Source organism: Cavia porcellus, unplaced genomic scaffold, assembly GCF_034190915.1.
Source record: "Cavia porcellus strain 051 isolate PalLab524CR breed Dunkin Hartley unplaced genomic scaffold, mCavPor4.1 scaffold_22, whole genome shotgun sequence".
Classification (NCBI taxonomy): Eukaryota; Metazoa; Chordata; class Mammalia; order Rodentia; family Caviidae; genus Cavia; species Cavia porcellus.
In genome coordinates this window covers 59,624,899-59,769,077 of record NW_026947505.1, presented here as the reverse complement: position 1 = coordinate 59,769,077, position 144,179 = coordinate 59,624,899, and positions in this window count along the sequence as shown.

Here is a 144,179-nt window from a genome sequence, read left to right as displayed (position 1 = left end):
CACGGATTCACTTGCAATATGTTTGATGGCAAGTACACACATAGATTATTTTCTAAAAACCTAAGAAACTCACCTAACATTTTCTAAAAACCTAAGAAACTCACCTAACATGACAATAAATGCCGTCTGACCTAAGGATCCTGACTAACTGCTCAGTCACTTGAGTTCTCAGTGTTAACGAACAAAACACTTTACATTTTTATATGCTACCCCTTGGTAAGTTGCACACATTTAAAGACCTTGTCAGAATTTATACTTTTTCCGTAGCATTTCTTGATATGCAGTAGAAGATAAATGATTGTGCTTTCAACGAGCCAGCATTTCACTTGATTCTGTCATCTTGACGGCAAAGGGCTTACACTGAAACAAACATAAAATGGACGCTGTCTTGTTAAATATATTTGAAGTTTATAAGAGCTCATAACAGATTGTTTGAATCTAGAACATCTATTGTTTTGTTAGCTGTGTTTTCATATTTACTTTCTTCAAATTTTTAGACATAATATATTAATGCCCATTAAATACAAAATTATAGAAAAACTAAGATGTCATTGCTTACAATATTCTTTAAGACAAATATATCTCATTTATTAAATCAGTAAATAATTGCTCATTATATAGTTTACACATAATATTCCATTTGAGAATAAGTTTTCCAGGCTAGACACACACACACACACACACACACACACACACACACACATATATATATATATATATATATATATATATATATATATATAATGTTGTAGCCCTGGGACTGAAAAAAAAAAAAAAAAAGAAAAGCTCACTTCCTTAAGAAAAAGCAATAATTTATGATAAGAATATAGGTAATGGAATTTCCTTGTTTTAAAAACTGAAATATTTTTATTTAAATATATCTTCCTTTATCATATCTTTAGTCTGATGATACATTTTTGTCCTAAGTATACAGCATTATCATGAGTCTTTAAAAACACATGAGTTAACCACAAGACTATGTCTAATTTCTCTGTACCTCTGTAATCATCCTCCATTCTCTTTAACTTTCTTCTTTGATGAATATGCTTTAGTTGTATTTCTTTATATGCTTTAGTTGTATTTCTTAATAACTCTATCCTATTCAAATATATATGGTTAATATGTAATATGCTATTTCTGATGTTTATTAAATAGATCTTTCTATGTATAGTAATCTAGTAATTGCTTTGATCATATTGTGGTAGTTTAAGCTTAAGTTTAAGTGTAGTTTCCAGTAGTAGTAGATTGATTATCCATAGCCTTTTACTTTTGTACTAGTAATTCACGTGTTGTTTATGTAACTATGTACTTGTCAACACCTGTCTAAATTTATTTTGGTTCTTTCCAAATTTTTGATATCACAAGAAATTACTGTTTTGAACATTGTTTTCCATATTTTTTAGACCAAATAGAAAGACTTTCTGGGTAATTAGTATACGGTTGGTAAAAAGTACTTAATCCAGGAATACATGAATATTAATGAATGGTAAGCATTTCCTCAGCAGATTCCTTTATTCACATTTGCCTTTATTTGATATTTACAGACTTTTACTGAAATATTAAGGAGAATGAAATGGTATCTAATTATGTTTTCATTGTGTTTATTAGTAATTATATTGGTAATCTGATTTATTTTAAATGTGGTATTTCTGAGGTGAAGTTTAATTGTGTAATTGATTGGCTTAGCCGCAGGAGGATTAGCAATAGAGGGCAGGGTGTATCTGGGTGGCTTGTGGAGGCATAGTCTTGGGGACACAGCTGGTTGCTTGGTTCTTCTTTGCTGATGCTGCTCTGATTCCTGCCTGCTGTGAATTAAGCATCTTTGCTCCACAATACCCTTCAGACATGAGGCTTCTACCTCAGAATCAGCCAGCGCACAGTCAGAATTTCCTGAAACCTGAGATGAACTAGATATTTCTTTCTTTAAGAATGGGGATTGAGTTTCAGTGACAGGAAAGCTGACTAATACAGTATTCTTTCCTGTAATTTTTCTCCATCTTAGACTCCATTTTGTTCCTGTAAATTCCTTACATTTATCTTTGGATCTTGTGTTCTTTCAAGCTCTAATATTTTGAGGCCACAATTTTCAACCAAGTACCATATCACATAGCTGTAACAGTAGTTTTGACCTGTGCAAAGGATTAAAAGTAACACATAAGTTCAAAAGTAGACTTTTCTACTTCAGCTCTCAAATATGCCATGCAACAAATGTGAAGTCCCAAGAAAGACTAGGGAATAGGAGTTCATTAAGTTGTCTATGAGCTACTGCTGAATCTAGGAGTTGATCAGCACAGTTAACAGAAGATAGTAAAACTAGACATTCTAGCTGAGTGGAGAGTCATATGGGAGATTAACTCTCAGAAATGCTGAAGAGCTGCCAGAGAATTTGGACAACTCACAAATGTGAAAACCAGGCTATCAAATCCTATTAACAGGGATCAGAGTAAGGAGCCAGGCACAAATAGTAACCAATTCAGAGAAAGTGGAAAGGGAGAAAGGAAATTTCACAGATATTGGAGGCTGATGGGCTATTGATACTGCATAATACGGTGATAGACAAAATAGTGGAACCCCAAATGACAGGCTAGTAATGTAGCAGCTCATATAACGACAACATGTCCACCAGCCAAAATAGGAAAGCAAAATGTAGGTGTTGAGACAGCTTTACAAGCTAAGCCTTACTGCCTTGAAGTCTAGGGACAAAGTGCATGAGTAAGCCAAGATTTAGGAACACTCAAGACTCGGGTGAAAATCATGCTGCCAGTGATAATTTGTGGTACTAAGGACAGGATCAGAACATCCGTGAAGCGCTTATGGTAAAAACAGAGAGGAGCAGGGCAAATGCTTGAACTTGTTGCCTTGACTAAGATACAACTGACACATCCACCGATGCCCTATGTAACAGTTGTTAATATTTATAAAAACAATTTGTAAAGTGCTCATCATTTTGAACAATTATTGAACAATGTGGTATTTTAAATTATGCTAATTAAAGCAAGAATAATTATCTGAACTCTGTGTTGAACTGTATTTTCCCGGAGAAATATTGTAGTAAATAACCTTTTCTCTTCCTTGGGTATGAAACAGAAAATATAGAACTAAATAATTAAATAGAAAGTTGAATCTAAATCTGACAGTGTAATATTCCCATTGTTGTTCTGAATTTGTCATGTAAAATGCTATTAAAATATTATTATATTAATCAACTTGCATCTGTTCTATAGTTTTTTAATTTTACAAAATATTGAGGTTTATTTTGACATTTTATACATCTTTATATGTTACTTTTGGTCTTTATAACCTGGACACAAACAAAATCACTATATACTTGAATTTTAGTTGTAACTATTGCCAAAGAAACATAAACTGTATTTTGTCTCTTCTGATGTCTATATCACTAAACAATATTTTTGTACTAACCCACTAAATCAGGATAGAAAGTAGTGATTTCAATTTTTAATGTATAGTCACTAAACTATATATCAATAATAAAGATTGTTTAATATTTCTGATCTTTCTGTCATGTTACTAATGGAACAACAAGTAAGAGATGAAGATACGATATCTTGAAATTAATTTCAGTAATAAACACATAAAACAAAAACCAATAAGAGAATTTTAGAGAAAAAAAAAAGGACTGATGAACATTGTATTGGTGTTCAAATCGTAATGCAAAAAAAAAAAATCTATCTATACATTCTCTCTCTCCCTCTTCCTCCTTTTTTCCCTCTCCCTCTGTTCCCGGGAATCACACTCAGGGCCTCCTGCTTCCCAGGCAGGCACTGAACCTCTGAGCTATATCCCTGGCCAACTTTCCCTTCTTTATCTCACACCTTTAAGTAATCATCAATAACATGGTTTATATTGGGTTTTAATGGATCTTATTTTAGAAACTATGAATGCATATGTAACATAGTTTTCTATAGAGGCAAAATATCATATTAACTTTGCTGGAAGGGTTTGGTTACTTTATGTGTTTGCTTGCTGTGTTGTTTTGTGTTTCCAGGCAGTGAACCTAAGGGTTCCTGCATGCTAAGCAAACACTCTCCTAGTGAGCTCTGTCCCCAACCCCCTTGTACGGTTGTAATTTTATATTTATTACTATTTTGAGCTAGAAGACATCAATCTAGTGCAGGCTCAGAAAACCTACTCATGTGACTCAAAGCAATTATTTCTTCGTTCTTACTTTTTAACTTTCCATGCGACCTTTAATAAAGTTGCTCTATTTTCTAGGGTATTCGCTGTCTCCATTTCTGCTCTGACTGAATGTTCACTACTACACTTTCATTGTTTCTTTTATTTTTTTTATAACAAAGAAAAAAACAACCAAAATAATCCCATTTATCAAAAGGAACTATTATCTTCCTGGGAGCAAATAAAATTGCTTTTACAGCTACAAGTCTTGAACATATACTTGTTTTTTAAAGACTACAAACATTTTAAGCTTTCCATTAGAATAATTTTCCTAATTAATTACAAAATGCTCATAAAATACACTTAAACATTTTCAATCACTTTATAAAATGCTCCATAATAAAGTCTATTATTATAATTAATTCACAACAGACTATCAAAATATAAGCAATTCGATTCTGCTCAAGCTAATTTTGACCTCTAAAGAATCTTAAATGGGGCTGTGCTTATATATAAAGGACAGTCTTCCCTACCAAAACCCATGCATTTGGTACTGCCTCTCCCACCAGAAAGTGCTCAATTCGATCAAATTGCATGTGAGGAGCCCAATACTCAATCTCCCACTAAAAAGTAAACATATCTATGTACTAAAAAATTCAGTTTCACCAAAAAGCTTCACCAAATTTACCATCATGAAATATGGTAGGAAAGAGCTTTTAAATCTCTCAGTGCTACTGTTAATTTACATTGTAGGGATTATGTAATAAAATAAAGTATAAATCAAAATCTATAATCTGAGTGACTGCAAATGAAAATACAAATCCTAAAAGTAAGGTTAAGAGGTTACATTCTGCATAAGACTGATAACATTAATTATAGAGTAATTTCATTAATGCTGAATTTGCAGTATTCTCATTTTGCATAAACTTTGTAGCTTGTTCAAGATTTTGCAAAGTTGATTTTCAAAGACTAACATATTCTTTAAGATCTCATTTTCAGAAGCTTTTACCTGTCCTTGAAAAAATAAGGATTCAGCATGCAGTTCCAGAATTTTGTTAACTATTAATTTGGCTTACTAGGTGAATAATACTGCAGATAGTAGTTACATTTGTAAAGAATTTTAAGTTAATTTTATTAAAATATTTTCAGATGCCTAGTTCAAAAACTATAAGATTTTAAAATGTCATGTGCTATTTTGCAGATGCATACATTTAATTTCCATATATTTTTTAATTAAGAAAATATTACTATTAGTGATACACCTTGTTATGAAGAATAAAGAAGGGTTTACTATCATATGGTGGAACTTCCCAGATGAAAATCTACTACTGACTTACTACAAGAAGTGATAGCAAGCAGCTTTCCAAAAAACATGAGTCCATCTTTTGGAGAAACAACAGATTCAGAAATGAACTGGCTTTCTTGAAAGGCAAAAGTGAATGGATGATACATAAATGAACAAAAAGGAAATTAGGAGGCAATGTAAACAATGTGTGTGTGTGTGTGTGTGTGTGTGTGTTTAATCAGTTAAGAATATTACTCTCAAGACTGCAGATGTGGCTCAGTAGTAAATCTCTTGCCTTGCATGCACAACACCCTGGGTTTGATCCTTGGAATCTTTCCCCCCAAAAAATATTTTTGGTTGCATTCCACATGCTATGACAAAATCTGTCATGATCTAATGACATTTGATAGGTGTGTCTATTTTCTCAATAAACTCAGATGTTAGTAATCTAATTGACATTACACCTGCTGACAGAGTTATTTTCTGATTTCTGTAGACAGAATTATTTGTACTACATATTTCTGTAACAATCCACTTTTATTGCAACTGTAAGCACAAAGTTTTGTTAATGTTTTGTTTTAAGTTATATAAGTTAGTTTAATATACATTAAATTATATAATACTTGATTGGAAGTATCAACATAGCATCAGTGTAGGGTTAGATATTTCAGGACCAAAACCACATATTGGTTTTTGTGATTTTATTTTACATATCAATTAAATTAATCAGTGCAAAAGCAGGAAGTCCATTGTCATTTCTAATTTTGAAATTTAAAAGTGTACCAGTAGCCAAAATTATTTCATAAAATAATCATTTCTTTTTATAGACATTTTATTTCTGTCTATGAAAAGTCCTTATCATGAATGTCCCTTAAATGAGAGACACACAGGTGTAAGTAATTTCTGAGAAAAGGTAACTTGCTGTTAAAAAAAGAAAAAAAAATAGATAAAATAGATAATTAATTATTCTGATCATTTTAAAGTGTCCAGATGTATTTCTGTAAAATTGTAAATCACCAGGTATTACCCAACACACTACTCTCTCCGATCCATCCAGAAAATACACACTCCATGAGAACTCAGACATTTTTTGGCAACCTAAATATCCAATATTAGTATCTTCAAATTCTGTCATTCTCTACTGTCCCATAAGAATGTCTTATTTTCATACTTAATTACTTTTGCCCATATTTAATTTTCTTTCATTCATTATGCATAATTGATGTCATTTTAAAATATTTCATTTTACATCAGTCTATAAACTGACTGATATATAAATATATACGTATGTACGTATGTATATGTGAATATGTAATGTGACACACAAGACTTTAATTCCACAACCACCATCACTCTACACTGCATGCATCACTCGTGTGTTCTTCCATGACCTGTCATGCTGTCTGTTGCCACAAATGTCTTTCCTGTTCTGCACTTTTAACCTGCCAATTACTTCTACCAGTGATTCAGCTTTATTCCACCTCTCTTAAAACTACTTCACTGGTCTTCTGTGGTACTAGATGCATCTCTACTGTGTCACTGAGCAGTGCAGAGTACCAGTCTGTGTGTCATTCCTGCCTCCCCAGATCTGATTGAGCATGTTGCAGTTCACAGTGTATCCCAAGCTCATGTAGTTCACAACTCATATAGTTTTTACCTGAAGGCTATTTCTTGATAGAAGCATTAGATGAATGTACCCTAATCACTGTCAAAATTATTCTATAGGGCCAGTGTTACCACAGTTTCTTAACAATCTTGAGAAGCTAATTTTCTTCTTCTGAGAATAAAAATAATTATGGCATATTTGGATTTTTATTGTATATTGAAGGTCTGAAATAAAATAACTTTAACTGATTTAAAATATCTGTTCACCTAAAAACAAGAGTTTCTTTATGTTAGTAACTATTTAAATATAGGTAGGGAGAACTAGATAGATTTATTATGTCAAACTTTTTTATCAACATGTAAGTTTGTTGTCTCAGAAAACTGAAAAATATTTACAAATCTAGTACGAGATTTCCTGTGAAGTGTTTGTTTGAACTGTTAACTAAACTCGTTGATGAACATGTTTCTAAGCAAGCATGATTATCTAGAATTAAGAGATCCCATGTTTTCCAATTGCTTCTGGAAATAAAGACAAGCAGAAATAAAAAGTAGGGAAAAAAGGAACAAGAAATAGACTTAAATTGGTAGACTAAACTTTCCATAAATATAACTTCTAAATTTGTATAAGTTTTAAAGGATGGAAGAAATGCACTCAATTAATTGCTATTGCTATTCAGATTGCTTTAACTTTAGGCAACATTTGTGAAAATATTGACAAACATCATTAGAATTCTGGTTCCTTCACATACTAGTTGGACTTACCTCTGTGTTTCCTATATAAAACAGTGAAAAAAATTAGAGCGGCATACTATAAAAATAATATGTGTAAAGAATTAAATAAAACATCAAATATAGTGTGCACTTAATATAGATGTGCTCTTTGCTTATTTAAAACATTTTTAAAACCCTGGTCAATTATTGTATTAGGTGTCCAGTATGTTAAGTGAGAAAAAGAAACATTTTTGCAGAAAAAAATGTTTCCTAGAAGTTCAATGTTCTTTTCTTAGCGACCACTTTTAATAGTTGTTAGATACATATATATATATATATATATATATATATATATATATACACATACACATCTCACAGAATTCTTTAAGCTAGATTCTTATATGAAAATTCTAATGAATGAAAAAATATAAAATATTCTTCATAAATTAAGGTCAATACATAAAATCTTTAGATTTGAATTTAGATATTCACAAGGCAATGCTGATTGTTTCTTGCTAATGATTATTCCTAGATGTTTGAGTTAAAATAGCTTCATATTAGTTTTTAAGCATATAACTATTGTGCGCATTACATTTCAAGTCCTGACCATTATTTCCTTTTTGATTCTAAATCAGGAAATGGATTCCATTAGCTTGGACTATTGTTATACTTCCAGCTGCAGCTGCACAGTCTCAGAAATAGCGCTGAAAACCTTCATTGAATGGGAGTTGTCTGAGAGTCCTGAGGAGTCTGAGTCCAGCCCCTTACACCTACATTCTCAAAGGCTTCTTCAATCATAGTTTTCACTACAATAGTATAGATAAGGAGTTTCTTTATTGTGAGCGCATAAAAGAATATCATAGCTGTTTTTGTTACGACTAGACTGTATTTCTTTATCTTTGAAAAAAGTACAGAAAAGGGAGGTAGTACATGTTCATAATAGATAATATTAGTAGCCCTTGTAGAGAATTGGTATGTTTTCATGATAAATCTTAATTTATTTTTAATCCCTTTAGCTTTTCTCTCTCTCCTCTTCATGCATCTGATCCTCTTCTCGGTTGTTTTGTATGTTTGCAATACAGATATTTACATTTATTTTGTGGAGCTTGTGTATCTGATTTATTTCATTCAGTATTATGATCTCAATGTACATTCATTTTTCTAAAATGACTCATGTTTATCACACTTTATGGCAGAGTAGTTTGCCAGTGTGTATAAAGTTCTTTTTTTCTTTATTCACTTGTTTGGTTTTAGTTCGAAAAGTGGCATGCTTGTATGTGCCCGTGCATTTGTGTTTATAAAAAACGTCTTATTAAGGAGCCCATGGCTTAATGAACACAGAATAAAACACTACAATGGTCATGCCTGTTGAATAACAAAGAAAGAAAATTTGTAACCTGTACATGTATTGTTGAGTCAGCCTATCAAGTACCAAACATTGTAATCTTATCACTGTCACTGACTTCCTGTTATTTATTTTAGCATTTCCTTCAAAGCCAGTTCCACGTTTTCCTGAGAGAGAGTAGTGTTTAAGGATAAAATGTGTAGGAATAGTAAAACGTGGCAGCCGTTTACTGCATTTGTGTATGTTTTGTTTTTTGTTTATCAAAAGGGCACAAAAATTATGGAAAAATGTAGGACCCGGATTTGAGATTTAGGAAATGTCAATGCCAAGATTCAAATGGACCTTCACATCTCAGACCCAGAGGTCTCCTTGGGCCCCAGTCCCTTCCTTTTCACTCTGAAGCTATGCCCTTTTACATGAGTGGTGCTGTAATTAAAGAATCACTACTAATTTTTTTTTTCACACTGATGTTGGAAATTTTTTTCCAGGGGGCGGGAAGGTACAAGGTATTGAACTCATGACCTCAAACTAGGCTGCTGAGCTACATCCTCAGCCCTCTACTAATTTTCTTGTTACTCACATTTTTTTTTTTTCTCATTTTAAACCAGCAAGTTCACTAGACATATTCCTGTATCCTAAAATGTCCCTATACAATGACAATCTGGTTTACTTTGGAGCCATAATGGATTAGTCACAAAAAGTAGTGCATCAACATCATTAGAAAGGCTGATGACAGTGACTTGTTTGCCACAGGTATGGTTGAGCACATCCCCTAGCTGATTTGTTCAAAGCATAATACCTTACGATGTAGGACCTTTAAGAAGTGACTGGGTCATGTGAGCTCCACCCTCAAAATGGATTAAAATTACTAACACAGAAAAGCTTTAGTTAATAAGGATAAATTTACACATAGCGAGTTCAGTGTTCTCTTGTACTCTCTTGTGCATATTTTGTCCTTCTGCCATCCTCCACAGAGGGACACATCAAGGCCCCCTCTTCAGATGCTAAAACCATGATCTTAGACTTCTCAGCATGCAGAACAGTAGGAAGCTAATCTCTAATCTGTCATTCTGTTACAGCTGCACCAAGAAAAGCACATTCTCTTCTCTCATCCTTAATCCTTTCTTTTCACCTCATGTAAGGGTTATACTTGAATCCAACATTTCCCATACTGTGTTTTTAGGACTGATTCCTAAACATAATGTAAGCTTTGTAAAATAGAAATACTACAAGTTGAACTGCATTTGGCAGTTGTTGTCTTGTAGGAGTAGAAATTAAGACTGTTTTGTAGCTGTAATATGCTAATATGTATTAGCACTCTCTTCCAGAGGAATCAATTAGTATCATTACTTGCCCTTGAAAGCTTGTCTTAGTGGGATATTTGATAATTCATTCAGCCATTCCAATTAAGAAAGCAAGTTGGGTATGGTGGTCTGCGCCTGTAATCCCAGCACTCTGAAGGCTGAGGCAAGAGGATCCTTGTGAGTTTGAGACCAGCCTGGACCACAAAGTGATCCATCCTGAACTGCATTGTGAGACTCTGTCTCAAAAAGACAAAAAATAAAAAAGAAAAAAAAAGTTTTGACTAATTATCAACAACTTATATTGCAGTATAAAAGAAAAGTTATAAGAATAAAATTTATTTGGGATCAATAACCTTCTAAACAAACTCGCTAGTTATGATGTAAATTTTTCGTGGTGCTCATTGTAGAGCAAGTCACTAGCACAGGTGTATTTAATGGGCAAGACAGTAAAAGGAAACAGAGATTATATTTTGGCATTATGCATACTGACAGTAGAAGTGTCGTGGTTCATTTTCACCAAAAGATTAAAAGGACAGCTCAAAAAATACAGTAGCTAACATTACCTGCAATGCAAAAGCAGAATAATATGTATCTTGACAACTTCAGACTGAAAACACTTAATCAAGTAATACCTTACAGATTGTGCTTAATGACTTTACCTACATGTGCTAATAGGTGCCTAAAGAAGAAAGAAAAGAAACAAAGTGCATATCCTGTTGAGCAATTTCTCATTGAACCAATTGTTTTTAATGTCAAAATCACTTACAAAATCACTCTGTCTAAGGAAGTTAGGAAGTTAGTAAGCAGCTTGAGAAAGCCATTTAATTACACTATGATTGTGTGTGTACTTAGTTTCTGTGTCACCAAGGAGTGGTAGTGATGCTGGAATTCATTTCCATGTTCATATGCACCTCTCCTCACTTGCACGGTGATGCCTAGCTGCCTGTTTCTTTTGAACTCTTCCATTGCTGTAATACACTTTGTAGTTTGCGCATTTGATGCATTTTGTTGACTTGACTTTCAGGTGAGTAAGACAGCTAGGTCAGTCTTTCACAGATCTGTTTAATAAACAGGACCTTACTAAATTGAAAGAGTGCAGGTACCAAGTACCTTTAACTGTAATCTGAATATTTGTATTCATTTAAATTTCACTGAGAAGGAGAGATTGTTATAGTATTTTGGCTCAATAGAGAAGCAAAAAGTATAAAACGAACAGGTTTATTGAGTTGAGTTCGTGGAAAGGAGCACATGACCCATGGTGACTGGGCTGTTTCCTTTGAGCAGATACACAGAGTCAGAGTGTTATACGACCTCTGTTGAAGTGGTGCAGGGGGTGGATACTGATGTCGTGTGAGGAACCCATTGGAATTCTCTGTGTGTGCCAACAGGAAGGGGAGGTGCAATTGGGACTGAAGAAGAAGCAGGAAGTGGTAGGTGTTCCCACTTTGGCCTTCTGCCATGTTAGACCACGCCATAATTGTACAGTAAGGTATATTAGGGAAGGAAACTTTGAGAGATAACATTTGTTTTGTTCTTAAGAACTCTGTGCCTTTCTCTAGTGACATGTAAGTTTGTAAAGAAATATTATAGTACAAAACTTCTATGAGTGATAAAGTGTTCTTTTACACAGAGATCCAGATATTTTACCATAGTCAGAGTGAGAAGTTGATGCCGTATGATGCTTATTTTGTGATGAATTTCTAGTATCTCTATAATAGATATTTAGGCCTTTAAATTGCTTTTAAACATCATATGTAGATTGCAAAATTGTCACAAAGCAAGGCAAATCTCAGTGACCCGATGGGTCAGATAAACAGCATGCAACAAGTTATATCAGTGTTACAGCAGGCCAGTTGTTACTCATCTACAGAAGACAAGCTGTGTCTTTGCTTCTTCCTGAGCAGAAGGCATGTATTAATTTTCTTTAATGAATGCTTTGTACTACCTGAGAATTCCTACCTCCCAGTAAGATAGAATTTGGAGGAAGATATTGAGGAAGTGTCATGAGGATAGAGCCTTTTAAAAAAGGACACAAAATCTGTCTGCCATAAAAAACCATAAAAATTCAGTAATCTGCAACTCAGTATAGGACCCTCAGCAGAAGCAAACCATTCTGGTACCTGATCTCTAGCATCCACGACTTCTAGTATCCAGGACTCTAAGAAATAAATTTGTATTTTCATCAACCTGTTGTATTATCTCTTTTTTCTCTCACATATTTACCATTATATTTGGTTATACAGGAGGATGGGTTTCTTTTTAGGCCAATTTGTAGAGCTGTACATTACAGCAGTGCATACTAAGACCCTCCTCTGAATCAATGAGGTCTAAGAATACTTACAAAGGTTGGAAATTTTGAGTACTTGTGTGTGAGCTATAGACTATTTATCCCAGTAGGGTAATTGATGTTTTTTTTTTTCCTACTTCTCTATTAACAATACTAATAGGTTTCGAAAGATTTGCATTCCTTCTGCTGCATTATTCTGCCTCATTTTCTTAATGCTATCCTGTGGGCTTAGTCATCTTCCCCTTTTATCTATTCCTTAAGTCTAAATTAAATTCAAACAAGCGTACATCATTGTCTATGAATATTATAAAACCTACAAAGCAAACTCTTCAGTGAACATAAGTAAATAACGCTTCTGAAGGTAATATTTAAGTGCAATTTTGTACAAAGTCATTTCACTTTGTAATGGAACTAGAAAATTAAACAAAATAAGGTGCTTAGGACAACATTGCAGAGCAGCTGCGCAGGAGCTAGGCAAGGCAGAAATGACTGAGCTAGTGCTTTTTTTCTCCTCATTGCTTCAAGTGAAGTGACTAGATTTGCTCTGGTGAGGTCTTTGCTTCTGTACTTTTTAAAAGACTTTTTCCCTGCCAGTAAGTTTGCTAAGTATGCAGATTTCTCAAACTGCTATGGACAGCTGAGTTAGTTGGAAATATTATAGTGAGTGAGACAGGGCTGGGTCCTTGAAGGAGCCAGTTGCAGAAGCCAGATGCCCTGCAAATGTGGGGGAGAAAGACACCTCCTGCTGTGGGCCAAGCTTCAAGAAAAAAGAACAAACAAATGCACCCACATCCTAAGCACTGATATTCTAAATAATCTCTATCACCCTGAGAAAATCAGTAGTTACATCTCAACACCCTAAGTGAAGAGTCACTGCTCCCTAAGAATGACCACTTTCTACTTGTCTTGCTTCCCGAATTTGTCCCAGATTTATTCGTTTTTATCTGAAGTATTAATCTTATTGGTTAACCATAGTTCTGTCCACCTTATGGCCATTGAGTCCCAGTTCTCCCCACCTTGTACCTGTCATGATGTTACTCTATAAAAAAAGTCCCTATAAAAGACAGAGTCTTTGGCAACCCACTGGGTCCCCTTTGTTTCTCTCAGACAGAAGCTTTCTTTCCCTCAATAAATATATTCTGCTCTTTACCTCCATTGTTTCTAAAATTCATTCTTCAATTTTAGAGAACATGAACTCGTACTAGACATATTGCAGATCGGGAGTTTCATTCCCCTATATCAATTGCATGACTGTGATTTTTTTTATAATCTGCCTTCTGCTACATAGTAAATAAATTTGTCAACAAGAAGACACTTTTAGCTTTATATTTTACTTACTTTCTAAAACAGCCCACTACAGTAGCTTGCAAAGCATGAATGAGTAATCCTAACATGGATTTTATGAAAGATAATTGGTAGGTAAATTTGAGAAGGAGCTGATAACTATAAGTTGTTGAAATGGCTAAATATAACTGTAAGATTCCTTTCACGTAAATTATAATAGCTGATATTCCAGTATGTTTTTGTCTAGCTGTGTTTAATAGCACAGAACATAAAATCAATGGTCCCGATCTCTGGTTTAAGCTGCTGTATTTTCTGTGGAATGATTCGTAGCTTTGCCTTGGAAGAACTGAGATACTCTTCAGAAAATTCTCAAAACTTCTTAAAATACATTTAAGTATGTTAGAGAAAGAGAAGGGAAAAAACCATCAATTTGAACCCTTCTTAGAAGTTTTAAAAGATAGGACGTAGAAATTTATAATGTCTGCACTTTCAATGGTGAATTTACTTCTTTACATACTTTTAAATTAGGATGCAGGGTAAGACACTGTTGTACTGGATTCCTTACAACTGTCCAGCCCATTCACCTCCATAAAACCCTTAAAAGGAGAAAGAATAGAGCTGGGTGTTTTGGACATATTTTGCAAAATTTCTCTGAAGTCATTTTGAAAAATTCATTTTCTGTTTTGTTTCTGACTCTTTTAAGTATATATGCTGCCTAAGTGAGTCCTGTTTCTGATTCTTAAAGGCCCCATCCTAAAATAAAAATATTGTCCTCTTTTATATATATATATATATATATATATATATATATATATATATATTTTAAATGTATTGTATACTTACTTTCTGTATAATGGAACATGCTGAAGTCAGTTTGAACTGCCATTGATAGTACAGTCACAATGTAAATTGCTGTCCGAGGACGTCATAAGGCAGTGCCCACGGGCCATGCAGAGCTGCAGGAGGCTGCTCACCATTACCATAAACGCCTTTACACTACTCTGTGTTTGGGGTTGTCATGTTCTGGCTTTGTGGAGACTTTTTCTTTGTTCTTACATTTAACTATACGTTGGTGTATTTTATTCTTTTCATTGAATCTACAAGTATCCATTTTAATTTAATTTCATGTGCTTCAATTTAGTTGTATTCTGCTTTATTGTTTAAAAATCTTATTTTATTCTTCAGTTTTATGGATAATCTAGAAGAGATTGTTCAAAATTCTGATAAAATAGTGTTTCATAGCATGAGTGAGAATCTGAGTGATTGTAATGATGTAGTAGGGCTGAGTATACTGTGTGATCTGCTATGACTGTTCAAAACCTTTCTTGTTTCTTACTCCATTGTGGATATTTCTACAAAATATGTTTGTGACATTATTGAGAGTCAGGCAGGAAATTTGTTATGAAAAAGAAGCCCAATTTTAAACTTCATATATTTAAATATAAATAGAACCTTAGGAACTATCTTCTAATAATTGCATTAATGAAAACCTCAAATCGGTATCTTTGAGTTTTGTGTGCATCTTTTTGTATTTTTTAATTTTTTTTTCAGACAGTGTAGTGAGGTTGGTACAGAACTTCACAGCAGTTACCAGGAGAACAGTACCAGCTACCATAGTATATCTTATTATCTTCACAATAGTTGTTCTTTCAATCAGGTATAGCAAAGTCAAACAAAATACAAAACTTTATAGAACTCATCAAAACAGAATATTGAACAGAGCAATGCCATTAATCAGAACAAAGCAAAACAGTGATGAAATATTTGCCTTCAAAGAGATGGTAGAAGGAAACCGCCCTTATTTGCTATATTACATATGTTCAACCTCCCAAGAGATGCTCAGATCTCTGGCTCCCATTTGCTAACGGGGGTGAGGAGATGGGATGTTTGATTCTCAGCCTGCACACCACTAGTAGGCTCATAGCTGCTTACCAGGGAGGCAAGCTGGTTGCTTGGTTTCCCAGTGGCCAAAGTTCCAACATGGCATGGATCTCAGGAGATGCTGGGACGTTCTCCCCATGGGGCAGCTACAGCTTGCCCAAGCCACAGCCACTTACAAGGGTGGCGAGCTGGTTGCTTCTTGTGTGCATTTTGGAGACAGTAGATATCTACCAAAGCTTTCTTATACATTCATTAAAAATAATTTAAGATCAGTAACTCTGGGCATATTTCCAAAAAAATTAAAGATTTGTATTGCAGTACATGTACACTTACATGCTTGTAGCAGAGAACTCCACAATAGCTAACCTGTGGAAACAGACTTGATGCATGACAATATATGAGTGAATAAATAAAATATGGTACATATAACAATAGAATATCACTCAGCCATAACGAAAAATAAGATCATGCAATTTTCAGGAAAATAGATGGAAGTGAAAACAGCCATAGTAAGTGAAGTTAGCCATTCTCAAACAGTAAAATATTACATTATTTTTCTTAAATTGGAAACTTTACAAATACATTTGTTATACATAAATAATTAAAGGAAAGAGGACATAGAATCAGGAGGAGGACTCTCAGAAAAGAAGAAAAAGACATCAGGAGAGAGGGTAAAACAGAAAAGAAAATAATAGCATTTTAATTGATTAAAAATTACAATTGATTGAAGTTGATTGTTAGATTCTTATAGCAACATCCCAAAATCAACTCACAAATCATATAATATTAGCATACAAAAATTTTTAAATAGCTACCAGAGAACACAAAACGTATATAGTTTTTGAAAAATCTAAGAAAATGAGCTGATTGATTTGTGTCAGTCTTCACATCAATCCTAAATGTTATGAGGAATTTTCTTGAAGAAGCATCTCTAGGCTTGTAATCCGTGTTTCTTTAATGCATCTAACTGTATCACCAATAGCCCCAATCAATAAAGCCATGATATTATGTGTATAAGATACTCAGTGGTCACTGTCAATACAAACTTTCTACTTTTAAATCTCTGCTTTAGGAAAGAAATAACTGCCTTGGTAGATAATAGGAAGCTCAGCCATAAAAATTCTCACTTCTATCATTTCAAAATTTGCAAGCACAAACTTGGGAATAACATAGAAGTGATCTGAAAGGCAATTTATTCATTTTTTTTTTTTCGCATCCTTACATTAGCTTTAAAAAAATCCCCCAGATGAGGAGTGTGGGGAAAATCACTGGAGAAGAAATATGCTAGGAACTTCACAACCTTCTAAAAAAGCATTTTCAAAAACTTCTTTATTGGAAAAGGGCTTTAAAACAAGCTCATAAAATCAGAGATAAGTTCTAAAATGTAGCAAAGAAAAAAGTAATGCCCTCCACCCAACGGGAACTCCAAAATGTGGCTGCTTCATGGAGCTTGGAGCCCATAGATGGATAGGGCTTTGGCACCAGAGAAAGGGAAGGAACTAACCTGGAGGTTCCTAAATGCTTCCTTCTGATTTTCTTTTTTGCTATCTCAGTTATTGCTCCCTGTGTTTGACAGATAATTCAGTCATAACTTCAATGTGTACTTTAATCTTTACTTCTTCCTTCCTAAGACTGAACTGTCTTTACAGTTAACACAAATGAAATGACAAAAGCAACTATGTACTTTGTTTTAAAAAGAAAAGGGGAAACCTTCAATGAAAGAGAGGACACTGCATGGTCACTCCATGTTTCCAGGTGCCTGAATTCTGTGACTATGATGCAGCTGCAGGTATTCTTTATTTCTACAAAAATGTGCTGGCTTTCTTAGACAGAAAGTTAAAAACACTGTTTCTGAATAAGAAGCAGGACTTATATTTACTTTTACAGTTCATTTTAAATAAATTATTTGAGATTTTGAGCAACAAAAGGCTGTAGTCTTACATTTGTTTATGAATGAGGAATAGGGAGAAGAAACAGAGAAAGACTGATTAGAATGTGGATTCATTCCTTATTACATTAGGATAGCAGAAAATAAAGGGAGTGTCAGAGCCAGCTATCTTTGCGATGTCTACAAACCCAGGTCCAGTGGGAACTTGCTTTTTGTTGTTGTTGTTGTTTTTGTTTTTCATGGTTCAAGTCAAAATAAGTTACCACAAGTTACACTGGTCTTCTTTCCTACCAGGGATAAAGGGAAAATGATTTCAATCATGCTCCAGCCAGAGGAAAAGTCAGCTAAATGAAAATAACCTATTGATGGAAAATCACTGTAGTGCTACTACATAACAATTGGACTTTATAGTTAGGGTTGCAAAGGGAAAAATCATAATTTAGAGAACTAACAGCAAACTTCATGCAAATTTTCCACATTTTGGGCACGAGGGTAGAATTCTCACACGAGGCATGATACACGCAGCACTGTCATCCCTGGTACTGACGCAGGGGAATGAAACTCCTGACCTATTATATCCAGTACAAATTCGTGCTCTCTAAAATCAAAGAACGAATTATAGGAACAACAGAGGTTAAGAACAGAATGTATTTATTGAGAGGAAAGAAAGCTTCTGTCTGAGAAGGACAGAAGGGGTCCTCAGGTTCTTGCCAAAGATTGTCTTTCTAGAGACTTTTACAGAGTAAAATCACGGGAATGAGACAGGCTCGAGGTGGGGAAAACTAGGAAGTCACAATGCAGATGGGCATATGGTGGGACAAAACTAGGGTTAACCAATAAGACTAATAGTTCAGATAAAATGGATTACATTAGGGACAAATGAGGATGCGAGTCAAGTAGGAAGTGGGCATTCTTAGGGAACAGGGACTCTGCCTTTAGGATGCTGAGATAGTGACCGCTGACTTTCTCAGGGTGATAGGGAACTATTTAGAACACCAGTCCTTAGGATATGGGTGCATTTGCTTGGTCTTTTGTCTTGAAGCCTGGCAAACCACAGGAGGTATCTGTCTCCCCAACAGGTGCAAGATATCTGGGCTTCTGCATTGGCTCCTTCAGGGACCCAGCCCTGTCTCACTGCCTATATTTCTGAGTTGACTGTAACACAATGTTGACATAAAACTCTTCTCTTTGTAAATGTATTATTTGTAAAACATCTTTAGTGTGTGTAAAACAAAGAAGGGACACATTTTACTTGAAGATATTTATTTGTTTTTTTTCCCTTTTAATGTTCTTCTTTAAATTGCCTGAAAATACTGCTTGAGAAAAATAGTCTGGCTAATACAGTAATTTAGAAAAACATGAATATGTGCCCTCAGCTAAGAAAGTCACAGGTTCTTGGTTCTTCTGTTACTTGAACAATAGAGAGTTTATAATGACAATGACAGCACATCATTTACTATAGCACTGTTTGTGGGTATTGATATAAATATCATTACTGATTAAAAATCTATGCAAGAATTTAGTCAAGTAGGATTAGCAAAGCAGCTATTATATCTGAAGATTAAATTAGAAGATTCTAACATAGATTTCCTGCTAATTCTCATTCTCATTTGCTTCATAGAATGGTAAACATAACATGAGCTATAACTAATCCTGGAAACAAGAAGACATTTAAACAAATAAAGACATTTAATTTAAAGAGGTTATGGAGTTTTGGTGAATTTGGAGCTATAAGCAAACAGTAGTAATAATGTTTTGTGGGTTGCAGGGTGGACTTCCCAGACAGAGTGAGACACATTCTCTCATATTAATTGAGAAAGAAACTTCTGGACTGAAATGGCCTTGAGCATATCAAACACGAAGAAACATAAGAATACAGACAGAGAGAATGTGGTGAAGATGAGTCTGGAGATTCAGACAGGTCAAGAGGCTTCTCCTAATCCACACTGATAATCTTAAAGTTTATTATTCTCACTTCTATCTATGAAGAAAGCGAGGTTCTAAGAAATTAACTTGCCATGTAGTCATAATTTATAATAGCTCAGACTTCTCATTCAAGATGTAAGACTGAACAAAATAAAATGGGAATCAGCATATGGAAAAGGATCCACTATATCAATTACAATGTTTCTTATAAGAATAGATGAAGCCTATGCCTAGAGATATTAATTTCCCCAACAGGAAAGGTACATGGAGTTGTATAGAACAATAAGGAAAAAGAGGATGTTACAAACAGCAGCAGCTTTGGGTAAGTGTGACTTTAAAGTTGTCTATGCTTCTTAACTTGGCTATTTTATGAATATGTTTTAAGTTTGCTCTTTCTTTTTCACATTTTTATTCATCTTCAACTGTTTGCAAATCATTATCTACCCTTGTATGAGTTGGTCAGTTTTATAGTCACTGGGGAAGTATATCTGACAACTACAACTCAAAGGCAGAAAGATTTATTTGTCTCACAGTGCCTGTTGGTTCAGTTCAAGGACCTCAGGCAGACACTGCATGACCAAACAGCATGATAAAGGCAAGATTCTGGCCAGAAGAGAGACAAAGAAGGAACCAAGCAAAAGCCCCAGTTATCCATCCCTTCTGGCTATAACCCATTTCCAAATTAGAGATTTTGTGGTATGAATTGTATTTAAAATATAACGCCCCATAATAATATATTTTTATCATAATAGTTACTTATCTTTTATTTTCTCATAATTCCTTGTTATTGCATGTTTGACTTAAAACCTTTTAATGAATGGAGCATTGTCAACTGGCAATCCACTTTAATGGTCACAAATTTTGCAAAACCAGAAAGGATAAATCACTTCAGAAGTGTAAATCATGTGGAAATTGGAACCTTAAGTGTAGAGCCCTTCTGAATGGTGTTTCTCTCTTAGGATTCTGTTTGTTTGTCTGTTTCGGACAACAGGCTCTACCTTGGTTCTCATTTCCTGAGGTAAAAATCAGCATAGTCTTTCAAGGCAAAATTTTCACCACATTCAGTTTGTAGAGCACTAGTGAAAGATAATAAGCAAGCACTCTCACCAGCTACGTAATGAGGTGTCCTGCAGCTTGCATTTTGTTATTATGTTCTTCAAACTATCTACCCTGATTACTGGCCCAAGGGTCACTACAAATTATAGCTTTCTTTATATTCAGTCTTTATATTCTTTATATTCAAACAGATTTTAGAAATCTGTTTGAAATATCCTTAGTTTTTTAGTAAATATCTTTATATTACATATACTCATCTATATGATATGAACTACATCATATGTACTATATAGGATATAAAGCACAAATATATGATTTAAATATTACAATACTTTATAATATATTTTATATAATATTATATAAATTATATATAGTACATTATATAAACTGTTCTTTTTATGATTTAGAAGAATGTATAATAACAGATGCTCAGGATACTATTAGAAAAATTGACAGTTTCACAAATGTTTGTCTCAATTCAAAAGTCAGAGAAAGAATGCTAACTACAAATTCTGCTTAATGATGTGAACAAGGACATTAAGTTAATTTCAGGGTCCTAATCCATTAAATCTGCAATTACAAAATACCATGATCAGCATGGGGTGCAAAAAGTAAATAATTATTTGTTACAGTTATAAAGGGTGAGAAATTCAATGTCAAGATGTTGGCAAATTTGGACTCTGGTTCCGGTCAACTTTTCATTTCCTAAATGGTAGCTGTCTGCTGTAATATTACATAGTAGGTGTTGACTGTAATATTACACATTGAAAGATGCAAAACAACTTTCTGGGGTCCACTTCTAAGGTCACTAAACAACTCATGACAACTCCTTATGAACAATTCTCCTTCCAAAGGCTCTTTCTCCTAATTTCAGGAGGGATTAGGTTTTGAGAAATGAATCTGAGGTTCATAACCGTTCATACCATTACAGTCAATTTACTGAAGAATCAAAAGCGCTTATTTCATGTTCCCAAAACAAAAGGAAAAATACACTAAGAGACTAAGAGAGAGAAGTAACAAAATGTCAAAAAAGTACTCTGCACATAAAACAAAACAATATTTTAATTAAATAACAAAGCATATAACTCTTCCATTTTAAAGGTATTTATAGATACATTTCGAGAATTCTAATAGTATAAACAAGAGAAAAATAGAGAAAAGGGAAAAGGAATGAGAAAAGAAAAGGATGAGGGAGAACGACAGAGGATGAAAGGGAAGAGGAAAGGGAGGGAGGGGGAAAGAGAGAGAGAGAGAGAGAGAGAGAGAGAGAGAGAGAGAGAGAGAGAGAGAGAGAGAGATATTAGAGTATCAACTCAAAAAGGACAATTTCCTATGAATAGAAGTTTCAACAAAAGTGAGGGATGGAATAGGAAGTGGAAAAAAGCAAGAGAGAAAACAATCAAATTAACATAAGACCATCTCATAGAGAGAACATCAGAGATTCTAGTGAGCATGGTTGTCAATTAAAAACAAACAAACAAACAAAAAAAAAAAAAAAAAAAAAAAAAACCACAGAACTCCAGACCTAATGGTCACCACAGAATCTTTAACACTAGAAAAAAAGGACACTAAAATTGTCAAGGAGAAGTAGTTAATATATGAGGTATATCCAATCAGAATAGAATGCATTGAACATTTATAAGCATCCCAGAAGACTAGAATAATGAAATAATGACTTCAATATTTTAAGGAAAAATAATGGTTCCACTTAGAATTCACCATAAGTCAACTGATCAAAGAATAGAGAAATAATTAACATAATTGAAAACGTAGGCATTGGTAACATTTTTCTCCAATGTACCCCATTATAGCGATTCTTCAAATGTGCCAAATGACATGAACGTGTCCCAGGAGTGAAAGCCTAATAGCCTTCAAACTCTGAGTTCAATGTATAAAGAGAAACCTGGAAGACTTTCAGTGGATTCGGAAAGCAGGCCAGCTTAAAGCAGGGGACAGTAAGGCTCTCAAAACTGAGATCTCTTTATAAAATGTAGGAATCAATAATATGTCATGTACAGACACATTTCAAAAATGATATAGAAGTTTGAAGATATAAATTTGAAAATGAAACAAACAATAGTGTTTGAATAATAAAAGGAATATAACATTCTACTTCACTCTCAGGAGAACTAATTAATGATATCAAAATTATATAAAAATCCAATATTGATAATAACTAAATATCAGGATAATAAAGAAACAGGAATATTGTTTGAGGATATGAATTATATATATATATATATATATATATATATATCCATATATAAATGTTTTATACATATATATACATTATGTATACACATTATATACATAGCCTTAATTTCAAGTCATACTCTTTGTATGTTAGCTGTATGACATTATTCTGTAATGTTTTAATATTTATTTTCTCCTATAAAATGAAAATGCATTTTTAATCTAATTCAGAAAGTTAAATTTAACACATATAATATAACATGATTATAAACTGGTGGAATATGATTTATAAATAAACATCAAGTTATAGATAGCAATAAAAGTCTCACATTTTCTTTGATGCTTAAATAATCTTAATCTAAATGTTTTTGTTTCTACCATACAGACTGATTTAAACTTTCAGGTAAACTGTATTTTGTGTTTCAGTGCACAATGAATTTATCCTTTTGTTTTCATTCTGTTATTTCAATGGAATCTTGAGAATAGTTCAGAAAGTATATACATTTATTCAGCCAACTAGAATTCAGTAATCTTCTAAATAAATATGCAAATTCCTTCCCCATAAAACACAAACACACATAGTCTGCTATTGTAAAACTAGTTAAATATGTCATAAGCATGAGGGTAAATGTAACCGTACTTAAACTTCTGCTATATTCTAGAAAGCTCATTTAAATTATTTCACTTAATTTTATGACTCTAGAACTTAGTTTTTCTTTTAATTTCATTTACTCCTTAGAAGACTGAACTCATGTGAATTTAACCAATTTATTCATCATTGTATAATTTGTCACTGTGAACATTCAGATTTAGTCATGGATCTATCCAGTTTTTAATACAATGCTTTTGATGTTATATTAACTTAAGATTCAATAACATTTAAGCGTGAAATAATGAAATAACATAACTGTTTTAAGCAAATGTATTTATTTTAAATTAAAATTATCATAAACATGCATAAAACCTGGTATGTGGTAAAGAGAAAATAAGAATCTCACGGTATTTCAATTAAGAGTAAATATTATATTCTGATGTTATATCATTTTTAGATATGCCTAATAAGGCTATATTTTTCTTAGTGACATTTTCAAACTATTCTATTTTCTGAAAAAAAATTGTTATTCCAATTTTTGCTTACATCTTTGAAATATATTATAATTTCCTAATTATGTATAAAGAGATAAAAAGAGTACCTCATACAAGCTATTTGAGTAAAATGTCTTTCTTTACCTTTTGTTATTCTAAACAAAGAGAAAAAGTATTTTGATACCAAAAAAATAACTAATTATGAAACTAGGGTTAGTTGCTGATAAATGTCCAATATATTCACACATCATTGGACATTCATGTAATAAAATGCTTTTTCTTTCAATATGCCAGTGTAATGCTGTGGAAAGCCAACTATCAGTACAAATATAAAAATATTTGTGTTAAATTAATGTTATCCAGGTTCTTAAATTATGTTGCATTCAATTTTGCAGAAAGTAAAAATGTAGGTGAAACTCTGCTAATAGACATTTACTGGTGCAGCTTATTATGTCTTGTTTGAGCAAGCAAGAACATTTTTAAGAATTTTCATTCTTAAAAATAGTTGGAGAACATTTTTAATAAAAAATGAGAGAGTATCTGTAAAAACTTCAACCTACTGAAATTGTGAATTCATTATAAACACTGTAGAAGAAATATTCGAGCGACTTCTATATATTCAAAGGTACAAGTCATTCTACAAATAATAACACTAAAGTTTTGGTTGCACATCTGCAAAAGTTTTAGTGGAAATTACGGTAAAACAATACTAATAAGAACACTCTATGTGGAGAGATGCTAAATCACCCTTTATAATCCTGGATTTAAGTCCTTTAATCGAATTGCTGCTCAGTTAGTCTTCCTTCAAACTGGATAAAGCTCCATCGTCTACTCTGTCTGAGGCAGTCTAGAAATGCTCTATCCTTCTGCACAGTTAGGTTCTTATTGCAGGGGACAGGTTTTCAGGCTTGAGTGTCATTGTCTGTGCAGGTCGGGCATCTCCCTTCAGGGCTGGTGCTGTGGGAACACAGTGTGTTCATCACTGTGCTGTGTGCATCCACCTCACACACCCACAGGGAAGGATGCAGTAAGTAACAGCCAGGTATGTAATAACACTTTCATAATTTTCTTGAAAGGAGATAGTCTGAATATTTTAAGGAGAATACTTATGCATAGTCAGAGACATCACAAATATGTTTAGGGAGAAGTAGTTTAAGGGTCTTTATTTTTTTGAGACATCTTCTTAGCGAAGTGGTAATAAAGAACAGTCCTTCCTTGACTCCTGATTCATTGTTGGATGTGCCCATGCACGCATCTATGCCGAGTTCTGAAATGTGAGGAAGAGCTTCAAGGAATTTCTTTCTGCTAGATAAATTACCGACAGTGGAAGACTCAGATAACACAGGACACTGTCTGATGGCTCTTCTGTGAGAAGGAGGAGACGCTTGAGGAATAAAGTAATGAACTGGTGGAGCTCGTCCAGAGGTGTGAGGAGAGGAAGCTTGACGGCCTGGTAAGCGAGGAAAAGGAGCAAGTCAGGTCAAAGCATGACTGTTTCAGCAACCTCGTGCTTCACCACCAAATAACCCGACTTAATAGTAGTTACCATAGTGTCTGTCTTTTTCCTTGAAATATTTGGATAAAACTTCATATACTATAGCTTCAAATATTTCCATATCACGAAGCCCAGAATAAAGCCTTTCCAATTAATAAGTGAAAACTGTATAAGGCTTCAAGGCCACATAATGGGGAATCATGATTACCACATACTTTTATATATTTGAATCATTACTTATATTAGGGAAACTATTCGGTATTCACACATGCGAGATTGATTTATTTCACTTATGAGTATGGTCTCAAGCTGCGCCCATTTATTGATAAATATCTCAATGTGATCCTTCTTTATAGCTAAATATACTCCATTGTATAGAAATTCCACAACTTTTTTATCCATTCCTCAGTTGATGGACACTTGGGTTGTTTCCAAGATCTGGTGATTACAAATTGTGCTGCTATAAACATAGGTGCACATATATCACTGTGGTATGATGCTTTCAGTTCTTCTGGGAATATGCCTAGAAGCGGAATAGCTGGAATAAATGGGATTTCCAATCCCAACTTTTTGAGAAATCTCCAGAGAGACCTCCACAAAGGCTGTACCAGTCTACACTCCCACCAGCAGTGCAGGAGAGTTCCTTTTTCCCCACAACCTCTCCAGCATTTGTTGTTGTTGGTTTTCTTGATCCTGGCCATTCTTTCAGGAGTGAGATGGTATCTCAGGGTGGTTTTAATTTGCATTTCTCTAATGACCAATGATGATGAACATTTTTTTTCATGTATTTATTTGCCATTTGCATTTCTTCATCTGAGAATTGCGTTTTCATCTCAGATGCCCATTTTTGGATTGGATCTTTGAATTTTGCAGGTCTGAGTTTTTTTAATTCTTTATATGTTTTAGACAAGAGTCCCTTGTCTGAGAGAGAGTTCACTAAAATCTTTTCCCAGTTTGTGGGTTTTCTTTTCACTATGCTGGAGATTTCTTTTGACATGCAGAAACTTTTTAATAAGAAGTGGTCCCAGTTATTGATTCTGGGAAGTATTTCCTGTGTGGTTGAGTCCTATTCATGAATTCTCTACCTACTCCTATGTCTCCAAGGTTTCTACCCAATTTGTCTTCCAAAAGATTTAGTGTTTCTGTTTTAATATTCAGATCTTTGACCCATTTAGATTTTAATTTAGTACATGGTGATAGACATGGGTCTAGCTTTAGTTTTCGGCAAATGGAGAGCCAGTTTTTCCAGCACCATTTATTAAAGAGACTGTCATTCTTCCAATGAACCTGCTTGGCTCCTTTATCAAAGATAAAGGTGGCTGACTGTGTTTGTAGTTGTGGTTGTATCTTCTAATCGATTCCATTGATCTTCGGCTCTGTTTTGATTCCAATACCATGTTGATTTTACTACTGTTGCTTTGTAGTATAACTTCAAGTCAGGGATTGTGATGCCTCCTGCTTTGTCTTTGCTGCTTAGAATTGCCTGTGCGATTCTAGGTCTCTTCTGGTTCCAGATGAAATTTAGGAGTGATTTCTCTAGATCTATAAGGTATGTTGATGACCTGTATTGTTATATTGTTATGTCCTGTTTTATCTCAATCTCTCTCTTATTCTTTAAAAAAATTATTTAGTTATTTCTTATGTTTGTTTTAATTAAGGGGAAAATTTAAAAAATTAGCAGGATATATCATAGTAACTTTTTTTGATTTCCTGTTAACTTGTTTTGAAGTCCTGTAATACTCCCACGATCTTATTTTGACTGATCAAACTCTGTTCCATTCTGTATGATAGTATCAAGTTTGAGGGTATAGGCAAATACTTTGAAGGCAATAAGATTCACTAAGATGCCCATTCTGGTTTGACTATTGTCTCCTTTGGAAGTCCTGTAATGTTTACAATGCCTAAGTTTTATTGGTCTTGTTCTCTACTGTTTTGTCCAACTTTATAATATCTAATGAGATAGACAATTCTTTTTAAGGAAACAAGAGACATCGTTGATAACCATTGTTGATAACCTTGTACTCTGTTTTACATCATGTGCTATGTCTATCCTTGGTTTTGACTGACTGCTTTGTTTTGCCATATTTGACTTTATTCTCTCCCCCCCAAAAAAGTAATAATAACGAAGGAGTAATAAAATCCAAAATGTGTAAATTTTGTTGTAAAAAAGAGAGGGGGGGAAAAAGAGCTCTAACGGATATAACAGCAAGTGTGTTTAGGGGTGTTAAATAGCTGACTATGTTAATGTTTTTGGATCATTGAACACAGCTGTTTGCAGTCTCACTGTTTGAATGTCCACTTTGTATTCTTTGATACTGTGATGTGAGTAACTATTTCTAAGATGATAATATGTAATCTATTAACAGGTGATTTCTTACTGTTTTTTTTTTTTGTAGCTCTGTATTACGTGTACTCTTACACCACTTTGTTTTGTTTTGTGTTTTTCTCTTTTTCCTTTTAAATAAAATTTAAAAGAAAGAAAGAAAGAAAGAAAGAAAGAAAGAAAGAAAGAAAGAAAGAAAGAAAGGGAGCAAGTCCCGAAAGAGAGCCGGGGAGGAGAAAGGAAGGAGACTGCTGACGGCGTGTCTGAGGGTTGATGTTATGTTCCTCAAGTGAATCTTTACCTGTCAAAGCTAATCAGTCATCCCGAACACGGTTTGGGTGGATGGCAGGAATAACAAAGTGCCACTTTCCTGCTTAGTTTAATTTGAGATTTGCTGCTTTACTTTTCTCCTCAAGCTATTGTAAATATGAACCAAATACATAAGCTGCAGAAAATACACAGCTGGGGATATAGCTCAGGGGTGTAAGTGCATGTTTGGTATTATATATATATATATATATATATATATATATATATGTAATTTTGCTTCTCTATTTGCATCTGCGTGATACAAAAAGAATTCTCATTCATCTCAAATATGAGTATCAAGAAAGCAAAATGAAATAATTTGTTGAAGTTGTTTATACAATAAGACATTAATAAATTTCAAAATCATTCTATGTTGAAGACTTAAATATATATGTCGGAAAGATTCAGAAAGGACTAGACCATAGTAGTTGCTAAATATCAGAACTTATACGTAGCTTTGTAAAACTATTACACACCTAAAATCTTAAAAGCAGTACCAATATTCATCTAATAAAATATGAATACTTCAAAAAAGAGGAAGGCTCTAAGCAACTTCAAACTCTCTGACAATAAGACTGGCAATAGGTACTGAGGATTTTGAAACAAAATGTACAGAAGTGATGCATGTGTTTCCTTATGTGTAGAAAGGCAAAAAGAGATGAAGAATGAATAAGTTTGAAAAATCTTATCAAGACGCAAGTTGTAGGAAAATATTCCATTTACATATTTTTTTCTTAAAACTACAAATATTCAGTGATACATACCAAATAACAGGGAATAATTAAAGTCCAAATTTTATCATGAGATTTTACATGCTAAACACATTAGTAACATTCCATGTGTTAAATATTGGGCATGGTAGTATAAACTTATGGGGCTAGATGCTTGGAAGCTGAGATGAGAGGATGGCTTGGACCTATGAGTTCAAGAACAGCCTCGGCAATGTAGCAAGACCCCCGTCTCACAAAACACCAAAACCAACAAAAAGACCTGCAAAAATTAATTTAGTTGCTTGAATGTATTAACAAAATTTCATGTACATATCTAGGATAATTGTAGATTTTTACTTAGTATTATTATCCATGACAATACAAAGCTATAGTCTTTGTTTAATAAGCAAAAATTCAACAGAAGACAAAGAAGCACAAAAAATTATATATGTAGCAAACATGAACCAAAGCAGGTCCTAAATCTAATGCTTAGAGTGAAACACAGTGCTTAAAATCAAAGTTTTTCAAAGATATTCAAGATATAAAAATGCTTTAAATTACTGGGAAATATCAACTTCTAAAATTATGCAAATACATATAGTATTTATCAACACATATAACATTTATCAAACACATAATATTTATCAAATACATGTATGCACAAAAGTACTTAAAATATTAACAGTCATTTTCTTTGGATGGTAGGATCCATGATGTGCTTTTCTGGACTTTTGTATATTTCAAAATCTAACAAATACAACCTCCTTTTATAATCAGTGTTTTAATAAAAATGTGTCTCTGGGAAATATAAGAAAAATGTCAAACTATTTTAATACGTATAATGATTTCATTCATTTAGTTTTCAGAACATTTAATGTATGGAAATTAGATTATTACTCCTGTCTAATGGACACAAATGTTCTAAAATGGCTCTGTAAGAAGTTGTCTCAGCACGACCCCAGTTATTGCCCTGGTGGAGCCTGAAACCAGACAGTGATGTTCCAAAGTAGTGAATATGTTAATGGATTCTTATTATTGTTTGTTGGCTTTGTTTATCTACATGAACAGCAAATTAAACTTAAGACGAGGAAAGAGAATTCCAAAATTTGAAAATCAAGACCTTTATCCTGACTTTCCAGGGGAAAGAGGTATGGGCAGGATGGTTGACCTTGGCATCAATAGACTCCCTACTGTAGAACTGGAGGACAGAATGCACTGTGGAACAGGAGAGGAGCTCTATTGCAGGGTACTTTTCTAGTCGTCTCGAGGCAACTTTGTTGCTCAAGGTAGAAGACCTTTGTGGTCAGCACAAAAATGGTCATTACCATCAACTAGTATCATGTTTCTTTTATAATACTTGTTGGTATGTAGAAATTTATCATTTATATAGTTGTGTACTTTGTTAAAATTTGAATGTACGCTTCTGATGGCAGCAACTTACCTTTTTTCCACTTGTATTAAATTTAAAACTTTAGCTACACAATTGCTTGACACAGTCCAAGTGTTCAAATATTTCATCTTGATAGATTTCTAAAGATAAATACGTAGAAATGGGATGTGTATGGAATATTTCCTATAGCCTCCTATTACAAGAAACATTTCTTAAGAATACAAAATATTCCTACAAAATTTCAGGAAAATTCACAAGAAATGATGAAATTTAGAAATATCAAAAGAATGTCAAAGTAACAAAATGACTAACAGCAGTTTATCTCCATCAAACAAGCAAAGAGTGTTTTGCAAATAAGTTTTTATTGATTAACATGACTACTTTATGAAGTATTAAAACTTTAAAAAAATCAGAAACATAAAAAGAATCTCTGTGCAATTTCTAATGCTTATAGAAATCGAGCTGTAGAACCATAGAAATAAAAAGTTCTGTGAAACACATTATCTAGCTCCTAGCAATTGTACACATCTTTAACAATACTTTTGTTCTGTGATTTGTAACCTTTTCTTTTCAAGGATAAACAGAGATAATAATAAAATAAGAAATTTTAGTCACCTTTTAATTTCATTGACTCATTTCATACATTTTTTCACTGCTGGCTATTTTAAAAAACATTCAAAACTATTGTGTAGTTTCTCACTTGGAATGAATAGACACATTGTAATTTATAAAAGAGAACTTTCTTCTGCCATGAACAATCATACCCCATTGTTCATAATATTTATAATCATGTGTGGTTATGTACAAAAATCTTGAAAACTACTGCTTTGCCTGTGTTATTTAAAGCTTCCAATTTCCCAAGCTTATTAAAATCAAGGCTAAATCATTCCAATGAGAAAGTCTTAAAGATTTAGTTGCATTGTCACAGGTCTAAGAATAACTAAAATGCAAAACTTGAACTTGGGAGACATTTAAATGATCAAACTAAAGCATTAACGCAGGATAAACCTAATCGTAGCAGCACAGGAATGAGGCTTTACTAGCAAGTCTTTCAGGAATCAATAATGTTAGTGAACAATATTAAGTGATGTACTTAACAGTCCAGCTATTAAAATACTTAACCAGATTGTCTCAGAGAAAAAATTTGTTCACCTTGAATAGAAGCAGCCCAATGTATTAAAATGTAAATTAAATGTCTCTTTACAATAGATTTCTTTTTAAAACTGCGTTATCCATTAGAATCAAACTTGAATTTTCTAAACTGAAGTAAATCATTTCTTTTGAATACTTTACAGATTCAATACAAAATATGAATATTATGGAATCTGATTGGAGCATCCAGACTGAATTCCTTTAATATTCGATGAGAAACAAAGTCTCTTTTTAATAATTAGTTATTTTTATACATTTGATAAACAAGTTTCTAGAGATAATATTTCTTTATGACATGTAATTCATTTAAAAACAAAGAATTACATTATTATATGCAATCTGCCTATACTGCATAATTATATTGTTTTAAAATCATCTGGTCATCTTTTACTACAATGTTTAAGTATTTATTCTACATACACTCAGGTTTCATATTGCAACTTTCACCACTTCCCATTCTGCACAATCATTTTTAAATGTTTTTGTATATATATTGTGCATATCCATATACATGTATTATTTTCTTTTTGCTTTTCATATATTTAAGGTAAGACTACTTGTCCAGCCCTAAGCACACATACAGTGTCTACCACAGGTAGCAAGAAATTTCCCAGACAATTTTATAAATCCATAATTTCTTCTTGACCCATTCATGATGTGGCTTTGTTTTTGTTAACCTGAGTTTGGAGAAACTTGCTATTTCTATGTATTCTTTCTTTGCAGTCTGCTGCTTTTCTGTGGTTTACCCTCTGTGTTGATTATTGAACATCAAATGCACATATTTGCTCTTCTAATTGTCCTATTTTTTCACATAACCTAGAGCCTGTGCAGTGGAATATCCTTTTTCACTCTCATAAGTCAACCCATTAGTCCATTTTTCAGCTGCCAAGAGAAAGAAGGGGCTGTCCAGGGTTAGCATTCTAATAAATACCTGAATTTCTCATTGAACAATCTTTGTTCTTAAGAAAAACTATTTAAGTGGTGGAGAAATCTTAATGAAGACACACAGACACTACAACTATTTTAAGTATACAGTCAGTCCAGAAGCATGATAATCTATGTATCCCACCATTGATTTGATAAGTATTGTAGACTATTATTATCAACAAGCATGGTAACAGGATTTTATGTATGAATTTTGATAAAACTGTGATGAGTGAATATGTTTTTAAATGTATCACAGTGAGAGACTTTAATCTTTCTCCAAATATTTTCCAGTATTCCATCACTTTTATTTCATCATTCTTGCCACTTTTGGAAGCAGTTCTAGGAGTCTTCTGTCTTGAATGTTATCAGTTGTGCTATTATGCTGAAAATAGTCAAAAGCCCTGAATAAAATGTAAAATATATATCTTTCATCATCATTTTGACTTTGGGAAAGATCCAGAAGTTGCATAGTGTGAAACCTGGTGAATGAGGTGGAGAGGACACACTGTAATAGTTTTGATAGAAATAGCTACACATATTTTGAATCAATTTAGAACCCTGGAGGAGTTACAAAACACACCCTTAAAGAGAACTTCCAGGACCATCTTGGAAAGTGGTAACAATGATCCAGTAAGTGTGCTCAAAGTGAGGGGATTATTTTCAGAGTGATTAATGACAATTCGTCTTTACTATAACGACATTTTAAAATGTATGTGGATACATTTACCTTTTATTGTTGTCTCTATCACATGAACAAAGAAGTAATTAGTCATGAAAATACATTATACTAATTGTAAAATAAACAGGAAAGAATTTTGTAGTAGATATAGCAATTTATCCTACATCATATGTGCATAATAATCATTATTCAATTAAGATCACAACACACAATTTCTGAATACATGTTTTAAATGTCATAATAGAAATAGGAATATAAACTGTAAAAAATATGTCATCATTAGGCTTACAATCCAGTATTAAACTATTCACTAACATTTTTATAAAGCATAAAGCAGTATATGGATGTAAAATCCATGAAATTAGAAAAATAAAGAAGAAAAATAATGCTCTGAAGGAAATGACTCTGTAAAGATATTGAGAGTTGAACAATGACCTAAAAATCGAGAAGAATTTGCAATTAAAATATACAGAGGGATTTTCCCCCCCAGGAAATAGAAACAGCCCACACAGCGCCTTGTGGTGGGAGAACTCTCATGTCTGCTGAAGAAGAAGAGGTGGCTGGTTCAACTGAAGTCCACGGAGTTGGGGGAAAGTGAGAGGTGAAGCCAGAGAGCCGTCATTGCACGGCTATGCTGTTACCTACGTGTCATGTTTACATATAAAATTTAGAAGACTTTTTATTATAGTGAACCAGGAAGCCACTAGATGGTTTGAGTGACATGTTCTGGTTTAAGTTTAATAAGTTCATTTTACTTCTGGGTTTAGGAGACCTAGGCAGTGCAGGGTAAGAGTGGAAGAAGAAATACCAATTTATACGTTCTTCACGAATCCTGGCTGGAAAATAATGTTCACTTGGAGGACAGTCTTACAGGTCGCAGTAGAGTTATGTGTCAAAGAACTGTGTGAATTTAAAGCATGAAGCAGGTTTGATTACATGCTAGATGTGAAGTTACATCTCTCCTTCAGTTACAGCTGAAGGAAAGACATAAATAAAGCCTCCAATGGGGTGAAGCAAACAATTAGTACCCAAAAGGAATCTGTTCCAGGGAGATTCAGACGTCAGTGTAGAAGAGTACCTGGAAGATGTCTACAAGACATTTGAATAGTGACCTTAAGAATAGTATTGGTATAGAGGCTGAACACTCAAGAGAGACTCTACAAATAGTATATTTTGGAGTTGCTACTATTTAGATGATATATAAAAGACATAGGAATTAATAAAATCACTTTAGCAAGGAGGATAGATTAAAATAAAGAAAGGGTTCTTTCACTGAGGTTTCTTAAGAGGTATTAAGGCAACAAAGTTTAGAAATTAAGATCAGATGTTGTGATGGATCATCACACACACACACACCAAGAAGATGTGTAAATGTTTATTTATGAACTTTATGTAAGATATGAGGCTTTGCAGGACAGCAGAGCAGTCTATCCAGGCTGATCTAAAATGCTCTGCGAGGGGAAAAAAGAGGCCTCACCTTCCTTTATTTGGGTGGGAGTACATGTGTTTATCGTGCTTTGATAGAAGGACAGACTGTGGCTTCACTAAAGATTTGCATGATTTGACTTTCCCAACACTACCAAAGAGAGAACGCTCAGCCTTACCAGGTTTTTTCACATGCTGAATAGAAGGAAAAGATGAAAAGTAAGAAAAGATGTCAGTAGTCAGATATCAAAAAAAAAAAAAAAAAAAAAAAAAGTTCAGAATTCTTGTAACAAGAAACCAGAGTGATTTTTTGAATTAGGTAGTAACTTGGGGAAAAGCAAAAATGTGAGGATACTTTTATCAGACTTGAGTTATAACCTGTAACAAATGTTGATACGTCAAACAGTATGAACGCCAAGGATACCCACTGACTTCGGCCTTACAGTAGGCGTCGTGTCTTTATAAAGGGTGGTTTTGGTAGAATGGTGGGAGCACTAATAAAAAATGAATAAAACAAGACTGATACAAAGAAAGAAGTCAAAATCTTCAAAAACCGAAAGAAAGAGACAAAGTCAGTCAGGAGAACAGCTATCTTTTTTTCCAAATTTGATCATAATGAGAAACAAAAGAAATGAGAACTTTGGAAAGATAAAATGAGGATTAAGGGAAGCTAAGTGAAGCTTACAGTTTTAAATGAATTTTATACCTAATATTACCACTTTGTTCTCTAACAAACATCTGAACCTTAAAATCCTTTAGCCTAATGGATACCAACATATAGAAGGCTTATTTAGATTCTTCAGCTCAATATTGAATATTTAACAATATTTATTGTGATATCAAGAGTCAGACAAATTTCAGTGAGGACACGGGTGGACATGAGTGTGCTTTAGTAGGTACGTAGAATATCAGTAGTCTGTGAGACGATAATCAGGGTATGCTAATTAAACATATTTACAAAAGTGGTAAAAATCTACCCTGGCTATATCTGACTCTACATGTTACAACATGGCAAGCTGCTATGATTTTCTCTCTGCCTTACGTGTCCATAGGAAGACCCAAAGGAAAACGTATTCACTCTCCACTGTAAAATATGCACTGGTCAGAGAGGACAGGGAACACCCCACTGGGCTTTGGGTTTCTAAAGTGAGGGTCTTCTTATTTCTGCACGAGCATTGTTATGGCTTGAATGTGTCCCCCAAGAGGTAATACATTAAAACCTACGCCTCCAAGTCAGCAATGTCAAGCAGGGGAACTTTAAGAAGTAAATATTTAATGAGGACTCTGGCACTGAGTAAACATCTTTATCGTGGGAGAGGCTTCACTTTGACAGGACCAGTTCCCTCATGTAACAGAGCACCCCCCTCCTCTGCTGTCTCTCACTGTGCCCTCCCATCCTTCTAAATGGGGTTCAGCACTGTGAGCCCCTCAGCAGCCGCTGGCAGCCTTCCAGCAGCTTTTTATTAGACCTGCGAGCCTCCAAAACTACAAAGTAAATGTCTTATTTTTTTTTAAATAAAGCATTCATTATGCGTTATTGTGCTACAGCCAAACAAGGAGGACTGAGTCAAATCTGTACACAGAATCTCGACTAGTGCTGTGCCTGAAAGCCAGTCTTGCCAGCAGGAAGAGGACTGAATATGGAGATTTCAACCTACAAACTTCCCTGTACTGAACAAAGTCTTGTGGAAATACAATGCCACTCACACACTAGCTATCAATCATATAACTCTAGTACCAACTTGCCACAGGCACAAGAACTAGCAGGCATTTGGGGAAAATGTATAATGTAGAATCAAACTGAAAAAAGATAATGCATCCCAATAGAAGCAAAACATTTTATATATTAAATTGGAATTAACTTCTCTAGAGACAGTCATAATAAAAAAAGAAGCATTTGAGAGTAGAAAATATTTCTAGAAAAATACATATATAATTATCAACAAACATGGAATGCAAGTCTGATAAGGTGAAAGACTTCTAGGGAAATAGCAGAGCGGGTAAACAGTAACAGAACAGTCACTGAAAGATTTGCAGTTCAGACTCTGAGAAATAACATCTTAGGGAAGAACAGGAGAAGAGAGGCGGGTCTCCGGATCTCAGCAGGGTCTGATGGGACAACAGAAGTCTACAGAGAAACGGAAGAAAGTTGGAGACAGTAGATCAGGGCCTGGCAAAGCCGCCTGGGAAGTCGGTGGCCCTGTTAGGAACAAAATCCCAAGATGCATGTGCGGCAGCTGCCATAGCCCTGCACGTGGACAGGAGAACTGGAGGAGGGAGCAGGTTTCACAGTGACGGGGACCTGTGGTCAGCCTGAGGGCCGAGTGGCGCAAACCACCGTCTCACTGAGCTTTTGTCACTGTGTCCTCCATCAAGGTGCCCACCCTCACTCAGCAGGGTCTGCCTCTTTTCCTGCTGTTCCTTGTTTCAAACTCACTCTGCAAAGCCTGTTTCTTTTCATACTCTTAATAAAACTCTGCACGGCTAGCACTTGTCTTGATAATTCTTTGCTCAGAACAGAAGAAACCTAGAAGCTGCCTTTAAAGGGGACTCTAGCACCCACAGATCTGGTAACATAATTTGGTGAGTCAGTCAGAAGAGAGCAGGTAAGGCCCTCTGGGTATATTTGTTATTGTCTCTCTCTAAAATGCCACAGGTTTTCTTTTCCTTTTTCTAAAATGTCACAAAGACCCGGGGTTTAGCTCAGCGGCATAATCACTTACCTGGCAAGGGCGAGTTCTGAGTTAGATCCCGGTAACAAAACAAAATGAAACAAAACAAATTTTTTTTAAATTTTCATTAAAAAATAAAAAGAGAAGGAAATTAACATAAAAGAAGACATAAGAACCTAACAACACAGGTCAGAATAGAACAATTTAAGCAACATAGTGTTTCACAAGATAACCCAACATAACAGGAGTTACCATAGTGTCTCTTTCCTGAAATATTTGAGTATAACTTCGTATACTATAGCATCAAATGTACCAAGACAGTGTAAAACCATTCAAGAGATGGCAAGGTATTTAGAACCAGCTAACAGAAAACGAACAAGGGTTACTATATTATCTCTTTGTCTATAAAAATTTTGTTTATACTATAACATATAATAAAGTCTAATAAGATACAACATGATAAAAGTGATAGAGACAGAAGAACAAAAGCTTGGTGGGACTTTAAAACAAGATGATATTAAATCATCATTAGCTATATTGCTTTAAAAGGCGACACAATTCTGCTTCCTCCTCCTCCTCCTCTTCCTCCTCCTCTTGTCTCTCTCTCCTATGCAGGACAGAAGAGCAGGAGTACATGAATCTGTGGGGATTTCTTGCTTATTGTTATTTGTTTTGTTTGTGTTTTCTTTCAGCCAAAAGTCCAAAACTAGTCCACCTCAAGTTTATCTCCCATTTTGTTCTTTTTTCCTGTTTGCAATCACTCTGTGTATGAGTTAAACAGCCAGTCTATTATTATGCTCTTTTATCCTCACGTTTCTGTTCTCCTTGATACCATAATCAATTTTCTGACTCTTGTGGGTAAAACTTCTGCTGATAATTTGATCTCCTGTCTGAGAGCTGCCTCCCCTCCCCAAGGTGACTCTTTTTGCGCTCCGAGTTCATCTGCACTCTTTTCCTTAGATGATCAGATCCTTCTCAGGATCCCATGTTACCTTGTCATGTGGCTGGGTGCAGTTTTGGGTCAACTGCAACCATATTTGTTTCTAGTTGTTTCCTTGTTTCTTCTAATGAAATGTGGGTAGTTTAGAAACATACCTGAAAGCCTGAGCAGAGCTAAGGGACATCCAGGAAAATTTAACTAAAATAACTTAAATTTTTCATGGGATTTTTAGGTTTTTTTTTTTTTTTTTTTTTTTTTTTTTTAAGAGGTTTCTGCCCCCACTGTCTTTCACAAAATAAATGTTTTTACTCTGAGGGTAAATGTAGGAGATATTGTTTCTCAAGTAGAGCCTGAAAGGAGAATTAGCCATACATGTGGCTACATGCTAATTCATTCTGTAGCCAATAGAATCAGGAACTTGAAAGGCACGTGACTGGAAAATTGGTGACAAATACATTTGGGGAAGAGGTGAGTGGACAGCCTCTCCATAATGGGTAAAAAATGTAAAAATGTTTGCATTCCATGTACATGCTAACCGCAAAGTGATCTCAGGAAAAAGGACTTTAGCAGCCCTCTTTCTTCAGCTACTCCTGTCCCTGCCCAATGGGGTCATGGACAGAGTGGCTGGGTGGCAGGGAGGGTCAGCAACATGGACTGTCACTCACCAAGAATGGTCTGCCTGTAGCCACCCCTGAAAGTCCAATAAGCCAGCAACAGACACTGACCCTGAGCCCGTCACATGGCACCATTCCCTGGGGAGATCAATCTGAAGCTGGTGACACACTGATTACACTGGACCACTTCCACCATGAGGAGACTACACTTTGTCCTCACGGTGTAGATGCTTTTTTTGGATGTGGATTTTCCTTCTCTTCCTGTAATGCTTCTGCTGAAACTACCATCCACATACTCACAGAGTGCCTCACCCACCATGATGGAATTCCACACAGCTTTGCCTCTGACCAAGGAACACATTATTTGACCAAAGAATTCAAACAAAGGACTCACGCTTGTGGAACTCAGTGGACTTAACATGTTCCTCACCATGCACATGAGGTCAGATTTAGTCAAAAGGTGGAATGGTTTTTTGAAGACACAATTACAGCACCAGTTATGTGACGCTGGCTGTATTTACTTTGAATCACCATCCACTATATGTTACTGTGTCTTCCAGAGCCAGGATCCAAAAGTCCAGAATCAAGGAGGGGAAGGGAGAATGGTAGCACTCGCCATTAATCCTGGTGATCCACTAGCAGGAATTTTACTTCCTGTTCCCATGATCTTATGCCCTGGTGGTTTAGAAGTTTTAGTTCCAGAAAGGAGAAGATTGTATAAGGAAGTACGGTGCTGATGCTGTTGAGGTGGATCCTTAGACTTTGCCTGGTCATTTTGTTCTTCTCATGCTTCTGAGGAAAGAAGCTTATAAGGGATTTACAGTGTTTGTAGGGTTAACTAACTTAGAATAATGTCAAGGTAAAATCAGACTACTCCTCCACAAAAGATTCCTTAAGGTGCCTACTAGTATTACCATGCCTTGTTATTAAAGTGTGTGGGAAAGTACAACAACCCAGTCTAGGCAGAATGAAAAATGGTCCAGAACTTTCATGAAGGGAGGAGTCACCTCACTAGGAAGGAACCAAACCCGTTGAGGTGCCTGCTGAAGGTCAAAAGCATACAGAATGGAAAACAGAAGAACATACTTATAAATTCCAGCTATGTCCCCAGGGTAAGCTACAGAAACAAGGACTGTAATTATTCTAGGCCAGGACTCAGAGCAGCTGTGGGTTAAGTTTATCTCAGGGCTCCAAATCATATGCTCCCCTGGTGACTGTGGGAGACAGCCATGGGAGATATTATCTTCTAACATGCTTTTGATGTAATACAATAATGCAGACTTAATATTCATTCTTAAGTATTGGTAAATCTATGTAATGATGTTCAAGTTATGAAATGTTACCAGTTACCTGCAGAAAACTTGCCTTTATTCTGGGAAGGAAATTAGTGTTTAATTTGTACTCAGAATTATTACATCATGTTAATCTTAATTATAAACATGTCTTTTTGTCTGGAGACTATGATTTAAAGAAATGTTTCTGGTTGTCAAATCAACAGGGAATGGATTATGATAGTTAAATGATTGTGTAGTCAGTTGAGTAAGAAACACCCAGCTACATTGGCTTGACATAGTTCTGGGTGTGAAAGACTTATGCGAGGAAGAATTGTTACCAGAACAGTATAAAAGTGAAATTAAAAAGTCGTTTCCGTTTCTTTGAAAGAACTTTTCCCTTCACTGGCATCATATTCCGGCCCCAGCACACACGCTTCAGCCTTTCATGGCACTCTTCAGTTATCTGATACAGACTCACCCAGCACATCACCCTGAGCTCCAGGCCTTTGACTTGGTCTTTCACAGCTCCTCTCTGCAGACAGACCATTTGCACTCTTCCACATGAGATACTGGGCAGCTGTTGTAAGCCAATCTTGGAAACTGTTATATATTTGTACACCTTGCATTAAATCTGTTTCTCTAACCAGTACTGACTAATATGTACCACTCAGAGGAGACTCCAGCACCTCAAAAAACAGTAAAAATAACAAAACCCAGAAAATGTAAGAGTTATCACTTTATTCCCGCCTCCAGACTTGTGGTTTGTGAGAAAGCATGAAAAAATCTAAGAGACAGCAAAAGGGAGAGACTGAGAGGCCTTCAGGGAGAAATACAGCATGAAGCACACTGCAGATACTGCCTGCTGTATCCCTGCTGAGTTACTTCTGTCCATGCACCTGCCATCCCTTGAAGAAAGTGGTCAGATGCCATTCTAGGGAGTGGCTGCCTGAAGCCAGGACTCAGAGCAGCTGTGGGTTGGGTTTATTTCAGGGATCACAATCATATGCTCCCCTGGTGACTGTGGGGGACAGCCACGTGAGGTATCTGTGGTCAGAGAGCTACAGTCAGGCTAGCGAGAGGCACTCAGAGTAATTTAAACTAAAAGTCCAAGACTTGACCTTCAAAACCAGAGGTCAAGCTCAATGTGAATTCCTGTGGAGTTGAAATCCTAGAGCAGGCAACCCTACCCCAGCTCTACTGCCTTCTTGCTGGTGACTGTGTCCAGCATGGATCTAGGGTGTAACAGGACCTAGGCCTTCTTTATTTACAAGTGAGAACAGTGACACACCTTCAAGTGGACGCAGTCTTGAAACTAGACCTTAGAAGAAAACTATGGGTTTGAAGTCTCAGAGAAATTTCTTTGTCTCTTCTTTCTTTTTTCTCCCCTACTTTTCTTTCTTTTTCATCAGTTTCCTCGGGCTTAAAAATTTTACTTTGTCCTTCTATCTTCCTTCTCTTCTGTTTTTTCATTATTTTTCCTTTTATCCCTTTTATTTTCCTTTAAGTTATTTCTCTTATTTTTATTCTTTATATAATTCATTACTTTCTCACTCTCTCTTTCTATCTTGGCAGTATTTTCTTTTATTGTTATCTAATTCTATTGACATTCTTCTATTTCCTAATAAAATCTTTTGTACTGGTTATCTTTCATCATTTTCGTATCATAGAGTTCAAGGTTTCAAAAGTTCCCTCTTGCATTCCTCCATTCCCAAGCCCTGTGTGTTTAGTAGTATAATCTTGAAGCTTTGTTAATCTTCTGATAGTTGCCTGTAAATTTAGTCCTCAATTCTTTTGTAACATTAGCAGGGACATGACTGTCACATCCAATACTAGCCATAAGTCACTATCTGGTTTGCCTTAATGTTTACTTATAATTCCAAATCTCTCCTCTTGGATTAAGCATGGAATATTATGGTTATTATTATATGCTAATATCTAATTGTCTTAGACGATACACATGTAGCTGATGCACTCGATATTAACATGGTTGTGCAATTGTTTCTATTTCTCTGTACCCAAGATCAGATTGCCTTTGGGACCTTAACAATAGTAGAGTGGTTCTGGAGAAGCTGATTGGTAGGCTAAACACATTTTATCCTTGCCTCCCAAATTAAGTGAGGTGATTGGATCTTGAGGTTGTGGTAAAGGGTTAAAATTAGCCACAAACAAATCAAAAGCCTTTAAACTCTAAGCATTCACCAGTCTTAGTGTGTGCACTTACCCATGCACCCGCATGCACACACACACACACACACACACACACACACACACACTACAAAGAAACAGACACAAACAAGAACAATAGAAACATGAGAAGAAAAGGCAACAAAATACTTCCCTACACTCCCAACTCCTCTGAAGCCAGTTCAGGGAGGACAAAGGGCAGAATAGCATAAAGCACACACTCAAATGTTTCACAAGCAGACAGAGTTTAGAAAACAGGTTACAGCAGAGCAAATTAGAGAAGGTATAACTAAATAGATAACAGAATTAATAGCCAAAAATATATAGGAGCTTTCAGAAAACAGTAATAAAAATGTAGGTGAACTAAACAAAATGATACAAAATATGAATGACCAATTTAACAATGCATGAGAGTCCATGAAAATATTTTAATCAGAAATATGAAATATTAAAAATCATATTAAAAGTAAGAGCAACATGACTGAAAACTGTGAGGATAGAATTTCAGAACTAAAAGACAATGGTGTCTTAAAAAACTAATTACCACAAGAGAATATGAAAAAGAAAATCAACCACTGCTTACAGAGTTATAGAAACAGTTATATAACTTTGTTAATATAAAATGCTTTGGCTACATGTGTATCATCTAAGACAAATTAGATGTTAACCTATCGTAAGAACCGATTATATACAATCAAATAAACTGTCCGAGAATAACTGGAATAAATTAAAAAACAGAAGATAGTATAAATGGAATAAAATAAGTTGTTCACAGAAATGATGGCAAACAACTTTCCAAATATAGGAAAACAAATAAACATTAGATAAGCGAGGCAAGTACAACCTTAAGAAGCCATGAACAAAAAGGAAGCTGTCCGCACTATATTATAATCAAACTATTGGAAGTCTATTACAGCTGATAGAGCAAGACAATAAATCACAAATAAAGGTAAGCCCATTACAATTAGAGAAGACTTTTCTACACAACATTAAGGTCCAGGAAGACTTGGAGTGAACTGTTTCAAGTCCTAAGAGATAACAGTTTCCAACTCTGACTTATTCATCCTGTGAAAGTTTCATTTAAAATCATTGGAGAAATGAGATGTTTCCTTGACAAGGAGAAACTCAAGAAATTCTGGACCCCAACAAAGAACGCAATCACAGTGAAGAGGTAACCCATAGAAAGGGAAAACTATTCCCATTCTATGGGCTACTACTTAGACAAAGGACTAATATCTAGAATATATATTTAAAATTTTTAAAAAATAGATGTAGCAAAGTTAAAGCCATAAAAATGTTGGTTTGATGGCTGGGGATTTAGCTCAGAGGCATAAGAGCCTGCCTTGCAAGCAGGCAGCTGTGAGTTCAATCCCATAATCAGTAGGAAATGAATGGCTTAGGAAATGAATAGATACTTCTCAAATGAAGAAATACAAATGGCCAACATATGCATAAAAATATTCAATATTGCTGGTCATTTGAGAAATGCCAATTCAAACAACACTGAAATTGCAGCTCATTTGATAAAGAATGACTGTCATTAAGCAATCAACAAATATAAAATACTGATATGGCTGTGAAGAAAAAGGAAACCATTTTTGGTGTGTGTGTGTCAACTTACATAGCTGCTAGAAATCAATATGTAGATTTCTTAAAACAACTTAAAATTTTCATTTTAGATATTCCCCTTCTAGGTATCTTTCCAAAATAGTTTGAGACATCATGCCATAGTGTTGTCAGCATACCCCTTTTATAGCAGCACAATTCATAACAGCTAAATCCTGGGATGAGTTTAGGTCAAGAAGTGAATAGGCAAAAAATGTCTATGATTATGTACAAATGTAAATGGTGGAGGGCTGGAAAGAAGGAAAAATTGGAATCATTTGTAGGAAAATAGAAGTATCTTGAGATCATGCTGTTAAGTGCAGTAAATTAGATTCTCAATCTTAAATATCACATGATTTCTCTTATAAGAAAAACTCAATATATAAATAAAGTTCAAAATAAAAGCCAGATAATTGAAAAAAAGAGAAAAATGTTATTGGTATCCAGCAAGCATAGATAATGTATCTAAAGGTATGCTTTGGTTTAGTTTAATTACCTTATGTATTTTTTATGTTTTATTGCCTATTAGTCTAGTTGTTAATATGTATATTGTGCACAAAAATTAACTTTATAATGACTTATAAGATAAAGACGTGAGTCTGATGGTGGCAAAATAAGAGAATGGAGGAAAAAGGAAAAAAAAAAGAATTGAAATGCGTTCTGTACATATACCAGTTTCCTAAAATCAATATAATCAAAATGTACTGCAAACAGGTACTAATAAAATTTAAAAACAAAGAATCACATTTAATCAGATACATACGATAAAAACAATAAAATATTAAATACGATTAAATTTAAATAAGGGCTCAATAAGATAAATGATCACACCCATTTTGACACATGGCTAATGAATATTTAGAATATTAAATGAAATTAAAAGATAGAAAACTTGTGAAAGAAGGAAATAATATAGCTTAGCCTATAAATGTATGAAATTAGACTGTTCTTTGATTTGTCATTAGCCATATGTGATATTAGGGAAGAACAGAACAATAATTTCACTGTTGATATGAGAGTAGATTCTATTTAAATATCCAAAATATTAACCTATAAAAGAGACACATGAAGGCATTTTCAATTGTTCAAAAATTCAATAATACAAATTGTGTTTACATTTTCTGTCTTAGATGTTTAAGTAAACAGGAAAACAGTCAAAAGACTTTAAAATGATAAGACCAGTTTCCCATAAAATAATCGCTAATTATGTAAAAGCGTATCAGGAGGGAGACGATATTGGACTGACTGAGCCTAAAGTTACTCTTCCACTGCTTGCTTCAACTTTTACTTGTTTGTGAACTTTGCTGAGCATTTTGCCTTTTGTGACTCCATTTCATCTTTCATAAAATAAACAATAACTATACCAACCTCACAACATAATCACGATGATTAAATGAATTAATATGTGTGAAATACTAAGACTTCTACATTGGAAGTAATTAGTACTATATAATTTGGCCACAAGAGCTATTGTTGTAGCTATTATCTCAGTAATAAGGTGAACATAAAACACCAGGTTTTCTATTTGCCATCAAAAATTGAAATAAATACAGGACAGAGCATTGCTAAATGTACACAAGAATAAATAAGAGAATGAATAACAGATGGGTTTGAAACTGAACATGATTAGAAGATTTAATTACATAGTGAAACATAAATATTTTAATTTTCATTCTATGTGGAAACTGTTAGCAGAGATATTTAAAACAATGGAAATAGGAGCTGTGGGAAGTGCTATGAATGATTAAAAACAGACGAAGGAACTCATGCTGGGAAATAAGCAGTGTGCCAAAGTGACCAATCAAATAAGAAACTCGGTTCTACAGGTGGCCGATCCCTTCAGTGGAGACACTGTTAATGAAGGAGGGCACCGTGGGAAGATGCAGGGGACATTTGAGCATTGTGGGCATTTCAGCCCACAGTATCTGATAACACAGTATTTTTCTAGGAAAAGATACCGCTGTGTCCAAAGTATTATGTTGTGTTCCAGACCTTCAGGCACCTGCAGCTGAGGTTCTAAGCTGTGATGTGGTATGATCAAAAATATGATGAATGTTTAGAAGTTTAAATAATGTATTGCAGTAAACCACATGTGACTATTAATGCTTCTCAAAATATTCCCTGTTCCTTGAAAATCTCCTACCCTATCTTTTTGTCAATTTTGAAACAGTTCTGGAAGTCCTCTGTTATGACTGTCTTTGCTGAACTGTACCGGCTACTTCAGTGCCCTGAATTCACTCAAAATATTAGCTTTTCTGGTCATTTTGACTTGGGAGTGAGGCAGTGATCCTGTGGTGCCAAATCTCGTGAATAAAGTGGATGAGGACTCTAACGTGGGCAAGAGTCTTCTTTTAGCTGGGGGCCACCAGGCAGCAGTGTTCACTGGCCTTTATCTTCTCTGTCTCTGTCTCTGTCTCTGTCTCTGTCTCTGTCTCTGTCTCTCTCTGTCTCTCTCTCTCTCTCTCTCTCTCTCTCTGTCTCTCTCTCTCTGTCTCTCTCTGTCTCTCTCTGTCTGTCTCTCTGTCTCCATCTCTCTCTCTGATTATGTTTTGTTTTTAGACACACCTGGTAAAGACACTCAGAAAAGAGGACTTCCAGAACTGCTTCAGAAGATGGCAAGAAAAATAGAATGAACATGTTTGAAATGGGGGAAGAATACTTTGCAGGGATTATTGGCAATGTGTCTTATACTGCAATAAATTTTTTATTGAAACTTTCACTGAGTATATCATAGCATATATTTTGAAAACTCCCCGTGCCTGCTAAGCCAAGGTCTTCCCTGTCACTACAATAACAACTCTGCAAAGAATAGAAATGTTTATTAATTAGTAACATAAAACAATAGATTATAAAACTTGATCATAATACATTGAATGCTAATGGTTTTCACTTCTTTGAAAAAGGCCCCAAATTTTCATTTTCAAGAGTAAGTAGAAACTTTATTTATACTGAAAAATATATTTTATACAATTTATTTTAAAGTTAATAAATCAGAGATTTACAAAGAAAAAAACCCAAGTAAAAATTAAAAGTGGGAGGACAATGTATAAATTAATCTCTTCTTCTGCACACCAGATTCATCAGACACAGTCAGTGCTGACTAACTGAACCGCCATGGAAGCACATTATGTAGAGTTACAGAGACAGTGACTAGAAGTTTAGAAATAATATTCACATTTGCTACTTCTTGGGAGAGGGAAACGGAGAAAGAAGAGTGAGAGAGAGACAAGAGAAATAGGGAGGGAGACAGGAAGGCAGAGAGAGGCAGAGGCAGAGACAGTGGGAAGCAGGCCTCACTCAGCTTCCTGTAATGCACAGCTCCGTTCACAGGAATCAGCCTTGTCTTGGTGATTACTCAAATAGAGCCAATTACACAACAGCGAGCAGAACCCAAATTACTTGACCATCTTCACCTCGTGAAATTCCAGGGGAAGAGGAAGGGAATTAACAATCAACATAGAACATTAAGCATTGGCGCTGCTATCACTTGGAGAATTTCGTTACCACCCTAACAATTCAGACATAGATATGCACATAACAACCACAGTCAGTCGACAGAAAATTAACGTTATTTGACTCACCAAGACACCATGAAAACTCACAAATATGTTCATAACCTGCTCTCTCTTTTTCTTTTCCAAAGAATAAACTAGGAGGAATCAAATGCTCAAAATAGTCTTGAGGTAAAATTGCTAGTTAACGAGGTGTGCTGAATAGTTTCTCCAGCCACAGTTACAAAGTGCTTCAGACACGCTGGCTGTTTCAAATGAGGCACACAATGGTGAAAGGAAGACAGAGCGAGGCACTTCTGCACCAAATGTGGAGGACGCTGTTAATGCACTAAATGGCAAAACGCACAGTTCTTGATGAGACCATTTCAACTTTTCCTAATTTCTACTCCAATTTAACAGTTACAGCAGACCTAGTTTCACTGAAATTTGTTGTGAGGTTAGCGAATTAATTCTACCTCCACTAGATAGAGGATTAAAGAACTCATTTGACTTAAAATAGCTGCAAATCCTATTATGTCTGCCTATCAACATTTTTGTTTGTCCAAGAAATCTTTGTGAACCATTTCTCCCCTTAAGGGTGTGCAATTAATGACAAAAAAGCTTGCTAGTTCACCACAGCAGCCTACACACAAAACTAAAAACAACATAAATTATGTATTTTCTTAAAAGGTTTTGGAAAACATCATTCTCTTGGTGCATATGTGATATTTTATGAAAACACCGAAGAGTAAATGGTAACATCAAAAATTGTATTAACATTTCGTTTATCATCATTCCACTTACACTGGAGTTGTAACTTTACTGTTACACTAAAAGATAAGGCCTAAATTTAACAAAATTCATATAAAGTCAAATATGAGTGTCAAAATAATAAATTATGTAATTTAATAAATTGATAATTATCTTCAATATTAATTCCCAATCTATGTAGCAATGCATCAAATTATTTTGTTCAGAAAAATTTTTAAAAACACTGAGATGTAATAATTTATAAATGGAAAATTTTCATTTATTGAAAATAAAGTATATGTAACCCTCCCCATTATATCTTCTTATATGCATGTTTCTATGCAATCTTTCTACTACTTCTTTTAAGTTTAGGTCATAACATGTGTTATGTCTGTAATGGTTCTATTTTTCTGGACTTGTGAACTTAAGTGTATGTTTCTGAAACATTGGAACAAATCCCTAGCAATTTGAGAAGATCAATCTTATGAAACAGTTACAACTCTAAACTAATAAAACCCATTTAAGTACTTTAAGAGTATCACCTTAATATCTCCAATAATTAGAACTCACTACCAGGGGCTGGGGATTTAACTCAGCGGCATAAGCGCCTGCCTCGCAAGCAGGCAGTTGTGAGTTCGATCCCTGGTACCGATTAAAAAAAAAAAAAAAAAAAAAAAAAAAACCCTCAGTAAAGAAGCCTCTTCAATTTACAAACCGTAAATATGAATTTTATTTTATTAATATTGAATAATTTATTTCACATCCTATAAGTTTTACAGTTAACTGTCTCATGAGAAGCACTGTGAGTATTCTAATGATCAATGGCTAATAATATAAGTATTTTATGTATTTTAAGATAGCATGTCTGGAGTTTACACTTTTTATGCTTAATTGATTCATGTGCTAGATAAAATGCAACGATTAAGTAAGTATACATTTACAGGGTAAATGAAATAAGACCAAATTAACACATATGACAAAATAAAATCTTACTAATTTTGAACTACATTTTTTTCATGGTATAAATGAAATTAAAAGTTCAAAGTAAAACAAAATTATATAATAGCTTTAAGGTAAATATTTTGTTTTTTTTAAGTAACTGGAACTATAATATTCAGAAGAAACTGAAATTCTTTGACAGCTGGAGAAAAACTACTGGTATTATCTTATTTAACCACAACACATAGGTGTTTCTTTTGTAGCTTATTTATTCTTACCATTATTACAGATAAAAAGGAACTGTTTTAAATGAATTAGTATTCTTTATCTCTCCTACCTCCTTTTTCATGTACTGCATAATTTCAATTCTATCTTTTATTTCAAAATTATAACGTTCTATGCCACCCTTCACCTGGAACCTTCCCCTGATTATATGGCAAATGTCCATCTCTGCTAGACCTGCTAGAACATGTGTTTCCCTCTGGTCTTATGGTATATATATATATATCACATTTATACTCTTTTATCTTATATCATATATATGATTATATGTGAAGCAATCAACATTATCAGGGTGTGTGTGTATGTTTGTGTGTGTGTGTGTGTGTGTGTGTGTGTATGTAAAAAGAGAGAGAGAAAGATTTTTGAGATATCTTCTTTACTTTCCTTTTTCTAATGTATTGTACATTTCAAAATATAGTTTAATAAACATCAACATAAGAGCAAAAGATAGACAACATGGATCTGGCTACCAGAGGAATGATTCTTTCCTGGTACTCGTAGGCTACAGGACTCTTCTGTACAGTCGTTTTCAAAATTTGAATACCGTTTGGGATTTGGAAACAATGGAAATGGTTTATTGTGTCTTAGAAAAATGTTTATTAGAATAACACAATAAGCTCCTGCTAACTGAAGAGACCTAAAATAACCCAACAGTATCCTTAAATTTTCAGTAACTATAGTACGTCAGAGCAGTATCATACGTAGTCTTACAAAGAGATTGAATGCAAGAATTTGTACAGCCAGAATCTCTTCTCTAGAAACATGAAACAAGTAATCTTTTCACTAGAAGCACGAAACAAGTGCTTGTGTGAACTACCAAGTATATCTTTCCTAGAAAGCCATCCTCTCAGAACTCTTTATGATGCACTAATTTACTGGACAATATATTTGAGAGATGATTACTTTCATTCACCGTAATATCTCCAATAATGAGAACTCATTACCAGTTAAAGAAGCCTCTTCAATTTACAGACAGTTAATGTGCTGTTGGATAATTGAGAAAACTCCCCATACCATACGCGTCTGTGAGTGTTTGTGTGTGAAATTGCACATTGTTCCTTGGAAATCCAGAATAATTCATTCTATCCCCATGAGTGTTCCCATTCAAATAGCTTGACCTGCTGTACGGGAATGGTAGATCATATGCAAATGTTAATATGGCTTATTAGGAAATTTAAGAGAGCTTAGATAAAATGGGTTGTAAAGGCCCCCAGGTCAGAGGAAGAGCTGTAGCAATATAAATAAGTGTAAGTGATTCTTCTACTCAATGCGGACCAGATCTTTATTCCCAGTCTTAGGAAACAGGGAATCAGTAAAATGGCAAAAATTATCTAGATGCTAGTTTGAGTCCTTAAGAAGTATAGGTACATTCTTTTTTTAGATTTGTTAAGGAGGCAGATAAAAATATAGACTCTGTATAACTTTGATGATACAAATATAGTGAGGATAAAATATTCTCCATGCCCTCCCAATAAAGCTGAAATTTGCAAAATCTATATTTCATATAACTCAGTCTCCCAAGAAACAGATAAATTTGAGTAGTAAGGTATGTATTTTTGGAGATAAAGTGGAAAAACAAAAATTATAATGGAACTTATAGACAAATCTGAACTCTTACTTGATATGTATACATTCAGGTAAAGGCAATTCAGTGAGAAGATATGTTGCTCTCTACGCTGACATCCATCTATCTTGGCGTATTGAATGATTGGATAATTTGGGTATTGTCAGTTTAATATCATAGATGGGAAAATGATGCAGAGCACTGTATATTTGATATGGATTGTACTACTATGTTAGGATTGTAGAACAAGAGGATAAGTATGGGCTTTCTTCCAACAATGGCAAATAATTCAGAATCAATTTTCAGATTGGAAGATTTTAAAAATAGGGTATAGTAAATAATAAAGTGGTACTTTCATATTTTAAGGATTTAATTTCAAATTTTTCCATTTTTATTTTTACTGGTATACATTTGTAGCATGTAATGATTATATTCTCCATAATAAGTTTATATATATATATATATATATATATATATAAAAACATCTTAGTTATGTTTTTATCTCCTTTCCCTTTCCCAGTTCCCATTTTCCATCCATCTCTTCAGATTTTTTTTGGTGAAACTGTTTGAAATTACAGTCTTATGGAAATTCATCACATATTGCACAAGAAAAATGTGCTGCTATACTGTTAGGATGTGAATCCAGAATTATTCCTAGATATGCTTCCTCCTACAAAGCTACATCAGGTTGTGAAACAAAACATTTAATTCCCAAAACCTAATGGAGGACCGACTTAGACGGGCTCATATTCTCAAAGACTTTAGCCCACAATCAGCTGGCTCTAAGGCGAAAACAGCAGACAGAAGGCATGGCAAATGAAGCTCAGCCCCTGACAACCAGTAAGCAGAGACAAAGCAATAACTAGAGCAAAAGCTGTATCATCCAAAGGCACCACAGCGGGCAACCTCTTCCAACAAGAACTCACTTCCCAAAAGCAGCTTGAGCTATGAACTCACGAAAGACGTGTATGGCACCCCATGATCCACCACTGTCAGAAAGCCTCATCTCTGCACTGAGACTTTTGAGGGACAGGAGACTTTTTCTTTTCTTTCTTTTTTCCTCCTTTTGAGATAGTGTCTGAGCCGGCCTTGAACTCACTATTTAGCTGAAGGTGGGCCTTGAACAGACGGTAATTCTGCCTTAGCTTCCCAACCACTGGAATTATAGTGTGTGATGCCACACTTGGCAATGGATATTAACCACAGCCAATTAAGCCATAACATGGAACATAGATTGGGGGATGAGTTTCTGCTTCTACCCTTTTACCCAGAGGCTTTCAGATTTTCAGTTGAATAGGTATATTTTTTATGAGTTTGTGTGTGTGTGTGTGTGTGTGTGTGTGTGTAGGATTTTCAAAGGAAAATGGAAAATCAACTGATTTTTGTGTATCAGTGGTTCTGGTTCTTGTCAGGGTTCCTTGTCAAGGATATTGTTAGTTTATGTAAGAGTGAAAGGCATGCTTAATGTACATGTTTATTGCATGAAAATGAATCTTATAAAGTAGTGGTTATGCATTTGAGAAATAAAGTTATCAGGACAGTACTTGCTCATTTGTATCTGTTCTTCATAAGCATACATGAACATATTTGAAAGTTTTCTCAGTTCTTTTACAGATTCACAATCATTATTTTGCACTATTGTCTTATTGATTTTCAATAAGAGTAATTTAGAAAATGGTTATAAAAGAAAATAAAACATCCCAAAATGCTTATGATGAGACCTATGTGAGTTGGGATCTCACATGTCTTGCAAATGTGTAATGAAAGTATGTATTCAAAATGTAAACTGCTTTCTAATCATTGAGTTACACTTCTAGTGCTTCATTCATTTTTTTTCGCATTGTATTAGTCAAGTTTTACTAGAGAAACAGATATAACACAACATATACACATGTTTAAGGTGTTTCAAGATAGGCTTATGACGGCCAGGCAGAGCTGGATGAGGAAGCGTGCAGAGGGTGTCTGCATGCTGGAGGCTGAGGGGTCCAGCCCAACGTCTGCAGCTCACTGCTGTGCTCTGTGCAAGTCCCTATCAGGAGGTTGATGGTCTGCCATGGAACACTGAGTAATCTCCACCAGAAGGCTGAAGAGTCCCAGGCAGAAGCAGAACAGTCTCTGCCAGAAGCCAGGTGACTATGACCAAGCTGAGAGCAAAGACGAGATCTGAACAACCCGGGAGCAGTATTACGGCACACAGGCTACCTGAAAAATAAAAATGTCTATCACAAAGAAACGGGAAAGCTGTCATGCTACGTCCACATTCTGTAACACCATCTATCGGAGCGAGAATGTACTATTGACATATGCAACAACACAGATGAAGTGCAAAGTAATTATGCTGAGTGTAGAAACAGATAAATAATATATATTTTATTATTACATAAAGTTCTAGAAAATGCAAGCATTAGAGTAAATAAAGTAGTCTTTGTGACATACTAGAGTTAAAAATTGGTGTAATGGCTCTCACAGAACTAGTTAGTTTTTGGTGATGTGTATAATAATTATCATGACTGTAAAGATTTTTTCATAGGTCATATGCTTATAAAATTTCACACTATAAATATTACTGCGTATCAATTATATTTCTGTGAAGTTGTAAAGGAGCAAAAACTAATGTATAACCTCAAAATATACTGCAAATATCCTTGATAAGTATTAGTTATGGACATGTGACTAAGCAGAGAGTATTTAAAGAATCACATACATACAGACAAATACAAGTAATCACCTACAGCATATATATGAAGAAACAATAAAAAGTAGCACAAAATTAAAAATACTGTTTGGATTCATAAAGCTTTAAGTTACCTGAGGTCGAAGAACAGGTCTAAGTACAGGAAGAAGACTTTCTATTTGTCTTTGTCTTTATTTAAATTCTATTTCTTCTGACCATATGGACAAAAATTCCATTTTCAAAGAGAAAGAAATGTAAAGGAAAAAATAAATTTTTAAACCTTCCAACTCCAGATAACAACTTTCAGTTTCAGATATAGACAGATTGTAGTGATCTACATTTCATGTAGGTCATAAATATATTTCCTGTAAGACTGACCTGACTTTATTAATAATTTTGTACCTCTCCTGCATTTTTGTTGTACTATCATTTCTTTTTATGTTCTCCTGGCATGTATTTGGTCCACCTTCCTGCAATATAAAATATGCTTTCATGGATATCTTTATGCATAAATCTTTTTGTGGTTAACTCATGCATATTTATTTTCAGTAAATAAGTACATACTCCTTAATAAAGGCCACCATCATCTTTGCCTGAGCAGTGGCCGCAGTCTGACAGTTCTCTCTGCCTCTGCCTTGTGCCTGCTTCTACCGCTGGTCTGACCATCATGATTCATGCACTTCTCTGCAGCCAGACTGATCTTTTAAATACATAAATCAGATCACAGCATTTGCAGGTCAGACTCCAAAGTGCTCTCAGTGTAACCGCACTAAAATACAAACATTTTTCCTTGACCTAAAATACCTTACATGATCTGATTTCTGCTTTTTTCTATAATCTTATTTCTTTCCACTTTCCTCCTGTCTCACTCTATCCCACTCCCTGCTGCAGGGACACAGATATTCTCTCTGTCCTAGAAAAAAGAATTTCAGTTCATTTCATTCTCAAGACCTTGCACATGCTTGTCCTTAGCTTAGGGAGATTTTCTTTTATATTTTTTCATGGTGTGCTCTAATCTTTTAGGTTTCAAATCAAATATTCTTTCCATTCCCACTCCTAGACATTGCAACATTTCTAGCGTATCACTCGCTCTTATCTTTATTAAAGTCCTTATCAACACATGAACTTGCTTGTGGCTACTTTAACTCATACTGTACCCCGCCCCAGTCTTAGGTAAGCTCCTTAAGATGAAGGATTGAGTCTGTCATTTCATTAAAAAAAAAAAAAGTTCTGTAGTCTCAGTTGTTAAAAAAAGTGCTTGACAAATAACTAGGATTCTAGAAAGTAGTGATCAGTTTTCAGAACTGGAGGAAGAGTCCTGTGCATCTGGGACTCAGTTCACAAGCAGGGCATGATGTCCAGCTGGCCCCGTGTTCAAGATGCTACAGAATACACAATATTTAACTTACAGTTCTCACAACTTTCTCAATAGATTTGAAATTTTAAAACATAATTTTGAAATAATGCATTTTAATGTAATTTGTTGAGTTTTGTTGTTAACTTCTATTTTTAAAATTTTCCACAGTCACCACTTATCCTACCACCATCCACTAAGTAATCTGCATAACTTAACTATGAAAAGCACATATTTATCACAAAAAATTCTCAGCAAGGCAGTTAGGTTAAAAGAGAATTAAGAATGAGAAAGTGTTTTGTTTTATTTTGTTGTTGTCTTTTTTTTGCTCTGTTTTTTGGTATTCCCAAATCTGTTCATTCAGTATTTCTAGCTGACTAAATGACACCACTCCAGCTAGAAGCCTGACGTCATCTGTAACTGCATCACTTGCCATTTTCTATTTTGACTGCGTATTTATGAATTTCTTGAATTCCTGTCTCATTTATGGTTTGTTCAATCAGTGTTGCCAAATCTAATATTTGAAAGTCATGTTGTCATCTCATTTATAATATTGTAAGGGCCTCTTTTGTCCTTAAGAATATGTTTTTAAGATGTCTGAGCAAAAACTAATATCATCCCACACCTACTCTTTAAAATGGCATCTCCTGTAGTATACATTTCTCAGTGTCTTTTTTTTTTTTTTTTTTTTTTTTTTTGGTACTGGGGATCAAACTCACAACCTCACACTTGCCAGGCAGGTGCATAGGCAGCTGAGCTAAATCCCCGGCCCTTCTCAGTGTGTTTTAATTCCATGATTTTACTGGTTTTTTCATGTAAACATGGTGTCATTACAATAGATTCCCTTAGGGTTAGGGTTAGGGTTCTCGAAGGCTCTGGTCAGGCACCTAGGAAGCACTTCAACTCACTTTAGATCCTAGGTGTATTGTCTTTCTGGAAGTTATTTTCCTTAATTATTGACTTAGTTGTACTGCATTATAATATAATAATTTATGGAATGTTAAAGGACTGATTGCAGCCTGGAATTTATTTTTAGTACTGTGAAGGCTATGTTTAGCTGACACATTTTATCTAATGTATACTGATCACTAAATAAATACATGTTCATTGAACTAACAGACACGTATAATCTATTTTTAGGGATAGATATATACCCAATGATTATTTCCTTCCAAGATATATTGTAATACAGAACCTTATATTTATATCATATATTTATAATACATCATTTCATATTTAAATTTTGTATTTTATTTTATTTATCAATAGAGATTTGATATTTTCTATTGCTACTATAGTGAAGGTGTTTCCATTTTATTTTCAAATGACATAATATTTCAATTCAAACAATGTTTGAATTGAATTATCATGGAGAGATTTGATTCTTTTTTAAAAATATGATCAATTCTGAAAATAATAGTTATAATTTTCCCATTTCTTTCAAGTATTTGCTTTTTCATTATGTTTTTCTTAATTGCTACGCAAAACTATCAGAAAACATGTAATGATAGGGTGACTATGGCATCCTTATGAATAACTTTGAAAAATGTTGGAGTAAGAAAAAAATGTATGATACATTAAATGTAAAAAAGTAGCTGAAAGAAATGATGCTGTTAAATTCCAGTTTTACATTTACTTTGTCCAAAATACTTTTATTTAATATACTGCCAGGTTTCTCTTAGGAGTATATTACACACTTATTTCCTGGATTCCTATATCTGTGAAATGAACTTCCATTCCTCTTTTCTAGGTGATAGATGTAGAATAGTTCACTGTTGTTTATGATGTATTGTTGGAAATTTCATTACAGCAAAGGTGTCTGGAACAAGGCTATCAGGTTTAAATCCTTGAATTGTACTAGTTCTTTGACTTAAGTAAGTAATTTGATTTCTCTGTGACTCTTTTCCACATTTGTAAAGTAATGTAAGAGAAATATAATGGTACACAAAACTACTAAAAATTATTGAATAGTTATAAGGTTATTATTTAAATTCTGAAAGTATACAATCAGATGTATGAAGTTATAGAGTATTGAAAGAAAATTATGACACAAGAAAGTCAACATATTTTTAGAATTAAATTCAAATTTATTTATTGTACTAGTTTCTATTTTCACAATGGTGACTTAATACAACTTAATGGAATTATAAACCACAATCTACATTTAAAACATAAATTTAATACAATTTCTGCTTATTTTGTTTAAGGGCAAACTTTCAAATGTTTCAAATTATTCACCAATCTTTGGAAAGAATTCTGATTGATTTTTAGCTGCACAAGGACATGACCAAGATTTACAATTTAACAATAAGTAATAAACTGCAAAATGGATGAGAAATACGTGTCATTTTAATTTTCATATCATATTTATCACTAAGAGAAAACATGAAAAAAACAAGATCTAATAGTTCAAAATAGCCATTCTGGAAATTTCTCTTCCTAAGTGATAATCAATAAATGTATGAGATTTCCCCAAAACTCACTCAGTATGACTGGAATAGTCTCACGGGGAAACAGTCATCAGTAAGCTCTGAAAAGGTCATGCTTTACCCTACATGCTACTCCTAAAAAAAGTTTTGATCTGAATGGAGCTTGTTGCAAATTTATACCAAGCCATCATGCCAAAAATTATGAACATGAGTGTTTCACTGCATTGAAAACAGTGGCATCAACTTCATAGTAATAAACTGCCTGTTGGTTTGAATCTAAGTATCCATATATTTGTCATTGAGAATTGGCATCAGTCTGATTAAAACCAATAAATCTGTCTGTCTAACTGTTTTGAAAATTAAAAGAACCAAGTCAATTGCTCTATACAGCTACTTTGGAGTAAAACTTAAACAATTATATAGCTTAAAATATTGTCAATAGTATTTTCAATATTTGCTTATTCAATAAAAAAAGCATTATTATTCAACATATGCTCATGAAGATTTGTTCTTATGGTCAGCTTTTTAGAAGACACATGGTAGTGGACCAGAGTAAGTTTTGCTAATCCTGCAAACAATAGCAAAGTCTACTAATAAGAGGGCATCCTCTTAAGAGAGTATTAGAAGTAAATTTCTCAGAAGTTAGGATTTCAACAGTACATGCTGTAGTAAAGACAGGATGGAAGATATAATCGAAGAGATGTTGAATGAGTATAGTTTTGGAAAAAAAATGTGTGATTAGTGCATTTCACACATAAAAAGTATTTTGTTTTCTCTAATCTTTATATGAGAGGATATTATCTATGAGGTAGTTTGTTACATGATAGAAAATTATCAAGAATATTAATAGAAACTCTGAAATTATAAAAATTACTTTAAATAGTAGAGAATGATAATTATATCAGGTAAAACAATCAGAATTTAGGAAGCTTGGAAAATAGAACATATCAATTCACATAATAAATATGTTATAAAAATTTCGCTATTACCCAGTGCACACTGAAAATATACATTCTTGTCAAAATGTATGACACATTTACAAACAACTGTTGATTTTGTATTACAGAGAAAGTTTCACCTAGCCATGAAATATCAATTCCATGTAAAACATTCCTTGATCACAATATATTATTGTCCTGGTTATTTTTCTCATTTTTTAGACAACCAAAGTTAAACACTCAACGCTAAAGAGGAAAGATTTATTAGCTCTCGTAGTTGTGGAGGCATCAGTTCATAATTAGTTGCCTCCAATGAAGGGTGTAATATAGAGAAGAAACAGTTTGTGGCTGGTGGAAGGCCGTGATGCAGCAAACAGCAGCACAGCAGCAACAGTGGCCCCATTTCTGCCCTTTACATTCTACCCAGGCTGCATGCCCCCAGGACATGTCTTAGTTACCTTATCTTCTTGCAGAGACAAAATACCTGACACTCATAGTCAAAGGGAGAAATACTTATTTAGCTCACAATTTGTAAAATTGTCAGTCCATAATATGGTGATTCCATGGCAGAAGGGCAACACACATGAGAATCAGTTCCAGGCAAGCAGTGGACAGCAAAAGTGGACAAGGAAGGGAGAACACAAGCCTCTTTCTGTCACTTACATTGTATTTAGGTTACCAGGAGAAGGGGTGACAAACTGATCAGTGGATTTATTTAGTAATCACCATCCCTTCATCCTAATACTCTTAAGCCCAATACTGCACCATGAATCAATCACACACTCCAGATCAAGCAAGCTCTGAAAAAACTCACCTGTAACTGCTGAGGCATTGGGGAGACATTTAGACACAATTCATAATAACCATCACCTCAGTATAGGCTCTCAAACCCATATATCTGCAACATGGATGTATGAAGACTGGAAAAATGTTTTATAAACTTATATAAATTATAATTGAACATCATCATATTGCATTAAATTCATTGAAGCTAATTAGAAATAATGAAACTTACGTTCTTCAATGTGTTTTACAATAAGAAAAAATAAAAAAAATAATAAGCATCTCACTAACAATGGACAAAGGAGAATTAAAGAATCAAAGAGTTGGTTCTTTGAAAGAATAATTAAAGTTGATAAACACCTAGCCAATCTTACCAAAAAGATGGAAGAATAATCTCAAATCCAGAAATGAAAGAAATCAAGAAATGAAAAGGGTGAAATTAATACAAACCCTGTGGAAGTATGAAAGATCACCTATAGAAACTTTTAAAACCTTTATTTCCATAGGCTCAATAACACAGAAGAAATGAGCAGATTCCTAGAAACATATGAATTACCAAGCTGGATGAAGAATATGTAAAACTGATGAATAATCTTATTTCAGTTAATGTAATTTCAAATGTACTTTGGACCTTACCAACAAGGAAAAGCTCAGGTCTTGACAGATTCACTGCTGAATTCTATAAGAAATTTAGATAAGCCTTAATGTCAACACTCCTCAAACACTTCAATGAATTTGAAAGAGGAGCAACTCTCCCTAACTCATTCCTGGAAGCAAGTATTACTGTAAAACCAAAACCAGAGAAAGTCTCTATCAAAACGACAATCACAGGCCAATATCTGTAATGAACATAGATGCAGAAATCCTCAATAAGATATTGGCAAATAGAATGCAATGAATCATCAAGAAGATTATGCACCACAATCAAGTAGAATTCAGGGATGGCTCAACATACAAAAATCAATAATTTTAGTACACTATATCAACAGAGTCATAAACAAGAATCACATGATCACAAGACAAAGGTGTTCATTATCACCACTCCTATTCAGTATAGTCCTGGAAACATTAGCTGGAACAATTAGACAAGGGAAAGAAATAAAAGGAATAAGGATAAGAAAGGAAGAAGTTAAGTTATCATTATCTGTAGATGATATGATACTTTGCATAAAAGCTCTACAAAACTCCATTGAAAGACTTCTAGGTATACTACAAAGTTCAGTAATGTAGCTGGATACAAAGCCAACATTAAAAATCAATAACATTCCTGTACACATACCTCAATCTCACTGAAAAAGAAATAAGGGGAAACCACACCCCTCACTGTCACATGAAAAAAAAATGAAATACTTATCAATCTAAAAAGTGAAATAAAAGATCTATATATTAAAAATTACCTTAATCTGAGAAAAATATATCAAAGAATTATTCAGAAAATGGGAAGACGGTCTTTGTTCATGGTTAGAAAGAAAATACATTGTGATAACTGTCATTCTCCTAATTTTTTTTTACAGATTTATTGTAATTCCAATCAAACACCATTAGCATACCTCACAGATCTAAAGAAATCATTTTAAAAATTTATCTGGAACCAGAAGAGATCTAGAATAGCAAAGGTAATTCTGAGAAACAAAGATAAGGCGGGGGGCATCATAATCCCCAACTTGAAATTATACCACAAAACTAAAATCAACATGTTACTGGAGTGAAAACAGATTTGAAGATCAATGAAACGGGCTAAAAGACACAGTCACAACTACAAACGCACTCAGCCACCTCATCTTCAACAAAGGGGCTTAACACTCACTGGAAGTAAGAGAGCCTCTCTATGGCTAGTAAAACTGGCTCTCCATATGCCAAAAACTAAAACTATATCTATGTCTACCATGCAATAAACTAAAGTCAAAATAGATCAAAGATCTAAATATTAAAACAGAAACACTAAATCTGCTGGAAGACAAAGTAGGTAGAAATCTTGAAGACATAGGGGTAGGTAGAGAAATCATGAATAAAAATCCAATTGTACAGGACATATCTCCCAGAATCACAACTGGGATCTCATTTTATTAAAAAGTTTTTGCATGTCAAAAGAAATCTCCAATAGAGTGAAAAGAAAACTCACAAATGGTAAAAATATCTTAGCCAACTGTCCCTCAAAGGATTTTTATCTAGAGGATATAAGATTTTTTAAAAAATCAGTTCCCTAATATTCAAAGATTCAATCCAAAAAAGGACATCTGAGATGAATACATATGTCTCAGATGAAGAAATACAATTGGCAACTAAATATATGAAAAAAAATGTTCAACATGATTGGTCATTTGAGAAATGCAAATTAAAAGAACTCTGTGATTTCATCTCACTCCAGAAAGATGGCCAAGATCAAGAAATCAACCAATAGCAAATGCTGGAGGGGCTGAGGGGAAAAAAGAGAATCTTCTGTACTGTGGATGGGAGTGTAGGCTAGTGCAACCATTGTGGAAAATTGTGTGGAGATTTCACAAAAAGCTAGGATTAGAGACTCCTTTCAACCCAGCTATCCCATTCCTGGGCATTTGCCCAGAAGGACTGAAAACATACCAGAGTGATATGTGTGCACCCATGTTTATAGCAGTACAAATTTTAATAGCCAGATCTTGGAAACTACCCAAGGACCCATCAATCAAGGAATGAATGAAAAAGATGCAATATTTTTATACAATGGAGTACTACTCAGCTATGAAGTAAGAGCAACTTGAGGCTTTTATAAATAAATAGATGTGACTTGAAATGATGCTCATAGCTTAAATCAATCAAACTCACATGTGTAAATACCATATTGTCTGCCTAGTATAAGAAAAGGCAAAAACAAATATAAATCTACAACAGATATGTATAAGGGTGAGAAACTGCTCAAAGAGGAAAGGTAACTGGGATAGGGGAAAGGAGGAAAGTAGGAAAGGAAAAGGAAAAAGACATGCATGTGTGTGTGTGTGTGTGTGTGTGTGTGTGTGTGTGTGTGTGTATACATACATGCACATACGTAAGATTGCTAAGATGACTATACTAGTAATTACAGTAGTTCTTGGAAAAGAACAATTAACACTCATGTGATTAAATCAATTTTATACATTTATATTTGGTAATCTAAGCAAGCTTTTTGAAGATAACAATAGGCAATATTATAGTCATTGTCAAATTCCTATAATCTTGCTGTGAAAATCTATACTGTTATTGTTCCAGGTTTATTGTTGTTTGTTTTCTCTTTTGGTCTCTGTTTTTCTTTCCTGTGCCATTTCTTATCTAAAATAAATAAATTTAAAAACAATTGGACAAAGGAAATTAATAAAAATGTAAGATTAAATTAACCAAAGTTAAAATAATCATTCATAGATTTGAAAAGTAGAACCAAAAGATGACTAAATTTTAAAAGGATTGTTGTAAAAAACAAGTCTATTTTAACATCCTTATTCTTACTAAATATGAAAGCAATATAGGAAATCACAAAAGACCCCTAAGAATCATAAATTATATCTTGTTGAAATGTTTCAGTCTAAAATGCTATGAGAGGGACTGGAGGTTTAGATCAGCAGCATAAGCACCTGTCTAGCAAGCGTGGAGTCCTGAGTTTGATTCCTCATACCAGTAAATAAATAAATTAAATAAATAAATAAAATGCTATGGTAGCAGTTTTCATGGGATATGATAAAATACTGCATGTACTCTGTGAGTAAAAGGACAATGCTAGTGCTCATGCATATGAAATATAAACCTTAAATAATGAAGTAAGAAAAGAAACTATTTCCAAGAAGGAAATAGAACCAAAATATTTCTTTAAATCAAATAAAGTAATTACATGATGTTTTTATGTATACAATTGGACAAGATTTATATGGTGTCAAAAATGGCAATAATGCTTATAAGAATACTTTGAGCATTCTCATGTAGTTATTGGAGAAGTATAGAGTTAATTGGAACAGGCGTGAAAAATCAATTAAGACAACTATATGTAGTATTATAAGAAAACCTATTAACATTTGATTTGTAATAGTGGTTCCCTTTTTAATAATCTATTTTGAAAAAAATCACAAAATCTTTCTGTAATTTATAAAAGAGTTTAACAAGATGTCACTTAAAGCTAAAAAAAAAAAAAAAAAACAGTATAGATATCTCCAAATGGCTACTAGTTAAATAATTTATCATATGTAAGAATTATAGCAGTCATTGAGATTAGTTGCTCATTATCCATTTGATCATCTCTGATAGGACCCTATGTCACTCACTTACAAGTGTGTACGTGTTTTTTTGTGATGAGGTTTCTGATTGCCCTAATTTAAAAACAAACCTAATTGGACAGTGAAAAATAGCTGACCAACATAAAGCATTCAGTTCTCATCATATTTTCTAGATAAGATGAATGGCTCAGGAAAAATTTTATAAAATTTAGGTTATTTTGCATGGATGAAAATTCAAATGATAATAGCATAAGTAAACGTCAGCATTTTAGTCAGGTGACAGTACTGCTGACAGTCTCTCCAGGACAGATACAGAAGCTCTACAATACAGTGTAAGAGTAAGTTTCTTCAGTCAGCAGTCACCTAAGCAGGGGATACATTGAACATTTGTCTCCTGATAGCTTCATATTTGCTGCCCCAAATATACTTCCACACCCATTTTCCACTCAGGAAGGACAAAGGAGATAGACAAAATAGGCATGCCTGGGACCGCCCCCTCCTACTCTTGTGGCTTGTATTGTAAAGCTGTCATTCAGCACCAGGAATTGAACTACGGGAATTTACACTCAGCTACGTCTTCATTCGTTAATAAAAGTTTAAATGAGAATCTCTCTCTAAGTCATTAAGTTGCCCCGATTGTGGACAATTTATGAAGCTGTTTCCTCAGCCTCCCAGAAGGATGGGCCAAAGGGGGGAGCATGGTACCTGTAACTCTCTCTTTTTAAATCAATTCCCTTTCCAGCCATCCAATGACATCTACTTTTAATTCACTGGTCATGCACCTACTAAATTTTGTAAATGCTATTTTCATTTATTTATTTATTTGAGGCGCAGTTGGTAAGGAAGAGAAAGAGACATGATTAGGTAGGTAACCAATGGTTCCAGAGGAAGGTAGACATAACAAAACCCAAGCCAGTCTTGACGGATCACCTTTCCCTTTCATACCTGGCTCAGTGGCAATAGTATAGTTCTTTCCCTCCCAATACTGCTCATTTCCTCATCTCTTATCCTAGGCTATTTGATGTTAGCCCATATTGAAAAAAAGAAGAAGAAGAAGAAGAAGAAGAAGAAGAAGAAGAAGAAGAAGAAGAAGAAGAAGAAGAAGAAGAAGAAGAGGAAGAAGACAGTCTTTGATTGAGGTATAAATAACAGATAGAAAGCAAAGACACTGAAAAACTTCAGGTACTCAGTGACATGTTTCATTAACTGAATCAAAAAAAGCACTAAAGCATCATTTGCTTTAGAACCTAAAGTGTAGTGAGAAAATTGATTCCCTTCTTAGGCAATTTTAGGTTAGAGTCTATTAATTTAATATCAAACATATCTAAAAGAATACAAACACAAATTTAATTAAAAATCAAATATCCAATAATTATCCATTATCATAGAGGAAAAATTAGTGGATTATATATGTATTATTACATATTTATGAACAATTATACGTTTTTAGAAGATAAAATAGCCAAGCAGGCATTATAAATTTTACTATAGTATACATTTTATTTCACAACAATACTTTGAAAAAATATAATCCTCATGTGGAGAAATATTTATCATTTCTCTTTTTATTATTTTGAAGAGAATAAAACCAAATGAGAAAAAACAAAATGGGGTCATTCAAAACAAAAGGACGGACATACTACATGACTTAAACCCAAAATGCAAGTTGATCTACAGTGGTTACCATGGTGTCTCTTGTAATCTTCAATAGAATTGCCCTTGTCATCAGGCACAACAAAATTAAACATAGCAGTACAGAATAGGATCAATAAAAACAAAATATTGGAGACATCGGACTTTAAAAGAAAGTAATAATCAAACCACATTGGGTATGATAATGAATCTTATTGTCTTCAGAGTAGTTGCCTATACTCTCAGACTTGATACTATCAAACAGCTGATTCAAATAAAGTCAGTCAAGACAAGACAGAGATCAATCAAAACAGATTCAAATAAAATCAATCGTAACAAGACAGTGAAAGCAACACAGGGCTTCAGATTAAGTTAAAATTTAAAATTGTTACCATAGTATATCCTGCTATGTCTGGGATGGCTGTCCACGCTATCCAATCTAGTACAAGCAGACAAACTGGAACAGAATATAACCAAGCTAAACAGAGCGATGGAAGCAATGATAGGTGATTACCAATGTCCTCTGCCTTCCCTATTTAGACAGTTCCTCCCCTTTCACTTTCCCAGGGTGCGTTGTACATTTTGTATCCCACTAACTCCTTTAGTTTTTAGATTAGGGAGGCAGCCTGCTCTTTACCTAAGTGGTTCTAAATCTTTTTACCTCTGAGCTTGGTCTCAGGTTGTGCCTATTTACCTATAAGAGCCTTAAAGTTTTCCTTCCTTATAGCTGAGTAGTTCTCTTTTGTATAAAAGTGTTATGTTTCTTCCAACCAATCTGCAGCTGAAGGGCGAGCCACCCCCACTCTTTTCTGGTTCCCTGTCACATTGAGCATTGTTTTCTCATCTTTGATTTTCAGTCCATAAACCTTTCAGGTGAATAATATTTCTTATATAGAGCATCTTGATGGACCCTATCTCCTGATCCACTCTGCCTGTGTTTCTTTTTATTAGTGTATGAGGCTATTCATGTGAGCGAATATGGCCAACCTTCTCTGCCTCATCTCTGCCATGCTATTTTTTTCTGTCATTGTCTACTTTTCCTCTTCATTCTACTGTCTGCCCCATTCAGTGAGACCTCTCTGCTGCTATTCCTTATTTCTCTCTCTCTCTAGAATGTCCTTCAGTATTTTTTGTGGGGTTGAATTGGTGGTCATGAGCTCCCCCCAGTTCCTCTTTGTCATGGAAGCATCTCGTTTCTCCATTAACTTTGAGAGATAGTTTTGCAGGGTATATCAATCTGTGTAGGAGGCTATTTTATTTCAGTGCTTGGAATGCTTTGCTCCAAGCTCTTCTTGGTTTGATGGTTTGTATCAGGAAGTCTATCGTGATTCTGATTTGTCTTCCTTTATAGGTGATCTTTTTCTTTTCTCTGACAGCTTTTAATATTCTGTTCTTGTATTGAATTTCTGGGATCTTGATTAATATATATCTGGGTGGAGATCTATTTTGGTTATAGCTGGCTAGAGTTCTGTATGCCTCATATATCTGAATATCATTTACTATGTTTGGGAAGTTTTCTTTATTTCTGTAAATAGCCTTTTTATTCCATTTGTGTTTAACCTTGCTTCTTTTTTTCTAATTTTATTTAAAAATAAAAAAGCAAAACAGAATAAAGAGTAGCAATAATACAAAATTTCAAAAAAAAAAACACTAAGAAATCTCTAGTTGATAAATTACACACTGTCATCTTAGAAATAGTTGTTCAAGTTACAAAATTAAAGCTTACAAAGTGGCATTCAAACAGTGAGACTGTGAGCAATCCTGCTCAATGATCCAACAAAACTTACTAATATGGCCATCTGTTTTACACACTTAAACATACATACAGTTATATCCTTTAGAGCACTTTCTTTTCCTCTATTTTTTACAATAACAATTACACATTTTGAGTTTTATTACTCCTACAGTTCTTATTACTTTTTACACTAGAGACACAATGTGACATTTAAAAATATGATTATTATTTATTTCACTTATGAGGATAGTCTCGAGTTGCCTCCATTTCAATATGATGGCCTCAAGACAATCCTTTTTATAGCTGAGTAATATTCCATTGTCTAAAAATACCATATCTTTTTCATCCACTCTGTGGTTGATGGGCATTATGGTTGTTTCCAACATTTAGCTATTATAAATTGTGATTCTATGAACATAGGTGCACATATATCACTGTGACATGACCTTTTCAAGTTTTCTGGGAAAATACCAAGGAGGGGCATAGCTGGGTTGAATGGAACTCGAATCCTACCCTCCTGAGAAATTGCCATAGTGGTTTTTATAGTGGCTGCACCAGTCTATACTCCCGCCAACAGTGGGACAGTGTTCCTTTTTCCCCTGTAGCCTCACCAACATTTGTTATCCATTGTTTTCTTGATGGCAGCTATTCTTTCCGACGTGAGATGAAATTTCAATGCTGTCTTAATTTGTATTTCTTGAATGACCAGTGGTCGTGAACATTTCTTCATATATTTATTTGCCATATGTATATCTTCATCTGAGAACTATGTGTTCATCTCAGATGCCCATTTTTGGAGAGGGTCTTTGAATTTGGGGAGCTTCATGTTTTTCAGTTCTTTATATATCATGGATATAAGTCCTTTGAGAGTTTGCTGGTTATTATTGTTTCTCAATCTGTAGATATTCTTTTCACTCTGTTGGTGATTTTTTTTTTGAAGTGCAGAGACTTTTCAACAATATGAGATCCCAGTTGTTGACTCTTTGAAGTGTTTCCCATGCAGTTTGCATTTTATTCATTAATTCTCTGCCTACTCATATTGTCTATCTTTAGTTTCTTTCAAGAAGTTTTTCCAGCTTTCAATGGAGTTTTTAAATTCCTGCTAATCTTAAATCTTTAAATCTGTTTCATGTTTTCTAGATTTTTAAAAATATTCTTCATCAAAGATTTCCCTCCTATTTGTATGCTCCACCATTCTTCCATCTGTGTCTTCTTGAGAGGTACTTAGCATTTCTTTTATTATTTTTCTTATTTCTTCTTTATTTGTATTAGTATTTCTGTTTTAAGTTCTTTCATAATTTCACAGAGATATTTCTTTTTGTCAGATGATGTTTCTTCTGAAACTGCAGGTGTGCAACCTCCAAACTTTTCTGTTTCCCTCTCCTGGGCTAGCAGTGCTTGGGTTGGAGGCTGGAGACTGCCATTTGTTTCTTCTTCTTTTCATGTTTCTGGTTTCTTCCAGACAAGTGGATAGTTTGGGTCCCCCACACTTCCTGTATTGGTTATATTTTCTGTGAAGCATGCAGGTTAGGGATTGTTGCCCACTCCAGTCTGCTGGTGACTGCTGGAGTACAAACAGGGGCAAAGCAGGCTGGCCCCACCCTTCTGAGCTGGTCACCCACTGGGAGTCTGCACCACATTAGTGTGTGCCTTGAGATTGGTTCTGCTTAGGGACAACTTCAGCAAAATATCGATGGCGCACAGGGGCGGGACACAGTCCAAGCAATTCTCACCAATCTGCTCTGTGCTAGGAATTGCTGAATGAAGCTGGCTGCACTTCCGGTTCTGGGTTTATCATGCCTGACTCCAAAATGTCACCCAGCTAATCACCCACTCCCATGGGAAGACCGAGTTCCCCACACTCACTGTGAGCTGGTGCGGTTTTCTGGCCTGCCACACCCCTCCATGCCCGCGTCCTCTCACCGAGGCCCTCTTGTTTGCCAACCCCCAACTTCACCATGACCCTGCATCTTCAGATTGCAGTGGCATTTCACACGCAGTGGGACTGGCTTCAGTGAGAGCAGGTGTGGTTACAGCTTTCTGTTCACATATTTCTTTTCTTTCTTTCTTTCTTTCTTTCTTTCTTTCTTTCCTTCTTTCTTTCTTTCCTTCTTTCTTTCTTTCTCTTTCTTTCTTTCTTTCTTTCTTTCTTTCTTTCTTTCTTTCTTTCTCTTTCTTTCTTTCTTTCTTTCTTTTTCTTTCTTTCTTTCTCCTATTTTAGTTTCTTCCTTCATTGAGAGGGTCTATCTCCTTCAACGTGGTCTTCTTTTGAGCTGTTTCTTCCAGAGATAAGATTTTCTGCTTATTGACCCGCCCTCTTCCCAGCTCTTTACCTGTGTTATAGCTTCCCGTGGTGCTGCCTCTGTGGCTACAATATGAGCCCTTTTATTGTCACTCTTGTCTAAATTCATTAAACTCTTACAATACAGCAAGGCCAATTTGATTATCTAAAAACTAATGTCATTTTTAGGTACCTAAATAATATTTCTAGTTTAATTACTCTGAAATGATTATAGACTTTAAAAATTAGAAAAGATTTTTTTCATGTCATTTTCTTGTGATTAGAATCCATCATCAGGGCTCAGTGTATTCCTCAAAGTTTTCACAGATAGAGAAAAAAGTAATAGAATTGAATCTCTTTTTAAGAATATCTTGTGTTCTCATAGAAACAACCTACATAAATTGTGTTTTAAATGAAAGCCCAAATAAAGTATTTTTACTCCGTATTTTCCTTTAATATATGGATAAGATTCACTGTGGAGAGTCAAATATGCTTTGAGTATGTATGATCTGTGGCAAGTTAGATGGTGTGCTGTGGAGAAAAATGGTAAGGGATTTGTAACCGGAGACTTAGCTTTGAGTACAGATCCTGTATTTACTAATTACAGGCTCTTAAATAACTATCTGATCAGCAATTCCTTCACACAAACTGGAAATAATTATGGGTATGCTCAGTGCTCTTAAAGGATTAAGGAGAAAATATTTGAGAAGCAATTCTTAAAAATCCACTTATATACACGTATTTTAACATTTATCCTTTGCTTCTATTTTGTTTTCCTTTTTGTTCATTTATAAAACAGTGCTGATTTATTCAGTTCATTTAATGCAATACATAACTCTATTTTCATCCAAAACTCTACCGTAATTTCACCTATACATTAGAAAGACACTAGTGCAATTTCCTGGGTAGAGGCAGGAAGGAAAGCAAACCGTAGGTGTGGATTGAACAGGCAGGCTCTCACCAAGCATATGGGCCAGCAGAGCTTCAGCGCCAAAGCGGTGAGATCAGACGCACAGTAGACGGCCTTTCTCTGGATGACTTCCCCAGATGCTTAAGGTTTGTGAAACAGATGTTTCAAGGCAGACACAGCAGGTCTCTCATTCTACTCTCTTCCCAGTGTGGGTGCTTTGCAGTGTCCTGAATGAATTGTTTTCCCTTACAAATAGGCCTGTGGATTAAGTATGGCAATTAGCAATGGTCTACAGATTCAGAGAAAGGAAGAAATTAATCTGAAGCTAAAAGAAAATACGCTTCACACCAGCGAAACATATGATACAAATTAAGAAGATTTGCAAATGATGAAGCCAGAAGGGACCGTTGAGACTGTGTAGACATTATTCTCATTTCACAGATGAGAAATTTGATGATGTATCCTGTTAGACCACCATCTCTAAAATTGCCAACTAAATATGGAGAAAACAGTGCTTATTTTTCACCCATATTGTCTTTGGTTCTATTTTGTATATATCTATTTCAGCATAAGATGTTTGAAAATTTATCCAAAAAGTATTTGATAATCTATAATATGCTTATAGTTTAATATATTATTGTTATCTTTTCTGAATGTTTTGTTTCTAAAATAGTGTTTATGACTTTTTAGAATTTAGATCTTGCTTAGGTTCTGAACAGTAGTATTTTTAATGGAAATCTACTATGCTAAAGGAAAGGTACTCTACTGAATATAAATTTATTCATGCATCAGCCATTCATTAATATGATCACCCAGTGAATACATACAAATGTTTCTGACTATTCTTTTATTATACCAGACATTGAAGATACAGATACAAAGAAATGCCTCAAACTCTGTGTCTAGCTTTAAGCTTTGTCTTCATTACTGTTTAGTTAGCAGACATTCAGCAAGTTATTTATCTTCTGCGACTGTTAGTTTTTTCCTTTTGTAAAACATCCATAATATCATTGTTTGCTTTATGGGAGTTTATGAGGATTAAATAAGGTAACCTATTCACTGTTTTAGCTCACTTGCTGAAAATTACAGAAGTAACTATATTTACTTTATCCATAGCACTAAATATCTCTATGTGTAATGAGATTCACTGAAATTTAACTACTATGCCTAAAATAATATCAAAGGAAATTATGTGTTTGTCTTCATATGACTACAATAATTTAGCGCCAAATCTATGATTGAAGGACAAAGTTAGTGTTCTCTGAAAGCTTAATTCTTGGGTTACTTTTCATAGATTTTTTTCATAATTGTGTATTGTCTCAGGAGAAACACACACTGTGAACTGGTTAGTCTAGGTGGAGAAATAGATTTGAATTTTATAGTAATTGGTTTAATAATGATACTGAAAATTACTTGAATGTTTTTTTTTGTTTGTTTGTTTGCTTTTGTGGGCAGACATCACCACACTAGAATATTGTTGGGTTTGTCAAAAAATGTATGGCTCTGTATGCCCTTGGCATGGACTGTTTCTTAAGGTTTATTTGTGGGGAGAAATCACAAGAGGTGAGACTGTACTTTGTCCAACACAAAATGAAGCAACCATTCATTTTTGGCATTAACACAATACACTGCAGGTGTGAGAATCTATTAGCCATCAAATGCACTGTGTCAACATCAGAGAACTTAAAAGAGGCAGTGTGGCCACCACGTGGACATCCTGGCTACTCCTTTTGTTATAAACAGTAAAATGCTTTGCCTCTAACCTGACAGCCTGATATCTTCCTTCACTACTAATGATTCAATAAGAGGAAACATTTTTACCTGCCTGTACATATCTACTAACCAGGAGAGACACACAGAATCCATATCACACACTGATAATCAAGAAACAACAGAAGGTAGGTAGAGATGTGCTGTTTTGAGGCAAATATATTATATAGTTATGTAGTTAAAAGAAAACAAAGAAAGCATCAGAAAATGGAAAAACATCCCTTGTTCATGGAGAGGGAGAACAAATATTGTGAAAATGGCCATTATCCCAAAATTGCTATACAGATTCAATGCAATCCCAATGAAAATACCATCAACATACCTCACAGACCTAGAGAAATAACTCCTAAAATTCATCTGGAGCCAGAAGAGACCTAGAATAGTAAGGACACTTCTAAGAAGCAAAGGCAAGGCAGGAGGCATCACTATCCCTGACTTGAAATTATATTACAAAGCAACCGTAGTAAAATCAGCATGGTTCTGGAACCAAAACAGATCTGAAGATCAATGGAATAGATTAGAAGATACAACCACAACTGCCAACACACTCAAACACCTTATCTTTGATAAAGGAGCCAAAAACATTCACTGGAAAAAATGATAGTCTCTTTAATAAATGGTGCTGGAAAAACTGGCTCTGCATATGCCAAAAATTAAAACTAGACCCATGCCTATCACCATATAAAAACCTAAAATCTAAATAGATCAAAGATCTCAGTATTAAAACAGAAAAACTAATTTTTTGGAAGACAAAGTAGGTAAACCTCTTGAAGACACTGGGGTAGGTAGAAAATTCATGAATAGGAATCAAACTGTACGGGAACTACTTTCCAGAATCAATAACTAGGATCACCTCTTATTCAAAAGTTTCTGCATATCAAAAAGAAATCTCCAGAATAGTGAAAAGAAACCCCAAAAACTGGGAAAAAATCTTAGTGAAGTGTCCCTCAGACAAAGGACTTCTGTCTAAAACATATAAAGAATTTTATATCTTTATATGTTAACACATATAAAGAATTTTAAAAAATCAGATCCCCGAAACTCAAGGACCCAATCCAAAAGAGGGGGATGAATAGATGAATAAACAATTCTCAGATGAAGAAATACAAATGTCAAATAAATACATGTAAAAATGTTCATTATCATTAGTCATTAGAGAAATGCAAGTTAAAACAACACTGAGATTTCATCTTACTCCAGAAAGGATGGCCAGGATCAAGAAAACTACTAACAACAAATGCTGGAGAGGCTGTAGGGGAAAAAGGAACTCTTTTGCACTGTTGGGTGGGAGTGCAGACTGGTGCAACAACTGTGGAGGTCAGTCTGGAGATTCCTCAAAAATCTGGGATTGGAGGTCCCATTGGACCCAGCAATTCCACTTCTGGGCATATTCCCAGAAGAACTGAAAGCATCATACCACCGTGATATATGTCCACCCATGTTTATAGCAGTACAATTTGTAACAGCCAGATCTTGGAAACAACCTCAGTGTCTATCAACTGAGGAATGGATAAAAAAGCTGTGGTATTTTTATACAATGGAGTACTACTCAGGTATAAAGAATGATCACATTAAGATACTTACTAATAAATGGGCACAACTTGAGACCATACTCATAAGCGAAATAAATCAAACTCACATGTATAAATACCATATAATATTCCTAGAGTAAGAAATAGTAAGAGTACATAAGACTTCAGGGTAATTATGATTCCCCATTACACTGTTTTGAAGCCTTATAATGATCGTGGTTGTAATGTATTTGTCCTGTTTTTTTTAATTTTATTATCTGTGAGGTATCCACAGCTAATTTGAGGGGAACAAGTCATTATAATTTCCAGTACTGATATAATACCATCTTACTCTGAAGTCCTACCATGGTCTTGCTCTTCTATTTCCATTGGCTCTATGATGTTGTATTATTGGATTATATTACATGTGAAAGTATAAACAGATTTCCTATGGAAAATGAGATAATATAGTAGCCATTGTTTGTTTTCTGTTATTTGGTTCTGAAAACCCTGTAACACTCTCATTCTCTTGAACGTTTTTATACTTATTATGTTTGATATTATTGTATATGGAATTAAATTCAAGTATTTCAAAGAAAGAGACATCATGGTAGTTACTGTTAATTATGGGTTGTCTTCTGGTGAAAAACTGTTTTGCTTACATTGTTCTGTTTTGATCTGCTCTGTTAATGTCCTGTTTTGTCTTAATCTCTTTAAAATAAAAAAGTTATGTAGTTAAAATACCACTTACTTTATTTAATAATTCCACTTATATTTGTGTGGATTGTTTTGTAAAACTACAGAACTTTGTAATATAATTCAAATATACTATGGTAAATATTAATATTTTATAGTTTTTTCTGAAAATTAAGGTTTTCTTTAATCTTTTGTAAAATACAGTTAACTATGAAATGATTAAATAACAGGCTGGTTAGTTTAGGATAGCTCATATCTTATATAAAATTAAATATAAAGCTACAGTTGTGCTTACTTTCTAGAAAAAAAGTGTTTTCCTTTGAACCAAAATAAATTCAATTTGGGTACACACTGAAACACAGTAAAAGAACATCATATTAGAGACTACACAAATCTGGTCAAAAATAATATTTGTGAAATTAAAGTGAATTGAGTTAACTGGAAAAAACCTAAGTAATTAGATATTTTTCCATTAAAAAAAAATTTCCCAGTGATGACACTTACAAAACAAACATTAAAGTAATCACATTTTAAAGAAAAATGTCTGGTGCAGAATCAAAAGGAATAGCAATTTCACAGCATATTCTTTTTCTATATAAAAGTATATGACTTTAAAATAATTGTACTCAGATAACTTGAGCTGGAGTTTTATCTTTTGATTCTTTACCTAGTGTTTTACAGGGACTAAGATCCTCAAGGCTGTGGTTTGATTGGTGTCCAAATTAAATCAGAAAGCACTGAGTTTGATCTGAAATCTATAAAATCAAAAGTTTTCCTGGCCACCAATCCTACATTTTACCATCTAACTGTGAATTGCAGTAGCAACTAAAGTATCACTTTTATTCCTTTCATCCAATATTTTGAAGGACATTTGAGGACTTGATTTATGGCTTTGAGGAAGTGAGTTTGGATGTTAACAAAGAAGAATTTAAACACGCAGTTTCATACGTTCCTTCAAAGACTTACCTGCAGTACCTCGGGCCCTTGTGAAACGTTTTTATTAAACGATTGTTCCTAGAATATAGAGCCTACAGAGGAGAATTCTTTCAGTCTAAATTTTTCACCGATGTGGCTTTAGCAATATTGCTCTGTGTTCTCACATTGCTGCAACCATAAAACTTACATTACCTAAAGAATAGGTTATAGTTACTGTATAGTAACTGTATTTAATTCTCAAATTATAAGCAGATATGTAAAATTTTCATGATGAAATGAAGATAATTCATAAGTATATACCTACCAAGTCTAACAAGAAGGCAATTTTTTTTTTTTTTTTTTCTGTTTTTGGTCAGTGCTGGGCGGAATACAGTCGTTTGGTATATATTCTTCTATTTGAAATTAGAAAGTATCACTTTTATTCTTTCACTCATTAAATCGACAAGTCAGTGAGTAGTTAAATGCTGAAAAAACAGCTTTGTAAATTTCTCTTTGGAAAATTTTATCCAGTAATATCTTATCAGTTGGTCAAAATGTTAGAAACAGGGCTGGGGGATTAGCTTACAAGTGCCTGCCTGGCAAGCAGGAGGACATGAGTTTGATCTCAGGTACTGAAAAAACAAACAAACAAACAAATAGTAAAACAAAACACAAAATGTTAGGAACAGATTCTAATACTCCCTTGCATTGATCTCTTTTATCTACACCTTTTCTAATTCATTCAGTTAGGTTCAATTTACTCTTCTGACCCCGAAGTACAAAAGTTGGAGCTGGCAAACACCAAAGACATGGTGCTTCCTGGGGAGGTAACATACAGGCTAACGTAGGGAGCCAAGCTGTGGTCTCAGAAGATCCCATTAGACACTGGCCTGCATCAGAGACACATTCCTCTTTGGTGATAGATACACTTCAAAGTCCTACATTGATAGCATGGATATAGTTGATTGGAAGGAATATATTAGAATTTCCAGACATTGAATCTCAGCACATAGTTAAATGTCTGTCTGATGTTTATAACAAATGCTCAGACTTCCCCACAATCGTAATGAATATAAGAAAGTCCCTCCCTTTCTTCTGTCCTGCAACAAAATATTTGCATTGAGTTGGCTGTAATATGGATTAATGCTAAGCATTCAAAATGAAAACTGGTGTGACATTCATTTTCAAATTTCATGTGTCGTGTCCCTTCACTTCGCTCCTCACTAAATTACATTTGGTCACACTTTAACCACATGAGATGATGCAGCAGCATTATATCTGGAAGAGGGACGAGGAGGTGGAAAGGTGCAAAAATGCAGTGCAAAAGAGATTAGAATTTTGTTTATAACTCTCCAGTTAAAAAAATAAAATAAAACTGCTCCATGGGCCAAAGTATTCTTAAAGATAATGGGGCCCACATTGAGCTTAATGGGACAGTGTCTTTAAGAGAGTGGCAGATATTTTGCATCTTGACTACATTTATAGTTGCATTGAGAATTACTTCATCCCTTTTAGTTCTGAAGTATAATTTCTTGAGGTATATGCCTTGAAAGAGTACATGTACTGCAATATTACTAGTTTGTATAATTCAAAAGCTTGCACAGTGCTATTTTCTACAAGATCTTGAACAGATAAGAAGAAAATTCTGTAATAGCTTAGAGATAAGCGTTGAATAAGAGTTAAAATGATTTAGTGACTGACAAGAAACTTATGGATACCATTGACTCAGTGAGGAACTCATCAGTGTTTAGTATGGCAGAACACTCCTTAATATGCTGCAGTGTAAATATTGTAATCATAATTTTACAGGTAAGAAAACTATGTCTCAGAGAGAAGCCTTTATTTTTAGGCCACATCAGTAGGAAACAGAACTCTGGAACTTTCCCCAGCCTCTCTGGATTGGGAGTCTGCGCCTTGCACTGTATTTCCCACACCTTTCCTGCTACTGCAGATTCCTACTTTAAAGAAGCCTGCAATTCAATATTAAAGACAAAGATATGGAAGTTAAAATTTGAATAAGGTACATATGCACAAGTATAATTTTGTAGAACTGGGCATACAAACATAAAACCCACTATCAGAGTGAAAAAACATTTACTGTCGGCATCAGGAGCACCATCACTAGGCTACATCTGCTTTGGCTCAGAATCTAGATTGTACCACTTTTCTACTCTATAATACTTAATGCCAGATTTCACAACGATCAAGTTAGCTTTATAATTCTTCCTCATAGTAGTATTTTATGAGGCTTAAATGTGATAATCCATGTAAGGCTAGCATAATGACTGGAGCATAGTAAAGGATGTCATAAACTGCGAATCACTTGTCATTGTGGCATAACATGGTACGGAAAGTGCAGGCGAAACATGAAAGGAGAGATGAAAAGGATGCCCTGGCTGACGGGGAGGTGTTGGGAGTGCATAAAGTCAGCCGTGAAACAGTGTGGTGGGGATTAAGACTTCTATAACCACAATGCTAAGTACAAGGTCTTGGATACAGAAGAGATGATACATTTCGTTTTAGCTCTGATACAGGATGCAATTTTTTCTTTTGCATAGTTTATTGCATGTTTGCCTTTATAAAACTTTACAATATATTTAAATATTCCACCATGAACAAAGGGCTGACATTTGACACTAGAAAATGAAGCCTGTGAAACAGATGAGGAAGTAGCTCCAGTCCAAACAAAATACATACGGGGTTAATACTTAAGGTAGCAGTGATGCTTTACTTTAAGATATCATGGAAAACTGAAATTAAAATTCTTAAAAGGAGTGAAAGTTCAGGCCAGACTATAAATCTGGATTTTAAAAAAGTATATTTTAAGGTTGCTTGTTTTCACACAACATAAGTTACCACTGTACAATGTAATTCACAAAGCAATCAATGGAAAAGGATTGTGCAGAACTTTCAAAAGTTATATCAAGGTCTAGAAAACCCACCATAATAAAGATCAGTAATCATAGCCATTCCTGTTTATGGAATAAAATACCAGGTAAGGTGATGCATGCCTGTAATACTAGAACCTGAGAGGCTAAAGCAGGAGAATCCTGACTTGGAGGCTAGGCTGAGTTATGCAATGAAGCTTTACCTCAAAACAAAACAAAACAAATGGTGTGTGTGTGTGTGTGTGTGTGTGTGTGTGTGTGTGTGTGTTTTGCATCTAATTTTCAGTTTGTCACAGCACAATTTCTTAACTAAATAGGTTCCAAACAATTGTCTGGCTTAGTCTCAAATTCTTGATTCCAGAAAGAGAAATCAATCTGTCTGTGGATCCTTTACAACCTTTTGCAGAAATGCAGGACTTGCCTAATACTAAAGGGTAACTGAGCTTAAAGGCTGGCTGGTTGTTTTCCTGAAAGGAAACTGGATTGTTCTTTATTGAGACAAAATATTTAATAAATAAAAAGAAAGAGAGAAAGAGAAAGAAATTTCATACAAAGTAGCAAGGGAGAGAAAAAAGGAGGGAAAGAAAGGAAAACAAGGAAGGAAGGAAGGAAGGAAGGAAGGAAGGAAGGAAGGAAGGAAGAAAGAAGAAAGAACGAACAGAGGAAGGGAGGGAGGGAAGGAAAAAGGAAAGACTAAAAGAAAAGGCTTTTATCAAGCATTTAGAATGGCTGAATAGTTGAACAGGGAGCCAGGGTGAGAGGAAATCTGACTCCTGAGCGGCCGGCTCTGGAGACTGAGGCAGGTCACCACACAGCTTGCTTCTTACACGTGACGGTGTGTGTGTTTCAGAGGGAAAGAAAAGTGCTGGAGAAAGAATATCTACTTCTTGACTCCTGAGTTCAAGACGCTAAGGGGCTTCACACGGGCTGTGAATCAGAGCTCACCCCTGACCCTGAACATAGCAAGCGCTCAAATGTGCAGGTGAAGCAATGAATTAGTGCATGAATGAAATCGGTGATTTTTTCTATGTGAAATTTTCAGAATACATTCTTAGAAATAAGAGTTCACAAGCATTTTGGAACTCTAGACAAAACAAACAGTTATTCCAAATTGAAAATAATTAACAAAAAGGACCTCTGACACAATTTAAACATATTTCTTAATTTTTTAAAGTCTAACACCCTAAAACAAACACAAACTAGCAGGTACTCTAGGTACTCTAACCAAACAAAAACACAAACCCAGTATAACATAATATAAAACAGATGTCGTTCCCAATAGTTAATACCTGTGCATGCATTTTAAACAAGTGGGGATCACTTGTTTTAAGCCATTTTTGTGTAGAAGCATCAGTAACTGCCCATCAACAATTACAGCAGACCAAGCAGATGCATTCTTGGTGGAGCACATAGAGGGCTGCCAAAGGATTTAGCCAACAAATGCATGTGGAAAGTTTTGGTGAAGACATTTTTATAAAACATTTATTGTTCAAGATTCTGAATGATAAATCTATGAAAAGACTTACAGAAACAAGTTTTACTTGACATCTTTTGAATGCCAGGTGCTGAACTTATACATAAAAAGTTAAGGCATCTTTCCACTTGAAATGGACATTATTACTTTTGCAACATGGATAGAAACCACAGATGAAGAGCAGCTAAACAATGGGCCTTGGTATCCCAGTTGGGTACGGGTAGAATTTGGATTGCATTCCATACCCTTTGTCCATTCCTGTATGTAAACACAAAATGCAACACTAATCTATTTTATAGTTTCAAAAACACTTGTTATTTAACAATCCCATAACAGAAGTCGTCTTTATTCTAGTGATAACTTTCCATGTAAATAGTAAAAAAGTGAAAATGAAAGTGACTGTATTACCACTAGTTACGGTAAATAGTACAAGTTGATTTTTTAAACACAGGACCTTCTTTTGTAGTCTATGCCTGCCTCGAACTCATGTGTCTCAGCTTGGATTGCAATTTAAAATCCTTCTGCCTCAGCCTCCTAAATGTTTAGGACTACAGGCATGTCCTGGTGCTCACCAAAACTGATATATTATTATTCATCTTATCAGCTTTATTTAAGGGTTTATGGAGAAGGGCCACAGAAAATTTGTAGACATTTTCTGCTTCTTCTGAGAGATGAAGTAATATGTAAAAGCATGACAAACTAGCAAATTTTGTGTCTACAGTCTAAGGAACTGAGAATAGTCTCTGTTTTCTATTCAGTGTGAACCATTACCTCAGATAGTAAGGCATGATTGGTTAACATTTGTTCAATATTTCAGAATAAAGAGGCATGTCCTAACCAGCGAAAGTGTGTCAGATATGTAACTTAAATTTGTGACATATATATCTATATATACATTTAATTATGAAAGCATTAGTTCTAACCAACACTTTATAAAGTTTTACTAAACAAATTAATTAAAATGTGGTTTATTTAGTTAATTTGAGAGAGCATTGAAAACATGTTTTTTCTTCAAAAAGTTAGACAATCTTTGATAGAGAGAAATATACAGTTGTGATTTGGTAAAAAGAACATTATTATCATTCTTATTATGTATTGTCTTTTTGAGACAGAGTCTCACTATGCAGTTCAGGCTGACTTTGAGCTCACTTTGTAGCCCAGGCTGGTCTTGAACTCACAACGTTCCTCCTGCTTCAGCTTCCTGAGTGCTGGGATTGCAGGTGTGCAGCACTATGCCTGGCAAGTGAAGAGAACATTAAACTAAGAGTTAACACAGTTTGAGTTTGAATTCTACTCTTCCATTTATATGATTTTCATGGGCAAAAGAAACCTTACTCCAAACCTTATTTTGCTCATTGAAAAATGGACACAATATACACTCTTTACACTAAAATTCTTGACCTGAAATTTGAACGTGAATTCTTTGACCTGAATTTGATCTATATATATGAATACACTTTTAATTATTGTGTATTCTCTAAAGTTTTATGTCTTTCTGAATTAAATAAGTCAAAACATAATTTGCTGGGGATTTAGCTCAGTGGCACAAACACTTGCCTGGCAAGTGCAAGGTCATGGATATGATCGCCAGTACCAAAAAGAAAATAAACAAACAAAAAACAAAACTTAATCTAAGAGTTCAAGAATTATTAGATTAAAGGGCCTCAAAATATTCATAACAAATCAACAAATGAAATGACTACACTATAGGTAAATGAATAATTGATTCTTAAATATGAGCCTGATTAAAGGGATAACTATTAAGACATTGTCTTTTCAGTATTGTACATAATCAAACAAGCAAAGGTCATATGACACATACGCATTTTGCTACTCGATTTCTTATTTCTGTCTTAAATAAACTTGTTATGCTAATCTGTGCGAGTAAGGATATGTTACTTACCTGCTTATCCTGAAGGACTGTTGTTTATTCATAAATACCATAAAATAAATGGGAAAAATCATTGCATGCAATGCATAACTAAGACAGTGATTTCATGTTAGCACAGTAACAGGGTGGTACTGAATGAAAGCATTATTTATAAGCAAGTAAAAATGAAAAGTTGAATTAAACGTTCACAAACTCTCCTAAGTTCAGGACCACTGACCATTTCCAGGAGTTAAAATACCACGTGACTTCTAAAAAATGTTTTTTCTTGCTGTTCCTATTTTTAGCGGGACTTCTGTCATTGACACAACGTTTTGTGTTTGATGTGATTTTGGTGAAGGCATCTACTCTTATATATCATAACTGGAATCCACAGAAAATACTTTGCGTACTTTGCAAAATTACTAGGTTTTTCCTTTAAAAATCAAATGTATAGAAGTGTCCATAACTAGTCAATGTTGTAAAGGTTGGTCTCTAAAAGAAACCACATTTAAAAAAAAAAAAAAAAAAAAAAAAAAAAACTTGTTGAGTAAAAAAAATATTTTAGTGCCCAGGTGTGACATATATAATTTTAGACATCAATCCCTGTAGTACAGTTAAAGCTCACCAACTGCACTGTACCATGTGTACAGGAAAAGGAAGTGCTGAAGGAGATACAGGCCCAGGAACTGCCCAGGAAGGAAAGGGCCTGTGGGGGAGTGGTGGGACTCCTGGAGGACTTCTCAGGTCATTGGGATCCTCCTTGGGAAGACAGTGCCATGAAAATGCAAAGGCTTCACCTTTTTTTGAGGTTGGCATTGCTGTGGATTATTGGGCATTTCAGTTTACAGAGTTCTGTGATAGTGATCAGAAAGAGTAGCCTAAATTGCTTTGATTCACAGGTAATTAAATGACTCTCTTCTTCACTTTGAGCTGTGAATGAAGATTGCACAATTTATCTTGTCTAATAAGGCAGAAAAACAGTAGCAATACACTATTACCGTGTTTCATTTTTTATTACATAGATTAGTGCTAGAGAAAAGCTTGAAAGAAAAATACTTAAAAGCGTAACCTCCACTTTGAAAGCAATTTTCTTAGTTGCCCATTCGTCCCACAGTCTTCCGTATTGCTCTATGATGATAAATTAGGTGAAACCTCTGGCTCTGTACTATACAATGGTTACTGTAAATGACATGGGTAGTTCAGGAAAAAAAAACATTTTCCTTGAGAAATAAAGTAATGGAAGCTTTAGTAATTTCAAAATTATTAAATTATCTACCTTCACAATATTATTTTCAACACTAAGAAAATAAAAATTTGAAAATATTTTGAATCAAATTATTGAAAGTTTACTTGCTTTAATAAAGCTAGCTATCCCTCCATTGTTTTAAAATAAGTGTACATGATAGAACTATTCATTGCATTTCAGTAAGACATATATTTTAGATGAACTAGCTTTCAATGCCTAAATTCTATTACTGAAGGATTATATATCATAAATATGGAATTCTGTAAAATATTTCTTTAATAATTACTAGCATAAATTTAGTAAGAAAGAATAACTGTGCGATTGTATTACTGATTTTCAATCTAAGTTGATACTTTGCCTCATAGTCTAGTTGTTTACAAAAAAATCACTAAACACAAAGACCAGAATTGCATTTAATAGATTTTTTAATTGAATGTAGTTATCAATTTCTAAACAGAGGTTAGTGAGTGAAATTGTACATATCCACAGGATATTCATAGGAAAGCGACTCTTCAATTAACAAAAATATGCTAGTCAGAGCTAGATAAATTTGAGCTCCCACAGCCTTGTAGGAAAATGAGATGATCTCAGAGGCAGAAACTTGGAAAGCACGAAGGAGCATGGTCCCTGACTTTGGGAAGCATGAGATATGACTTGTTTGCTAACTTCTTCCAGTTAGAAAATGTTTTAATCCTGATGTGATGGGCTTTTCTGTTGCCATGTTACACCTAGTTAAATCCAAATTCCAACCATTCACCTACCTATCAAGAAATGTTTACAATATGGAAAAAGAAACGACACAAACAATATGATTCCGATTATAAAGAAAATGTTCAATAATAATTAAAAATGAGGATGATGTTCAGTATATACTAGAAAAAGAGGATAAAATGTGTGTTAAAGTTCATCTTAGAGTTTATCAAAATTCCTTCATACAGTACACAAGAGTGATTACAAACACTGCGTGGCTAGGGAAATCTATGCTGCCGTTACAACAAGCTAACCATCATCTCACTAAAGTACCTTTATAAAATGAGTAGAAGATTTAGTAAGTGCAGCAGTAAATGTCTCTTTGCACAGAAAATAGAAGTGAAAAAACTAGAACCAAGTTTTAAGTAAAAACACATGCATAACATACAAAAGAAAAATTTAATGTTGTACCACGAATGTTGTAGATTATAAAGACAAAAAAAAAAAACAGAGATGCAAATTGAGCAAGTAAAGGAATATTTCAGTAAAGAAGACATTGGTGGTCTCTTGCTTTTCTGCTAATGTGCTGAATCATGTCCCTGATGAAGCTCATATCCTCAGGTCTGTTACTCAGTACCTTAAAATGACAGTGTGACCTATTTGGGATCAGTATTTTGTGAAAACATAATCACAAGATTTGAGATAATACTGGAGCAAGATAAGCACGACCTCTATCATTGCAAAAAGAGGACATTTGAAAAAGATACAGCAGATGCAATGCATTCTTAAAATGAATATGGAGATCAAAGTAATGTTTTTAATGTGTTAAGAGCTTCAAAGAGTTCAAACTAAAACACATGAAATAGAATCTTCATTGCAGATCCAAGAAGGAACCAGTCCTGTCAGGCTTCTGGCTTCCAGTTTAGGAGCTACATATCTGTTGTTACACCACTCAGTTTCTGGTATAGAAACACTATGAAGCCAATACCTCTTCAGAGTGGGTTTCCCAAGAGCCACACCATTTCATCTGCATGTGTATTAATTTCTGTTTTCTGTTTCATTCATGCACATTCCTACAGATATTCTATGCCATAATCCTAGTGTGATAACTCAATGATTGAGTTATCATTTTTATTACTAGAAACTATTACTGTGTATTCGACAGCTACAGATTTTCTTTGAACAATTGTTCTCAAATTTCTAGTGATTTATCCAATATATTTTCTCACTCTGTAGTGGTTTATCAGAAAGAAATTTTAGGTAGATATAGAATAGCATGACTAGATGTTATAACAGAATATAATAGACTGAGCACATTAAATAGCAAATTTACTTCTTTAAATTTCTTAGACATCAAATGCAAGACTAAAGATAAATATGATAAGTGTATCTTACTAGATTTCAGGCAGCTGCATTCTTGGTGTCTCTTCCTATGAGCTTTGTTCTGAGTGTGCAGAAGAAAACAATAAGCATATTTGAGTCTCTCCTGAGCTTATAAATAATTATCTATGCTATTACATTGAAGCTCATCTATTATCTGATTTAATATCATCTTCTTAAACTTCCTATCTCCAAAGATTCTCACATTGAACGAAGAGGCCCATCACATAAATTTAGAAGAACACAGTTCATTCCACTATAGGATTCTTAAATGATCATTCACTGTTCAGAGTAAAGTCCAAGTTGCTCACATTGTCTGTCTAGTAGGATCATACAGTCTGCCACTGTCCTTTCTTTGCAGTTCACTTTTTACCTGTCACACTTTACTATTCTTTTGACTTTATCCAACTAGTTTCCAACTCCCTAAAACAGAACATGGCTTCTTTTTTTCTCCCAGCTGTTTGATAGCTGGAAATGTTTTCTCTCCTCTGCTGAATTTTATATATTCTTTAGATCTCACATCAAATAGCCTTCCCTTGATGTTTCTGTCAGCTTCTTTAAGTACCTTTCACTCTGCTCCATGAGATGACATATTCTTCCACATCTAGTGAAAGTGTCTTTTCATGCATCCATATTCCTACTTTTCATGTAATTTGTAGCATTTGTGGTTTTGTCCTTAGTTAAAAATCAGGTGACTGAATGTGTCTGGGCTTGTTTTGGCATTATGTATTGTATTCCTTTGGTTTGTATGTTTTTCTTTTTAATTACTGTAACTTTGTGTTATAATTTGAACTTTGGGATTGTGATGCCTCCTGTTTTGCTGTTGTTGTTACCTAGGATTATTTTTGCTATCCTGGGCCTCTTCTGGTTTTGTATGAATTTCAGGATAGTTTTCTCTAGTACTGAGGAATATTGATATTTTGATCAGGATAGCATTAAATCTATCTATCAGTTTTGGGAATATGGCCCTTTCCACAATATTGGTCTTGCTTATGCAGGGACAGGAGACATTTTTTTCATTCTCTGTTATTTTTCCTTCTCCTTTTCAGAATACTGTAGCTTCGATTGCAGAGGTCTTTTACTTCCTCCATTAGGTTAAGACCTAAGTATTTAATTTTTTTTCACTGCTACTTTGAATGATATTGTTTTCTTAATTTCTTTCTCAGTGAATTCATTATTGTTACACAAAAACACTTGATTTTTTGTGTGTTGATTTTGTATGCTGCTGAACTACTGAATTTACTTATTAATTCTAGGAATCTTACAGTGTAAATTTTTTAGGCTTTCTATTTAGAGTATTATGTCATCACAAATGATTTTTTTTTTCATAAATGTTATGGGTTGTGTGTGGATTGCTCCCTAAGCCTCATGCAATCTTGGTTGTGGCTGAATCTAGGGTTGGGGTTAGTTCTTGTCTAGTACCGGGATTGTGGGGTGAGTACTGCACCCACCCAGGGGCAGAGACGATGAAAGTGTAAAGGCTGGAAGGAGGGGTGGCTCCCCTTTTTTGCCCTGTTAGCTTCTTCAGTTTGCAGCTAACATGAATGGTTGCCCTCAGCCATGCCACCCTGCCTTGGAGCCAAATGAGTATGGACTGAAACCTCCAAAACTACAAGCCAAATAAAGCTACTTGCTTCACTTTGGGCATCAGATATTTTGTCTCAACAAGAAGAGAAACTAACCAAGACACTAAGTATATCCCTTTCATTTCTGGCTAATGTATCAAGGACTACATTAAAAGTGAAAGTGAAAATCATTTTTTTTTGTTTGTTTCTGGTTATAGAGTAAAAGCATTCATCTTTTTCCCAATTAATATGTTGGTCATTTCTCATTAATAGCTTTTATCGGATGAATGATAGTATTTTCTGTATCTGTATTCTTCAAACATTATTTATGAACAGATGTTGTGTTTTGTCAAAAGGTTATTTTGCTGGTATGATCACATGAATTTTATCCTTGATTCTCTTCGCATGGTATATTATAGTTCTCCAACCATCCTTGCATTCTTGGGATGAAACTTGTGATGATGTAACAACTTTTTGAGGATTTATTGCATTCTATTTGCCAGGTTTTTTTTTTTTTTTTTTTTTTGAGGATTTTTGTACATATGTTGATTAAAGGATCTGACCTTTAGTTTTTCTTTTCAGTTGCATCCTTATCTGGTTTTGAACCAGAGTAAACGAATCTGGAAAAACACCTTCCCTTTTAATTTCATTAAAGAGTTTTGAAGAGTATTGTCATTGTATCTTCCTTGAAACTGTTGTAGAATTCAATGGTGAATCCATCAGGTCTTGGACTTTTCTTAATTGGTAGATTTTTTTTTATTAATGACTCAGTGTCACTGTTATTGAATTGCCTAGAGTTTTTATACCATCTTGGTTTGGTTTTGATGATTCATATGTAAGAGGGGATCTGTATTTTTTTTTCAAGCTTTTCTAATTTGGCATAGTGCAATTTTTCATAGTAGTTACTAATTATCTTCTGAGTTATGTGTTTTAACTATATCATTTACATTTCTAATTATACTGATGGGGTCCTCGCAACTTCTGGTGGGTTTGCCTCTGTTTGACTATTTTGTTTATTGTTTCAAAGAATCAGCTCTTTTTCTCAAATTCTTCCATCGCTCACACTGGACTAATGAGATTCTCTTGACGCATACTTGTTTTATGTTGGGATTACACCAAGAAGTACCCCAAGTACACTAAGTACACCAAGAAGTTCAGTTTTTCCAGGTTTTTTTAAAATCAGCTTCTGTGGGATAAAAGATATGAAACTTTATTTAAATCTCTCAAAGAATGATCTATTTATCCCTTTTTTTGCAATCATTTCCATTGCAATTATTGCAACAGGACTTTAATTTTTTTTTCCAATTTTGCCAATGTATACAAGTAAGTCACTTCAGAGCAATTGCCCTTAAAGATTATATTTACCTTGAATTCCCATCCTTATCTGTTGGAAAATAAAATCTTCCCAATTAATGTAAGCCTCTTTATTTTTCTTAATAGTGCTACTTGATTATATGTAGAAAAAATCACCCTTTCATGAATGTTCAAATTTATATGCAATCTCATATAGGACTTCAAGATGTAATGTGTACGTGTTTCAGCACCATGATATATTTATTATGTTATAAACACACACTAACAACATTTTCTAATGGCAGCTTCTTATTCTGAAGATAAAAGTAATAATAATTATTTACCCTATATTTCCCTCCTAACATATGAGATTACAACTGGAAAGCTGCAGGCTTATTCTTGGCCAAAGTTGTCTACAAAATGATACCTTTTTATTTAAATAATAACAGATATGTTTCTGTATACATTTATATTTTAATACATATCATACATATTTCTTTTCCTTTAATATTGCAATAGAAGCTTTTAAATTAATGATACATCGTAAGTGTTACATTCTTACTAAATTTCCCCACCTGGCATTTAAAAACCCTGAATTTCCATAGGGTACTTTCAAAAAAGAAAGTCATTTACTTAAATTTGAAACACTAATGCTGTTATTTATTTGCACTTAGTTGACTATCTCCAAAAAGAGTAAAAAGACTTAGGGTGATTGTCCATCACAGCCTACAGTGCTGTTTACAAATGTCAACCACCGGCACTCATCACAGAATCAAGCAGTACAAGGGGCATATGAGAACACTTCTGCTCAGTCACACCTGGGGTCACTCCTGGACTACATGTTCCCATTGAAAGCCATTTTCTTTTCGCTTTTGCAGAAATAGTATTTATATTACAAATCCTTGCCTACCCAGTCTTTAAGCAATGCACTCAAACTTCAGGAGAAATCATGTGAGTAGAGAACTGAGAACTTATCTACTGTTGTTCAGTTCAAAATCTTCCCTTCAGGCATTGATTCCAAAATTTAAATTTCATGCTTCAAAGTGTTGTAAAAAAGGTTGGAATCTGAGCTTTATATTTTCAACCATGTCCTAGACTTCTACTGTGTCTTCCATTCCTGATGATAGGAAGTCTCTGAGCATCTGCATCTTCACTTGAAGATGTTGAAGTTTCATAGACCTTTGATTGTTGTTTCATTTTGTGCTTAGGAAATATACTCTTTAGAAGTCTCCTAAGAGGATAATTTGTGATAAGCATATTCTTCAAGTTAATTTTAATTATCAGATTTTCCTTAACAAAGAAACAAACAATAACAACAACAACAACAACAGCAACAACAACAACAAATATATATGTGCAACAGTTTCTTACCCGGTTCATCAGAGTTTAAACAAGAGACTTTCAGTTTCATAGTAACATGTGTATGCAAAGATTTTCCATACAAATGTTGATACATGTATTCTCAGGAAAAAGATACAAAGGCAGCTTCTAAGGTTCTATTTGCTTAAAAAATAAATTATATTCATAGAACTGAAGATACAGCTCTATGGAAAACTCTTCTCTTACTTGAACAAAGCTCTATGTGAGATCCCCACCCCCACTCCCAAAAAGGAAACATGAAAGATAAAGTACAACTTTAAAATGTGTCAGTCTGCAAAATGTTCACTATAAATTTTTTTTGAAAAAATACTTAGGTAGAGAAGCCACACCTGACATTCCAAATAGTTACTTCCTTAGAATGCTGCTCTTCACTGTTCCTGCCCAGCTCTGTGTATTCATATTGGTTACAGTTAGAACCAAGCCTCTCCATAAAGTATTATTCAATAATAATAAGAAATTCCTTCCATAAGTTTTCCCTGCTGTATTTTCCCCTTACAGGGCTGACTATTATTCAACAAATGAGGCTTGAATATTCTCATATTCTCACCGCTGAAACAGTGGAACTGCTCATTTTTCCTTTTCTCCATTTAGACTTTTATTCAAAAACCATAAAGCCAATTTCAACTTAAAAACTATACAACCATTCCCCAAGGAAACTCTAATATACTCTTTCAGAAAAAGACCTTAATTATTATGGATATTAAGAGACAGAATTCATTTTTATGTGCTTGGTTTTTGGATCTTAAATATCACAGCTACTGAAAATTGAAGATACCGATTAAATGACTTATGCAATAGCTCCTTAATAGTTTTCCCACCAAAGTCTGTGCTTTACTAAGGACAAGTTTGGTTAACTAGTGATTCTAACAGCTTTCCAACTTTATGTCAAATTAATCAATCATAAGTTTTGAAGCTTAAATATTCTCTGTTGAAAACAGAAAAGAACAATATAAGCAGTTTCTACCGTAGCATTAGGGATAGCCTTGATTTTATTAGTCACCAATAACATGGGATCCATGCAATGATCTTAGATGATTTCCAGATTTTCACAGTATAATCTATGCAATGCTAATGGAATTAATGCTATTTTAAGAGTCTTACTACCTTTAAAAGACAACATTTATAAAGAATTTTCTGTTGTTTTAGTAAATTGTTTTCATCCGTATTTTAATATTAATAATATTAACAATTTAATAATAATATTGTAATTTAATGTTAATATCCCTGCATTTTAATATTAATTTTAAAATATTTAATATTGAGTACAGAAAAGATATTTAAAAGTGAAGAATGTCATCCACTTATAGCTTGTAGTAGATTTTCTTCTTGAAATATTCCTTTATGAAAAACAAATCATTTTAAGTAAACTGAACACCACATAAATGCCATGATTACTTATGATCAAACACTGATTTTGCCAAACTCATTTGCTGCTGCAAATAATAAGTTCCATGTAATAAGTTCTAAGTGTGACATGGGCTCTGGTAAATCATAATATGCAGTAACTAAAACACTTTTTAAACCTTCGAAGTTACACTGACTCTTTCAACCAAGTGTGAAATGTTAAATTTTTGTCAGAGCAAAGCTGTGACAGATATCAAATGTTTGTAACTATTTTTTTCAACCTATTATAGCTCAGGCCCTAACTGCATGGAACATAAAATATCAATTGAGCTAAAAGTCTCTTTTCTTTCTGTTTTATTATCTTCTCTGGTTTTGTGGTGCAGATCCAATTTTCCACTTGGAAAAAAAAGAAAAAAAAGATGATTTGAACTATGTCAGCACACCAATAAATTAATTTAATTAATTTGTCTAACAAAAGATTGATTTAGTGGAAACAACCAATAAGCTAATGACTTTATAAAATTAATAAATCAACTGAATCATTCAGTTGAATAGCCCTGAATCAGTCAAGGAATCAAAGTCTAGTCAGGAAACATTTCTTTTAAGTTGAATTTCAAAGCAGTAATTTCCAAAGAAAGCTAATTTTCTAAAAATATTTTACATGTTGCTATACACTATTTAAATTAATTTCAAATAATTCAAAATTATTTAGGAAATAATTTTAATATTACTAGTGAAAGTATCAGAGACTTCATTAATATTAATTTAAAATAGTTGTGACTTTTAGATATGTTATATCAAAATAAAAGTTAGGCATTCATAAGAACATTTTTCTAAAAATATATGCACTCTTTTATATATCGATTCCACATTCTAACAATTTAATTTGTTATTTCAACAAACATTTCCTCTTTAATGCAATGTATCTAGTAAGTGCTATACTAAGTAGATTCTTAAGGCAGCTTCTTATTTTGTAGTGAAATGCATTGTTATAGCCAACACTGTATACTTTGGTATCCTTGTTTCACCAGAATTTATTTCAAAAAACTGACTGAATAATATTATAAACTATTTTAATAAATATTTTGTAAACTTTGTCATATAGTGTATGTTTGATCTTAATGAAATTAACAAATTTTATCATGTACATGCGTCTTTATAGCCTGGAAATCCAGAATTAATAATTTTCATTAGAAAAGCAGAGATAAAGCCAATTATTGAAATCATTTAACTTCTACTTATATGCATGTATTGTTATTAATTAAATTTGTCTTAATTATCTATATTTCCTTAAGAATTGACATTATCTGGTCCCCTGCAAATAACTGGTCCCTAGAAACTTATCTTTAGCTATATCTATATTTGCATTAATTTTTGCTGTTTCACAAAGTAACTGTCATCTTTTCTCATTTGTGCTGTATTTGACTGACTATATTTAATTAAGCCAAAGTTTATCTTGGTATCTCTACTAATTTTAACTTGGTTGATTTAATACAGTCTTTAATATTCCTAAATTATTTTCCTGTTTGTAATTATGTTACTTCTGAATTGCAATTACTACAATAACACTGATATACTTCAAAATTGTAGCAAATAGTTTATTAAAATGTAGAACAAAAATATAACATTTAGTTCCTGTTCCATGTAACTCTATTAAACTTAAAATTCTCTTGAATATTTTCATAAACTACATAGTCTACAACTTGGTGTCCTTATCCTTCTGCAAATATCCATTACATGGCACGTGATTTTATTCATTTGTTAAATTTCATAAGAGTATGAAATAGTCTACAAAATATAAGTTCATCTCTAATCACATCAATTTCAGTGTTTCAACCAGAACAATGAGTCAAAGTCTGTGAGGAATGTGCCAGAGGAATCTACATTTTTCTTTTTAAAAACTAAATTTTAGAAGACTTTTTGATGAACTCTAAAGTCTGAGAATGATGGCTCTTCTACAACATGATTGTTTTCATTCTTAATTTGCATATCGAGGTATAAAGCCTAAGAGAAGTCAAAAGTCTTTTCTAAAGCTATGAACCGGAGAGGATGACAATGAAGGCTATAGATAGATCTGGTGGTGTCCAAGAAGATTTTCTGTTTATCTTATAGAAACAATTCTTACCATCAAAGGAGGTGATCCATAGATTCTTAAATTCTCCTTGGTGTTTTCTGTTTGTGTTTTATGTTTGTTTGTTTCGAAGCAGGATCCTTCTATGTACTTCAGGTGGTTTTGTGCTCACTGTGTACTACAAGCTGATGTGAACTCACAGTTCTTGTGCTCTTATGTGCAAGTTTTTATTCCATCTGATCAAAATTGCATTGATCAAAATGCATATTATCGAAATACAATTTCCATTTCAAGTCTGGTTTATACTGGAGCTCAAAAAACACAGTTTCTGCTGGGGCAGAAATATAATTATTTATAAAATATACATCTTCTGATTGTAAATATGTCATCATTTAATCTGTAAAACAACTTATGTTGTGAATGCTATAATTGTGATAGTATTGTGCCAATTATTATAAACCTAAGTGTATATTTGGCAACAACATAACAAGAATGCCAACCTATGCACATGAACAGTCACAATTATATTTAAATACATGTATTTACATGCTTAGCTTGAGAAACCTTACTCCAATCTAATTAAATTTTTTTTCCACACATCAATGTGCTTGTGTATAATGTATATGAACCTAGCAATTGAGAATTACACAGTGTTAAGAATGGTTGTACGTTACAGCAAAAACTTCAATATTCTTTTTAAAGAAAGAAAAGTTAAATATTACAGAAAGACTTATGAGATCTCTCAGAATAGAATCAGAATGAAGAACTTTTCATTCTAATACACAAAAAATAAAGGTAGGCTATTCTGTAGTTCATGGCATAAAGTCAGCAGAAATACTTAAATGTATAAACTAATTCAAAGAATTCTTCATTTTGAAATAATAAACAAAATCTCAAAGTTAACCTGTGTATTTAGTTCAGTTGTGCTGTAGTTCCCTCGAACGTGCCCAAAGCTCTGCGTTTAATAGAAACTAATGAAAAATACTCCGAGCTTTTTAATTTGAAAAAGAAAAAGGATACAAAACAGATTTGAAAGAGTCTAGCTTACCTCCATTTTTAAATAAAGATCGGCAGCACACCCAGTGTAGTGGCATCTTCAGTTGCACTCTGGGGGTTGAGGCAGGAGCATCACAAGTGTAAGCCTAACCAGGGGGAATAACGATTTAGCAATACCCTATCTCAAAAAAGAAGTTAAAATTAAATTTAAAAAGGGCTGGTGGCGTGGCTCAGTTCCCTGACTTCAGTATCACATATAATAAAAGGGTAGGGAAGGCTTTCATCCAGGTGCGCCTCCAGAGCCTCGTGTGCTCACAGGTGGGGCCTTCCCGAGTGAGCTGGATCTAGGTGTGTAACACTGCGACTGAGAGGAGACTAAGTCAGTCCACTGGTTGGTTTAAGGTCATTCTGAGAAGGTGCGGTCTGGGTGTGGGTGCCACTACCTGGACCCTCATCCTCTGGATGGGTAAAAGTCAGAGAAGATTCTCCTTACGGCCGCCTTCTGCCCTCCCTGCCCTGGACGGTTTCTCTTGCATGCCTGTCACCCTGCCCTGCTGCCCTGCTTGGAGCCAGCAGCCTATGGATCGAAACCTCTACCAGTGTGAGCCAAAATAAAGGTTTCCTCCGTTAACTCGTGGGTGCCAGGAATTTTGCCTCAGCAACCTTTAGTTTGTAACTAAATAGCAACATATAAAAATTTTGAACTAGAAAAATTTAAAATTACTTTATGACAAATTGTAATCAAGGGAATGAGCATAGAAGAAAACATGAAAATTGCAGGGAATAAATACAGCAGAGAGAGAAAATGAACATTTTTTAAAAAACAAGGAAAATAAGGCTTAATAATAAACCTTTTTTAATGAGAAAAATGAAGTCACGATGGAAGATAAGTCAGAGATCAAAGCGAAATAGAAGTAATGTCTCCTGGAGCACACAGGCTTCAGACCATAAAGCTGGCCAGCCGCCTGGGGATACCTGTAGGCTGTCCTGACTTTATGGACATGAGTCCACTTAGTCAGCTGGCCGTGCTGTGTAAGAGGACAAGTGAGAAGAGGAGGGAGAATCAAGGAGGCTCATTTTGATTCTTCTGGCCAGAAACTGGCCTGCATATCACTGTTTTAAACATTTCCTCCTTACCTTAGTCACTTAGGAATAAAAAGTCAGGACGAAAAAGAACTGTACACTGTGGAATATAGGAATGTGCGTAGAGTCAGTTATTCTGAACTGCAGTTGTATGAAAGAAAACTGCCCTTGTGCAGAAGTTGTGTCCTGCAGGTTCCTGCTTGTCATTATATTTAAAAAACCAACCCAAACCAAACTATTCATTATAAAAGAAAGTGGAAAATATTTTATTTTTGATAAATATTTGAAGAGATAGATTTGTTTTAACTGATTTAAACATTATACAGTCAATACTTATACGGAAACATTTTATTGTCAGCCACGAATATATTCAATTTGTATGTGTTTATATATCAGTTATAAAAGAAATTTAAGTTAAAATGAGCATTGACTTATTTTTTAGTGATTTATTCCTTATCCTCATTCTATACAAGTTTTCTTTTATCATAGGACAGAGAAACCAATCAAGAGATGAATTATTCTACACATTGCAGTGGTCTTAATGAAATCTTTATTATATTCAACATTAAATAAAACCAATCAGTATAAGTCTATCAAATCACACTTTGATTATAGCAGGTATACTGAAATACATAGTTTACTAAAATCAATCACATGACTGGAGAGTTTTCATATAGAATATTCACAAATTTAAACCATTTACTATTTCCATTTTGGTGTGTAGTAATTATTTTCCGGTGATTAAGAAAGAGACACAAAATATACAGCCACAGGGTTCAGCGCTGCTCTTGAATACACTTGAATTAAAATTTGCTTCTTACTTTATTCCCTTGGGTAGGTGCCTTAACTTCTTTAAACCTCTTTGTCCTTACCTGCAAACTGAGGATGTAGAGAATATTCTACCAGAGGCTGCAGGGAAGATACAGTAGTATAATGTATACATTAAGGGTTCACTAAATTTTAGCCAGTATTATTATCGTAGTTTAATGCTGAGGTTTATCAGAATGTCTCTATCTGGAATAGAATCATTATCATATCATTTCTTTTTGGAAGGTATGATATCTATATATCACAAGCACCAAAGAAATCAGTACGTCTCTAAATAGAACACAGAACTGGTAAAATGCCAAAATACATTATTGAGAATTAATTTGGCTAAAAATTGAATAAAATAATGAATTAAGTATATTTATAAAGGAAATATATATTTCATAACCTTAGAAAACCCAATCCTACATAACGAAGCATGTTGCTTTTTGATTAGAAGGAATTCGTGAAAATGCTTTGGATAGAAATGGCAAGGTCTATAATTATTCCCATTTCATTTATGTAAAACCACATGGTTATCTTCTCAAATACTTCTCTTGCTGAACTGATGCCAAAAACTTTTTTATATGTCATCAACAAGACATAATCATGTATATATTGACAATGAATACAATAGGGCTGAATATGTTAAACAGATAAAATAAATATTTTTCACAGGAATATTGACATATAATGTACTTTTTGTAATATAGAATTTGATAAGTTTTAATATATGCACATACCATAAACCCATTACTTCAATAAATATATTTAATATTTCCATCATCTAAAAAGGTTTCTCTGTAACAACGCTGTCCTGTACTTCATGCCCATCCCACCTGAGATAATCTTTACTGTCTGTCACTACAGGACAGTTGCATTTTCGAGAATTTTATGTAGCTGGGATAATTTTATATCCTTTGTTCATTAGTATCATCTTTGGCTTTCTTTGTAGTAACACACAGTTCTCTACTAATTAATTTTGCATTGTATATATAGAGAACAAGTTTTTCATACATTTATTGATGATAAACTTTTAGATTCTTTCTACTTTGGGTTTACTATAATTTTTGCATAAATTCTTATACAGACAAGGCTTGCATTTTTGTTATGTAATTATTCAAGAGTGAAATATATGGGTGAGGTGATAAGTGCATCTTTAACATTTTAAGAAATTGTTAAACTATCTTTAATGTGTTTTTAAAACAGGATATCGTCACCATCAGTGTATGAGATTTCCACTCCTTTTAAAAAAATCTATAGCAACATTTCATAAGATTAGACTGCTTTTTATATTTTCATTTTAGTTTTGCAGGAAAATTTATCATAAAATACAGACGATTTCTATACACCCAATTACCAACCTCCTCCCAGTTAACATCCCAGGCCAGAGTGGTACTTTCACCTCAAAAATAAGCCTATAGTGACACACTACTATCCTCCAAATTCCAAAATTTACATTATCATTTACCCCTTGTGTTGTACATTTTAAATATTTTTGAATACAATATATTGCACATATTTACCTTTATAATATCTGACATTAGTTTCACTCTTTTAAAACTCCTCTCTATTCATCCTTTCCTCTTCCAGATCCAGATAATCACTGATTTTTATGTTTTTTTTTTTTTTCAGAATGTAAGGTTTTCTCTTTCCAGAATGTCAAGTATTTGGAATCACTTTCTGGATTGGCTTCATTCACTTAATAATGTTATTATGTTTCCTCTATGTCCTTTTATGGCTTGAAGGTTCATTTATTTTTTGTGCTAAAATGTCTGATTGTATCATGGTTTAATTATACATTTATTCATTTATTAGAAGATGCTGGTTGCCTCGATGTTTGGGCAGAAGAGTAGTTTACTGGAGTTTTAATTTGCTTTATTCTAAAAACTATATTGAGTAGTAATTACATATTTCCATATATATTATATAATGGATCAAATATTTTCTTAAATCTTTTGCACTTTTTAAAACAGATTTATTGGGACATATACTAGCAAAAGTACAGCTATTTTAACTATTTTGTTCAATTAAGAAGAGATATCTGATGTTTATTGGGAAAAAATCTAAGTGTATTTCCTATCTGGGTTTGGTGATGCATGCCATTAATCTCAGCAGTCCAGGAGGTTGAGGCAAAAGGATCTGAAATTTGAACAATTTTTATCAATATTGTCTCTCAAGAGAGAAAGAGACAGAGAGAGAGAGAGAGAGAGAGAGAGAGAGAGAGAGAGAGAGAGAGAGAGAGGAGAGAGAGAGAGAGAGAGAGAGAGAGAGAGAGAGAGAGAAATGATGGAAGGAAGGAAGGAAGGAAGGAAGGAAGGAAGGAAGGAAGGAAGAAAAAGTAGAAAGAATAGAAAGAAAAAGTAAGGAATGAAAAAAGTAAGAAAAGAAGAAAGAAAATTCCAAGAATGTAGCTGAGTGAAAAGGTTGTGAATTCATTCTCCAATATAAAAAGAAAAGCAAAAAACAACAACAAAATACAAACAAACAAAAAGTATTACATTTTCTTTAGGTCTGAAAACAACCCCAGGAAACCAAATTCCAGTCAATTGCTATTTCAATCTCAATTCCAGATATCACCCATTCCTAGTCATACTAACCGGTTTAATACTATATATTTTTATTGTTGTAATTTCATTTAAACTGGCCCTTGAATTCTATAATCTTTTGTATCTGAAATCTTGCACTTAGGATAGCACATATGAGCATTATGTATACTGTAAGGTATATGTTTCATTACAGTTATGCTAATATATTTCAATTTTTTCCTGCTTTAATTTTTAAATGGCTAAATTTAGTTTTATTCTAGATAATTTAATTCTTTACTATTTCTTATTACTCTTTATTCTCATGTCACTTTGTGCTTAACTTCATTTGGGGCTTTTTGTTTTGTAAATGTAGTTTTAGCTCTTAGACTTCCATTCCTCTAATCTGCATGTGTATTTTCACTGACATGGCCTTCCCTTCCATTGCTTTCAAGAGGCTTCACCCTTATGTCTCAGAATGTGCTTACAACTGCAGCTTTCACATACATTTTGATAATTCTAATATTTGAGTCTTGTCTGATTAAATATTTTTTTTCCTGTAGGTTGACATTTTTCTGGTTCATTGCATAACACAAACTTTGTGTATCAAACATTTTACATATTATTATAAGTTGCTGAAACTTTGCTTAAATCCCCTGATTTTTTTTCTCTTTTCTCACTTTTAGTGGGACAAGAAATCTGTCAAGTAAGTTTAGCCTGCGAGCTGAAGTTCCCTTTCCCTGAAGATATGGTCTTAATGTCAGTTCAGTTTTCAAACTCTTATGCTATTTAGACCAAACTAGTGTGAACTAATGGTGCATATCATTTCTATCCAGTGTTCTACTGTGTAACTCAGCTTTTAAGACTTATGTACACTGTTAAGCCAATAACATGCATGTAAGAGCCTCAGATAAACTCAAAAACTTGTTATTTTGAGCTCTCAGTAATTTGCAATATTTCTGATTTTTTTCAGATGCTTTGCTTCCCAGTCCTATGCCCAGAAAACTGAGGCTTTATGGTTTTCTTTCTACTGATTTATTGTTTGGCAAACATGAAATAAAGCAATAGGGAGTCAGAGAAGAAAAGGTTAAAAACAACAACAACAACAACAACAACAACAAAAACTGGACATTCAATATTTAACCATGCTCTTGATCCCGTATCTCACTAAGAAAGAGAAAAGGATCCCCATGTCATTAGAGTCTGATTTTGCCATCCAACAATGGTGGATTACGTAGAGTTGGACCAGGAGACCACTGAAGAAAGACAGAGGGGACGAAACTCCTCAAATTTTCCTGTAAATTATTCAATCCTTAGATCACATGTCCCTACACATTAGAGCACAGTATGAAGGAATCTTGGAAAACTTCTTAGTCTTGTCCACTGGGACACTGAGGATTTTGGCCTGCCTTTAAGATTTTATTATGTCTGATGGTATAGGTCGTTACTTTGAAGATAACAGCATGCATTATGGTGACCATTGTTGGTTTCCTATTATCTTGTTTTGAAATCCTGCACTGCTTTCTTTCTTTATTTTAAAGAGAATAAGACAAAAGAGAACAGAACAAAGCAGATTAGGACAGAACAATGTAAACAATACAGTACCTCACAAGACAATTCAATATTAATAGTAGCTACCATAATGTCATTTTCTTTGAAATAGTTGGGCATACCTTCACATATAATAGTATCAAACATAACAAAATAATATAAAAGAATTCAAGAGAATGAAAGTATTACAGGGCATTCAGAACCAAATAACAGAAAGTGAACAATGGCTACTATCTTATTTCCTTTTCCAATAAAATTTATTTATACTATCACACATATTAAATTCAATAAGACACAGCATGATAGAACCAATGGAAGTAGAAGAACAAGAGCATGGTAGGACTTCAAAGCAAGATGATATAAAATAAAATCAGCAATGGTTGCCATAATGTGTTGTTTTCTTCAAAATAACTGTTCGTACCATCAAACAAAACAAAATCAAATAAAACAGATAAAATAATTCCAACTAATGAATGAGAACATTATAAGGCTTCAGAGCAATGTAATGGAGAAGCATGATTACTAGAAACTCTTGTGTATTCTTACCATTTCTTACTCATGTATTTATACATATGACTTTGATGTATTTCGCTTATGAGTATGGTCTCAAGCTGCCTCCATTTATTTATAAATATCTCAGTTTGATCATTCTTTATAGCTTAATAGTACTCCATTGTATAAAAATACCACAACTTTTTTATCCACTCCTCAGTTGATGGACACTTAGGTTGTTTCCAAGATCTGGCTATAACAAATTGTGCTACTATAAACATGGGTGCACACATATCACTGTGGTATGATGTTTTCATTTCTTCTGGGAATATGCCAAGAAGTGGAATACCTGGGTCAAATGGGACTTCCAATCCCAGCTTTTTGAGGAATCTCCAGACTGACCTACACAATGATTGCACCAGTCTAAACTCCCACCAACAGTGCAGGAGAGTTCCTTTTTCCCCACAGCCTCTCCAGCATTTGTTGGTGGTGGTTTTCTTGATCCTGGCCATTCTTTCAGGAGTGAGATGGAATCTCAGTGCTGTTTTTATTTGCATTTCTCTAATGAGTAATGACGATGAACATTTTTTCATGTATTTATTTGCCATTTGTATTCCTTCATATGAGAGCTGTGTGTTCATCTCAGATGCCCTTTTTGGATTGGGTCTTTGAATTTCAGAGGTCTGATTTTTTTTTTTTAATTTTTTATATATTCTGGATGGAAGTCCTTTGTCTGATAGAAAGTTCAGTTATATTTTTTTCCAGGGTTTTCTCTTTGCTAGGTTGGAGATTTCTTTTGACATGCAGAAACTCTTTAATAAGACGTGATTCCAATTACTGATTCTGGGAAATATTTCCCATGTGGTTTGATTCCTGTTCATGAATTCTCTACCTCCTTCTATGTCTTCAAGATTTTTGCTTAATTTGTCTTCCAACAGATTTAGTGTTTCTGTTTTAATATTCAGATCTTTGATCCATTTAGATTTTAGCTTAGTGCATGATGATAGGAAAGGGTCTAGTTTTAGTTTTCAGTGTATGGAGAGCCAAATTTTCAATCAACATTTATTAAAGAGACTGTCGTTCTTCCAGTGCACGTATTTTGCCCGTTTATCAAAGATAACGTGGTTGAGTGTGTTTGTAGTTGTGGTTGTATCTTCTAATTTATTCCACTGACCTTCAGATCTGTTTTTATTCCTGTACCATGTTGATTTTATAACAGTAGCTTTGTAGTATAACTTCAAATCAGGAATTGTGGTGCCTCCTGCCTTGCTTTTGCTGCTTTCAATTGCATTTGCTATTCTAGGTCACTTGGCTCCAGATGAATGTTAGGAGTGATTTCTCTAGATCTGTGAGGTATGTTGATGGTTTTTTCATTGGAATTGCATTGAATCTTTATGTACGTTTAGGAGAATGGCCATTTTCACAATATTTATTCTTCCTATCCATGAACAAGGGATGTCTTTCCAGTTTCTGATATCCTCTTCAATTTCTTTTTCAGGACATTATAATTTTCCCTGTATAGATATTTTACTTCTTTTGTGAGATTAATTCCTAAGCATTTCATTTTTTTGGAAGCTAGTGTGGCTTCTCTTATTTCTCTCTCAGTGATTTTGTTGTTGGTGTATAGAAATGCTATTGATTTTTGAGTACTGATTTTGTATCCAGCTAAACTGCTGAGATTATTTATTATACCTAGGAGTCTTTCAAAGGATTTTTAGGGGTCTTCTATGTAGAGTATCATGTCTCTCCAAATAATGACACTTTAACTTCCTCTTTGCCTATCTTACTCCTTTTATTTCTCTCTGTTGTCTGATTGCTCTGGCTAATATTTTCAGTACTGTGTTGAATAGGAGTGGTGATAAGGGACATCCTTGTCTTGTGCTTGATTTTAAGGTAAAGGTCTTCAGTTTTTGGCCATTTAATATGATACTGGCTGTTGGTTTTTCATAAATGGCCTTTATCATATTGAGGTAAATACTATCTACTCCAATTTTCTGTTAGGTTCTTATCATGAATGAGTGTTGGACCTTATCAAAAATTTTCCACACCTATAAAATGATCATGTGATTTGTACTTTCAACTCTATTGATATGGTGGATTACATTTATTGATTTATGTATGCTGAACCACCCCTGCATGCATGGGTGAATCCCACTTGTTTGTGATGTATAATCTTCTTGATGATTTGCTGCATCCTCTTTGCCAATATTTTATTGAAAATTTTTGCATCTATGTTCATTAGGGAGATTGGCCTATAGTTTTCTGTTTGAAGTTTACTTTTATCAGGTTTTGGTACTAGAGCAATAATTGCTTGCAGGGATGTTTTAGGAAGAATTGCTTCCCTTTCAATTTCATTAAAGAGTTTGAGGGATGTCAGCATTAAATCTTCTTTGTATTTCTTGTAGAATTCTGCAGTGAATCTATCTCGACCTGGGCTCTTCTTTGTAGATAAGGACTTAATTACCTTTCTATTTCACTAATATAAATTGAGTTATTCAGCAGTTTTCCATCTTCTTAACCCAGCTTTATTAGTTCATATGTTTCTAGGAATCTGTCCATTTCTTTTGTGTTATCAAGCCTATGAGAGCAGAGGTTTTTGAAATAGGTGTGGATGATCTTACATATTTCCACAGAGTCTGAATTTATTTCCCCTTTTTCATTACTTATTTCATGAGTTTGAGCTTTTTCTTTCCTTTTTAAAATAAGGTTGGCTAGGGGCTTATCAATTTTATTTATTCTTTCAAAGAACCATCTCTTTGATTCATTGATTCTATGAATTGTTTTCTTAGTTTCTATTTCATTAATTTCTGCTCTGATTTTTATAATTTCCTCCCTTCTTTTGCCTTTGGGCTTGACTTTCTTTGGAGAAACCTTTCAATGCGGGGAACTGGGGCTTCGGTAGGTGAGTTCTAGCACACCAGTGCAGGCCCCCACTGAAAGTTTAAGATCATTGCTCCCAGTGATTAAGGATCCACCCAGCTTCCAGACACACTAGAATGGACTCTGCAGGTTTCCTGGTCCTACCTGGGCCACACCCCATGACCTTCTTTCAAGCTGGGACCTGGGATTACGTGAATTGCATTCCAGTGCATTGGTACTAGCCCAAGGAGAGCTTTGGACCATCACTCATAGTAGTTAGGAGCCCTCTCAGGTTCCTGGAACATCAGAGGCGGCACTGGAGTTCCTGTGAGCCTGAATGGATCACATTCAGCAATGTCCATTCAGTCTCAGGATGTAGAGGCCTAGGAGGCAATTTCTAACACTCCCAGGGGAAGCTGTGGAACATCACTTGAAACACAGAAATTTATGAAAATGACAAGATGAAAGATCAAAATCTAATCTCAAACCTCCAGCCCATCCCAAGAAAGCCGAGGAGCCAAGTACATAGAAGAAAATACATGCCATATGCCTGAAATACCAGAACTAATAGCAATTGAAATAAAGAAGCAACTCCAGGAAGCTTTAAAGCAATTCAAATTAGAAATAATCTCTCAGGTTATAGAAGAAAAGATAAAAGTAGTGAAAGAAATGCTGGACACATCTAAAGAAGATACAGTTAAAAAAATTAGAGAAACAAAGCAAAAAGATAGAATCCCTAGATGAACAGTATAAGAAAACAAATACATGAAGCAGATTCAAAGAGATGTACATGAAATCAAAAATTCTATTGAAAGTTGTCAAAACTCAATGAAAGTGAAGATAGAATTTCAGATCTCAAAGATTGCAGCTAGTGAACAGCAAAGGAAAAATCTTTTAAACATAACAAGAAATCGGGAAATAAAAATTCAACAGCTGCAAGATGATTCAAAGAAAAAACAACATAAAATTCACAGGTGTAAATGAAAAGGAAGGGGCCAACACAAATGACATCAAGAGGCTATTTAAAGAAGTAAAGCTGGAACTTCCCAAACGTGATAATGGAAAATTACATATAGATCAGTGCAGCATATAGAACTCCAAATAGCCATAACCAAAATAAAACTATCCCCAGACTATAATAATCACTATTTCAGAAATCGACATAACAAAAACTGTTAGAGAGAAAAGACAGATCACCTATAAAGGAAAACCTATCAGAATCACAACAGACTTCTCAACACAAATAATTAAGTTAACAGAGCATGGAGCAAAGGAAAATGACTTCCAACCTAGATTGATGTACCCTGGAAAACTGTCCTTCCAAATGGATGGAGAAATAAGATACTTCCTGACAAAAAACAGCTGAAGAACTTTATGACTACCAAACCTACCTACAAAGAATACTGAAAGACATTCTAGATACACTTAGGAAAAAAAAGCACTGAGCAAGGTAGTTAAATAAATGGAAGAGTAAAGGTGCAACAGCAGAAAGATAACAGGTAAACACTAAACCAATATATAACAGTTATAACCATTAATGTAAATGGTCTCAATGCAGCAATTAACTGAAACAGATTGGCAGAATGGATCAAGAAACAACATCCAACCATATGTTGTGTACAAGAAACCCATCTAAACCCAAAAGGATATTCACAGTCTGAAAGTCAAAGGATGGAAAATAATACTTCATGCAATGGGAACCCCCCAAAAAGCAGGGGTAGCTATTCTGTTTTCAGACACTGTTAATTTCAAATCATGAATGATCCAAAGAGATAAAGAAGGTCACTACATACTAGTTAAGGGAAAACCTAAAGAGGAAGAGATAACGATCTTAAATATATATGCACCAAATTCCAGAGCACCCAGCTAATACAAAGCAAGTATTAACAGAAATCAAAAATCAAATAAGAAATAACACAGTTATAACAGGAGACCTGAACACACCATTGACACCAAGGGATAGATCAATCAGAAAATCAGCAAAGAAATAACAGAACTGAATCACATCTGTGAACAAATGTACTTTATAGATGTATACCGAGTGTTCCGCCCAACAACATCAGAATATACATTCTTCTCAGCGATACATGGGCCATTCTCTAAAATACACCATATACTAGGCCACAGAACATGTTTACGTAAATGCAAATGAGTTGAAATTATCTCATGTACGTTATTAGATCATAGCACCATTAAACTAGAAATTAATGATAAGAGAAACTGCAAAAACCCCACAAACACATGGAAATTGAATAATACACTCTTGGACAATCAGTGTATCACAGGGAAAATTAAAGAAGAAATTAAACAATACCTACAAGCAAAGGCAAACACAAATAAAACTTACTGGAATCTCTGGGATGCAGTGAAAGCAGTCCTCAGAGGAAAATTTATTACAGAGTTTCCACATCAGGAAAACTGAACAAAAATAAATAAACAACCTCATGCTACACCTGTATTGCTTTTGTTCAAAGAAAAAACAAATTGTTGTTTTGATTGTTTTTTTTTTTTTTTCTTTTCTGTTTGATTTTATTATTTCTGGTGTATGGGCCGTTATTTATAAGATAACAAAAGGCATTGTGGTAGCTATTATTGATATCCTTTTATCTGTTTTAATTCTTGTACCATGTTCATTGTTTTTGTTTTGATTGACTCTACTTTGTATTATTTTGTTTGGTTTTATTCTCTTGAAATTAAAAAAAAATTAAGAAGAGGGAGAGATCCTTCATATTTTCTTTTCCTTTTAAAGAGATGGTAAAGAGTCCATTTTCTCCCTCTGGAATGGAATGGAAACTGTTTCCATTATCAGCACTGAACACCTGGGGAACTTACATAAGAAAAACTTCTGTCTTAGTTACTTTTTTTGTTGCTGAGACAAAACACCTGAGATGGACAAATTAAAGAAGGGAAATGTATTTTGGTTTACATTGTACAGAGGTTTCAGCCCAGTTAACAAACTGACACCACTGCAGAGCACCATGGCAGAAGGCCATCACAGGGGAGAAACAGTCCATGGCATGGCAGGCAGAGGCCAGCAGCCTATCTCCCTTCTTACTGTACACAGGCGTGCTAACACCCACAGTCAGTGCGAAGCTCCATTACTCACATCCAGAACTATGATATTCTAAGCAGTGGAGTCATCTATTACTACACACCCTTAATCCCAGTGTTCTGTTCCCTAGAGTCAGCTCTGAAAAGCTCTATCCACAGTTCCATGAGGCTTTGGGGGAATACCTAGATGCAAGCACTAATGCTTTACTCAGTTAATCTCTATAGTAAGAATGCTTAGACTACTCCAAGAACTAGCTGAGATTAATTTGATCCTTGTTATATATATGTTAAGGTGTACTTTTAGGGTAACTATGATAATGACTTCTTTTTTATATTTATTTATTTATTTTAAATTTTATTTTGAAAGTATACAACAGAACAAGACAGAATAAAGCCAATTAAGATCGTACAGTGAAATTGTTACAGAACTTCATAGCAGGTTACTGGGATAACAGTAATAGGTATCACAGTATATTTTGTTATCTTTACAATAGTTTTTCTTTAAATCACGTATATCAAATTGAGATGAAATATAGAACACTATAGAACTTATCAAAACAGAATATTGAATAGAGCAGTACCATTAATCTGAAAAGAGCAAAACAGTAATAAAAATATTTGCCTTCAAAGAGATGGTAGAAGGAAGTCCCCCTTATTTGCTATCGTCAACCTCCCAGGAGATGCTCAGATTTCTAGTTCCCATTTGCTAATGGGCGGTGGGGGAGGAGAAGAAGGGTAGAGGAAGTGGGATGTTTGACTCTAGGCCGTGCATCAGTAGGTTCACCATTGCTTAGCAGGGAGGCAGGCTGGTTGTTTGGTTTCACAGCATCCAGGGTTCCAACCTGGCGCGGATCTCAGGAGCTGCTCCTGGTTCTCCCCCTGGAAGGGTTGCAGTCTGCCACACTGCCACCGATTACTAGGGAGGAGGTGCTTGCTTGGCTTCCCAGGGTCCTAGGTTCCAACATGGCATGGATCTCAGGAGCTATTGCTGGTTCTCCCCCTGGAAGAGCCACAGTCTCAATAATGACTTCTTAATTTTATAGTTTATTAACAAAAATGAATGGTGAGTTTGGTAGAAGAAATAGATCATATACTGTTTGGTTAGTAGAGAAAGCAGAATGCATTTTCAAGATTGAAGGAGGAAACAAAATGATACAGTCTAAGTGTGATTTTTATATAGTACAATAGTCCTTTCTTTTAGGTAATTATTGGCCTGGTAAATACTCAGACAAGAATGGTTAATAGCTAATTCTTGGGAACAACCCAAATTCCCATCAACCAAGATATAGTTATTTTAAAATGTGGTTTTTAATACAATGGAATACTGCTCAGCCCTAAAGAAGCATAAACTTGAGATAGGTAAATGGATGCAACTTGAGACCATACTCTGGTTGAAACAAATCAGACTCACATGTGTGAACACTGTGTTGGCTCCCTGGTTGAAACTGACAGAACAAATAAGGTGTAAAATGTACACTAGCTATTGTGAAACAGGAAGAAATTACTCAGAGGAAAAAAGGAACTGATTTAGGGAAAAGGGAAAAAGAAGAAAGAGAAAAAAAGAAAAAAAAATCAGGTTATTTATACTACTGTTTCTTGGTTCACTGAAAAGAAAGGTTTGTACTAATATCGATTGGGGAGTTTTAAATGCCCATATCTTGTAATGCAACTATTAACTGTTATTTTTTCTATTATTTTATTATGAAATTTTGTTTTACTTTTTTTTTCCCATAAATTAAAGAATGGTTACACTAGAAGTATAGACATAAATATGCATGGAAATTTGTTTTGAGAATAACAATACATTCAAACATAGGGAACTGAGTTCCTAGATCTTTACATAACAGCAGGAGTCTTAGTCACTTTTATCATTCTGAAACAAAATACTCAGTCCCCAAAATTCAAAGGAGGGGAGGTTTATTTTAGCCACATCCATAGTTGTCAGGCTCAAGTGCAAAAACAACAGAGTATAACCTTTTGCCTTGGGGGAAAGTGATTGCAGGAGGCACGTTTTCCTCCTGGATCAGACTGTAATGAGTCTGCTTCCAACCAGGCCCTGCTTTTCAACAGCACCCCCAGCCCGCGAACTCAGCAGTGATGGAGGCGCCCATGTGTACAATGCGCCTTCATTAAGTCACCTGAAAGCAAGGCCCTGAACACACGTGGCTTCAGGGGACAAACTCTAAAGCACAACCAAAGGTTCTCTTAAGGGTTACTATATTTTGGGAAACCGAATCATTCTTTGCCATACATTTATGAAGTAATCGCATTATTAATCATAGTATTTCCTAAGTTTTCTCCCGTCGTATTAGCCAAATTGAAAGTAAGAAGTTCTGCAAGGAAAGTTTTCAAAATAATGTTTACATTTTCTTTATCAAGGATTCACAAGTATCATTACTATCTTTAGAGAATTTTTTAGTAAATATATCTACTAAAATTTTTGAATCTAATACTTCCTGATCTTACTAGTGTTGTAGATGATTTACATTAGTTACAGTTATCCAGATAAAAATACTTTTTTGTTACTAAACATGTAATAAATTCAAAGAAACTAGTGTTTGTTGGAACACAGAAGAGAATTAATATTCTGATGCGATAGAGATTTCATCACTAATTTGATAATTTATATTAATACATGAGCAACATAATACCCCATATAGTAGTTTAAACAGATGATACATATCCTTGATTTCAATGAAATTTTAGAACATATGGCTTTGCAAATTAATACAAAATTGTCAATTATGTAATTGCCAAATATAATAATTAGAAAATAGGTAAATAAATAACCAGTAATATCAATCTGCTTTCTTAATTAGCAAATTTTAAATATATATCCAGTGAATATGCTTTTCTCATCTTTTAAAATAAATTTAGCATCTCTTCTTTTAAAAGAAATTTATTTTTAGAGTTATAAATGATTTACTATACTGGTTACATTTTTCTAGATAAATAGAACCAATGGGAATACACACACACACTAAGTGTGCATATATGATTTATCATAGGGCACTGCCACACACATGTACACACACACAATAAGGATCTCTTATAAGGTATTTTACACAACATTGTAGAGCCCGAGATAGATGTGGTGGCACATATCTGTAATCCTAGCACTCAGGAAGCTGAGACAGAAAGATCACAGGGAAATCAAAGACAGTATGGACCACATGTGAGTTCAAGGCCAGCATGGATTACATGGGGAAACCCTGTCTCAACAAAAACAAAATAATCAACAATAACAACAATAGCAATAACACCAAGAAAGTTTGTACAGTCTATGAAATTCTACAATCTTGTATCTGCAAGACATAGACTCAGAGAAGCTACTGGTGTAGTTCAAAGACCTGAGAGTGAAATAATCGTTAGTATAGCTTGTAGTATGTTTCTAGTCTGCATCTGAATCAAGAGTAGCAAGAGCAAGACAAGGCAGATTTCCCACCTCCAAAATCAGAGAGAAAAATCAGCCTTCTTCAGCTTCCTCATTTCTTGCAGAATCTCATGGGATTTCCCCAAAACTACCTCCATCTGGGAGGGCCCTCACCTTTCCTTAACCCACCAGTGCAAATGTCACTATTTTCTGGAAAGAGCTTTACAAGCACACAGAAAACAAACAAACAAGAAGATCATCTATCTTGGTATCCCGTGTGCCAGGGAAGTCTATCCATAAAGTTAATTATCATAGTAATCAAACACAGTAGAGAAAAACACCACACACTCTCTATTCAGCTTTCCTTAGTATAAATAGCACAAACATACTTCACTGATGGAAAGACAATGTTTATATCTGCATACAATTATTAACTAAATTCCAAACTTTTGTTTCACCAATGTTTCTCATAATAAATCTTACTTTTCTAATAGAACCTATCACATTACATTGCATGCTTTTTTCCATTTTTTGACACTCCTTTATTATTTGTTTTCATGATTGTCCTTTTAAGGAATGATTATCAGATTTTGTATCACATACATCACTCTTTGGTTTATAATCTCTGGTTATTTTGTTATACTCATGTTAATTCTATTTTGATTACTGAGAGGTTTTCTGTCAATTAATAAATGTTTATTTGTCTTAGTATTCCTATTTCATGCTCTACATGTTTCCTTTGTCTTTTTGTATGTGTACTTTTAAAAAATCACTTCCTTAAGTTATAGTCTATCGACATCTGTCTGTGTCTGACTTATGAAGCATTTATCTATATACCTCTAGTGGTTTTAGCTAGCCAGCAAATGCCACATTGTTCAGTAAGCAAATAAACTAAGACCATGTTATTGTCTAGCAACATTGCATCCAGCAGGGTAAGCCTCTAAAGCTGAGCTTGTATTACAGCAATATCTTCACTTGCAATGACTGTTATGGTAATAACAACATTTTGTATGCTACATTAGCATTGAAAAACATTGTCTCTGATTTCTTTTGGAATATCTGCACTTGAAAAGCATCAATGTAAGAGAGTATAAGGCCATTTACTTATGATGCAAGTAATTATAAGGTGCAAGTACTATCTAATATCTAATATTACTTGCATCTTTGCAAGTACTATCTAAAATAAGGTAGAAATTTCTAAAATAATGTAGAAAACTATTTTGGCTGAAAATTCTCTCCTTTTCATGATGTGTTCATTCATATTCCAATTATATAAATACAGGAAATCATTAAGATGTAAGAACAAAAATTTGGGTGTATTTTATAAAGATGTGTCTCAGGTGTTTCAGAACTATTATAATAAAAATGCATATTAAGTATAAGGAGGAAAATAAACAGGCTAATCAGTGCACTAATATGGTTCCTGACAAATTGCTTTATGTTAAACAGTCCGATCAGTCACTTCCCTTTATGCTCTGCCATCATCAAGGTTACACCTTATAGGAAACAATGGTATTAGTCTCATACAGCCAAGAATCATTCTGACACTACTTACATCCATTTAAAAAACTTAACAACCTTTTCTTTTTCCTGAACCATAGTTGATGAATAACATTATTTTTTAGGAGTAATATAATTAATGTTTTTCAAATCATAAATTAATTTTCATAGATAAAACATCATTTTTCATAGATCAATACCTTAAAGGCTGCTGACATCATATTGCAAATGAATTAAAATAAACGTAAGAACTATTATAAAGTAATACCCTGGTTCATAAATGATTCTGCTCATGAACAATTGTGTTTGCCAACATAACCACTGGGTAAAATATCCCTTTGTTGGTGAATTTCTCATTGGGTGACAAGTATGAACTCGGCCACCTTCATCAGAATTACAGAACAAATTAAATTCATTTGATGTACAGATGAACAGATGTACCATTGTATAGCACCACTGACTTTGGCCTGATGTTCCCAGAGAAAGCTACTTTATACTATTTAAAACTCATATTTTGTTAATTTTTTTTGACTAGTCTGATATCATTGACCCCCCCCCCAACACTGTTTGAATATTGCCGAACAAGGACTATGTAAATGTAACTCAGCTCTACAATTACTAATTCATTGACTTTTAGTATGGGAAATTCTTTTAGGCCATTTTAATCGACCTGCTAATTGGATGAAAAACTGAAAACTGATTTGTGACTTTTTCAAGAAAATAAAAACCCTACTTGTGGATAATATTTTTGGTCACTTCTTATAAATTTTTGCCTCACTCATGATAGTTAATTCAGAATTTGATTAGCTAGCTTCCATAATCAGATAAAGTCTCCTCAGAATAAATTCCATAACATAAATCTTACCTTTATGACAAATATATTTATATATGTATATCTGTTTATGTGTGTATTCATCTGTGAACTTGTGCTGTTATTTTTCAAACCACCCTTGGATAAACTCTAGGATAAATTCTTTATACAGATATCACATTATTTGAGATTCAATAAATAAGTAGACAATTTGACTGTCCATGTATATATATATATATATATATATATATATATATATATATATATATATTTGTCCACTCAAAATATGGAATCCTAGAGTAGTAAACTAAAATGGTAACCAAAGAATTCTTTATGACAAAGTTCATTCATGATCAAAAATGAATTACATATATTCCTATAACTTCCCACTACATCAAAATATGTGCAAGATATGTTGTTTATCAGATTTTTAATTGAAATAAACATATAAGACCCTTAAAATACTTTGTGAAGTCATTTTAACAGATCTTTTCTTAAAGGTAACAGAAAATACTTTCATAATTACTTGAAAATAGAATATTTGATCAAACATGGGCAAAGGCACCAGAAATTACTTTTCTGTTTAGCACTTTGAAGGCTACTTTCAAAGACTACTCTGACTGAATAACTCTAGTTCCCTCTGTTGGCATTAAGGACCTTGGTTGACAGTCTTGTACTTTAACTATTCAAACTAATATCTGTTCAACTACTTGACCAAAGTAAAAAAGTATACAAGGTCAGTAAGAGTAAAGTTTCAATTGGAAATCATATTTCTGTCATTTTTGTTATATCTAATTAAAATCATTAAAATTATATTTTTTGTATCACAAGTTCATGGACTCTTAAAAAACAAAAAACAAACTCACAAAATGAATGTAGGAACTACAGATCAGAATCATTGTGACACAGTTATGATTATTAAGAGCACTCACTTTTGAGAACTTGTTTTAAGATCAAATTATTCCATAACATATTACAAACGTTTAAAGTTTTACAAAACACTGCTCCTTCCAGCATGCACTTTTAACTGTTCTTCAGCAAAATAATAAGAGACAAGAACCATTTAAAAGTTTGGGTCATTGGGATTAATCACCCTGGGAAGGCTTCCTACCTCTCCCATCAATTGAACAACTTACTTAAGGAGCTCTGTCAGATACAATCCTCTTTACTTTACTTTGCAGCCTGCTGATACCGTCTTACTGGGGATTGCCAACATGCTGAGCGCCTGAAGGATCTAACTCAGATTACAAAAGCAAACCTGAATGCATGCTCTCTAGATGACAGACTCCTATCTGCTACAATACCAAGTGTTTATGAGTGAGTCAAATAAGAGAGACACCTCCCTGAAACCATTTTCCTTTAAGAGAGACTCTTAAAGCTGAGCCTCAGGAAAAGATTCTCACGGACAGATTACAAGTGTTCAAAAGATTGCAGAAGATCATAGCACAAAACCATGCTGTGTACATTATGCAGCCTAAATTTCAAGCCTACGCATGACCTAACGGTGAGAGTATAAATCAAATGGTGTCTTCTACTAACCTGACCCCCATCAAATAATTGTTTCACTTTACTCTTCATAAGAATCTTCTCAGCAGCCTCTAGATGCTATTTCTATAACTGCAGGGCACGGTAAATCCATGAAAATAAATGTCCCAAATATTTTCTATTTATGTCTGACATTTACAACTTCAGCTAGATATTTTCAATTGTTTCTTGGTATTTGAAAGCAGAAGCCAACTAATAGGCTGTGAAAAAGATGAATAATGAATCATGTTGAAGAATCTAGGCTGAATATCAAAGAGTGATATCAAACTGAGTTATAAAGTTCATAGCAACTCATTGCCTATCTATTAACAACCGTAGTGATCTCCATTAGAAATATTATTAATACTTAGATATTTCTTTTTATTTTTCTTCTCAAGTCAAACCTTTGTTAGAATCTTGTCCCTGAGAAGCCTGCATGATTATGGTAAAGTCACACAACTCATTTGACTGAAAGCAGTCCATATAATGCAACCTCTTGGGAAAGATTTATTATGATCAAGACAAATCAAGAAGCATTACCTTGGGGCTGGGGATTTAGCTCAGCAGCATAAGCGCCTGCCTTGCAAGCAGGCAGTCATGAGTTCAATCCCCGGTACCCATAAAAAAAGGAAAAAGACAAAAAATAAAAAAAGAAGTCTTACCTCATGCAAGTTCATAAAATAGGGTCTTCCCACCATGAGATCATAGTCAAGGCTTCTTAGTTATCTTTCTATTGAGTACTTTTTGGAGAACTTTCACACTACCTTTACATTAACTTCCACTGTTAAGTATATCCAATATTTGTTTAATTTCAATACATTTAAAATATTATGAAAAGGTTAGCACACATAAAAGTAGAAAAAATAAAACTTTGATGAACTTACATTTAACGCTGCACAATTAAATCTTTGTCAATGTAATGTGACAACACATATTTGATATTTCAAAGGAAGAAAAAAAGTATTTGGTTTAAAAGACAGACTATGACATCCAAATCTTCTAAGGTGATGAGAAAATACCAATTAAGAAAACACTAAGTACATAGGTTCTGAAGTTTAAAACAGAGAAGTTATGAGTTTAGAATATAAATATTAAACCCTAACACTTAAAATTTGAGAATAACTGTAGTCAAAGAAATACTGTTTTTGAAATTGCTGAGATAACTTTGCTTCTCATGTTATGACAAAACCACAGTGCAGAAGTTGATGGAATATATGTGCAGTGGCATCAATCCTGGGACTGCTCCAATTTACCTTAAATAGTAACCGGCAGATTCATTCACTCTTACTTTTTTCCTTCCTTCCTTCCTCCTTTCCTTCCTTTTCTCTTTCCTTTCTTCCTGGCTATTTTTCTTTCTTTTTCCATCCTTCAATTCTTTTCTTACTTTCTTTTTACTTTCTCTCTCTCTCTTCTATTTCTCAGCTCTACATCACTGAAAGGATGAGTAAGAGTTAAGATTAAATGAGAAGGCTGAGAAAACATGTAGTTTTCGCTAATGCTTATTTCAAATGCTTAACCCACAAATGAGTGTGTAGTCTTACAGTGCTTGTGTTTTGACATCTTACGTATTTCAAGAGCATAGACATTCTCCACTTGTCATCAGAGAAAACATATAAACTCAGACCAAAGAAACATTAGGAAATGTCTTGGAAAATGATACGCAACAAGATTGTATTTTGCCCTAGACTGGATCAATTCAACCACTTATTGTATAGTTACATCTAAGGTAAAAGCACTTGGTAGGTCACAAAGAAATGTGTTTATTCTCAGGTTTCTTGAAAGCAGGTTTGTGTGTTTATTTTGCCCTCCTGTGACACTGACAGTCTAGATATAATATATTTGTTATTAAAAAAAAAAAAAAGCTGTAGAACCAGGACAATGACAGATAATACCTGACGCTTTACAGTGATGACAAAAAGATGAAAGACAATGGTAGGAACCCTTTAATTTAGACAATTTATGTCTCTTCCAAGAAGGCCAACTATGACTCAAAGACTGAAAACTTTTGTCACACAGAAATGCAAGCCTAGTGCTACCATATTTTTTAAGGGTTAGAAACCTGGATTGCTCTATTAAACCTAGTGATTTAACTGTTGAGCTAAGCAAACAAAAAGTAGATAATCAGACAACTCTGCTAGACAAATGTGACTGATTTGCACGTATGTCTTTCTTCTTCTCTGTACCATGATCAGTGTTTTCTTTTGCTGTCTTTGTATGTCACTACTGAAGGTAACGATAGTAAATGTCTCCCGAGACTCCATTTGCAGCCTAAATCCTGCCATTGTTTTCCGTCATCATCTCAGACAGAAACACAAAAACAAAGGTAAGGTACTTTTCAAACAAAGGTAAGGTAAGTTGTTAATTAACACAGTTATCCTAACAGTCAATTTTAGGCTTAGACTTACACTTTTATACACAGAGACAATGAAGTCATGAGAAATATCCTTTATACACTACTTCCAGACACAGCTTGAGGCTGTGTACTCTGAGCTTGGTCAGCACACGGCTATGAATGGACTGTGTAGATCCTAATTTCCAGACACTGTGGATTTGTAGTCTAAGGTAGGCCTTCTAGTTTTCCTCAAATTATGAAAAATAGCCAAGTAAAGTGACTGACTTCTTCCATCACCTCAACATGCTGATGCCAACACGTAATTTCCTTTCCTGGTGTTAATCAATCTGCATGTTAGTTCTGTTGTGAAGCAAAATACTTTCCCTTTCGATGATAACCTATAGTAATCTTCTTGAGTCAAGTGACTTTGTATTTAAAATGCTTTATCTCTTGTTTAAACTGGTAAGTAGAAGTGAACTGTTAGTGTCTTCAACAAACTCATGCGGGAGAAAAGCGTGCTCTCATAAAAAGGGAATACATAAAACTAATATATAATCCATGTTTCCCGAGGGTCACAAATTGGTATAGCTGCTTGAAATAGTATAAAGTGCTTTACTAGATATGTGTAGTACCTCACACACACACACGCGCGCGTGTCTACACACACACACAGACTGTTGCAACTATACTTCTTATATCTACAATTTTCTCGTGAATGAAGAGTATTTCAGGAATATATTGAGAGTAAATTTTATCATTTGGAAAACTTGTATATGCTTATATAACACAGAGGCTTTTCTACAAAATGACAAATATAAACTCTTATATTTAGTAGTGCAATTAGTTTCTGCTGCGATTACTCAACTATGCCATTGTAGTGGGAAATCAATAATACACAATATATAAACAAGTGAATGCAGGTGAGGCTCAAAAAAACTCTGTTTATAAAAACAGGCTACTGGCTGAATTGCGCTTATGGGTCATAATTTTCAGAGTTCTGCTGTATAAGTTAGCTAATAAATAGTTCTCAATTTGTGAATACTGATTTAATTATAAATTGACATGCAGCTCTTTAGAAGTTCAGACATTCTCAAATTATAAAAAGTAAAAGTAAAATAATACACATAATTACTTAAGAAAAATGAGTAAGTCAAATTTAATTAAGATATTTTTTATGGCAGAAGCTAAAATTTCACAATGACCAAAAGCATTATTTTGTTTATTAATTTTTATTCAGGTTTGAGAAGGAAAATATATTGATTTTTATGCTGATAAAATTTGACAAAAATAAAAACTGCTGATATATTAAAATGAGTGCTTGTTAAATTCATCTCATTTGTATTGATCCCTTCTTAACTTTAATTTGATCATGTAATAATAGATAATATACACTGTGATTCACACTATTCTCACATTTGTGAGAAGATATTAATTCTCCCACAGACTCTATCACTTCTGAATAACAAATGGATATATATATATATATATATATGTATTCATTATTGAACAGAGGAGTAAGCTGCCAATAAATATTAAAGAACTTTTCTACTCAAGCCATGATCCAAGAATATTTAACCAAGAATATTTTTATCATCTTGAATTTTGCTAGAAAAACATAACACTGCAAAACAATCATGTATATTACAATTCAATAACTTCTTATAACACACATAAAATATTTACTGGTCTATTCAATAAAGATCTGAGATGGTTTTATGATTTTTATGATGTTTACTTTAATTAAATACTTTCCCTATGATGCTGTAAAATCTAAGGACACAAACCTTGTGTAGAATACAGAATAGATTCAGTAAAATGGGAAAAATATTTCTTAAGCAAAGAAAGACAAATGCATGGTTGAAAATTTGTGCTTCTATTCTTATGCTGAAAGAGTCTTTGTGTTCATGTACTTACAGAACACTGGGCTAAGTTTTACTGTTATTTTTATGGTAGCAACTCTAATATGGTTTAAACTGACCAGTGATGGGAGTACTAATCATGAAAGGAGGGAATTAGAGTGGAAGATGGAATCCACGTTTACAAAATAAGTAGAGAGTCCTCTGAATTACCCTGAAAACTCAGTTCTCAGAGCTGTTAGAGGATAACAGAAAGTCAATTCCCTTTTCAGAGCCATGAAACACATAAGAGTATTATTTCCCAAAGTGGAGTCCTCGGCCTTTCTCTAGATTTCCCATTGGGAAGGGAACTTGATGCTTTCACAAAATTCCCCAAACTGCATGATTGTGCATCTCTCTGCAGGCAAGCCTCTTGAACCATGAGAATCATAAGAATATTAAAATTTTATGTTCATTATTTGCATGCTTCACATTTATGTTTCTTATTTAGTGCTACAGATACAACAATATGGATTAATATATAAACTAATATTTAGTATATTTTCATGCATTAGAGATGTAGACTTTTTTCTTTTAAAATAGTGTAGATTTAAAATATGAATTCCTTCAGAGTAAAAAGCTAAGAAATCCCCAGGATGATTACCTATCACAGTTTTTTCATGTATTTTTGAATCTATATACATAAAAATACATTTTAAACATTTTTCTTTGATGATTTGAAAATGTAGGTTTTTAAGGGGAGCATTTTATCTTACATTATATATTATATACAGTGTTATATGTAAGTATATTTGTATATGCATAGATGTTGGTATAGGTATAGTTATCACTTAGTGAAAGAAACTGAGTTCATAATTTTTATAATAAAATACCAAATATGCCATTACTTTCATAAATGAATGATACTGGTTACAATCAAGATGACATATAGATCTTATGTGAGCAAAGTGAAGTCATTTTCACATACCCAGAAGACATATTTCAACTCGTTTTTGCTTCTAGTATCCTCATTAGATACTTATATATTTTTATTATAGAATAATTCAATACAGCAGTCTTCAATTTATTTTTCTGATGTTTCTTTCCGAGCTGGCAGTTTCATATATAAACTGAATAGCTTTAAAAAGTTTCATGCTCAGCCTTCATAACTACTATGAACACTAATCTACTTGCTAAATTAATGTCAGTCATTGCTTAAAGCTGCACTGTCCAAATATTTACGTGAATTTGAGTCTTGTAAATTTTATAGAAATAAACACAGAACTTTTTTAAATGTAACAAAAATGCTCTTTTGTTTTTTGAAAAATTGACAGCGATTAAAGAGTCATAATAAATTTGATGGATCTTGGTGAACTGTAGGCTTACTGTTTAGTACTTATAAGCATTCACTTTTCAACACTAATGATACTGAGATTATTGCAGTTTATTGGTACATTGTCTTCAGTCCTGGAGACCTATGTACAGTTCACTCCAACTTGTAAAGCTCTGATATGCCCATAATCTTATTTGTAAAAACATGTATCATTTAGAAATGTTACAAAGCTGTTACACAAAAAAATTTCACAGGAATTATACCAAATACATATATATTTTGACTGAGAGTCCAATCAAATATAAGCAAGAATCGAAGTCAAATTATAAATATCAGACTCATATTGGGAGGCAGCATATATATATATGTGTGTGTGTGTGTGTGTGTGTGTGTGTGTGTGTGTGCATTAATTTTAATGTTTTCTTTGTATATCTTATTGCATTTTAAGATCTTTGTTTCTTACCTATTTGCCCATTAATATAAAATATTGTCCTTTTATAGTAATAAATAATACATTTTGTTTCTTGTGTATTTCTACTCAAATAAAACAGAAATTTTTAATTCTTTAAAGTAAACTTTAATTAATTAAAATTAAAGTAACATTTTGGAAATTGAAATACTTGAATTTGAATTTGCTACTAATTAACAATTTAACTTTGTATAGGAATACCAATAAATTATCAGGCATGAATAATGAGATAAATATGACTCTATGGATTTGCAGTATTATGCCAAATTTTAAAATATATTATTTTTAATCTATAAAGTATAACACAATGTGATCTGCTTCGCATATCACACAAAATAGGGCATTGATCAAGCAGTGCCTTGAGTCTATTCACTGCACAACATCGACTTATTTTCGGTATCTTTGTGATATATGCATGGATGTCTCTATATCTCAGAAAATTGTACATTAAAGTTTGAATTCTATTTCCTCAATATGCTTTATATTTTCCTGGGTAGCCTACAGATTATAAACATGTATATCAGTCACTGTGCTCTAGGTTTATCAGTGTTTCTCTCTGCCATAACTGTATTTCTATGTCATTCCATGAAATAGCAAAAGTACTATAATGTCTAAGTTTAAAAGGACTGCAAAGCAGCTAAAAGTAATTTTTTTCTTCTTCCTATTTTCTCTAATCTGTGTTTAATATGAACAGTCTCTCTCTGAAAATACATACTAGTACACAAATTCAAACAACCAAAAATATTGATTTTATAACCTTGAGTGAAAACATTTTTGCCTCAAATAAGTCATTTTAAATGCATAATTTTTATATGTATGAATATGAAACTTTTAATTGAGGAGGGGATTAGTAAATTGAAACATATATTTAAAAATGATAATCTAAAATTGTTATTAATACATCCAAAATTGGCAACACTGTATTTGCTTTTTTTCTTTTTTCTTTTGACTTTATTAGTATGTGTTTGTAGCACATAAAGATTAAACTCCTTTCAAGAATTGGTTCATGTACATAAAACATTAAAAACTCTCTTTTCCTTTCTACCCTCTTTCATTTTTCTAGCATCAGGTTTTTTCATTTGTTGTATAGAGTCGTATAAAGTTGATCCTCATATATACAGATTAAAAATCAGACTAATAGGCCAAAAGCATATCCAACAGGTAAGACAATTATAGTAATTTAAGGTACAATTTTAGATACATTATCTTCACTGGGTTACCTTTTTTCTCTCTCCCTCCAATTTTGCTGTAAAGAATAAGATAAGAAAATAAAAAGTAGCAATGTCAAAATTAGATATTTATTTCCTTCCAAAGGTAAAGAGCAAATGTGGAATATTCATCTAAACTAATCTAGAAAATGTCCATATTTTGCCTCAAGATACTCGCCATTTATTTGAAGAGTAGTAGAAGCCCTTTTTCCAAATTCTATGAGGTTCAGATGATGCTTTAGGAATGTCAATGATGGAAAACAAGAAAAATGAGTTTATTTATAAGAGAAGAACTAGGTACCTCCAATAGTGCATATATATATATATATATATATATATATATATATATATATATATGCTGGTATAGACATTGTGATAGAAAAACATACATACTTTTGCCCTATAAAGCTATATATGATGGTTAATGATTAGCAAATAACAAAATAAATTTATACTAGTTTGAAAAAAATATTTAAAATAGTTATGAAGCTATAGATTCAAAAATATAAATGAAAAACATTCCAGTTTACATTATAAAATGATTTTATAATTTTACATAGTATAAAAGAGTTGAATACATTTATTCAACTTACTTGCTAATAATCACAATAATGTCAGCCTTGCTTGAATTTTTACTAAGTAGGATTAGAGGCATCAGTTTATATGATAGATGCCAACAAGTTACAGGTTCTCTCTATACACAAAAATATAAAGAAAACCTCCACTATGTGAGAATGCCACAACAAATTGTGAATATAGATTTACTTGTTAATATGTTTATTTTTATACTTTTTATGAAATATTAGATGATCAGAACATAGTTTTGCTCTTATAGTCTCTCTCTCTCTCTCCTAATGTTGACTGATAACATTCCTCTGGATTTTTGGAGACCTTGTTAAGAGATTGAATGAAATTTACAGTCAAAAGTTCCTAAAGAGAAAAGCATTCTTCACTGATATTTTACTAATACTAGTGCAATGCATGGAAATCTGCTTGAAGTTAAATATTCAAATGATTGGGAGCAGGGGATTGGGTGAGCAAGGTGTTCCAATTATCACCTACTCACAGATAAGTCCGTTTAAACAGACATTAATGGGCCAAAGGATCTTTGCAAGAGCTTAGGGAACTGACTAGAGATCATCGCGTTTTACTATATACTAATAAGAAAAGATACACTGAAGAAGGCTAGAAGGAAAAAGATGCCCTCTTAGACTCCTCCCTCAACTGCACTTTGTGGAGCACAGAGAGGTACACATCTTGCTGAAGGGAGGGAGGAGGAATGAATTCCAGGGCCTGAGTGTGAATAAATTCTCAGTATTTGTGACTAAATGAACGCTCATTTCCTTAGTCCCTTACTCTCTAGCAATATAATGCAGTGAGAACAGTTGCCCAAGAACAGGTAAGTGCAGGGAGCTATGCACCAGCTGGTTTGCGTGGGAGCCTGGAGTCATTATTCCTTTCTGGGAGTAAAAGGAGAAGCCCACAGTGTGAAAACACAGGCTTGCGAGCAAAAAGGAGTCACATGAGCCTGTCTCCATCCTAGATGCAGACTTGAGGGACCCATTACCATCTTTAGGTTTTCCCAGGTTCATTCTGGACAGCACATCCACTTTTGATATGAGATGAATCTGGATTCGGGGTGCTCTCCAGTACTAAACAGCAGTAACAGGAGAGTGGACCAAAGCTGAGGCATTGGGCACCATCTGGTGCTGAAATACTAGAAATATCTATTCAGGAGAAATAAACAAAATGCTTAGAATTTCTAGAACGATACACAAAAAGTCACATCATGAAAGTCGTAATAAATAGACAAATGCCTCAATTCAAAGATAGCATTAAATACCAAAAAAAAAAAAAAAAATTAAGAACATCCGGGAAAATTAACCACAAAAATAAGTTGTCAGATACTGCCTATATAGAAGCCAATATCTATAAATTCAGAACTCAAAATATCTTTTGAAAAAGATTCAATGGGCTTGAAGAGAGCAGAACTAATTTGACACACTATAATAGAAAAACAAAGTTTGAAATTAATAGAATCAAACACTATTGAGCTAAAAGTTGTGCTAGTAGCATATATTAAACAAATGAAAGAATTGATGAAATCTAAGAAAAGATATTTAAAAATTTACAGTCAGAGTGTGGATAAAAGAATAATGAAGAAAGACCAAGAAATTTGGACACCATTAAAAGAGAAGCTACTTCAGTTATTGGAGTTGAAGCAGACCTGAGTATGCTACAGGGATAGAAAGCTCATTCAAGAAATACTAATGGAAAATTTCCCAAACCTAGACAAATATAGAAATATTCTATGGTAAAATGGCCTAAGCCACCCGTCAGATACAACTCAACTAAATCTATATCAAGAACTATTACAAACAAACTCTCAAAGTTTAAAAATAGAGAATTATCAAAGCAGTGAAAGAAAAGAAACAATGTATAAGGTTGTTTCAGTTTGACTTAAAGCTAGTATGTTAACAGAAACCTCGCAGGTCAGAAGGGAGCAATGCAAGATTTCCGCAGTGCTGAGCAGCAACAACAAAATAATGGCCAAAAACTATGGTAAAAAATAAAAGAATAAAACCTGAAAACAAACAAAAACCCTACCCCTTATTCTGAACAAGACAAAAATATACAGGAAAGGAAAAACAAACAAAAAAAAATAACATCTAATCATGATAAAAATAAACAATTAGTTTTAGAAGAAATATCTGAACTTTAGGCAGCACATAATAAAGTAGCTAACATTTCTTGGGATGGGGAAAATCTCTCTCTCTCTCTCTCTCTCTCTCTCTCTCTCTCTAGGTTTGAATCAAGAAAAGCATGCTCAATTTTATGCAACATATTACTGGAAATACTGGCTATATTAATCAGTCAAGAGACAGAAATAAAGGACATCCAAATTATAAAAGAAATAATCAAATTATCATTGTTTCCAGATGACATCATTCAATAATTGGAAATCCCTAAGTGTTCAATAAAAAAAAAAAAAAAAAGAAAGAAAGAAAAACTGTTGGGAGTTAAAAACATTCAGCAAACCTTTAGTATTCAAACATCAATGTACTAAATCATCAGTGCTTCTAGATATTGAATATTTAGACTTCAACGGCAGGTAGGAACAAAGCAAAACAACAATAACAATGAAACAAACTAAGAACTCAAGAAAGCATTTTTATTTCCAATAGTTTAAAATAAACTAGAAATAAATTCAACCAAACTGATTAAACATAGCCACAATAAACCATAAAAGACTGATGAGTCAAACCACACAGAACACAGTACACAAAAAGACATTTTATGGTCCTGGGTTGTTACAGCGTGGACACTATCAAAACCGTCTTCAGATTCAATGAAATCTCTAGCCAACTACCCAGCCTTTCTTCACAAAACCAGAAGAAGCAATTTTAAATCATTCCTTGCATGGAAGCAAGGAGGAATAAAACTAACCCCAAGTCACTAAGCTATCTTCACTTTTAAACACAGGCAATAAAAAACAAACAAAACAGAGAGAATCAATTGTACTACAAAACTCAGAGTAATCAAAGTGGCATAGTATTATTATAACCAGAGATATGATTGCCAGTGAGCTTAAATAGACAGTCTAGAAGTAAACACACATATATCGAAACCTTACCTTTAATAGAGTTTGTAAGAATACATTTGGAAAAAAGATTGTCTTTCCAGTAATTTGAGCTGCGAATATTATTATTGCTGTATGTTAATACTATAGAATGGTGGGTTTTGTTTGGGGAAATTGGTACAGGAATTTAAGGTATCTTGATCACTTATAATTTTATTACCTACCTTTTTCTGTTTAAAAATTCACAATACAGCTAAATAGATTATTTTTCCCAAGGAAGACATACAGTTATATAATAAAAATGTCCAAAGTCATCAGGAAAATGCAAAATCCAAATTGGGATATGGAGTCACTACCATTAGAATAGGTATATTCAAAGGAATAAAGATACCAAGTTCTGGGGTGAGAAAAGACAATTCTTACACAACCTTGGTTGGACTATAATTTAATATAGTCATTATAGAAACTTGTATGTATTCCTCAGAAATTAAAGCTGTTATCCCACATGATCCAGCATGCAGTACTGAATGTACATCCAAAAGAAATTCAATCAGTAAGTCAGAGAAATTTCCATCCTACTTTCGTTGCAGTTATATTCACAATAGCCAAAGCGTAGAAATAATCTACCGTCCACCAGCTGATGAATGGGTAAAGAAAATGTGGTACATATATATAATAAAATACTATTCAGCTAAAATAATTGAATAATTTTATCTGTGGAGCTAGGATATAGCTCAGTGACAAGTGCAAGGTCCTGAGTTTGATTCCTGGTGCCCCCCAACACACACACACACACATATGCAAATAAATAAATAAGAGAAATTAAAAAAGAAAGTGGCTGGGGAAGTAGCTCAGAGGCACAAGTGCCTGCCTGGAAAGTTCAAGGAGAGAGTTTGATCTCCAATAAAAAAATGCACAGAAAGAATAAATAAAAGAAAGTACAAATGATTTTATTTGTAAAATTGTGGATGGGACTAGAGGTTCTTTATGTTTACTGAAGTAAACAGCACAAAAAGTAAGTACCTAAATACTGCACTCAAATAGGGAATTTAAAAATGTGATCTCACAGAATTTGACAGTTTGAACCTAGAAAAGTAGTTTAAAAAGAGACGTGAATGATTAGTCAGTGGGGAGCAACTTACAGTTCAATAAGAGAAAGCTATACTGTGCTATACTATTGCACAGTATGGTGAGTACAGGTAATAAAGTACTGTATATCTTAAGAAACAACCTAGAAGAGAGATTTTAAATATTTTCATCATTAAAATGATAAATATTTGAAGAAACAGAGATGCTGAATATTATACAATGTATAGGTGTGCCAAAATATTTCATGGTGCTACAGACACACACACACACACACCCACAAACACAAACACACACACACAATTGTTATATATCAGTTCACAGTTTCACAGTTTTAAATTTTAAAAGCTCAATATTTATATTGCTGAATTAGAGATAAAAATCACTAAGAAAATATGTGTTCCCAAACTAAATATATTACAGAAAGCTCCTAAAGTTTGCATTTTTTTCCAACTTGTCTAACTTACCTGCAGTGGAGCAGCTTGTACTTACATGAGCAAAATTATTGGACTATAGGATGGGTTGTTGGAGAGCTCAGCCATCTTATCTGATCTGAATTATTCCACAGTCCTGCTAATCAGATCAGCGGTGATCAGTGGTTAACTATGGCTGGAAAAAGAACAAACATGAAAGAGACCATCTAGAGACTGCTGAAAACTACAGATACACTACAAGGAAAAAAGTTCTAATAATAATAAAAAAATGGAAAGCATGTATATGTGATAATTTGCACGAAGAATTTCTCAAGATAATATGTACCTTTCTGAATCAACATCTATCTCCTTTTAATGAATTTTTGGTGGAAAAACGAGGTATAAATTATAACATAAAATTTTTGTTTGGAAATATACCCTATTCCTATTACCAATTACTTTATTCTCTTTATAGAGCATAATGGAAAGCATAATCCTTCACTAAGTTCTCTGTGGAAAGTCCCACTGAACTCAAAGCAGTCATCTTTCTCATCAACGATAACAGTTTTAAAGGTTGAATTGGACCCCTGTGTTTTCCTTAACTAGACACCTGAGTACGAAAAAACAACTGTCACGGCATCTCCTGGCTGGCGTAACAGGAAACTTAATCCATTTACACAGGAAGGTGATGTTCTGCTAGCAGGAAGCCGGAACATATTAATTAAGTGCTGCAATTCTTTGTTCAATGCTTAGCTTCCTTTACCTTCCCAAAAAGAGATGAACAAGGCAAAGTGTTCCAAAGTTTTTGTTTTTTAAACAGTGAAAGTCTAAATAACTAAGTAAAACAAGCAAACAAAAAGAATGTAAGTTAGATATTTGTAACAATAAAACACCCCTGAAAAATCTATCGAAAACTTCTTAAACATATATAAAGGATTTTAATATAAAATATTTTAAGTAGAACTCATACAATTAACCGAATTTGTTAATAATCTAGGGGTACATTTGCAAACCAAATAACAGAGAAATAACTGGATTTTAAACAACTGGCTTAAAAAGTTAAAAAAAAAAAAAACAAAGTTTACAGGACATTGTTATTGTCATTGTACAGCTTCACTTTAAAGTTGTATCATACATATGAAAACTACTTAAGGAGTAATCAAATTATAAAGTGAAGTAACACAAAAGACTGATGACAGCAACTAGGGGATCTTTTGAAAACGTGAAGGGGAATCAGCAGTCTGAGTTTAGAGGCAGGGAAAGAAGGGAGGGGGACTTAAAAATATTTAAGATCATCATAAACACCTACCAACTCCCCACAGTGAATGTCATCAGTATGTGTTGTCAGTGTGAACTAAACCTAGTAACAACAAAATAATAATAACGGAAAAGGGGAAAGATGATATAGAGGTAAAGCAAGCGAGGTGGGTGAGGAGGGAAAAGATTCAAGGTATGTGCAGTTCGTGTACATGCTCTGTAACATAAAAATAAACATCACATACTTTCAGCGTGTACAAATTGAAAAGCAGTGGATCCTGTGTACTACGATTTCTTAAAGGATGATTTCTCTTTCTCTCTTTCTTTCTTTCTTTCTTTCTTTCTTTCTTTCTTTCTTTCTTTTTTTTTTTAATTGAGGATATGCTGTATCTTTATTAAGCAGATGAGACTTGGGAATCTTTACAAAGTTTTCATTCCAAATAATTTGTTTCTCTCCACCAACCATAAAAGAAATAACTTTAAAATGGAAATCTATTCTACATGTGGCTATGTGTATATTGAGCACACATATGTTACATTACACATGTTATATATGTGCTTTTAATAATTTGTGGTAGTTATGCAATGACCTATTATAATTTTTCTCAAGTAGTATTCAGAAATTGGCTTTGGTTTCTCAAAAACTCAATAAAAAATGAGAAATGTTTTCTAAAGAAGAGAGCCTAAGATCACAGTTTTCTTTACTAAGCATCACCTAACATAACTAGATAAAAAAGAACAATGAACTGATCTTGCAGTGCGAGCTAGATCAACTGAAAAATATTTACTGTTCCTATTAAAAATGAATTAGCCCAAACAGACAGACTTTTAATTGAAATCTTTATCACATTCCCTTCCTATTTAAATGCAAATGTAAAATCCTTTTACAAACTAATAGAAATCAGAAGCTGAAAAGTAAACTACAACTTACTAATGATTCAGTCACCTAAAATAAGTTCAAGTTTTATATGAGCTATGAAATCCAAAAACTATGAGTACCTTACAGAATTCCATATATGTTACCTATCAGTTTAATGACTTCCTCAAAAATGCTGATTTTAAACGTTTTTTTTATTTTTCAAGTGCATGAATATTTCAAATATTTTCATTTTTGTATTCAAAGAATTGACAGTTATTTTGTCTTTACAAGTTACCATCCATGTAATTCTAATGTACTGCATTATTATATTTTTCTGCAAAATGAATTCACACATTTTATCTGTAAATACCACATTGTTTATTAGCTTTGGCAAGTAATGCATACATCAGATTCTAGGATCGGTAGTTGTAACTTAAGCCATAGCCTGAAAGAAAAGGAAATGATTCCAATTGCAATGATAAATTTCACAATTCAGCTATTGATAACTGAACAAATTGATAACATTTGCAGTTGTATTCTGGTGTAGCTCTGGCACTTGATTGTATAAAATATCAAATTTTCAAACTTTTATGGGTTGAAATTTCTTAATTACTTATATTATGATGCTTTTTAAAATTTGAACATTTTAAGTGCCATGTATGATGGTACATGACTGTAATTCAAGCACTTGCGAAGCTGAGGCAGGAGGATCATTGTGAGTTCAAGGCCAGCCTGAGCTATAAAGCAAGTTCCAGGCCACCCTGACTGCAGAATGAAATCTTGTCTCAAAAAGACAGAGAAAAAAAAAAAAAAAGAAAAACTTATTTTCAGAGTTACGCAATCGGAAACTCAAAATTACATTCCATACACAAAGTTCTTTGATTCTGTAATGTGCAAACTAGAACAAGACTTAAAGTTTCCAAAGTGTAGGTCAGCCTGGAAAATTTGATACAGTATACAATTCTCAGCTGAGTTAATGTGGACTGTGCACATTTACTATATTGTGCATAACTTTGACCTTTTGTACAGTAGCCTCCAGAAGTTCTAAAGCAAATGCTGTATCAGTAAGACCAGAAATATCCACTGTGTTCTGTAAGCATGAATATGTTACTGGGAAGAAAATCTTAACTATTTGGCCACCTATACTCTTGACAAACACTTAGCTGTACCTAACAAGAATTTACGTAGAACCTAGAATACACATTTTTTTTTTCAAAATGATCCTATTTTTTGAGCAACTTGGCATGGATGGACCTAAATCATTACTGATTAACAGATCTAAACATACATGTGTGCCTCTACAATATTGTTGGAATATCCTTAGATTATTGGTATCTTTATTCCCATTTGCCAAACGTGAGAACCTTTTCTCTGAATCTCTGACACGTTTTCCCTAATAATCTCTGTGCAAAGCTTTGTCACCCTTCACAGCGATGGCTACTAGCATACGAGCAGTGCTGGATTTATCAGTCATTTTCATCCTGAACTTTGAACTCATTGTTCCCGAAGCAAATCTTGTAAAATAAATAAATAAAAGATTATCGTGGCTTCTGAGATCATTCTTTGATAGCAAGGACCCGGGCAGCGGTGTGCGTGGCCACAGCAGTCAGCACTGCATGCTGTCCTCAAGCAGAGGGGCTGAGGCCCATGCCCTGCACAATCAGAATCAGCGTCCTCCCTGACCCTGCTCTGGGGAGTAACCTGTGCCTCAGCTGTGCGCAGGTGACCTCCTTATGTGGTCGCCCGTTTTCCTAAGTCTGATCCTTTGTGCTTGGGCAGTTTAGTAACCACTCACTATTTCTTTCAGTAAGTTTACTTTCTGTGTGCAGCACAAACAATGTCTATTTCTTGCGGGTTGAGATTACACTGGCAGAAAGGATGCAAAGTTCTCAGGTATGAACAGTAACGTTTGGAAAGGAGAAGCACGGTTTCAAGTGTATCCACATGAACTCAAGTAAAAATTAAAGAAGCTGATGTAAATAGCTAAATGTTAATGTGAGTCCGGGGCATTCATTTTTCTGCCAAGCTTAGTCTAATGGTTGTTTGCTTATTGGACCAGCAAGGTTGAGTAAACCGTGGATGATGCTTGAGTATCATTGTCAGAGGCTCACAGAGGTGTTTCACAAAGGCTTGCTTCCTTAACAGGCTGAAGGAAAAGCTAACTCTGTGCCTCTCAAAAGTGGAAAGCACTGCAGTCTTCCTAGAAGGATATTCTGTGCAGTTCATAGGAGCTTTCTAATTTCTAAAGAGTGTTTTGCAGAAATCACTTAGTAGTTAGTGTTATTCAGTGCATCCCAATAAGCTGTCTAATTACAATCATCAAAAAACCAAGAAAATCAACCCTTACCTAGGACTCCACAATCAGGAAGGTTTGCATGTGTGTGTGGTTTGCATGTTCTGTTCAACTGGACACGTACAGAAGACACAGAAATAGAGTCATCCCAAGGAATTCTTTCAAGTTGTGCTCCGCATGTTCTGTTTTTCATTTGAGAGTACCATTTCCTCCAGTAAGTAACCTTCAAATCAGTGATATAAAAGAGAATAATTTCTGAAATAGTATTACGGTTTGGATGTGGTATATAGTTGTCCTCTAAACATTTGTGTGCTGGAAACTTGGTTTCCAGTGTGGCATGGTTGTGGGGGCTGAGTGAAAGTAGCTATGTCCTGGAAGCAGTGCCCTGGGAAGAGATTTGTGGTTTTTCCCTGCTTAGTTTCCATAAAATGGAATATTTTCAAGTGAGCAACAAGACTTCTGAGTCCTGCTGGTTTATGGCTGTCATGGTTTATGTTTGTGTCTCCCAGGCCTCATGAGTTTGCACTGTTCATTTGTGATGGTTCATTGTATAGTGCTTGGATTGATGGTGTCAGTGTTCCACTCATATAGGGGTGGAGCCAGGATGTGATGTAATGGCAGGAAGAAGGTGTGTTTTTCTCTTTGGTGGTTCAAGTTTGCTGTTGGCGGCTGCCATGAACTGCAGCCCAGCCATGCCTGCCTGTTTTGGAGCCAACTGAGTGTGGACTGAAACCTCCAAAAACTGTAAGAAATAAACCTTTCCTTTTCCAACTTTGGGCTTCAGGTATTTTGTCTCAGCGACGAGCATAAAGTAACAAAGACAGAAATTTGGTACCAGGAGTGGGGTCGTTTGCTGTGACTATACCTGACCATGTTTTCAAGAGGCTTTGGAAATGGCTTGTGGGCAGAGTTTGGAAAGGTTTGGACATGTCACCTGGATGCATAGAGTTGGAGCAGCTTGGGCTGTTCTGTAGAGGAGATTCTGTTCAGAGCTCAGGAGACCCGAAAACTGATAGAAAGCCTGATGGTAAAGACCAGGCTTGGGAGGTTTCTGCTGGAAAGGACTGCATTGGTTGTTGGACTCCACATGATGTGTGTTATGGCTTGGCAGAAAGTTTGTCTGCATTTTGCTCCTGCCCAGAGACTTTGCCTGAGACTGACACAAAGAGCAATGGACTGATTAATCTTGAAAAAGAAATTAAAAAACAACCAAATGTTGAGGCTGTGGCATGGCTATTGTTGGTGGCTTTTAGCCAGCTTTATGTTTCAAATCAAGAGCAAAGAGCCCAGCAGGATAATGTACAATGCTGTAGGTTTGGCCCGAAGGAAGATTCCAGGAAGGGTGTGGATTGTAAAGACAGAGTTGAGATTTTGATCCCTGAGGAGAAACAGAGAGATAAGAAAAATGACCCCGGGGCATCCCAGGAAGCGGGTCCGCACCCTGTGCAGCCTCACAGCAAGGATGAAAATTTTTGCTCAGAGGAAAAATCTACAGAGTGCCATGCTCCAGAATGGCGACAGAGGCCAAGTGAGGTTCCAGAATGGTGACAGAGGCCACATGAATTTCCAGAAAGGCGGCAAATAGAGAAGTTTTTTCTCACAATCAGGTAAACAGAGCTCTGCGATCCAAGCAACTGACCCCTACAGCCAACAGAAAGAATAGCCTGGCTACTGCTTCAGCTAGCAGCAAACCTTGGCGGCATCCACAAGGTGCTGATTTTAGGTACAAGGAAAATGCACGAATTCTGAGGGTAAGACGGCTTCCACCTCGATTGCAAAGGGCCTGGCAGGCCAAGCAGTGTGCCCCTGAGAGGGCAATTTGTAAAGATGTAAGTGTGAAGCTGAAGGTGCAATGGAGACCCCAGAAGTTTGGAAAAGCCAGGAATGTGGGTGATCCAAGGGAAGCTGCAAAAAGCGAGCAGAGAAGATTTAAGAGAAAAGCTGCGGAAGTTGAAATCACTGGAAGTGCCCTGGGGGTGGAATTACCCAAGGCTTTTGGAACTTGCAACCAGATTGCTTCAGATGCTGAGTGTAGAACTCTAGGATTTAATGTTTGCCCTGCTGGATGTTGGAATTGCTTTGATTCGAATGCTTTCTATTCTCCTTTTTTTAACTTTTGGAATGGTAATGTTTATCTTGTGCCTTTGCATTTCAGAAATGTTTAACTTTGTTTCTTTTGTACAGAGGCTTACAGTTAAGAGTTTGCCATAGATCTTGGAGGAGACTTGGGACTTGGACTTTTCAGCAATGTTGAAGCCATTAGGACTTTGGCAACTCTTGGAGGTGGACTAAATGTCATTTGTATAAAGGATGTACATGAGTCCTGGGGGCCAGGGGTGAAATGTCATGGTTTATGTTTGTGTCCCCCAGGCCTCATGAGTTTGCAGTGTTCATTTGTGATGGTTCATTGTATAGTGCTTGATTAATGGTGTCAGTGCTCCACCCACATAGGGGTGGAGCCAGGATATGATGTAATGGCAGGAAGAAGGTGTGTTTTTCTCTTTGCTGGTTCGAGCTCGCTGTGGGCGGCCACCATGAACTGCGGTCCAGGCATGCCTGCCTGCCTTGGAGCCAACTGAATGTGGACTGAAACCTCCAAAAACTGTAAGAAATAAACCTTTCCTTTCCCACCTTGGGCATCAGGTATTTTGTCTCAGCGACGATCATAAAGTAACTAAGACAAAATTAAATTTCTGTCTTAGTTACTTTATGCTCATCGCTGAGACAATGGCCTTTCCATAGAGTCTCTAATCTCTCCCCAAATGTGCTTCCATGACACCGTACTCCATAGTGTGATGTAGCCAGAACCTCTCATCAGAGTTGAGCAAATACTGGCACAAAGCTTCTGAATCTCAAAAAGCAAACAAGCTTTATCACTATGTAAACATGTTTCTTTCAGAAAGTACCTATATTCAGATGGATTTCTATAACAATAGTAAACTGAAGAATATAGCAATTATGTTTCTAAAAGTGTTCCTATTTTAGCTTTTGATCAGTTGATTGATTTTTATATGACTACTTTCTTGAAACTAAAAAATGCATAATTTTATAGGTAAGTTTCAACGCATAGGAAAGTAGAGAACACAATGCATCCTTTCCCCAGGACTGATTCATGCTCCATGTGAAACAATTTTCTGCACCATTGCTCACCTGGTACTCCTCCTCTCTACTGTCTTGTAAGAGAGAAGGTACAAAAATGGAAATTTTAAAACAAATGTCAACAATTTTATCATGTCCACTGTGTTCCACTATTATCAATACCAGAGAGAAACAACAGAACCATTTTGGCATTGTACAATGAGAAGATGAAATATTTCTTTAATCATATTGAAATATAGGTCATGCTCAGTTTTTTGAAGCTTCTCTCTCTCTCTCTCTCTCTCTCTCTCTCTCTCTCTCTCTCTCTCTCCTTTAAAGTTCTATTATGTACATAAAGATCCAAAGAAGATCCATATGAGCTGTATACTGTATTTTGCTACTCTATCTTGAGTTTCTTTTGCTATCTAAAAATTCTTCTGCTATCTTAATTTCACTATAACAGTCATTTATCCAGTAGAATTTTATAGATCATATCTTACTAATGTTGCTCTGTTCTATGGTTCTACTTTATCCTGAGTTCTAGAAATACTTCAAAAAATTTCATAGCACCCCTTATATATTCTCCTCCATTCCATTCCAAGCAGTTCTTTTTCGCTCTTTAAACATTGCATCCATTGATTTGAGTCTATTTTTATCTATTTTGTTAATCTCTCTGTGAACCTTTTAAGTCTTGAGAGGAGAGATTTTCTTGAATATTTGTGATTTCTCACTTTCCCTTTTCTTAGTTCTAGTTTTTACTTCTTTATTTTCCTTTAGAATATTATAAATCTGTATATTGAGACACATAGACTTCTAATTTCTTAGAAATTCTGATTATTTTTCTAATCTTTGCCATTGAATGTTTTTTCAGAAAATTATCTCAAATTTTCTTAACTTTCTGAGTTTCTTTCTAATTTTAAGGAACACTATTCTTTTTTATAGCACCTTATGTTGGATTCATAGATATAATAGCTTCTCTTATGTTTGTGAGAATATCAATAATATTATTTTCTCTTAATGTGTTTAGTTTCTCCAAGTTATTGTTTGTTTGTTTATTCATTTATTTTGGTAAATCTTGTTCATACTACAGACGCTCTTAGTGTACATGTTTGTTTTTTACTTTATTCTAAAGATCAAAACAGCTCAGTGTTACCTCTTTACTGTCATAAGCTTCTTTGATCTTCATGGTAAGGTAGACTGAGTAGAACATTTAATGGGTACACTTTTGTCTATTGTCATAAGTTGTGTGAGTCCCTCAGAAAAGGAATACCTGTAGGTAAGCTTAGGAAGAAGGACACAGAAAGAGACACATTTGCTTTGTTGTATAAACTGTGACATTTGAGAATGCACAGCTTGATCTGCACTCTCCTTGGTGTCTAGAGACGACCTTTCATTTTATAGACTAGTAAGCCACTAGCCTATTTCAGAGATTGGTAGACTTGCTGTTGCAGGTAACAAAGAAATCTGTGGGACTTAGTATGTAGGATTTTTATTAAGGCATTCTTTTTAATACATTTTAACAGTAGAAATAAATTGTCATCCTCCTTTCGCTGACTTTCTACGTTTTATGTTCAAAAGCTTTAATGTAAAATAAAGAATATTTGCCTTTTTGCTGAGAATCTTACCTTCTTGCATAAATTATTTACTGCATATTTGAGACGAGATAAATATCCTTGAAGTGCCCTTTGTTTTGCAGTCTATTTTCAAAGCAAATCTAAAAAAATCTACTAAGTATCCACAATATGAATTCATGCAGCAAGTGACTACATGCCCCTCACTAAGTATTGCTCTTTGATCCACTTGCCCATTGCATTTGCCATTTCCTTCTACATCTCAGTTATGAAGAAAACAAAATACATGTGAAAAACAAACATTTGGAAAAACATGGGAATTACTTGCTCAGTTATCATAGAACTAATGCTGCTCCTGAGTACTTTGAAAGGGAACATTTATCATTTGTCACCAAATAACAATGTTAGTCTGTCTGAGAAATCCACAGGCCACAGGAATAACCCGGTGAGGGTCTTGAGTTCACTGCCTCGGGTCAGTCTTGTGAAATATGCAGGCTGCCAAAGTGCCTCTGTGCGAGGGAAATGCTGTGGCTGGGTGTGGAAGCAGCCCCAGTCATTATATTACTAAACACATGGGGTGAATCATGCATCACATTGGGTGATTGAAGCTCGTATATGAAAGCGGTGCTCACATATAAGTAAGCTAAAGCTCACTTTTTTTTTTTTTTTTTTTTTTTTTTTCTTTCCTGGAAATCTGTTAAATGCTGAACAAGCCCTTTTATTTGATCTTCCTTTAATGCGCCCATCAGCCGTTTGGTATAGAGGAAGCTGACAGAGGGGAAAAAAATCCAACACCCCCCCCCAACACTTGTCTCTAAAAGGTTCCTTTCTAGTAAATGGCAGTCTATTAAGGTTCTTCCTAGACTTAATCAAAGTGCTGTACAAAAAGATCTGCCCCTGCGAGAACAGCTCTCTGTTCTCTCAGTGAGAGCCCAGGTCTCTAATTTTGTAGCTGGCCTGGTCCTGCTAAGCCCACACTCTGCGCAGTGTGTGGCTTCCCACTCCCTGTGGTTCTCAGTGGAACAGGAAGCGAGGGAGAGGCTGGAGTACCAGACTGGCAGGCAGGGATGCTGCCAAGATTGCCTTACTCTCTTCTCTGCAAATAAGGGGCTAAATCCAATTGACACATACTGAAGTAAACAGGCAGTGACATATTTGTAGACAAATTGTCATACTGTAGATTATTCACAAAACAAATTGTTTTTGATTTGCACTCATAGATCGGGAGAAAAAGTCTGCCAGCACTAACAGCTGCTCCCTTTTCAAAGGAAACAAGCACTTAATGAAAAAGTTAATTTAAAAATAATGTTCTACTATTGCTAAAATTCCTTAGGGGAAATGTTTAACACTACTCAAAACTAAGACAAAAGAAATTGTTTCAAGCCCTTGTGGAAATATCATAGTTTCCCTAGGGTTTGTATTAGGTCTGTAGTTAAGGTTTTGGAATCATTTTAATTTTTTTAGGGTTGTAAGAATATTTTTAAAACAATAATTAAATAGTAATAACAAGTGTCCAAATATGTTTCTATTTCTCATTCAGTAGTTTCCTTAGAATAAAATCAAACTTAATTGTATATGTTGTTTTCATATAGAGTCTATTTTGTTAATTAAGGTATAAATTCTAGAGCCTTTGTGGATCTTTAGAATCACCTGGAAGACAGCACTGAAACTACTCAAGGGAGGACTCAATTGGTTCCTGGATAGTCTTGAGAATAGGTCAGATTTCACAAAGACAATAATTTATTATGCTGGTTGCCTGAGTCACATCATCATTTGTGGCTGACTTGACCAGTCAAGTTGAATCTTTTATATATTCCTGAATGAGATTTAAGGGTCACTTACAGGTAGTATGTATGCAGGCTGATTTATGCTATCATAGTTTACAAATGAAAACAAAGACACTTTAGATAGTCGGAAATGTCAGGGCCATTCTAGTCATACTCTTCTGGCTGCCACCTAACCTACTAAAATTCATCACTTTGTAGAACTAATTTTGTCTCAGCAAGCTTCTCTCCTTTTTTTTCTTATTATATTTATTCTTATGAAATACATCTTTGAACTAGACATTTTTGTGTCTTATTAGATGCACAAAATATGGTAAATAAAACTAATATATGTAAGTTATGTCTCATCTTTAGGAACTGCTATTTAGAACTCATCTCTTCTCAATGTTTTAATCCCAATTCCCTCTTTAATGACATGATGACTGAATACTTTAATTTATCTATAATCTTTGGTTTTTATAATTTATAATATATAGTGTTTATTGTCTTGAATTATTTAATACTTTAAAACATAAATGATGTATATTACATGTAATGTTTTCTGCTTAAAGAAAGGAATAGATAAACTCTTAATTTCCAGGTACATTTCTCTTTATTATTTGATCCTAACTATAGTACATCATGCTTTGTTCTCTGGGCAAGTAATTAAGCACATAATACTTGTCAAAATATTTTCAGAACCTGGAAGAACCTTGTAAAGAACATTGAAGTTATTTTCCTCTATTGTAGACAGTGATTATATTATTAGAAAGACGAAAGTAGTCTCACTACACAACAGCTAATTACTCCTTAGCCTCCCATTGTTTTATCTAACACCAAATATGCTATTTCCCCAAAATATCTCAGTATCCTCAAATTCATTTTATCTTTTCTTCATTGCAAAATCCCCCAAAGAGCTAACACACTAATGTACTACACATGAAATCACTTGGATTACAGATGAGACAGGAGCTCAGGACCTGTAACCTCACTGAACATTGTCCGAGCCCACAACACGAGTGCTTTTTACCAAGTCTTCACTTCTTCGCCCATCTCTTAATGATAATATGCAAAACAGATGGAAGAGGGCACAGGGAGGCAGAATGGAATGTCCTCCTTCCCCACAATCTTACATTTAACTCTTCAAATAAGAGTGAATACCAATAAAATGACTGATACTAGGACACTGTTTCTAACAAAATGAATAAAACAAAGATTTTTGAGATTCAGAGGGTGTAGGGAGAAAATCAAATATGGAGACACACAAATATTGATGAGGTGAAGAGGGCCATAAAGATTTATGCAGTACTACACCTGTAAAGAAATAAGCAAACTTTGAGGCTGAAACCAGTCTTAATGGAGAGATTTTGTCAAGGAAATGAAATTTAACCATAGTAATGCCCGATCTGTGAGGTCTGCATGTGCTGTCTGCGAAGACAAAGACATAAACAAGAGTAGGATCTACTCAGGAGAAGCGTAAGGATTGGAAAACCATTGTTGTATTCTGGAAATGAACAGAACAGTGCTCACTTAGGTAAAGCAACATTTGAAAGAGTATCAGTATGGCTCAGAGAATGGATAGGAAGAAAGTCTGCCAGGACCCACATGCTCTTTAGGTTCTTGGAGTGAAGGACTGTGAGAAGATGAGAGAAAAAAAGAAGAGATGGGGTCAGGTAGAGACCTTCGCTCCTGACGGAAGAAACGAACTGCCCTTTCACTGGAGAGGTTTTATTTATACCTTTTTGCCACCTACTATCCTACGACACTCCATTGTTCTAGCCACCCACAGTGTAGACTGCACTGGGCTGGGCTTCTCTGGGCTGAAGCGGTTCCGTCAGGTGGCTGCCCCAGCTCTTTATTCTTGGTGCAGCCAGGTCCCAGCCCTGCACTGGGGCCAGTTTCCAGCCTCAGTGAGCTGCAACAAAAGCTAAGTTCAATTCCTTGATCAAAACACACATAGAAATCCCATAATCGCATTCTGTGAAATGTCATGATATTTTATCATAATGAAGTTTACCACAAGGGGACTGATTAAGATGTGATCTTGAATTATCTAACTGGGAATCAGGAAGGATTTGTACAGACAGTGCAACACTTGAGCTATGAAATTGGAGTTGCATTTAAGGTCTATCACTTCTAGCTGTGTAAGTAGTTAACTTCTTCAAGCCTCAATTTCATTTCTGAAAAACCATGATGATAATATTATTTACCCCCAGATGCTTTTAGGGGTCAATGAGGTAATATGTTAGAATCTCAAAAAAAAAAAAATCCATTAGAACATAGGAAGTGCTAAAAATATATCGTATTATTTCTTTATATAATTATATTATCTTACATCATTTATAATTATTTAAAATCATACTATATTATACATTATAATATATATTATATTATACTTATGTATTTATCAATATATATTATATTATATTGGATTTATATATATTTATAATTATATACTTATAATTATACATTTATATTGTAATATAATATAAATAATATATTATTTCCTTAGGGAAAAATAGAGCAAGATCATCACTACTTGTTTTGTAACAGCTAATTTTTCATTTATGACACTTTGTCAGCTGCTATCACAGAAGTCTTTTACTTAGAAGTGAAGTTTAGCAGAGTAGATGCATTTATTTGCCTTACTACTAATGAATTGGTCCACATGGAACAAATTGTTGATAAGCATCATTGATAGAAAAAAGTCAGAAAGACTTTGGAGGTTGAATCAGGAGGATAGCAAATTCCAAAACTAATAAGTGTTAAAAGTACAAAAATATAGGAAATGTACCTTAGTGGCAAAGCATTTGCCTAGCAGTTGGAGATCCTGAGTATAACACACACACACACACACACACACACACACACACACACACACAGATGAAGTGCTTTGTCTAGCTCCAGCTCACTGTGCTTGTCATCCCCTCTATCTCTGTCTTCTCTCTCTTCTTTCTCCACCTGGCTATGGTCCTTATTTCAAATCTGTCACTTCTGATTGAGTGAGTTTTAACCTGATCTCATTATCTAACTGCAACATCTAATTGTGATTATACATCCACTCCAACTTTTGAGTTTGCTCAAATTAGAGAAATAGAATCAATAAGACACTGCTCATTAAGTCCCATGGAATCCATATCCAAATACTTCTTCCCCTTCTCGAATTCCAGCTAAGACGTTGAGACACCATTGTTTCTCTTATCACACAAATATGTCCTCTTCCACTGTACCTTGATATAACTGGTAGAATTTATTTATATACTGAGTATATTTTTTATCAGTTTACAGTCAATCTTCTAAGTCTCTTAATTCCATCTTATGTCTCCCCGTTTTTGCCCATTTCAGTCTAGATCAGTTTATTCTCTGAGTTAGAGAAAAGTTTATTGTAAATATTCATAAACATCTAATTTGAATCAACCATTATTAACTGAATTACTCTGTTAGAAATCAATTATCACTGAATATCACTTTTATCATACATAAAATAGCAATAACAGTGTTTAACATTAAAATTGTACTTAGAAAAATGACTACCTATGTTACAGAATCTTAAAATATTTGCAGTGATAATGAATAAACAAAATAATGATCATACTTAAAATTAATAATTGTCCTTTGTACCCATGTCTATCGGCGATGGCACCTACCAACTAGAAGAACTGGTATAATCACTGTGGTATTTTCACATTATTCTGAGTCATTTCTTTATTTCACAAAGTAAAATGAATATCATACTTTACTCTTTTGTTACCCTGATATACAAGGCTATTTTTGAGATGACTGAGGAACTCACAACATTTAAGTGAGTTCTATTTTCTTTAACGATACTATCAAAAATGCTACCATCTTTTCTTGGCACCTTAAGGATTTTTTTTTTTTTCAAATAACAAATTTCGGAATTTAATTTTGATGAAATCCAGTAGAGAGTAATAACGTGTTATCTGTTGCCTTTTACCCAAGCACAGGGCTCAGTTGCTTGCTCAATATAGAAGCCTAAATTTTTGTCCTTTAAACTCAATCTTATCACATTCTATTATTTCAGCGTTTCTCCAACATTTTCTAACACTATAACACTTAGGGTTGGCAAAGGATTAATTTGCATACATTCAGCAGTGTTCGTGAACCAAACTGAAGAGAAGTAGACTGCCTTGCCTCTGATACGTGGAGAGGAGCATACACTAACAATATTCACAGAGGCATGGCACAGAGTTCTAAACAAGGCAATGGAGAGGTGTCTAGAAGGATGAAGAAGAGAATACAACATGACAATGAAGATTTTAAAGAAAGTTGAAGGGAATTAATAAAGTGCTCTAAAAAACAACATGAACATCTGGATACCTAAGTTCAAATTTCTACTCTTTTTAGTGCTCAGTTCTGTGATGTTGGAAAAACTGGTTTTCTCCACTGTATTTCATCTCCTGAAACAGTCCCAGCTGAGCTGTAAAGGGCGCTAACAGTAACTACATGAGATGGTGTAAATAAATACTTTAGGCTGTAGTATATGTAAATGTTACTTATTGTCATTACCTTAGCATCTGATATTAAAATTCTTACAAGAACTAAGTTTCTACAGTTGGAATTTGAATTAGTAAAAGGGGTGAGCCCAAAGGCTACAGATGAATGTAGGTGAGGCAGAATCATGACATACAGTGGGGCACAGCGAAGTGACCACTGTCAGATGGCACTGGGAAGCGGGAGCAGGGAGATGAAATCTCAGGACTTTGAGCATCCTTTAGAGACAACTGAAGCACAGTCAGACTTTACAAACTTATTCATGTAGGAAGAGTGAAACCATGAATTATATGCAAACAATTTATAACTGATTTTAAAAAGGAAAATCTATCTTAAAGTGCCTGTTCTTACTTAACATGATAAAATTATCTCCTTTATGTTTTCATCTTTTAGGAACAAAATGAGTTCCTACAGCCATGAAATATTCAAATGATAATTTAAATTGCTAAGGAGTCCTGAAAATTTAAATTATTCATTTCTGAAGTGTTTCATACACCCAGAGTATCTGCATAGGTCAAACTGGCCATGGAAGCCTTCTGCTTCCGATTCCTTTCTGACACTGTTGTGATCAACTTTTGGCCTCTTACCTTCTCTCTCAGTTAGAGGCTATCATGCCAAAACAGAACATTTCCTTTTTTTTCTAACTAGGACCGTCAAAATAAAATATTAGACTAAAAAGTCATGTGCAAGGAGCCAGCGGAGTGTAAAACCCACGCATGTTTGCCTACAACCTTGTCAGAGAGCTCTTGAAAGGAGTGTAACCTTCCTGTGAGGGCAGAAGGATGAAGGGAGCACCACTTTATGTTTTGTGTCACTGCCATGAAAATTTACAATAGCTCGGAAGAGCAAAGAAAAGAGGGAAAATGAGAGTAGACAGGCGTAGTTACAGTGACTGTTCCGTTTTTCTCACTGCTTAGAGCACAAGGGAGGTCACAGGAATGCAAAGGAGAGACTCCTGGAATGGGTCAGTGCCCTAAATCAGAGCTCTGCGTGCAGACCCAGTTTAATGGAGGAAGGAGAAGTGGCAGGATGAAAAGGAAAGAAGGTTAACTTCTCTTTTATTAGCCTTCACACTTGTCTCAGACCTTCCCACATTTAATTTTCCCAGCAAAGCGGAGGCTATAATTTCTCTATAATACAAAATAGCTACCTTCTTCAGGTTCAATGAGATAAAGTAAACCATGCAAAATAGTCTGTTTTTATTGTTTCCCAAAATTAAACCTTACTTAAATGTATTTCATAACCTTTTTGTCTTACACTCTAGGCATTTTTATAATTCTGTATATGAAGTACAATAATTTAAAGTGTCAAAACTTAAAATGAACCAAACTTTACACTGAGGACCTGAAGGGAAGAGGCTGGTAAACAGGGTTCTTTATGAGTTAGTAATACAGCCCATACTTCAGATGGAAGAAAATAAAGTACTTGCTTTGTCCTAAGTTAAGCAAGAAAGCAGTGATATCATGTTTCTCTCTCCAAAGCACAATTTTTTTGACTGCTTCTATGTCTTTATTACTACTCTAATCCTTTTTTATGTTAATGAGAAGGGATTGTTTTCATTTAAACTCTGAGTGTGGTGTCTTGGCATTTCCAGAGGACACTTACAATGAAAGTCATGTAAGTTAGCTAAACTCCTTCATATATATATATCAATTTTTCTTGATATTCCTCATTTCCCACCCAATTCCTTGATGGGTGGCAGTAGCATTAAAATATTTATGTTTCTCCATGGCTCATATGCAAAGCTGTTGATGAACTTAATTTGCCTCTTCCATCCCCATTTTTAAGGATTTATGGCAGGATGAAGTGGCAACACATGGTGACTTCCACCAGCCTGAAGTACCAGCTGGTGGTGCTTGGTTGCTAAATAATCACCCGGATTTTCTTTTCTCATCTAGTGAAAAAAGATTGATGGTACATTTAAAATTAGATTTTATAAGTAATAATGATGAACATAATGCTGTGGATAATAGCTATAGAGGAGTGAGGTTAATCATCACGGAAAATTTCTCATCTTCTTTACAGATTGGTAAAACTGATTAAAAACCGAGAGCAATGATTACTCAACAGTTTAACATGTGTACTAAAAAAGCATGCAAGTGGGAGAGATGAGTCACTAGAATGCAAGTTAACAGTGTACTGACAACAGCACTATGTGTCAGGGTTATTTGTATAAACTTTGTGGCATTATTAACTAAAAGATTATAAGTTTGGTTTCTTTCTATTGAATATTAGCTTCCTTTTCTTACCTATAGTTACAAGACAATTTCACGTTTTTTAAAAGAAAACTCTCGAATTACCTACAGACCCTTAAAGAAGTCATTAATACTCAGTGTTACTAACAAGTGAGCATTTTACACTCATTATAAGACAATGGTTCATCTGTAACCAACTAACCATCTCAACTCAAATCTTTTTAAAATGACACTGTAACTTCTATTTAAGTATAGTACTTGAAATTTATATCTATCCAAATTCTTAGTGGTAACCCAATACAAAATTTATGAAACACTACAAAAGTTCATGCCAGTAAAATACCATCTGCAGTGAAGCAAGGAGTGAGCACAGATTTAAATATAAACGATGACTGTGAAATGCAATGATGCTAATCAAAACAAACCAGACATATGTCATAGAAAAAGACCTGTAAATTACTTACCAAATATTTAATAAAAAAAACCCAGCAACTTTGGAAACAAAAGTATATAATATTGATGAAAATCAACATATGTATTTGTAATGAAATTTGATATATTCTAAGTGGATACTATAATATCTGAAGAAAAATAAAAGATAACCTGGTATGCGGTATCATATGTGTGACTCTATGTGTCTGTACAACTAGTTGAAATTTGAACTGGGAACAAAATGCTTGACAATTACAAACCAAAATAAATGGGTAATGCTACTATTAAGGTCCAAAAGTATAAAACGAAGCAAAGTCAATATTATAGTGGTAAACATTAAAATATGATTTATTCAACTCAAATTATAAAAAACAACATATACAAAGTAATGCAAGGAAAGGAAGAAAATCAAATAAAATGAAAACAGAAATATGTGAATGGCAATCAAGTATTTAATAAATACAATATAATAAAATACTAAATTTCCAATGAATACAAGCAAGGGTAAAGGTAATAAGTACAAAACATGCAGTTAGAAATAAAAATGACTAGGTGACTAAAATGGACATTCTTGTTACATATTGTCTTCAAATAAACTTGAATATTACAGGTAAAACAAAATACTTCAGACAACTATACGTGCTCAAAATTTATCATATAAGAGAAACAGAAGTCAAATTGATCTGTGACTAAGGAAAAAGCAGAACCTACAAGAAAGTTCTGTATTATAGAAGAACTGGTGTCAAGAAATTTGACACAAGGACTTTACTAGAATTCTAAGTTGTACATCGATTTTAAAATTCTAAAGCATGAAGGAGGAAAAACTATTTCTTCCATTATATAGTTTCCAAAATTTGTCAATGTGTTTTAAGAATGGAAGTAAAATGATAAAATGGATAATCTTGCTTTTGAATGACGATATAAAGTGCTAAATATAAGAAGATTAGTTGTAACAAAAATGTGCAATGTTCATTCATTTAGAGCAAATTGGGATCACTCCAGGAAGAAAAACACAATACAATGCTGGAAAATATATTTGTTATATTATGATTCATTTATTTAAGTTTAAATATTGTGGTATTTCCACAGATAGTGCAAAGCATATGGTACTTTATAAAGATTTTAATATAAGTCAAATATGATCATCATACACCAGACAATTCTTATTGAAATTTGTACTATTAAACATTTATAGTCCAAAAACTGTATAAGAGAAAAAATGGAAACATGTAGAAGAACGATGTGAAGATAGATTACTTATGTTGTTGTAAAACATAATTAATTGGAAAATTCCATGATATTGACCAAGAAATACATGTAGATATCTATTGTGATATTAATTAATGAAAATGTAATTTTCTTACGTATAAGCAATAATACACTTCCACAGATGGCAATCCTTTAAAAAAAATCCAGAAATTATAAGGTCTACAAATACTATAACAGAAGTCTTATGTAATGGCACACTCCTGTAATCCTAGTTCTCTGGAGTGCTGAGATGGAGGATTGGAAATTTGAGCCGAGGCAGAGCACTTTAGTGATTTAGCAAGACCCTCTTTCAAAGGGTTCTGCATGTGGTTCAGTGCAAAGGGCCTAGGTTTGAGCTGAAGAAAAAAAATGCCTAGGTTCATAAACATC